Below are 121277 nucleotides of genomic sequence, written 5' to 3' on the forward strand. Positions count from 1 at the left end.
TATAAGTACTTTGATAATACATTTACTTCGAACTTAAAACATAAAAAACTCGGTCACGTATGTTTTATTAGATTTGAATAACTTCAGTGATGTGCATATTTATTACAAGTGTCATATTTTTTAATGATTGTATATACATATGTAGATTTTCTTCTCAATTCGGTTTACTATCGAGCAGACGAAAAGTTTTTTACAATCAAGCTCTCAACACTGTGCTTACCTGCCACCTACATGTTTCAGAAAGAAAACAGAACCTTATTGTCTCTGAATGGCGGCCTGAGGTGTGCGCTTACACCACAGACGTGTCAAAACCTGCTTCAGATCTATCCAGCATTCCTGAAACAAAGATTGTGGTTGAAGCATTGGATATTTTAGAGATATTTATTGTCTATTTGCCTCTCTCCCTACCGACTAATCCCGCCTTCAGTTCAACCATCTTGCTCTGTTCTTATTTAAACTAAATAAATTTGTTTGATTGATTTTAAAACTATCCAAGTGCACAGAGAAAGGATCTCCATTCCTGATTTTACATTTCTCCATAGCTCGTGTCTGTAACATGGATCTGCAGCTACTGTGGATAGCTTTGTGGGATCAGAACCATGTGCCTCTGTATCTATAATCCCGCTTTAATGTTCAGAACAACAGCAGGATGAGTAGGGAATGGATAATGATGGTAAAGGGGGGTGAGAAGCAAAATTTCAAGCTGTTCCCTTTTTCCACTACGGAACCCTTTACAAGGTCTGGTGTGTTTTCTCCCGACTTTCCCTTCCCTAACTCCACAATCAATCCTCTCACCTTGCTGTTGTTGTGGTGACACTACTCATCTAGCTGATCTATTTTGTGCCTGTATGCCTCCTCATCACCATCTGAGATTCTGCCAACAGTAGTGGCGTCATTGGTAAATTTATAGATGGCATTTGAGGTCTGCTTAGCCACACAGTCTTGAGTGTAGAGAGAGGAGATCAGGAGGTTGAGCATGCGCCCATGAGATGTTCCTGTGTTATCAGTGAAGAGGGGACGCTATTACTAGTCTGCACTGACTGTGATCTCCTGACAAGGAAGACAAGGATCCAGTCATGGAAGGAGGTACAGAGGCCCATTCTATTTAAACACTCCACAATAGCAACAGCAATCGGGTTGAAGTGATGTGTGCTCCAGACAACTAGATTTCCAGTAGGCATGCTGTACGAGACAATACATCGATGCAGATCAAATACTTGGCTGGATATCAGGAAGCAGATAGCAAGTATTAGCAGGTTAATTTCAGACTGATATTATCCACAGGGACTGGCACTGAGGTCTCAGACTTTGGCAGTTTGTATAAATGAATGGGATGAAAGGACCTGGTTGCTAATTTTGCTGATGTCACCAAGACAGGTTGGAAAGTAAATTATAATTAGGACTCAAAGAGGCTAAAAAGGGCTAAAAGATAGATTGTGAGTGGAAAAAGATTTGGCAAAAGGAAGTAGCATATGCTGCTTATAATTAGATTTCCTGAGAGCATTTGTGGACGTGGGAAAATGCGAAATTGTCTATTCTGGCAGGAAAATCATTCATATTGTCTATAATGTGAAATATTGTAGAGAAATCTGTGTGTTTGAGTGCATCATTCTCAAAAGGCTAGCAATTAGGAAACAAGCGACTGGTAAAGCTAACAGAATATTGTACTTTATTTCTAGGAAAATTGCACACCAATGTATTCTGCCGTTATATAGGGCACTGATGACCTCCCATGAAGCACTGTGTATTGTATTGATATTATTATTTAAGAAAGGATGTTAATGCATTGGAAGCAATTCCAGTGATAGTTTACAGGGCTCTTTTCTGGAATTAGTTTATTGTTTTATCATTAGCTTATTAAATTTAATGGAATTTGGAAGAGAGAAAGGGGACTTGATCAAAACATTAGATCCTGAGGTGTCTTGGGAGGATGTTGGATATGACATTGATGATGGCTAATTTGTGCATTATGTTCATTTCTGGTCACCAACCTATAGGAAAAATATCAATGATTGAAAGAGTGCAGAGAAAAATTAAAAGGATGTGGTGGCATCCGTCGGTCTCGAGAGACCATGAAGCCTGGGCAGGGTTGTATGGGAGACCGGCAGTTGCCCAAGCTGCAGGCCTTCCCCTCTCCATGCCACCGATGTTGTCCAAGGGAAGGGCACTAGGACCCACACAGCTTGGCTTCGCAGTGACGTCACAGAACAATGTGTTGTTAGGGGCCTTGCTCAAGGACACAAACACGCTGCCTCAGCTGAGGCTCGAACCAGTGACCTTCAGGTTACTAGTCTGATGCCTTGCCCACTAGGCCACGCGCCAACACAAAGGATGTTGTCAGTAATTGATGACCTGAGTTATCGGGAAAGGTTGAATAGTTTAGGACTTTACTCCCTACAGCATAGGAGAATGAGGGGAGATTTGATAGCAGTGTACAAAATTATAAGGGGTACAGATAGGGTAAACATTAGAAGACTTTTTCCACTGAAATTGAGTGAGACTAGAATTAGGGGTCATAGTAAAGTGTGAAAGGTGAAATGTTTAAGAAGAACATGAGCAGGAATTTCTTCACTTAGAGGGTGGTGAGAGTGTGGATTGAACTGTCAAAGGAAGTGGTGGATGTGGATTCTATTTCAACATTTAAAAGGAATTTGGATAGGTCCCTGGATGGAAGGGACATGGAGAGTTATGGTCCAGATGCAGGCAGATTAATAGTTTGGCACTGTCTAGATGGGCCTGTTTCTGTGCTGTAGTGTTCTATGACTGTTTCCTGATGTGGGAAAACCTAGAACTCGTTAATGTTTGAAAACGGAGGTCATTAATTTGTTACAATAATGTGGTGAAACATGTTTCTCTTAGAAAGTTTTGAGATTTTGGGATTCTTTTCAAGAACTGGCAGAGTGCTTTTCAGGCGGGGCTTGATAAACACTTGATCAGTAAGGGGGTGAAAGGTTACTGAGGGTAGAGGCGAGTTGAGGTTACAGACACATCAAATCTTACCAGGTGGCAGATCAGGCTTGAGAGAGCTGGGTGGCCAACTCCTCCCCTTACATTGTGCATTTTGTAGGCACACGAGGGATTTTGGTGGTGCTGGACTGGTACATTTTATGGACTACCAGATGTCATTCCTGACACTTTTGACTCACCTTAGAATTCATAATCAGATCAGGTTTATTATCACTGATACACATCGTGTAATTTTTTGTTTTGCGGCAGCAGTACAGTCAAGACATAAAAGAGATTGAGTGGAATCAAGTCATCTCGGTTCACAAGAGACAACCTTATGACGACAGATTAAGACTTGGTGAGTGTGGTTAGTTAAATAGGTCTTATTTTTAATGACTGGAATGAATATGAGTGGCCTTCTGTGCTGTAAATGTTTTTGATTTTTATGACTGATGACTCACCTCTATGGTGTTTGCAAGTAATGCCCCTAATATTAATTTCTTGGCAAGCCTTCTGCATATTATGACAGAAAGCTTTGTATGTGTTTTGCATTGGATGAGGAGCCTCCGAATCATATTATTTATTCTTATTACCTTTCAACATTTATATTTACCAGTACACCTAGAAATTTGAATTAATTGTTCATTATTAATGAAGACTGACAGCAACTCATGTTCTTCTGCTTAAAGTTGCCAGCCAAATGTCGGTAAATTAAAATTATTAGCATGGAAGACCTGTCTCTCAAGCACTGTGGTTAGATCACAATTAAGATATTCTCTAAGATGCAATTGGCTTCAATCCCAGGGGACAATGTGGAAATCCATTATGCCTTTTCCTCTCTATCACTGGGAAACTGACATTCTATATTACCTTCAAGGTAATCCAGTCCAACTTGTTTCTGAGTTCAAAATTGATTTGAAAAATAATGTATTCTAAACTATGTCTTACTAATGCAATAAAAATAAAGAAGATTATTCCTAGATGACATTTCTTATGTTTTCCTGAGAATATGTTCTGCATTCTACTTGAGGAAGGGCGCTTAACTGGTTCCCAGACCTTGAGTAAAGCCAGTCTGTACCCAGCAATGTTGAGGTTTATGGAGTGATTGTGGATGGCTCTCACTCCTGTTTTTATTCCATTCACCAATCCTTCTATTTCCCCATAGTTATACACACCAGCTCATGCACAGTACATCAAGAGGCTTTTCAGCATTTTCTGTTTTATGAATTCTTGCTCCAAATGCATAACAAAAAATGTATTTTTGCATTGAAAGATAAACAAATTTCAAGCTGGCTTCTTCCTCCAAGTGGATAATCTTCTAACAGAAATTGATGCTTCTATCAGTACGCATCCTTGCATACAACTTGTACAGCAGAGTCCTTCCTGAAGCAACTGCTCAGGATGGATGTCCACTGAATTTATTTCTAGTCCTCTTTGACAAGCACACAGTCTGCAAGGAGACGGTTACCATCTCATCTGCGCCAGAGACAATGTGAGGGCAGTGTGCATTGGGACTGAGACTCCATCTGCATGAGCGGTCTGATGGGGAAGGACCCCTGACCATCAGCTGAGAAAGATCTTGGTGAAGGTTCCAGTGATGAGACATCTGCCCGAAGATCTCGATAGTCCTCTTAGGGAACTAACTAATGCGATTCATTATTTTATTCTCCTACGTGGCCTCTAGGACATTCCATGTAGATCACCGGAGGCACAAGAGAATGCAGGTGTGGCAATCTGGAGCAATAAACACTTTACTGGAAGAAAGCTGATCTTTGCTCAACCTGTTGACTTCTTCCAGCAAACTGTTTAATGTTCCATGCAGATCTCTGCCTGCATGACTTGTGGTCAATGGCCTTTGTTGGCAGAATTTTTTCTGTGAGGGATGACTGATCTGACATGATCCAACCGAAAAGAAAGTGCTGCAGCAATGAGGCCAGGCCCCCAGCAACAGTCAGAACCTTAGCACATGATGACACTTGGAGGTTACATATCCAGGTTCTACTTTCTGCAGACATACAGGAAAGTGGCCAATAGGGATGAGGGTTATAGTAGGCATATTGTTCTCTTTTTGTAGAGAATTGTATATTATGTTCACAAGGACCCATTTGGATTACCAGATGAAACAGGTGAGTGCGTGTGCTGCATACCTAGCTCCTGATGACAGGTTCTTTTTCACTAGCAAAAAAGAACACTGCTTTCATGCCCCCAACTTCCGCTACATCTTGTGATCTTTTTTTAAAGCTGCAGATGCTGAAAATCTGAAATAAATATCAAGACACTGGAGTAATCTAGAAGTCAGGGTGCATATGTGGGAATGATACAGACCAATCCTGAACTTGAACTTGCTGCATGCCCAGCTCCTCTGAACCAGATTCTCTGTACCTTCAGGAAATGGAACCTGATGGTGAAGGATCGGTCAGACCAGTTGCAAAGCAAGTGGTATCACACTTTGACACCCGAGAATCATTTAAACTGACTGCAGATGCTGAGGACCATCTGTAGGTCTGACAAGAAGATGGTAATAGTGTCCACATACTTTGATGGTAGATATGATGATGGATTTTATCACTTTGAATTATATGATAATAGTAATACACACAAAATGCTGGGGGAGCTCAGCAGGCCAGGCAGCCGCTGTGGAAAAGAGTAAACAGTTGATGTCTCGGCCCGAAACATTGACCGTTTACTTTTTTCCATAGATGCTGCCTGGCCTGCAGAGTTCCACCAGCATTTTGAGTGTGTTATTTTGATTTCCAGCATCTGAAGACTTTCCCATTTGAATTATATGATAATAGGCATGAACAAATAACATTTGAAACACAAACTACACTCAGCACAAGGTCATCACCTGAAAAGGGAAAATGCAGGGCTGATGCTTTAACGAGATTGTGGATGCTGGGACCTGGAGGCACAAAATATTTGAATTTGAGAAGGTGAACAGGTTTCAATGAGAATTGAACAAATTGTGGGAAAACAAAAACTATCGGATCATTATAATTCTTTATCTTGCTGCAGAACTTTGCGGTAAGACTGTTTATACAGATTTTATTCTGAAATATGGTGGATCTTTCCTTATGATTTCATTGGGTCCTTTCTGGCAAGAGCATTTTTAATTGAAACAACATTATATCTATGTTTCAATAATACTCAACAAACAATACACCAAATACTATACAAACTGTTATGTATTGGATAAGATGCATCCACACCAAAAGCCATCTATCTGGTATGGTGGCATTTCTCACTGGATAAAGGATTAATCTCCTGCAAGGTGTGGCTGGGAAAATTTCAGCTGTCTTCATCATCTTCTGCTGAACTGTGCTACTAAGAGCTACATCAGAGCATAGAAAGTGAGACATTCTTACAGAAACATTTTAAAATTCTGAAAGGGCGAGACAGACTGGATGATGAAATGTTTCCACTACCTGTGAACACCTACAACAAGGGAGCACAGCCCTAGGACATAGGCTCATAGTCTCAGGTTGCTGAACTTAAGTTAAAAAATTCCTTCACTTGCTGACGATGTGGAATTCTTGACCACAGAGGGATTTGGAGGGCAAGTTACTGAATATGTATGAAGTATGTAGATTTCTAGACACAAAAAGCATTAGGGATATGTGGAAAGAAGAGGAATATGCTCTTGCAAAAGATGATCAGCCATTTACATTGAGTGTAAATCAGGTTTGAAGGGTTGAATAGCCTATTCCTGCTGATTTTTTGTTTGTTTCTAAGCTGCTACTTATTTTATAAATAAATTGCTAAAATATGGGCATTGCTGGGAAGGTCAAAACTTATTGACCATCTCTTGCTGCCCCTGAGATGCTATGGTAAGCAACCTTCTTTACCAAACCACATTCCTGGTGAAGGTACTCTCATTATGCTGTATGGTTAAGAATTCTAGGGTGAACGTGGATGTGCCAGACTTGCTGAGTTCCACTAGTAATAATCATGGCTGAGCTTTTGTGCTGGACTCCAGTACTGAGGAGACTTCCATGAGTAGTTGCAGTTGCAAGTATCACTGGATCTATCTCCAGTGAAGCTTCATTACTTGGTTGTAGAATTCTTAGACCATAGACTACTGGGAAAATCATTTTTATATATTAATTCATGGAAAGAGAAAGCCAAGAGCTCCCTGTTCTGTTTGACTTTCGGATTCTACCATGCTGATGAAAAAGTGGATGCAAACGCCAGTTTGATGGAAAGGGCTGATAGAGGAAGTGGTAGAGGTGGGTACAATTACAGTGTTAAAAGATATATAGATGGGCACATGAATAAGAGGGGTTAAGAGGGAGATGAGCCAAAAGCAGGCAAATGAGACCAGCTGAGCTGGGTAACTTGGTCAGCATGGGCACGTTGAGCTGACCTGCCCGTTTCCTTCCTGAACAATTCTACAACTGAGTGAGAAAGACAATTGAACCAAAGGGACATCACTATGATGTCACCAAATCAACCATCCAAAGAACAGCATTATGAAGGGGTTGTTGTGACTATATCTCTCTAGTTCAGAGGTATAAAGTAAGCATAAAGGGCAAAGGGAGGGTTTCTTACGCTTTTGTGCAGAATGGGCAGGTATCACTTTTCTTGACTTCTGAGGCCAAACTGATTTCTGGTGTGCAGAGTATATTTATCTGAGTCTAAGGTAGACTGCGAAATACCTTCCATATTGTTTGTCACTGAGAAGACGTCATTAGTGATAACGGGAAGGTGAGGTTGGGTTGTGTGATATAGTGTGTGCTTTTCTGATAAAGAGAGTACAGAGGACAGCTAGTTATAAATGCTAGAAAAGATTATTCTAAAAGGAGCTTAGGATCAGAAGCAATTCAATCCATGGTGGAGAAAATTCACTAAGAATTGCTTTTAGGATCTAATGAATTCCAATTTTTTACCTCAACCTAAACTCTTGTTTGCCACACCCACCATTGCTGATAGTGCCTTCATCTGCCAAGTTGCTTACCGACAACTTCTTAAGCCTCAAATTGTTTCCTTAAGACTTTATTCTTCTTTCTCTATTTTTCACTTTTTGCTTAATAATTTGCTCTGTATGAAGTCAGAAGTTGACTGAAAATATGTCTGTGATGCAGTTTGGGTATTTTTCCCGATAAGTGCTATCAAAATGCAAGCTGCCATTGCTTTTCAAAATGTCTGATCTTTGTTTAGAAAATGTGCTAACAATAGTCAACAAAGAATGATAACAAATCTGGTGTAATTGAAAAGTATTGACTGCACAAAATTGATAGATGCAGTTTGATAGGATAAAAAGGACATTTTATTTGGTGTTGTTTTAGAAAGTGTATTTAGAAAACTGCTTATGAAGCTTTCCAGAATAATCTTTGTAGCATCTACAACATTTACAATGCGATAAAGGTCAGATCCAATAGCCTGCTAATCTTGATATTTCTGACCTGTGCACGTATTGTGTAAATTTCGTAAGAACCAGGCACTTCGATAACAATCTGAATCTCACGTTCTCTTTAACAGAAGACAGCATCACAAAGATTTTAAACTCATCTGCATGAAAAAAAAAGGGTGAGAAACCTACAACCACAATTTACCTTTCATGTCAACCAAGATTTGAAGTCACTCATACCTTCCAGTACCTTTCAGAGTTTCAACAGGAAGCTAGGTTTTTCCTACAATGTCAACAAGTCCCGTAAGAGTTGAGTTTCAAAAAATGCATCGAAAACTTCAGTTTCTATTTCTCCCTTTGTGTGCACAATATTCTACAAATAGGAATCCAAATTTTGCCGCTGTATAACACTTAACATCTTTCTAATCACGGTCCACTATGAAAGACAGAACTAACTTTCTAATGCTCATGGGAGGGAAATAATTTTGCAGGGTGGAGGGGGGGGGGATGTCCACAGGAATTTCAATTTTCCAGCCTCATAAGAAGTACATACATGCTCATCCTTAATTCCACAGGGAAACATGCAGACACACAGGGCTCCATCTTGCCATACTTGCTACTCACAGGATCTCCCAGTTACATGCATGTTTTGCAGCCACAATACTCCCAAAGTTCTGGAAGCCTGCCACAAGCAGAATGGTCTGACAGCAGAAAGTAAACAAATATAATAAATTTATTTAATAATGCACTTACACCAGAATTCAAGATTTAGAAGTATGATTAAGGCATCTGCCCCTTCAAACATGCTCTGCCATACACCAAAATCAGGACTGATTTTCCTAACTCAATTTCATTTTTTCATACTAACCCCAACTTCCTTGATTGCATTAATATCCAGAAATGTATCAATCAAGTGAGCTCAGTGATTAAGCCTCCACAGCCTTCCAGTTCCATAGTTCCAAAGATTCACTGTGCTTCAAGTGAAAAAAATTCTCGTTACACCAGTCCTAAATGGTCTGCACATATATTTTGAGACTATGATCTCTGGTTCTAGACTCTTTAACCAGGGGAAACATTCTCCCTGAATATAGACTTGTCAAGCTCTGTCAGAAACCTGAGGGCTTTAGTGAGATGATCTGTTAATTTTCCTAGACCTATATATAGGCCTATATAAGGAATATAGGCCTTGTCGACTCAATCTCACTACACAACACAACTGCCATCCCAGGAACCATTCCAGTGAATCTGCACTGCATTTCCTCTTCTTTCAGCTATGCAGAAGAAAACTGGACACAATGTTCTAGGTGAAATCGCACTGACGCACTGTACAATTTCAGTAAGATAACTTTACTCTTCTATTCAAATCCTTTGGTAGCATAGGCCAGTGTGCCATTTACCTTCCTAACTGGTTGTGCCAGCACGTTAACTTTCAGAGACCTGTGCATAAGGACACGATTTATATGTCCACATTTTTCTGCCATCATTTAAAAAAAGTGGAACTCTACTGATCACATGCTGCCAACCTGAGAAAGGCATGTTTATTCCCATTCTTTGCTTAACCAACTCTCAATCCACATCATTTTATGTCCAGCAGTTTCATGTGCTCTAACTTTGCCAACCAATACATTCACTGTACTGAAAGTCTTCTCAAAAATCTAGATACACCATATCTACTAGTTCCCCATTATCTTTTCTACTAGCCACACTTTTAAAGGACTTCTGTACATGAGTCAAAGATGTTTTCCCCACTTAACTGATAACATTAATTAAAGTTAAAAAAAAATGCCTTTCGTTTATGTTTTTTTAAATCCAGGATGTCGACTTTATTCTCCATGAATCTGGTGATGCTGGATATGGTCACCATGGCTGATGGAAAGCTGATATGACAGTTATGAAATGTACTATTTCCTCAGACCAGTACATTTTGAAACCACGTGCTGTGTGGGCACATGCATCTGAGCTCTAGAGTATTCCACAATGCTGTAGCATGGTTAGAGCATTGGCTGATTGGTAGGGGGCAGTGAGTGGGAATGAAAGGATTCTTGTCTGGTTGGCTGCCCGTGACTAGTGGTGTCCCGCAGAGGTCACTGTTGGAATTGCTTCTTTTTATGCTGTATATCAATGAGTTAGATGATGGAATAGATGGCTTTGTTGCCGAGTTTGTAGATGATATGAAGATTGATGGAGGGACAGGTAGTGTTGAGGAAACAGGTAGGATGCAGAAGGACTTAGATTAGGAGAATGGGCAAGAAAGTGGGAAATTAAATACAACTTTGGAAAATGCATGGTCATTCACTTTGGTAGTAGAAACAAATGTGCAGACTATTTTCTATAGGTGAAGAAAATCCACAAATCTGAGATGCAAAGGGATTTGGGAGTCCTTGTACAGAACACCCTAAAGGTTAACTTGCAGGTTGAGATGGTGGTGAGGAAGGCAAATGAAAGGCTTGCATTTCAAGAGGTCAAGAATATTAGGGATGTGACAAAGAGGCTTTATAAGGCACTGGTGAGGCCTCACCTTGAGTATTGTGAACAGTTTTAGGCTCCTTATCTAAGAAAAGATGTGCTGGCATTGGAAAGGGTTCAGAGAAGGTACACAAAGATGATTCTGGGAATGAAGGAGTTATCAGATGAGGAACATTTGATGGCTGTGGGTCTGAACTCGCTGGAATTTAGACAGGTGAGGGGGGAAAATCTCATTGAAACCTTTCAAATGTTGAAAGGCCTGGACAGAGTAGATGTGGAAAGGATTTTTCTCATGGTAGGGGAGTTTAGAACAAGAGGACACAGCATCAGGATAGAGGAGTGTCCATTTAAAATAGAGATGCGGAGAAATTTCTTTAGCCAAAGGTGGTGAATTTGTGGAATTTGTTACCACAGGCAGCTGAAGAAGCCAGGTTGTTGGGTGTGTTTAAGGCAGAGATTGATAGGTTCTCGATTGGACACGGCATCAAAGGTTACAGGGAGAAGGTTGGGGAATGGGCTTGAGGAGGGGAAAAATGGATCAACCATGACTGAATGTCAGAGCAGATTTGATGGGCCAAATGGCCTAATTCTGCTCCTACATCTTATGGTCTTATTCTGGTACAGTCATGGAAGTCTGAAATGAGCTAATCCATGTGCTGCAGTCATTAGCAGCTCTCTACTAAACAGTATGATCTGGTTAATTAAACATGATTTCTGGGACTGCTTCCCTCTCCTCTCTCCCATGTTGTGCATACCTTTGCTTCACACAGAGAGTGAAGGGTGCATGGAATACATTGCCAGCAATGGTGGTGGAGGTGGATACAACAGAATCTTTTAGGAGACTCTTAGATAGGTACACAGAAGCTTAGAAAAATAGAGGACTATCCAGGAAATTCTAGGCAGTTTCTAGAGTAGGTTACGTGGTCAGAACAACATTGTGGGCCGAAGGGCCTGTAACGTGCTGTAGATTTCTATGTTCTACTGTCTAAGAATCTGCTGGTTAAAAAGAACTGAATTTGTCAATAATACATATGTCAAATTGAAAACAAATTTCTACAAATTGGTCTCAATTACAATTATTAAATACAAAATAATTGATTGCATAATTACTCACCCTCATTAAGTCAGTATTTATTCGATACACCTTTGGCAGCAATTACAGCCTTGAGTCTGTGTGGATCGATTATTTACAGCGTTGCACATCTGGTCACTGCATTTTTTCCCCATTCTTCTTTACTAAACTGCTCAAGGTCTGTCAGATTGCATAGGGATCATGAGTGAACAGACCTTTTCAAGACCAGCCACAAATTCTCAATTGGATTGAGGTCTGGACTCTGACTTGACCACTCCAAGACATTAACTTGGTTGTTTTTAAGCCATTCCAGTGTAGCTTTGGCTTTATGGTTGGGGTCATTGTCTTGATAGAAAACAAATCTTCTCCCAAGTCACAGTTCCCTTGCAGACTGCATCAGGTTTTCCTCCAGGATTTCCCTGTATTTTGCTGCATTCATTTCACCCTCTACCTTCAGAAGCTTTCCAGGGGCTGCTGCAGTGAAGCATCCCCACAGCGTGATGCAGCCACCACCATGCTTCATGGCAGGGATGGTGTGTTTTTGATAATGTGCAGTGTTTGACTTATGTCAAAGATAGCCTTTAGTTTGATGGTTAAAAAGCTCAATTTTGGTTTGATCAGACCATAGAACTTTCTTCCAGCTGACTTCAGAGTCCCCCACATACCTTCTGGCCAATTCTAGCCGAGATTTCACGTAAGTTTTCTTTTAAACTTTGGTTTCTCTTTGCCACGCTCCCATAAAGCTACAACTGGTGAAGCACCCGGGCAACAGTTGTATGTGCAGTCTCTCCCATCTCAGCCACTAAAGCTTGTAACTCCTCCAGAGTTGTCATAGGTTTCTTGGTGGCCTCTCTCACTAGTCCTCTTCTTGCAGAGTTGCTCAGTTTTTGAGGACAGCCTGCTCTGGGCAGATTTACATCTGTGCCATACTCTTTCCACTCTTGATGAGAACTGTACTCCAAGAGATTTTTGGTGACTTGGAAATTTTCTTATATCCAAGAACTTTTTCACAGAAGTTGCTTAGAATGTTCTTTTGCCTTCAGTGTATAGTTTTTGCCAGGATTCTGACTCACCAGTAGCAGAACCTTTCAGATACAGGTGGATCTTTACTACAATCAATTGAAGCACCGTGACTGCACAGAGGGAATCTCCATTTAACTAATTATGTGACTTCTAAAAGCAATTGGCTGTACCAGAAATGTTTTTGTGTGTCACATTAAAGAGGGCTGAATACTTATGCAATCAATTATTCTGTGTTCTATATTTGTAATTAAATTAGATCACTTTGTAGAGATCTGTTTTCACTTTGACACAAGAGTCTTTTTCTGTTGATCAGTATAGAAAAAGCCAAATTAAATCCACTGTGATTCAATGTTGTAACACAATAAAACATGAAAACTTCTGGGGGTGGGGGGGGGGGAAATACTTTTTATAAGCACTATATATTTCCTTCTCATTTCCCACCTTCCACTGCTTCTCCCTTTGTGTTCAGTCTTCAGTGATTAAATCTTTGTGTCTTCTGCAGCCCTTTCTTGCTGAGCATTCTTTTCAAAGACGAATTTTACTTACTTTTTTTCCAGTCTCTAAGATGAATTTTGGCAGGTTGAATTTCGGGCTCTCATGATAGCTCGATTAGAAGATATATAGCACAATGACACATTGAGACTGCTCTGAGGATCGTCAGGGTCTCTCCTCCGTCCATCCGAAATATTTATCAGGAGCGCTGCATAAACAGAATACTTAGCATTGTCAATGATCCCTCCCATTTGTCCCACAACCTCTTTGACCTCCCCCCCCTCCCACCATCAGACAGGAAGTACTGTAGCATTAGTACAAGGGCTGTTAGGTTGGGATACAGCTTCTACCCCCAGGCTGTGAGACAACTGAACGCGTTGCCACCACCCAGGTCTCATCAGTATGAAGTACCAGTAGCGTTATGTTGTTTATTTTTTAACCTGTGTTGTAAAAGTACCTATTGCTAAATACCAATCTTCTGGAATATATTTTATTACTTGTTAATTTATTTGTGATAATATTACTTTATGTACAGTATAGTGTGTGAGTTATATGTACGACGTTGTGCACTTTGGTTGGGAGCAATGTTTTACTTGGCGGTCTACATGAACATAGTTGAGTGACAATAAACTTAATGTATGCAGAATAGATTATTTCAATATCCAAATTTTCTAGTTGTAGAGGACAGTGCATATCCAATGAAATGTTTAAAAATAATCCTAGGGAACACTGGAGTTGGAGACAATTCTCACCAAGGTCACTTAGTGACTAAGTTCACAGTCGAAGAATGGGTGATTAAGTAAGGCAGGTCAGGCAGACGTTGCTACTGCTGTTGTTCCCTTGTGGGTATTCTGCCACAGCAATGCTAAAGGGATCTGGCTCCAATGCAGGACATTTGACATTAAAGAAGGGCAAGACAGAATATTAGCTTGCTTCACTAAAGTGACAGAACCACTCCACCATATTTATTGAAGGGTTAATATAAATGACCTCATTCAGGAGTGTACAAGGAGGAAAAAGTGACCAGAAAACTTGATGATCACTGTTCAATAGTCTTTGTGCGGGGTAGTTCTCAGGTTTATCAGACACTCAACTTGGGCTGAGGGTTTACGTATATTTGCAAATAAGTATTTGGTTATCACCAGGAAGGAAGAAAAGTCAAAAGGAAACACTGACATTTTTAAGTTGCACGTTAATTATTTTGAATCTGGTAGTTTGCTTTGATGTGAATGGTGTTATCATTTTAAATTCCTAGCTGAGAAAGAGGTTTGCCAAACACACTTGCTTACCATTGCCCTTTCTTGGTTAATGCTTGGGTATGATCCTGGAAGTTCAGTAGTGCAGCTCTGCCACATATAGTGAGCCAATTCACATTCTTCTGTGTCCCTCCTAAAAGCCAGACATCCTCGTTCAAACACTGGGAATGGCAGGTCACCAGGATTTCAAAGAAGCCACCAGCAGCCGCACTCTCAGCCTGAGAGTGGATTCTAATTCTCTGTCATTGAAATCATGCTAACCACAGAACATTGTTAATCACGCTGGTTGGTAAGGTGCACACGAGGGAAATTTCACCAGTCTAAATACAAGTCGTAATAAAGGGCACTGGAACTAGGGGCTGAGGCAAGGTGAATGTGGGACAGACGTTCCCATCCCTCCATTTCTAAAAGTCAGAGAACAAAGCTCCTCCACAAGAGAAACACATAAACTACTGAGAAATGATCACTAACTTTAACAATACAAAAATAATACAGTTTCATTCTGTTTTCTATTTTGATTATTTGGGTTATATTTAAAGTCATCAAGTCAAACAATGCAGAAACAACACAGTATTGGGCTCTCCAGCCCAATACATCCAAACTGACCAAGATTCCCAACTAGGCCAACATTTTTTCCAATCCTTGTATTAAGTGCCTTTTAAATGTTGCTAATTAAAAGTACAAATTTAATATATTTCTAAAAACCTTACATCTTCAGATGCATGTTACATCTGTTACAAACTTGCCCAACCACCCAGCTTCCCTGTCACTTACTGTAATGGTGTCTATATCCTTAGTTTAAGCATGAAACTATCCGAATGTGGGAGTAGTTTTTAATCTCACTCAAAGGCCACAGGAAGTGGCTGGTAGAAATATGCACAGTGTGCACTTCTTGTGGGTATGAGGCCAAGGTATGTTATTGAAAGAGACCAGAAGGAAATTATCTGTTTCTAGCTGTGTTGTATACAAGAGGTACTGATGCTGGGTTCTCAAAAGAAACCCTCTACTCCCATCACTTGAATCCCTCACCTTATCAAGCACCTAAAAAGTAAATTGCAATAAAGTGAAAGTGAAGACGTGTTAGCGAAAGATTTGGCTTTGTACTGGTTTGGAAGATCCTTTTGATTACTTCAGCCTGAACACTAAAAATTATATGCAAGCTCACAGAAGAAAAGGAGGTACACTCCTGAAGGACTACCTCTGACTCTCCATGTAGCTTGTGCCTTTAATTACCCTGTACTATACATCCAAAGGTTTTTATTTTAAACTTTCTTTCCCTTCTGGAGTTTCCATTTCTAACCAATTTCTGTCAGAAGTCTGTGTACTGCTGAGCATGCCTGCCTTGCTGTACCACGCTTGTGTGCAATTCTGGTCAGCATACTACAGAAAGGATGCAATTGAGCCAGAAAGGTTGCGGAAAAGATTCACAAAGATGTCGTTAGAACTGAAGAGCTTGAGTTATGAGGAGAGACTGGACGGGCATGCCTGCCCACTCCAACATGCCTATCCATGGCCACCTCTACCGCCACAAGGAGGCCACACTCAGGTTGGAGGAGTGATATCACACATTTCTGACTTCCAGTAATTACTACCCCCCCCCCCCCCTCCACCGCTTCTCTCCTTTCCTATTCCCATTCTGGTTCTCCTCTCACTCCTTCTTCTCTCCTCACCTGCTCATCAACTCCCTCTGGTGCTCCTCCTCTTCCCTTAATTCCATGGCCCACTGTCCTCTCCTGTTAGATTCCTTCCTCAGCCTATTACCTCTTCCACCTATCACCTCCAACTTCCTACTTCATCCCTCCTTCCCCTCACCTATCACCTGCCCTGTACTCCTTCCCCTCTCCCTACCTTATTCTGGTCTCTGCCCCCTTTCTTTCCTGATGAAATTTCTCAGGCTGTAACGGTAACTGTTTATTTCTCCTCCATTAACACTACCTGACTTGCTGAGTTCCTTCAGCATTTTGTGTGTGTTGCCCTGGATAGGCTGAGAGTATTTTCCCTGGAACAAAGCAGGCTGAAGGGTGACCTCATACAGGTTTATAAGCTCCTGAGGGGCATAGATAAGAAGGATGGCCACAGTCTTTCTCCCCCAAAGTAGGGGAGTCTAAAACTAGAGGACATTGGTTTAATGTGAGAGGTGTAAGAGTTAACAGGGCAAGTTTTTCCTCAAAAAGGGTTGTTTAGAGAAATGGAATGAGCTGCCAGCAGAACTGGGAGGAGGTGGTGTTTAACACAATTAAATGTGTAAGACATTTAGACGATACATGGACAAGGCAAGTTCAGAGGGCTGGTAAATGGTTTAACTCAGGGTAATATTTTGGACAGCATGTCTGAGCTGGGCCAAGGCGTTATTTCCATACTCTAGCAATGTGCTTAAATATAGCAGGATGAACTAATCAATGTTAGCATTCTTGTCCTCCAACTTGTCATCTTAGGTCCTCTGCCAATAATTGATGAATGTTAAAATAGACTGACACGCTCTGAATGGGAGAATAAAGCCACACCTGTGCAAATCCCGACAACATCTGGTGACCCTATTACCTCTGTCTTGGAGGTCGACGTGGGAACATCTTTCGAGAGGGTGGACCCTCGCAAGGTGTCGGGCCCTGATGGTATACCTGGAAGGCACTGAAAACATGTGCCAACTAATTGATGCAAGTGTTGAAGGACATCTTCAATCTCTCACCGTTGCAGCCGGAAGTTCTCACCTGCTTCAAACGGATGACAATCACACTCGTGGCCAAGTAGAGCAGGCTGAGCAGCTTGAGTGACTCTCGCCCAGTTGATCTACTGTGATGAAGTGCTTTGAGGGGGTGGTCATACCCACAATCAACTCCTACCTAAGCAAGGACCTGGACCTGTTTCAATTTGCATATCACCCCATTAGGTCTGCAGTGGATGCAACTCACTGGTTCTGCACTCAGCCTTGGCTCATCTGGACATTAGCAATACCTACTGCAGGCTGATGTTTGTTGACCACAGCTCAGTGTTCAACACCATCATACCTTCAGTACTAATCAACAAGCTCCAAAACCTGTGTCCCTGTACCTCCCCCTGCAACTGGATCCTTGACTTCCTCACCAGGAGACCACAGTCGGATATAACACCTCCTCTTTGCTGACAATCAACACTGGTGCATCTCAAGGATGCCTGCTTAGCCCAGTCTCTCTACACCCACGACTATGTGGTTAGGCACAGTTCAAAACGGCATCTATAAATTTGCCGATGACACAACCATTGCTGGCAGAATTTCAGATGGTAACGAGGAAGTGTACAAGAGTGAGAATGATCAGCTGGCTGATTAGTGTTGAAACAACAATCTTGCACTCAATGTCAGTAAGACCAAGGATTTGATTGTGGACTTCAGGAAGGAAATGTCAAGGGAACTCACACCAGTCTTCAACAAGGGATCGGCAGTAGAAAGAGTGAGCAGTTTCAAATCCCTTGCTTTCGGCATCTCTGAAGATCTACCCTGGGCCCAACATACTTATGCAGTTACAAAGAAGACATGACAATGGCTATACTTCATCAGGAGTTTGGGGACACTAGTATGGCCCAAAAGACTCACAAATTTGTACAGATATACCATGAAGAGCATTCGAGCTGGTTGCATCAACGTGTGGTGTGGAAGAATGACTGCACAGGAGTAGAAAAAACTACAGAGAGTTGCAAACTCAGTCAGCTCCATCATGATTACCCAGTATCGGGGACATCCTCAAAAAGCAGCATCGATTATTAAGGATCTGCATCGCCCAGGACATGGCCTCTTCTCATTGAACCCATCAGGGAGGAGGTACAGGAGCCTGAAGACCCCTCTTCTCATTGAACCCATCAGGGAGGAGGTACAGGAGCCTGAAGACCCCTCTTCTCATTGCTACCATCAGGGAGGAGGTACAGGAGCCTGAAGACCCCTCTTCCCATTGCTACCATCAGGGAGGAGGTACAGGAGCCTGAAGACCCCTCTTCTCATTGAACCCATCAGGGAGGAGGTACAGGAGCCTGAAGACCCCTCTTCTCATTGCTACCATCAGGGAGGAGGTACAGGAGCCTGAAGACCCCTCTTCTCATTGCTACCATCAGGGAGGAGGTACAGGAGCCTGAAGACCCCTCTTCCCATTGCTACCATCAGGGAGGAGGTACAGGAGCCTGAAGACACACACTTAAGGTTTTAGGAACAGCTTTTCTTCCCAAGTGCCATCAGATTTCTGAATCAACCTGGTGAGCCTCCTCTGCACCACCTCCAAGCACTTTGTGAGAAGGACTGAGATGAAGGACTCACTGACAGGGATTTGTATCTGATCCTGAATAAAAATTCACTATCATGGTTATTTCAAAGTTCCATAAAAATATTTAAGTTAACTTATGTCCACATATCTTACACTGTGAGTAAGCATGCCCAACATGTTGGAATACTTTCAGATCCATCGTCCAGCACCAATGAGACACTGAATGTCTGGAACAGGCACCTCTTATAATGGCTATTCTTTCCATTCCCTAGTTTCATCCCCTAGTCAATCTGAATGCATTTATTTGTACACTGTACTGAATAATGTTCATTTGCACAACACATGTCAATGGTCATTTATACTGGCTCTAGTTTATGTTCTCATGCCTGTGTTTAGATCAATCCCTCAGGCAATCCTCAGTTTGCGATAGCTTCAGGACTTGCAGTGGCCTTATTATTCTGGCCTTCCAAGCATCTCTCACATCCCACTGTCTCACCGCTGGTGAGACAGCCTTGACAGCTGTAATACCATCGTGCTGAACATCATCTCTGCATGTCATTGACCTTTTGCATTCCACCAGCTTTATAGTTATTTTATTTATTTAGATTCAGCGAGGATCAGGCCCAAAGAGCTGCACAGCCCAGCAACCCACCTATTAAACCCCTAGCCTCACCGCAGGACATTTTCGAACTCCTGGTCCTGAAGGAGTGTGCTGAGAGCCGTGAGGAGTTCTCCAGCACATTTTCAATCTGAGTCTCAGCCTTGAAAGGGTCCCGACTGTGTGGAAAACATCACGTGTGGTCCCAGTACTCAAGAAGGGCCAACCAAAAGTCCTGAATGACAACCACCCAGTGGCCCTGACCTCACACATCATGAAGACCCTGGAGAGACTGGTCGTGGCTCACCTCTGAGCCCTGGTCAGATCAGCCCTCAATCCCCTTAGTTTGCTACCAGGAGCACACTGGAGACAATGATGCTGAAATCCACCTGCTGAACAGAGCCTACTCCCATTTGGATATGCAGGGAGGCACTGTGAGGATCATGTTTTTTGATTTCTCAAGTGCCTCCAATACCATGCAGCCCTTATTTCTGGGGAAGACCCTCCATTCAATGCAGATTGGCACTTCAATTCTATCCTGGATAAAGGACTACCTGACTGGCTTCAGAGCTGTGTATCAGACATGGCTATAAGCACATGGGACTGTACTGGCTCCCTTCCTGTTTACCCTGTATACCTCGGACTTTACATAACACTGAGTAATGTCATCTGCAGAAATTCTCTGATGATTCAGCAATAGTTGGGTGTTATAAAGGAAGGATGGGAGGATGAATATAGGGTCCTGCTGGAGGACTTTGCCAAACGGTGCAAGCTGAATCATCTGCAGCTCAACATCAGTAAGACAAAGGAGATGGTGATGGACTTTAGGAAGACTAAGCCGGCACTGCTCCCTGTTACTATTGATGGTGAGGACGTGGATGTGGTGAGGATCTACAAGTTCCTGGAATGCACCTGGATGACAGACTTGAGTGGAGCACCAACACAGAGGCCGTGTACAAGGAGGGCCAGAGTCTCCTCTACTTCCTGAGGAGACTGAGGTCCTTTGGAATATGCAGGCCTCTCCTTCACATGTTCTACCAGTCTGTTGTTGCCAGTACAATCTTCTATGTGGTGGTGTACTGGGGCAATGGTATCTGCATGGGTGGTGCCAACAGGCTCAGTAAACGGTAAGCCAGCAAGGCTGGCTCTGTTATAGGAGTCAAACTGGACGCACTGGAAACTGTGGTAGAGCAAAAGACCCTGCAGGAAATCCTAGCTATTCTGGACAATGTTTCTCACCCATGGTTGAACAGAGGAGCACTTTTAGTAATAGACCAAGACAACTACACTGCTCCAAAGAGTGCTATATAAGGTCATTATTACCCTCGGTCATTAGTCAACCTACAGCCAGGGAAGTGATGACCCCCTCTTGTTAGGCTGTTTGTGGTAACTTATTTTTTATTCTTTCTACTTCTCTTCTAGTAATTATATCTGTGCACTTGTAATGCTACTGTGACACTGTAATTTCCTTTGGGATCAATAAAGTAGTTATCTCTCTCTCTCCTCCAATTCCCAGACATCTGCCATTAGCCCATCTTTCTGCCACCTTAATAGGAAAAGAGTTCCTCTTGTCCTCACCTACAACCTCATGAACCTCTGCATTTAGCACATCATTCTCTGTAACTTTCACCATCTTCAAAGGGTCCCCATAATTAAACCCAACTTTACTTCCCCCTACCCTGCACTTTCAGCAGGGATCACGCCCTCCGTCCACTCCCTTGCCCATTCGCTCCTGTCCACTAATCTCACTCTTGACACTTACCTCCTCAAGCTGAAGAAGTGCTATGCTTGCCCATTCACTACCTCCCTCACCTCCATTCATGACCCAAAAAAACTGTCCAGATGAGGCAACACTTCACCTGCGCATCTTCTGAGGTCATCTACTGTTTCCAGTGCTGCTGATGTGGTTTCCTCTACATTGGTGAGACCCGACATAGATGGGGAACTACTTTGTTGAGCAACTTTTCTCCATCTGCAAATAGCAAGATTTCACAGTGGCCAGCCATTTTAATTCCAATCCTCACTGCCATTCTGACATATCAGTCCACGGTCTCCTCTCCTGCCATGTTGAAGCCACTCTCTGTTTCAAGGAGCAACACCTCATATTCTGTCTGGGTGACTTCCAACCTGATCACACAAAGATCAACTTCTCCAACTTCCAGTAATTTTTCCCCTCCCCCTCACTTCTTCTTCAGTTCCCCACTCTGGCCCCTGCCTTATGTCTTCTCTTCTCTTCATCTGCCTATCACGTCCCAATTGGGTCTCTCCTCTTTCCTTTTCTCACCTGGTCCACTCTCTTCTTCTATCTGATTCCTTCTTCTCCAGCCCTTTACCTTTTCCACCATCTCCCCCAAGCCTCTTATTTCATTCCCACGTCCCAACCCACCTGGCTTAACTGATCACCTTTCAGCCTGCACTGCTTTCCCACCCCCAGCCTTCTTCCCCCTTCCTTTCTAGTCGTGAAGGTCTTGGCCTGAAATGTTGACTGTTTATTCATTTCCATAGATGCTGCCTGACCTGCTGAGCTCTTCCAGGGTTTTTTTGTTTGGTAATAATTACAAATAACCTTTGCATCATTTAATTTAAACAATTTGTTATCCACTACAAAAAGCTTCCGTTTTATTCTATGCCCTTATACTTTGTAAAATAATTTAATGTGCAGTTTAAAGACAGCTGAGAAACAGTGATATCATCAAATATCTTCCTCATTTTGCCAAGGTTTTTATATCATCCTGCATTTACTCTGGCTTCATTTTTCTCTCTTCTGCATATGGCTTTATGATTTTCCTCTTTCTGTTTCATTAACATCCATGATTTTATAACTACCAAGTTCACAGGCTGCAAGATCCCAAAGATTCCTCCCTCTGTATTTTTAAATTGCCATTTCATCACAAGACAAAATCCTTTGTTAAAGATTTGATTTTGTTTCAGGAGTAGTTGCTTCACTTTAGGGTCTTTTCCCTCAGGCTCATCTCCATGAAGGAGCAACTTGGTTCTCAGTTCCTTCTTTTCCTGCTGGTGAGCGGTTAATGGAAGATGATTTAAACATAACAGTTGCAGCATGTAAATCCAAATAAAGCCCAGCCATCATCAGCTCTGGCTTCTTACTGCGGTCTTTGGGCAGATAGTACGATTGTTTTCCTGCAAATAATAAGGTCTAGCCCCATGACCTTACCAGCTTCCATCCCTGGAAAGCTTCTTTGTACTGCATTGCAACAATTCAGTGCCTTCCTGTCAGCTTGAACCAGCCTCGCCATTCTCCTCTGACCTCTCTCATTAACAAGGCAATTTACAGACCTGCTGCTCACTGGATTTTTTTTTCCACACCATTCTCTATAACACTAAGGACATATGCATTAAAATCCCAGGAGATGAGCAGTTTCTGTGATACTCAGACCACACCGTCTGGCACCAACAATCATTCCATGGTCAAAGTCACTTAGATCACATTCCTTTCCCGTTCTAACATTTGGTCTGAACAACAAACAAACCTTTAGACCATGTCTGCATGTTTTTATGCATTGAATTGCTGCAACGTGATTGGCTGATTAGATCTTTGCATTAATGAGCAGGTGCACAGGTGTACCTAATAAAATGACCACTGAGTGTATATTTTTAATTAAACTTTATTAGCCTTTAAAAGACATTCAATAATAAAGTTATTTATGAAGAGAATAAATCAAAGTATTTTAGAAGAGATACTGTTTGCACAAGGAAGGTATTCTAATCTAGTTGTAACACTTCTAATTACTTCATTTATTTATTTACCCTGCCTTTTATTGCAAAATTTTATTAAAGCTAACATAAACATAATAAATTTGTTCTGTTAAGCAGACAGGGATCATCTAAACACTTAACCTTACACATTCACATCATCTATACTATACATTAACTCCTTTTGAGACAGAAGTCTGCACTCCTTGCTTTAAAATATTGTCGGGATAGATATCTGATAACTCTGAACATAAACACACTAGCATTCATTTTCCACATCTGGCAGCTATTTATATGTCAAGTTCAAATACCATAAAGAACCTTAATCTTTCAGTCCACTTGGTAAGCAATATTGGCCAAACTGGCTCTCCCACTTCTGCCTCTAATCCCAGGCAGCAGATGATGGAATGACCCAGCATATACCATATTTGCAGAGTGAAATGACAAATCAGCATCCATAGGAAAATCTTGCCCTTCAATAGTCCTGTTTGTATTTGATTTCAATAAGCCTACTTGGAAGGCCGCTGAAGTAGAACTGTATTATTTTTAAACCAAAGTTGAATGTAAACATTGTTAGCCGTTGGCTATTACATGCCAATATAGACATTAAAGTTCCATTTGGCAATCTACTGTTCAATCCCACACGCACAATGATTCAGTGATTATCCTAAAGCAAGTTGCATTTAATCATTGGGACTGTACTCCTTGCTGCAGTCCTCAGTGATGTCTTGAAACAGTAATTTATCAGGACATTTTAGCAGAGTTAATCATTGATACATTAATTGGTATTCTGTTCAACACATCCACAACTACAGAGAAAATTCTTGCTTTAGGCCTTCTAATTTTCTCTCTTCATTGAAGTTTTGATAAATGTCACATGATGAATATTTATCATGCTGATCATTTTTAATTGTGATAAACTTCAAGGGCTCATCAGAAAGTCATTTGCAATTACTTGGAATTATTGCACGACTGCAGATCCAAACTCCAAGGAACAGTGCTTGGAAAAAAGTAGAGGAAGACATACTGTTTCTGTTGAGAGGGGGGATACACACTGCGGTAGGAGATCCCCTCATAACTCAAGAGGAATAGAAATATACAGGAAACAAAGAGTTTGACCATCTGGTATTATGCATTCTTAGAAATCTGACGTTGACTAGTTGACGATTCAATAGAGACTGTACAGAAAACTTCTAAAGCACTGAAATTGTTGGCTGAGGTTAGTGTTGGATATTTATTGTGTAGGCCAGGAGAATGGCAGGTTCATGAGCATAGTGGAAAGAAATATACTGTAAATACTGAGAAAAGACATGCAGTGCAAAGGGAATTATAACATTATGAAATTCACTTTCCTGCAGATTGAAGAAGTCTCAATTCTTTGACTTCTGGACTACAGGGTACGGAACACAAAGGAGGACAAAGAAGATATTGGAAACTATGTTTCAGTATAAAATAAATCAGAAGTGTTGATTTATTTCAGTTAAAATACATCAGAGGTGAAAACTAAGTTTTCACTGGTGGGTCAACAGCAATACTTCTGATGATATTGAAACTTAAACTTCTTCAGACATAATCAGCTTTAGTTAAATTAAACCGGAGAGCAATTGTAGGTGTGAAGGAGAAAGGGCAGATTGGGCTAAAATTGAGCTAATCAGCAGATTGGGCTGAAACCTTACAGGATATTGTTCCCAGTGGGAATGTTGGGAATGAGACACAAGTCTGGGCAACTTCTAGTCTGTGAACCTGATAATACACAACTCCAAATTAATCAATGTAGAGAGGGAAATAGAGTTACTCTTTCAGGTCAATGATTTTTCAAGGGCATTGACCTGCAACAGTGACCACATTTCTCTCTTCAGATATGCTGCCACATCTACTGTGGTTTTGTTTTGTTCCTCTCCGCGCCTTGTGGCGTATCAGGTGGCAACTTCGCTGTTTCTTTAGCATTTGTTTGTTTTTCATGAGGCCGAGTTGCTAGCTCAATGCCCAACCCAGCACAGATGTAAAGTGTGCAAGGAGCCAGCCAGATATGAACCCAGGACCACTCACCTCAAAGTCCAGTGCAGATGCCACAATACCACCGGCTTAATCTACTGAGTACTTACACTTTCTGTTTTTACATGGTAATGTAAATTACTTTTGAAAGAAATGCAGCAGTCTAATGTTTTTAATCATTTATGTGTTTTACATAAATTTCTTTAAATTTTAATCTTATAATTTACTTAATTATTGATTTCAATTTTTATAGTTTCTAAATGTATCTCAATGTCAGTTCTTTGTTGCATGCTGTCTCTAAGTGTTTCTACATTCCTGGTGAACATAACCAATGGGGTGACTTGAGTATTTCTTTTAACTGAAGTACCATATAATTAGACACATCAAATCAGGCATATCAGTAATGAAGTGCAGACATCCTAAAAAAGGCATTTAAAAATAACCTGTTATTACCAAAGAATAATTTGAACAGAAAGAGCAAGTGGTAATTTCTAATATTCTATGTTCCAATGGTTTGTCAAAATGTTTGAAAATGCAATGTTTGAAAAAATACTAGAAAATTGGTCGTATAATGTCTATTTTAGTGTATCATATGAGATTAAATTTACAGAACGAATTATGTCAGTGAACATTTCCTTGTGATTTTGCAACCTTATAAAATTGGGAAGAGCATTTATTATTGGGATCTTCATCCAATATCAGAACTACATGCAGCATATAACCTTCCTGTCTGAAATTAGGCCTTCCATATTGAGAACCCGAGTCGTAAACAAGCAAAGAGCATAATCTGATTAGATTGCCAATTGGACAGGAATTAAAGGGTCTTCATTCTGATATTCTTCATCGTCTCATTTTGAAATTCTCAAAGTATCTGAAAACTTGTTATCCTTTGGTCCATTAATGATTACAGCTCTTGTCACAATATTATAGAAAGGATATTGGAAAAATGGAAATAGTCTAGAGATTTTAAAAATGAAAATAGAAATGCAAGAGTAATATGAACAGATCAATAAACTGGGTCACTCTTCTCTGGAATTATTTTAAACAAAGAAAGCTTTTGATATAGTGCATTAGGAGAGAATGTTTTTATTTGTGTGGAACAGCAATACTGCAGACAATCATAAAACAGCTAATTTGAAGTCTAATGCAGAATGAACTTCTTTATACAAAGTGCATTGACAATATGAACTTGCTAGCATAAATTGTAGTTGGAATGAGTAGAGATGATGCATTTAAGAAGAGAGTCCAGAAGCATCTGAGGGAGAAAGGATGAAAAGATTATGGTAGAGATTGTTAAGATCACCAAATTTCTTGGGATTCACCTGGCGGAGAATCTCACCTGGTCCCTCAGCATCAGCTCCATAGCAAAGAAAGTCCAGCAGCGTCTCTACTTTATGTGAAGGCTGAGGAAAGTCCATCTCCCACCTCCCATCCTCATCACATTCTACAAGGGTTGTATTGAGAGCATCCTGAGCAGCTGCATCACTGCCTGGTTCAGAAATTGCACCATCTTGGATCGCAAGACCCTGCAGCGGATAGTGAGGTCAGCTGAGAAGATCATCGGGGTCTCTCTTCCCGCCATTACAGACATTTACACTACACGCAACATCCGCAAAGCTAACAGCATTATGAAGGACCCCACGCACCCCTCATACAAACTCTTCTCCCTCCTGCTATCTGGGAAAAGGCACCAGAGCATTCAGGCTCTCACAACCAGACTATGTAACAGTTTCTTCCCCCAAGCTATCAGACTCCTCAATACCCAGAGCCTGGACTGACACCAACTTACTGCCCTCTACTGTGCCTATTGTCTTGTTTATTATTTATTGTAATGCCTGCACTGTTTTGTGCACTTTATGCAGTCCTGGGTAGGTCTGTAGTCTAGTGTAGTTTTGTTGTCTGTGTTGTTTTCACGTAGTTCAGTCTAGTTTTTGTACTGTTTCATGTAGCACCATGGACCTGAAAAACGTCTTGTTTTTACCGTGTACTGTACCAGCAGTTATGGTCGAAATGACAATAAAAAGTGACTTGACTTGACTGATAGGCCCTAGAAGACAGTAGTCCAGAGAAGGTTTGAGTTCATAAACTCCAGTAGAGACTGGTTGGGCCTAATGCACTTTCTATTCTACAGTTCCTGCATAAATTCAGTATCATCCTATGTAAGCAGTTTTTATTTTGTGCATCTCACTTCAACTTGATGCTACCTCTGAGAGTGCAGAGGTGAGATGGACAGCATGGAAAAGGGTGTTGGCAAGAAGGGATTCTGAGATAATTGGTAGTCTGAAGAGGGGTGTAGGATGACACACAGGTAGTACCAGTTAGGGGAGGTGGAGTTGGAAGTCTGTGACAGATGAATGATTGATGGATGCAGAAAAGTGAGAGGGAACAAAGGAAAACAACGGGTAGAACAAGGTGGGGGAGGGAAATGTGAAGACAGGAGACAGCTGCTGGAGGGAGATAAGCCTCTCCACTCACAGCCCTGTGCAGGGTCAGTCCAAAATGTTAACAATTTGTTTTCCAACTCTGTTATCCAACTGAGTGTTTTCTTAAAGAGAGTTCTGATTTTAGCACACCCTACTCTGATTTCTGAGCAATTGTATGCTATTATCACACTTTTGTAGCTCCATATTTTTGCAATTGGTTTGGGCATGCTTCCATCCCTAGGCTTGTTTCTTAGGAGTTTCATCTAAGCACATCAGCAGCAGTTGCCGTCAAGGCTGAAGTGGTCATCAGAAGGCTAGAAAAAGAAAAATCCCTCCAAGTGTGGAATTGGAGAAATCAATATGGGTGTGAGATGGGTTGAGACAAGCTGTAATTAATATAGAAAAGGAGATCCTGGCACCTAGTGGAGGAAGTGGACTCTGTCAGAAAAATAGCAACTTTCTTAAACAGTGTGCAGCAGTGTCCCACGATCATTAACAATATGACCAGATAATTGTTCTAATGATGTTGATTGAGGAAAAGATATTTGCCAATATCCTTCAGTCTTTTCAAGGAATAATGGAAGGAGAATGTATTGATCAGATCAATTGCAAGCTATACAGATTTCTTTTCAAGTGAAAGGAAATAATTTTCTGAGATACATATACCAGGATATGAGTAATTTGCAGGAGAATACATGATAACTAAAAGAATTTGTGATGTGACCTGGCTCCTAAAGGTTTCTACAAAAGATTTCCTTGGGGACTAATTGATAAGGATACTTCCCTGGAGGAACTCTGCAGGTAAGGCAGCATCTAGGGAGAGTAATAAGCAGTTGACGTTATGAGGCCAGGACTGGAAAACAAGGGAGAAGAAGTTAAAATAAGAAGGTGGGGAGAGGGGAATAAATACAAACTGGCAGGTGATAGGTGACACCAGGTGAGGGGGAAGGGATAAAATAAGAAGCTGAGAGCTAATAGGTGGAAGAGGTGAGGGGTTGAAGAAGAAAGAATCTGATAGGAGATGACAGTGGACCATGGGAAAAAGGAGTGGAGGAAGGACACCAGAGGGAGGTATGGTTGGATGAGGAGAAGAGAAGGGGTAAGAGGGAAACCAGAATGGGAATGTAAAAAGGAAGAAGGGAGAGAAAATACCAGAAGTTATAGAAATAGATGTTTATGCCATCAGGTTGGAGGCTTTCCAGATGGAATATGAGGTGTTGCTCCTACAGCCTGAGTAGTTCATTGTGGCAGTCAAGGAGGCCATGGACCAATATATCGGAATAGGAATGGGAAATCAAATTGAACTGGGTGGCCACTGGGAAATTCTGTCTTTTGTGGCGGACAGATGAAATGGTTTGGGTCTCAACGATAATAAAGGTACTGTTGTGCGATTTGATAACTAGTATACTAATAGGATAACTAAATTAACTCAGCCTTGTGTCATCTAGGAATCACTTTGTCCTTCATACATTACGGTGTGCTGCACAGGAACTTATTTAAAATTAATCATGGTGTCCTGATGTTCAAAATGTCAGTGATAGAGCACTGTAACAATGTTTTGACCCACAATGGTCTTGCATCCAACAATACTAACCTCACTTACTGGCACTTGATCCTAGCCTCATAGCCTTGGTGATTCAAATGCTCATCTGGATATTTCTTGAATGTTATGAGTGAGCCTGCCTCTACCATGCATTCAAGCTATGTGTTCCAGGTTCGAATGTCCCCCTAGTGAAAAAATCTAATGAAGGCAAACATCCCAGAAACTTTCTTAACTATCTTATCCACTTGTATTGCCACCTTCATGAGTCTTGGGACTTGTCCGTGTGTGCCTCACTACTCCCCACCACTGCTATCTATTGTGCATATTATCTTCCTGTTAGTCCTCCCATCAAATTTAATGAGATCGTTATAACCCAGCAATATCATCATGTCGTCAAAGGCAATCCTCACTATCAGCAAAGCACCTATTTTTGTGTCATCGATGTTGTCAATCATATCTCCTGTACTCACATCCAAATTTTAATGTCTATAAAATAGAAACATATCAGCACATAAGCAACTCCATCATCGTCTCCTGCCTCCTATTATTAAACCAATTTTGGATTCAATTTGAAACAAACTTGCATTGCATTCCATATGCTCTCATTTTTGTACCAATTTTCCACGTGACACCATCAAAGGCCTCCTGATGTCCATTTAGACTATCAACTGCATTGCATCATCAGTACATGCTGTTACTTTTTAGAAAATTCAATCCAATTGGGCAGAGAGCATCTTCTCCAAACAAAACAATGGGAACAATCAACACTTTCCCCAAATGTAGTTTAATTCTATCCCTCAGTCTTTTTCTGACAGTAGCTTCTCTAGCACTGACTTTTGTCTCACAGAGCTGTAATTAATTGGTTGTTCCTGCTGCCTTTCTTGAAGAGGAGTGTCCAATAAATATAGATGTCCCTGGAATGACCTCAGGTCATTGCAAATTTAAGTGGCATCAGGCAAGGTAAAAAGGGAAGGGAAGTCATCTAAAGCACAGGTAAGGGTTCGCGACTAGAGGCTTCAACAGCTTTCAGGTGTGGGTTCAGGTGCAACCTTTACTGTAGTGTAATAGCAAGCACCACACAAGAATAGTGGTCATTCACTTGCGAGAGGAATGGAATGCGCAGGGCTGCTTGTACTTATTGGCTACTCACAAGTGGAGTTCTGCCTTTACTTGACACAAGCAGAACTTAGAACAGCAGCTACCCACACATATCAGTTTTACAAAAAACAAACAGTGTGGAACAATTAAAACTAGGGCACCGAGTTGACACCAATGGAAGAAATGATAAGTGAATTGTAAAATATGGCCCCAGGATTTAGTGGAAGTTCAGCAGTGTTCTCCTTTTTAACATTACTTATTGTAAGGGATTTAAGTCATTATAACTCAGCTAATTGGTGCAACACACAGAAAATGCTGAAGGAACTCAGCAGGTCAGGCAGCATCTATGGAGGGAAATGAACAGTTGATGTTGCTGGCCAAGACCCTTCATCAAGACTGGAAGAACGAGGGCTGAAGCCAGGACAAGAGAGCAGGGGGAAGGAGCATAAGCTGGTTGGTGATGAGTGGGGGAAGCTGAGATGGGGGGTGAGAATGATATGAGAACACTTACCCCCTCTTCCACCTACCTTCTACCTCTCACCTGGATTCACTTATAATTCACCAGTTTATGCTCTTCAATCTAGGAGGAACTCAGAAGATCAAGCAGCATCTATGGAAATGAACAAACAGTCAACACATTGGGCCAAGACCCTTCTTCAGGCCTGGAAAGGAAAGGTGTGTATTGCTTAGGCATGATCTGTGTGGAGAGAAACTGCCAATATTTTAGTTCAAATTATTTTTTTATCTATTTATTTTCATGTGTCATAACACTCAATTCAGTTTTCTTTTTAAACCAACACTTTCAAAGCTAGAGAAAAGAACAAGTGTCATTGTCAAGCTTCAATCATGAAAAGAAAACTATTTTCTTGAATAGGTGGTGAAAAGCTTTATAGATAAAGACATAAATTGGAATTTTGTGTGTGTTGCTCTGGATTTCCAGCTTCTGTAGAATATCTTGTGTTGAGATGGTGCATGAATCGTTAAATATTTCCAGTAAATTAAGTTTTTTATTTGGAAGTGTCTGGATTGTACAATCATTTGTACATCCCTATGAGAAAGACTTAGAGTAAAAAATATGGCAACTCTTTGGCCAAAACTCTTTTGTTCCAGTTCCTGAATTAAATGGAGCCATTCTAAAACATGAAAAAAAGTGAATTTACTATTTGGCCTGAGAAGTTTCAATTTATTAAGGTTCAAGGTTAAACTTCTTTCCCTGCAAATACTTCTACCCCTTTCTATTCCTTTTACGCACCCTGGTCAACAAAGAGATGACCTATTCCAGGCCTCTCCAAAGTACATAATTTTTGCCTAATAACTGGTGATATAAAATGTAAGCTCTTTATACAGAGAGCGATGGGGGTGTGAACACCCTGCCAGGGGTGGTGGTAGAAGCAGATACACTTGAAGCATTTTGAAACTCTTAGATAGGCACGTGGGTGATAGAAAAATGGATGGCTGTATAGATTGATCTTGCAGTAGGTTCAAAGGTTGGCACAACATCATGGGCCGAAGGGCCTGTATTGTGCTGTAATCTTATGCTCCATGGTGTGACTTTCCTTCTGACTTACCTCCTAATTAAATAGCCCTCATGGGTGGTACAGCAGAAGACAATAACTTGAAAATCCCAAGGGAATCAGAGTGAAAAAAAAATCAAAGTGGGGTCAGTGAAGGAAAAGCGTACACGGTTGAAAAAAAACCATGTGCAATCTTAATAAATTGCAGAAAGGGAACAAAGGTCGAAATGGCCAAGTGCTTTCTCATTTCTTATCATCTTAAGCAGACAAATGATGTCAATAGAACACCCCAGATAATCACTAAGTGAGATTGGAACTTTATTGTACTTGCCTTTTACAGTAAAATTTATAAACCCTTCTAAGACTACGTATTAAACAATTAACATCACTATGAGTCATACAGCCAAATGTTTCAACTAATATTGAAACCAAGTTTAAAGAACTTTTATCTGAAGCTGTAAAAGCCTACATTCTTTGACTAACAGCATAGGGGATTTTCAATATGGATGTAAATAGAGGCAGAGTAAGGAAATTTCATGAGTAATGAAGAGTTAAAGTAACAGGTTATAAAACAGGTGAAGAAAAATTACCTGAGAAAACGTGTACAGGTTGAGTACCCCTTATCTGAAATGCTTGGGGCCAGAAATATTTTGGATTTTGGATATTTGAATACATGATGAGATACCTTGGGATTGCCATCATTTCTGACTCTGAATTTATGTGCTACCATTAAGCATTCTTTGTCTTACACTTGTTCATCACACATACGTGGTTAATAGTAAAAATTATGACATTCCATTAATATAATGAAATATAATGTGTGCAGAGTAACAAAAGCAGCATAGCATCATAGGGAGAATTCAAACAACACACACAAAATGCTGGTGGAACACAGCAGGCCAGGCAGCATCTATAAGGAGAAGCACTGTTGACGTTTCGGGCCGAGATCCTTCATCCTGATGACCTTTTAGTCTTGATGAAGGGTCTCGGCCCGAAACGTCGACAGTGCTTCTCGTTATAGATGCTGCCTGGCCTGCTGTGTTCCATCAGCATTTTGTGTGTGTTGTTTGAATTTCCAGCATCTGCAGATTTCCTCATGTTTGAGCATTGGGAGAATACCTGAATCAGCTGTTGAACAATGGCAAACAATGGCAGGCTTTCGGTCTCCAACTACAATGTCATGATTTGACTGAAAGATTATTGTACACTGTATTGTACTTTGCTTATTTGTAAGGTATAAAAACAATCAGCATTGTAGTCTCATTCTGGTGGTAGATTTTCATCAGCAATGATCTTCACAAACTCATCACTGAATTTCTCTGCTGCTTATTCATCCTCAGATGCTTTACCTTAAAAATCTTTAAAAATTTAAAGCTGTTCCTCTTCTTAAGTTTCTGTAATCAGCTTGAATATTCACAATTTTCAGTTTGTTGTGTTAGATCTTTGCTTGTTTCATGATCAGCATACCAGTAAGCAGCATATTTTCACAACACTAACAAATCCACTCTTTGAATACACGAGCTCAGTTTTCATTTTTTGCTTTATGTAGTGTTCTTCTATTTTTCATGAACTTCTATTCATTACGTGTGTGAGGTCAATTCTCAGAATTGTCTCTGATGTGCAGAGACCTGCGCATCGCCTGGAAACCTTCCCAGCACCTTGTGGAATTTTCCATTGGTGATGTCACTACTTGAGAAAATTTCAGAAGTTTTCAGATTTTGGAATTTCAGATGAGGTGTATCTAGATAGGAAATTGGCATGAAAGACTGATTACTGAGCATAACACCAATCTGACTTTTATTCAAGGACCTAAATACAAGTTCATACATTAAGGGACTGAAAAGGAAAAAAAACTGATAGTCCACATATGACTAACAATGTGGGTTGGAGACAGGAGGAACAAGAGACAATCTAGGAACATGACAACAAAAGATCAGACCAATACACGGTCTGCAGAAGAGATAGAATGACCAACAGCTAAAAGTTCAAGTATCAACTGGACAGAATGAAAATACATAGGAGACAGATTTAGATCAGAAATTCAAAAGGGGAAAAGTTATAGAATGTGAGATAATAATGAAACAGAACAAAAACAAAAACAAGAAAAAAGGGAGAATATCCTAAAAGGAAAGAGAAATAAAACATTGAAGGAACAGTTCAATATTTCTATTTCATTAGCATTTGTTCATTGTAGAAAGAAAAAAAATCAAAGGAGAAAACAGCTGAAATAATTCAATATGAATGAGTAAATCATTGTTTTACAATGCCCTGCATCCCATCTCCTAACTCATACTTGCTCTTTCATCCAGCTGATCATATTCTCAGCTGACCCAGGAGCTGATTATAAAACATCCTCATTTTGAAACTTTCACCTTAGTTTTGCTATTCTCTATCTTCATAATATACTCAGTTCTAAATAATTGATTCTCCCTGTTTGCTGGCATTCTAAGCTTGCTCATAACCTCTCCACTTCTCTTTCGTCTTTCAATTTACTATGTAAAATCTATACCTTTGTACAAGCCTTTATATCCTCTTATGTGCTCAGCCAAGTTTTGTTTGTAAATGCTTCTGTACCTTTGACCACATGAAGGATATTGGACAAATAGCCATTACAAATGGTATATTTACTGTATAAATTATAGAGATCAATTCATTATAACTCTGACCAGGAGCAGGTGTGATTCCTATTGTCAGCTCTATTTCCATTGGGTGAAGTATAATTAGGTACCCAGTACCTGCCAATCAGGAATATATTTGAATAATTTGTTCATTTCCATCAATGGAGAATGAAATTCAGCACAAGCCAATCTCTGACAAATAAAAAATGTGTCTACTGTGAGAGATGGAACCTGGCATGCTGTATTTCATAGCACAGACCTTAAAATAATAATCATACTATCAAGTCTACAGAATCCTCCAAATCAATTGGCATGGTAAGCAAACCAACATTACACAGACAGACAGACAGACTTTATTGATCCCGAGGGAAACTGGGTTTCGTTACAGCTGCATCAACCAAGAATAGTGAAGAAATATAGCAACATAAAACCACAAATAATTAAATAATAACAAGTTAATCATGCCAATTGGAAATAAGTCCAGGACCAGCCTATTGGCTCAGGGTGTCTGACACTTCGAGGGAGGAGTTGTAAGGTTTGATGGCCACAGGTAGGAATGACTTCCTATGATGCTCAGTGTTACATCTCGGTGGAATGAGTCTCTGGCTGAATGTACTCCTGTGCCTAACCAGTACATTAAGGAGTGGATGGGATTCATTGTCCAAGAAATTTCAGAAGTTTTCAGATTTTGGAATTTCAGATGAGGTGTACTCAACATGTATCTAGATAGGAAATTGGCATGAAAGACTGATTACTGAGCATAACACCAATCTGACTTTTATTCAAGGACCTAAATACAAGTTCATACATTAAGGGACGATTTTAAAAATAATTTTTAATGTAATGCTTGGTTTTGTTCTGTACCATTATAATTCTTCTCATGGTCAACCCTGAGACATTAGACATTTCCTCCTGCTTCTCTCTCTGCCCGACTTTCTTTATATTTCCAGCCTTTACTTCATTGCAATTGTTTGGTTTAAAATGGCTTATAATATAAACGATAAAGCCTTTGCTAATTTGACTACACCCCTCCCCCACCTGAAACCACCACGGTGGGCTTCACAGCTGAACAGGTGAGAAGACAGCTGAAACGTCTCCACCCAAACAAGGCTGCAGGCCCGGATGGTGTCAGTCCCAGGTTGCTCAAAGCCTGTGCCCCCCAACTATGTGGAGTACTTCACCATGTTTTCAACCTGAGCCTGAGTCTCCAGAGGGTTCCTATGCTGTGGAAGACATCCTGCCTCGTCCCTGTACCGAAGACGCCGCGCCCCAGTGGCTCCAATGACTACAGACCAGTGGCATTGACCTCCCACATCATGAAGACCCTGGAGAGACTTGTTCTAGAGCAGCTCCGGCCTATGGTTAGGCCACACTTAGACTACCTCCAGTTCGCCTATCAGCCCCGACTAGGAGTTGAGGATGCCATCGTCTACCTGCTGAACCGTGTCTACGCCCACCTGGACAAGCCGGCGAGCACTGTGAGGGTCACGTTTTTTGACCTCTCCAGTGTGTTCAACACCACCCGCCCTGCTCTGCTGGGTGAGAAGCTGACAGTGATGCAGGTGGATGCTTCCCTGGTGTCACGGATTATTGAATACCTGACTGGCAGACCACAGTACGTGCGCTTGCAACACTGTGTGTCAGACAGAGTGGTCAGCAGCACTGGGGCTCCACAGGGGACTGTCCTGTCTCCCTTTCTCTTCACCATCTACACCTCGGACTTCAACTACAACACAGAGTCTTGCCATCTTCAGAAGTTTTCTGATGACTCTGCCATAGTTGGATGCATCAGCAAGGGAGATGAGTCTGAGTACAGGGCGACAGTGGGAAACTTTGTCACATGGTGTGAGCAGAATCATCTGCAGCTTAATGTGAAAAAGACTAAGGGGCTGGTGGTGGACCTGAGGAGGGCTAAGGCCCCGGTAACCTCTGTTTCCATCCATGGGGTCAGTGTGGACATGGTGGAGGATTACAAGAGAGAACAGATACTAGATAGCATAGGTAACAGAAGACTAGGAGCAGCTGATTGAGGCTGGCTGGTTTCATGGGTGAACAAAGTACTATGGATGAGAATTTGGTTTAAATAGGCTGTAGGTGGGTGAGCTGGAAACGAGTGGCAGGTGACTCCTGTTAGCTGGGTGGAGTCTGGGAGGTGCTTGCCTGTGCAGGCCTGATATGAGACTGATTCAGAAGAATCTACAAAAGCATTAGTGAGGCTAAAGACTATTAATGATGGAATCTGGAGCAACAAATAATCTGCTGAAAGAACGGACGCAGGGTTTCAACCCAGAACGTCAACAATTCGTCCCCCCCACAGATGCTGTTTGACCCACTGAAGTCCTCCAGCAGTCTGTATGTTGGTCCTTGCTCCTATGATATTCCACCACTCCACTTCTGTTTTGAGATCTACAAGATGCTAAATGCTACTGATGATACTCTTATCCTTACAAGCACCTTAGTTCAGTATGTACTGCAGCTCCTTTATCCTCATCTGCAATTTTCATTACGCAATACACTTCAACAACCACCTTTGAATTTATATGTTGCTCAAGCCGTTCAAATATCTGAAACAAATTTGTCCCATGATTTCTATCTTCCTACATGCTCTACTTGTGGCCTTGTTTTTAACTCTTCCCATAGAAATTATCTCCCAACACTTCCAGCTATAGCATTCTTCTCTTTTATCAAAAATGCATTATGTACATCCTCTTCTTCAAATAGTCCTTCATGATGACCTTTAAAACCGTTCAACCTAGTTCATTCCTTATGTTAGTGTCACTAATTTGTCGAGAGCTCTGGAACATTTTTTCAGTCTCAGATCATCTTCGTTAATGTAAATTGTTGCTATCAAACACTAAAAATATACATTTAAGATTACATTTCTGGGTAATACCAGAAATTAGCAAAGGCTTTATCGTTTATATTATAAGCCATTTTAAACCAAACAATTGCAATGAAGTAAAGGCTGGAAATATAAAGAAAGTCGGGCAGAGAGAGAAGCAGGAGGAAATGTCTAATGTCTCAGGGTTGACCATGAGAAGAATTATAATGGTACAGAACAAAACCAAGCATTACATTAAAAATTATTTTTAAAATTTGCACATTCTTTGACAGAGGCAACTCCAAAAGGAAATTCCTGTAATTTTTCTATACATGATGGCTATATTGTAAATATTTTAAAACCACAATAATTTACATGCATTCACGTGGTGGAGGCTATTCCCTATTTTGAGTATTAATAGTTCCTGATGTTCAGGTAACAAAATAAATGACATTTGTTGAATCTTCTAATTCTGTTTTTCTGTTGTGGTATCTTCTAGCTCTACATAATTTAGAAATTCAGTGCAAGGAGGTGATGTGTATTTCTAAGATGTTGCAGGATAAGCGATTCATTGAGTAATGGAAACCTCTGATTTATTTCCTGTAAAGGACCAATTTAACTGACTTCAATCAAAGTATCAGGGAATGCACAACTTAGGCTAAAGTATTAACTGTTTACTTGCTTCTACTGAATCTGAGACCCTTCATCAAGACTGGAAATGAAGAAGGAAGAATTCAGAGTTCTGATTATCCAATGACAGTCAAATAGTTTACAACATGTACAGCCTAGGCCTGAAGATTATGTCTTCTGGAAGAGTTGGACTTCAAATGACTTAATCTGCAAGTCTAGATGACATCTTGCCTCCAGGGTCGAGAGGAAGAAATCAGAGGAAGTATTGAAAAAACCAAGAGATTCTGCAGATACTGGGAATCCAGAACAACATTTGACAGGGTACCCCATGCAAGGCTTATTGAGAAAGTAAGGAGGCATGAGATCCAAAGGGTCCTTGCTTTGTGGATCCAGAACTGACTTGTCCACAGAAGGCAAAAAGAGTGGCTGTATATGGGTCATGTTTTGCATGGAGGTCGATGATCAGTGGTGTGCCTCAGGGATCTGTTCTGGGACCCTTACTCTTTATGAATTTTATAAATGATCCGGATGAGGAAGTGGAGGGATGGGTTAGTAAATTTGCTGATGACACAAAGATTGGGGGTGTTGTGGATAGTGTGGAGGGCAGTCAGAGGTTACAGTGGGACCTCGATAGGATGCAAAACTGGGCTGAGAAGTGGCAGATGGAGTTCAACCCAGTTAAGTGTGAAGTGGTTCATTTTGGTAGCTCAAATACATTGGCAGAATATAGTATTAATGGTAAGATTCTTGGTAGTGTGGAGGATCAGAGGGATCTTGGGGTTCGAGTCCATAGGACACTCAAAGCTACTACGCAGGTTGACTCCGTGGTTAAGAAGGCATACAGTACTTTTGCCTTCATCAGTCGTGAGATTTAGTTTAGGAGCCAAGATCTAATGTTGCAGCTATATAAGACCCTGGTCAGACCCCAGTACTGTGCTCAGTTCTGGTCACCTCACTACAGTAAGGATGTGGGTGCAGAGGAAATTTACAAGGACATTGCCTGGATTGGGGAGCATGCCTTATGAGAATAGGTTGAGTGAACTCGGCCTTTTCCCCTTGGAGAGATGGAGGATGAGAGGTGACCTGATAGAGGTGTACAAGATGCTGAGAGGCATTGATTGTGTGGATAGTCAGAGGCTTTTTCCCAGGGCTGAAATGACTAGCATGAAAGGGCACAGTTTTAAGGTGCTGGGGAGTAGGTACAGAGGAGATGTCAGGGGTAAGCTTTCTTACTCAGAGAGGGGTGAGTGCGTGGAATGGGCTGCCAGCGACTGTGGTGGAGGCGGATACAATAGAGTCTTTTAAGAGACTCCTGGATAGGTACATGGAGCTCAGAAAAATAGAGGTTTTTGGTTTTCCGGTGATGTCATCGTCGAGAACGGCAGCTTAAGTCACTAGCTCCTCCAGAAAAACGCGTATTAAGCCCCATTAACCCATCAAATATAATATTTTTCGAAAAATATTTGAACTGAAAAGAGGGGCAAGAATGGGGAGAAGAAATGGAAATAAAAAAAGCGACACTGCGAAGCCTGCGTCCGAGAGGAGTGCAGCGAGCGGCTCGCCAACCCGACCGCGTGTTAGCGAGGTGGCCGCCGGGCCTCGTTCAGACGAAGCGGCGAATGTCTTCGAAATCCTGAAAGAAATAATGGAGGTCCAGAAAGATATAAAGCAGCAGGTCTGTAATATTAAGGCAGAGCTTGCCAGCGTTAATCAAAAAATAGCGGTGGCAGAGACTCGAATTGAGAAGGTGGAAGATCGCATTCAAAATGTGGAACTGATACTGAGCAAGACAATAAAAATCATACATCACCAAGAAGGTAAACTGCTTGATCTGGAGGGAAGATCAGGGCAGAAAAATATCAGAATCTACAACGTTCCCGAAGGAGCGGAGGGCTCGTCTATGACGGAGTTTGTCGGAAAGTTACTGCGGGACGCGCTGGATCTTCCCCCAGCTATGGAGCTGGAAGTCGAAAGAGCCCACCACGCGTTAGTCCCAAAACCTACCCAGGATAGAAAGCCACGCTCGATTATAATTAAATTCCTTCGGTACAGCACCAAGGCGGAGATTCTACGAAGGGCCTGGGGTAAGAAGAGGGTGTTTTTAGAGGATAAATTAATATATTGTGACCAAGATTACCCCCCCCCCATGGTCCTCCAGAAATGCAAAGAATACTCCGAAGTAAAGCGAGTATTAAAGCAAAATAAGATTAGATTTCAAACTCTGTACTCTGCTAAACTTCGAGTGTTTTATAGCAACGGGACGCAGTTGTACCAGACAGTGGAAGAGGCGACTACAGACATGAAGGCCAGAGGGTTGCCCGTCAGCATGACCAAAACGAAAGAAAGGCTGGCTGAGGAATTGTCTTGCTCAGCTTGGGAAATACTGTGAAAATGAGAAGGCAGGAGACGGGAGGAGGCCAAGAGAAACATATCAGGAAGAGACTGGGAGTTTCCCAAAGACAGTCCTCACCCCCTTCAGAAGAGCCATAAGGTTTGGCTAACTTTAAAAATGTTGAGAAGCTAAACAGAAGCAAAAGTACATGGTGATATACCTATCTCGAGAAATACTTATTATAATGTGGATTTTATATTACTTAGTTGTTATTCTTTATTCGCTCACTTACTCCTTTTCCCCCACCAAAATGAGAATATACATATATATATATATATATATGTGTGTGTGTGCATATATGTGTATGTGTGTAATGTGTGTGTGTATATGTGTATGCATATATATATATTTGTGTGTGTGTATATATATATATATATATATATATATATAAATGGAGTACACAGGGAAATCTTTTCTGTGTAATGGATTTGTTCACTGACTTTTATGAATACTGCAATGGGGGCCCTCAACTCACAAATAGGAGGGGTTATCCCCCACAGCTAGACATTTCCTCTAGCTCAACGCAGGGTCATTTACTAAAGACCTCAGCCTTGGAATCACACGTTTGTTGCCATTTTTGTTATTATTTGAGTTTCTTGGTCCTTATTTGTTCAGGGAGTAGATCGATAAAGTTTTATTCTAATTTCAATGATACATTGACAGATAAATACAGATGGCTAAGGACAAGGTAAAATTCATTTCTTTTAATGTAAACGGGCTATTAAATTCAATCAAACATAAGAGAATTTTATCCAAAATGAAAAAAGAACAAGCCCATGTAGTATATTTACAGGAAACTCACTTAAGTGATAATGAGCATAAAATATTAAAGAGAATATTAAAGAGAGAATATTAAAACACTAATCTGTTTTTCTCCTCATATAAATCAGGACATAGGAGAGGAGTTGCTATTCTTATCTCAAGTAAGCTAAAATATTCGAAATGGGAGATAAAGAGGGCAGATATATTCTGGTAAGGGGGAATATAGACGGCAATTCAGTTACTCTATTGAATATATATGCACCCCCGGGAAGTGATATTGGTTTCTTTCAGAAAATTACTGATATTATGGTAATGGAAACAGAAGGTCTCCTGATATGTGGGGGAGAATTAAATTTACAATTACAACCATACTTAGACTCTTCCAATAGAAAAACCTATGAAACAAAATCTTTACATAAGAAGGTTAATACACTTTATGAGGATGTTGGTTTAATTGATATATGGAGGGACCTTTTACCTGACAGAAGGGATTACACTCATTATTCTGCTCCACATTCTGTATATCCAAGAATAGACTATTTCATAACATTTGGAAAAGACAAAGACAAAATAAACACCTGTGGAATTGGGACAATAGATGTAAGTGACCATGCACCTATATATTTATCTGTGATTTTGACCTACAACCAAAGAATACTATTTGGAAACTAAATTCAATTCTACTCAATGATCCGTACTTTAAGGAACAAATTAAATGGAATGCGGGTCATTTAGACCAATATCCGTTCTTAATGTAGATTATAGGTTATTTACCTCCATCATGCCCAAACGATTAGAGGAGTTTCTACCCATACTGATACATAATGATCAGACAGATTTTATATGACAACGCCAGACTCAAGACAATATACGAAGGACACTTCACATTATGGATCATATACAAAAAAATAAAATCAAAGCAATAGTGATAAGCATGGATGCTGAAAAAGCATTTGATTCGGTTAATTGGAATTTTCTTTACAGAGTTTTACATAGATTTGGTTTCCAAGACACAATTATTAAAACTATACAGACACTATATGACAATCCTACTGCTAGGATTAAAATCAATGGATATTTATCAAATAGTCTTACCCTAGAAAAGGGCACGAGACAGGGTTGTGCATGATCACCACTACTCTTCGCGCTATATCTGGAACCATTAGCTCAATACATCAGACAAAATGAAGATATCAGGGGAATTACTATTAGAGGGACAGAGCATAAATTGGCTTGTTATGCGGATGACATTTTGATCTATCTAGGGCAACCAACATACTGTTTACCTAAATTGATGCAATCCTTTGAACAATATGGTCAATTATCAGGATACAAGATCAACATAGATAAAACCCAATTACTTTCATATTACTATAGCCCACCAAGAGAAATTGAAAGTCAATACCCCTGGGAGTGGCACACAGAGTCTTTCAAATATTTGGGCATCATTATGCCGAAAGATTTGGCAGAATTATCAGAATGTAATTATCAGCCTCTATATAAAAAATTAAGGAAGATGTGACAAGATGGAGCCTGATTCCTTTTTTCAGTCTCAGTTCAAGGATTGAGTCTATTAAAATGAATATACTGCCCAGACTGTTATATCTCTTTCAGACCCTACCAATAGAGATTAATCAAAATCAATTCAATGAATGGAACAAGATGCTATCAAGGTATATTTGGCAGGGTAGAAGGCCTAGAGTTCATCTCAAAACTTTGCAATTAACAAAAGAAAAGGGGGAGATGGGGCTTGCCTTCTCTTAGAGATTATTATTTTGCAGCACAGTTGAGAGCTGTGATATGTTGGTGCAACCCATCATATGACGCTCAATGGAAAAACATTGACTAGCGGGTACTTCCCATCCCCATACAAGCAATTTTGGCTGATAGCAACCTGCAAAGGTACATAAATACTATTGATAACCCATGGGTGAAACTGACTCTTAAAATATGGAAAACTACTGTAAAAGAATATAATCTAGAGGGAGATATTGCAATTCTTAAATGGTGTGCATATGACTCTGATTTTACACCAAATAAATTGGATGCTAGATTTAAGGACTGGACAGCTAAAGGAATAACAGTTCTTTGCAACATAATGAAAGAAGGAACACTGTTCAGTTTTGAAATGCTTAAAGAGAAACCCTTATTAGAAAAACAAGATTTTTATCGGTATTTACAGATGCGACAGTATGTTAATAAGACACTTAAAAATGTAACCAAGGCAAATACATGCTTGATAGAGCTCTTTAGAAAAGCATATAATTCAGATAATGGTAGTAGAATCATTTCAAGCTTGTATAAGGGGTTGTCAAATCTTAAAACACATTTGACTTCATACATTAAAACAAAATGGGAGAAGGAAGGAGGGATAATTATATCTGAGGAAGAATGGACAACAATATGGAGATATCAATGGAAGTGTACCAATTCACAGAAATGGAGGGAGTTTGGATGGAAAAACTTGATAAGATATTTTATTACACCCTCTCAGAAATCCCATTATGATAGTAACCTCCCTGTTTGCTGGAGAAATTGTGGAAATCAAAATGCAAATCATTATCATATTTTTTGGGACTGCCCTGTTATCAAAAACTATTGGAGGGGGATACACAATGCCCTACAAGACATCTTTAAATGTGAAATACCCTTAGAGAGTAAGACCATATATTTTGGATATATACCTCAAGAATGGCTGAAAAGAGATAAATATTTAATGAATATACTGTTGGTGGCTGGTAAAAAGACTCTTATTAGGAAATGGTTATCACAGGAGAGCCCAACTTTAAATACATGGATGGAAATTACAATGGACATTTACAAAATGGAGAAGATAACAGCAGCTGTTAATCATAAGCTGGGACAATTTGATTCAGACTGAGAAAAATGGTTTAACTACATAATGCCTCATAGGCCTGATTTTATTCTCACAAATCAATGAATCTGTTGTAAAAAAAAGATCACTCCCTACTTGTACATAGTTCTTTCCTTTTGCTTGTTTTTCTTTCCACTCTTTTCTATAAGTGTATACCCCAGATAAATATTTCATGGAGGTTTTGTGATATATATGATTATATGATATACAATGTCTGAAATACATCTTATGGAAATGTTTGTTTGATGAACTTCAATAAAAAAAATTACAAAAAAAAAAGAAAAATAGAGGTTTATGGGTAACCCTAGGTAATTTCTAAGATAAGGACATGTTCGGAATAGCTTTCTGGGCCGAAGGGCCTGTATTGTGCTGTAGGTTTCCTAGGTTTCTACGTTTCTAACATGCACAAAATGCTGGAGGAACTCAGCAGGTCAGGCATCTATGGAAATGAATAAACAGCTGATACGTTGAGCCAAGACCCTCCATGAGTATTGAAAAAGGTACGTACATGCTAACAGCTGATCTTAATCTTTTCATTCCTATTTCTGAAGCATGAGCCCTGCTGGTCAGAATTTTTGTTTGTGAGATGATTCCAAGTCTTCATATATTAAAAACTCATAACAGGAACTGTTAGGTATGTTTGCTCTTTAATCTACCATTTTCTTCTTCACAACAGAAATGTATTTTGGAAATAAAATAATTTCAGCAGTGATTACAATCTGTGAAATGATTATCTGCCTGCTGCAATAATTACCCATGAGACATGAGATAGAAAGCAGATGTATTCAGACTGGAAGATGGTCCATTCCACTACATTAACAACCAGATAAGTAAAGCTGAAACTTGCCCTTATAATCTCTTCAGTCATCAATACTTCCAGCAGGGTTTTATACCTCAGACTTGACCTTGTGGAATCATGTTGTCTTCTGTCTGATGCTTTGATTATTTTAATTAAATAATTCAACAGAGCTTTATGTTTTTCAGGACCAGAATTTTACAGCACATCTTATTTCTAGTTTGTTCAATTTGGCAAGATAAAGGTCTGTGGAATTGACATTCTACTACATTAGAGGGTAAAGGCAGAAACTAAGGAAAGGCGTACTGAATGAAGAAAACATATTTTTCAAACTGGTTGAGAGGAATAATTGAGGATCCAATAGAACTGTCAAGAGCACCCCCTCCTGGAAACATGTACCATAAAATCATGGCACACTCAAGCAATCTTCTTGTTCTATACTGCAAATTTACTTCATGCACATGAAAGGAAGTCGGATAATTTTGGCAAGATTTCAGCTGCTTTGCCATATCCCTTAAGTTACATGCAAACTCATTTAAATGCTATGCTTTATTTAATACCATTATCAAAAAACCTGTTGACAGTTTTAGACTGTCTTTTGAAGGGAATTAAGGTTTTAGAAGAAGTTGGTGCTTCATTAAGTAATTAAATGAAGTAAAGTAACTTTCATCTTTAGTATCTATTTGCTGCTCTACACTGATCATAGTGTCTTGTACATAATAGATGTTTTAACCTACAAAGCATATATAAACTTGAAATAGGGGCTATAATTACTATACATTAATTTAAATGGTTCTATCTGTTCTTTGAAAGGTCATGTGGAAAACATATTCTTAAGAGAAAGATTATATGTTAAAATTAGCTATCAAATAGAGCGCCTTTTATGCTTCCTGCATCTGATTCTGCAGATGCTGGAAATCCAGATAAACATATAAAAAATGCTGGTGGAACTCAGCAGGGCAGGCAGCATCTATGGAGAGGAATAAAGAGTTGACATTTTGGGCCGAGAACCTTCATCAGGACCAGAAAGGAAGGGGGAGAAAGCCAGAATAAGCAGAGTAAGAAGGTGGGGGGGGGGGCGGTAAGGGGAAGGAGTATAAGCTAGAAGATGATGGATGAAGCAATTTGGGTGGGGGAGGGTAAGTGAGAAGGTGGAAAAGGTGAAGAACTTAAGAAGATGGAATCTGATTGGAGAGGAGAGAGAACTGTTGGAAAAAGGGAAAGTGGAGGGGCAGCAGGGGGGAGGTGATAGGCAGGTGAGGAAAAGAGAAGAGGTAAGAGTGGAGACAGAGTGAGCAATGGAAGAAGGGGGAAAAGTTCTCAGAAGTTAGAAAAATTGATGTTCATACCATCACGTTGGAGGCTGCCCAGACAAAATATGAGATATTGCGCCTGCAACCTGAGAATAGCCTCATCATGACAATAGAAGAAGCCTGAACCAACACCTTGGAATGGAAGAGGGATTAGATTTAAAATAGTTAGCTGCTGGAAAATCCTATTTGTTGCGCATGGAGCAAAGGTACTTGACAAAGTGGTCTCCCAATCTACAAACGTTTGTATGTTGGGTCTCACCAATATAGAGGAGGCTGCACTGGGAGCACAGCATACAGTAGAAAACCCTAACAGATTTGTAGGTGAAGCGTTGTCTCAGCTGGAAAGACTGTTTAGGCCCCTGAAAAGAGGTGAAGGAAGAAGTGAATGGGCAGGTGGAGCACCTCTTTTACTTGCTGGGATAAGTGCCAGGAGGGAGAATTACAAAGATACAAAACCAATAAAACAGAAACTTACAAAGAGAAATGTCTTGTTTTTGCAATTATTTGCACAAAATTCATTAAGAAACTATGGAAAATCCAATCTGTAAAGAGTCCATGTCACCCATGGTAGATGTACAAACAGTTATAGCCCTTATCATTGGTATATCTCACAATTGCAAGCCACAGAGTCTTTACTGGGGAAATCACAGTGCATTACACAGAGCCCCTATTGGCTCACTTGTTCATAGAGGGGGAAAACATGTTTGACAACTAGTTATGAGAGGATCGAGAAGAACTGTGACCTATTCCATAATTGACTGGCACATAATTCAGAAACCATGCTTATACATGATTGATAGGTAGCGTTGCATGGTGTTTCAAGGCTGACTACGTTCTGTGAAATAGTATTACAAAAAACATTTTCTTCTATGCATATCAATTTATTTTGAAGAATTAGCTTTTATAATTATTTCAAATCTCAGTTGTACATGAATCAAAACTGAAACACAGATGGTTCACGAATATTATTTAAAATTGAATCCCAGTACAAAATGGAATAACAAAGTAAATTTTCTTTTATTGTAATGCACAAGTTTCAAGTTAATTTTAGTTTCAGCATCAGTTGATATTAAAACAATGATTTTATATAATGAATATAAACAGCGCACTTGCAGCTATTAAGTTTGTTTTTCATTCTTTTTTCTCTGAGTTCACTGATTTATATTATATACTTAATGGTGTTTACAATTAAATTACATTTTTATACAAAACCACATTGAAGAAAATTAATTCGGAATCTCAAGATATCGAAATTCATTGCCAGTTTTGGCAGCATGTACTGCAATCAGCAATAATACATGGAACTGAGCCCATCATTATTTGAATGATCTCACTGTACCGCTTAGTGTGCTGCAAACAACCTATCAGATTCCATGAAAGTCTTTAAAGGCAACATTTTGAAAATAAAAATCTTGGAGAGGCTAGTTAGTAGTAATACAGCAAATAATAAAATCATCAATAAAAATGTAAAGATCATTATTTGGTGTTGCCATAACTTGTAGCAGCTTTTTGAATTATAAATCCCCATGTTCAGATTTATCATGGAAAAGCCATCTGTGAACTGGGACCTTAGGCCCATTAAACATTCATCATGTTAAAGTCTTGGAGTCCAAAAATCACAAAATAGTCATAGCACTGAAAGAGGTTATTTACCCCTTGAGTGTATGCCAATTACTGATAGAACAATCATATTAGTTCCATTCCCAGACACATCCCCCTAACTCTGCAAATTATCTCACAAATGCCTGCATAATTTCATTTTAAAGGCACCAATTCTGAGGGGTGATTGATAAGTTTGTGCCCTAAGGTAGAAGGAGTCAATTTTAGAAAACCTAGCACGTTTATTTTTCCTACATTTACACACTTAGTCCAGCGGTCGTGGAGCATACGGATCCTTTCTTTGTAGAAGTCAGCGTCTTGGACCTCCAGAAGTGGTTCACAGCATGGGGTGATTGATAAGTTTGTGGCCTAAGGTAGAAGGAGATGAGAGCTGTATAACTCATTTCCTTCCACCTTAGGCCATGAACTTATCAATCACCCCTGCTGTGGACCACCTGGAGGTCCAAGATGCTCTCGTTACACGCACCTGCAGTTCAACTCTTTGAGTGATATGCAGAAAGTTTGAAGTTAATAACTCATCTTTTTCTACCTTAGGTCACAAACTTATCAATCACCCCTGCTGTGGATCACTTCTACAAAGAAAGGATCTGTATGCTCCACGACCGCTAGACCAAGTGTGTAAATGTAGGAGGGTACTATGTTGAAAAATAAATGTGCTAGGTTGTCTAAAATTGACTCCTTCTACTCTAGGCCACAAACTTATCAAACACCCCTCGTAGTTCTGTTTCCACAATCCTATGGGCAGTACATATCACCTACCAACCCCAATTTGAAAATTTAAAGTCTTTATCACATGCCTCTTGTATCTTCTTTCAAGAATTTTCCATTCATATCCTTTGGTGCTTGAACCACCTGTTAATGGGGAAAACTTCCCTCTAGTCTATTTAAATCATGCAAGATCTTGAACAAGTCGCCAAACTACATTATTCCAATAACATCACTTTCCCAGTTTAACTGCATGCCTTTGAACTGCCATCCTCTAAATTACACTACGGGGAGAAACTGCTATTGTTCATCAAAAAGAGTAGCATATAGACACTGTGAGTTAAAAACTTATAGGAGTTTAGATGATAGAGGTATGGGCATTATCAGTGGTTGCCATGAAAGTGGCAGAGTGAGCCTTTTGATTGAAATCACTGCAACAGGAGGCAAGGGGTTTGTTACTCATCTTCATCTGTCTCTGCCACCATTGGAGAGGACACTGACAGAGATTTCATCACCTCATCATTGATCCAGTTGCAAGAGCACCGCTGAAGAAAATGCAAGTACTTCTGCTTTGAAGCAGAGTGGTGTCCATCAGTTGAGAGTGGGGACTGTGTAAGTATGCAGCCTATAGTTACATAGAAAAGTGAATCAAGTTGAACAGAGTGAGGTATTAGGAGGAGAAAGAACCACAGGAGCAGTGGCAGAAATAAATGAAAACTACCTATGATCACTCCTCCACTGTTACAGACACCTTTCTACTGATGGGTTTGATTTCTCAGCTGACTCAGACAATTGGAGCATTAGGACCAGACCAGATGTGAAAGGGCACATTTAATACAAGGACTTTGTGAAAACAGAGTTGGAAATGGAAATCCTAATTTATTATTTGTGAGGTCTGTTGATAAAATGGCATAAAAGAAACTTGGTTACAAATTAGTAACACTAAATGAGCTGTGATATATTCTGCTGTGATACTCATTAGAGATAACATTTGATGAAGGGTCTTTTGGTTTAGAACCCATCCCATTTACTACAATAGGAAGAAGAAACAAACATACAATATTTGTGCCTGTTACACTTCCACTTGGCCCTACCGTTAGCTGCAATAAAATGGATCCCCAGTAACAAAAGGTCTAGGAGCAAACCATCTGGCTCTCAAGCTCGCTCTATCACAGAATTAAATCAAAACTGAACAACATATATAATTCATTTAAATTTCAATTTATTCGCAAAAATCAACTGGTCTCAGTTCCAATTCTTGCGGTCTTACAAAGTGGAGTCTTAAAATTCTGCCACTCTTGTGGAATATATACTTTCTAAGTTTACTTCAGAATGGGCTAATTCTAATTTTAATGTTATGTCCTTTATTTTTGACCTGTCCATGGGAAGAAATAGTTTCCATCAACCTTTATAACAGTCTGAATACCTTTGATTATTTCACTGCTCAGAAATCCTTCAATTGTTGACATGCACTTGGGGGTTACACTGCCTGAGGTGCCATTCCAACCAGAAGTCCTGTGTTAACTTGTTAAATTATTATTAGGGGGTTCTTACTTATGCTATAAGCTGTTAATGGATTTCACACTCTCCCTAATTAGAACCTCAGAAGGTTCTGATCAACTACATTAGATCATTTAAGAGAAATAAAGATAAAATGAGAGGTTATTTCAAATAAATGGAGGAACGTGGTGGAACCTCTCCTGGAATTTCAGGTTAAAGTACACTCTTTGCTGCTTAAAAGTTGCATTGTTCATGAAAAAAAAACAAACACAGGGCAAGACAGCAAAACACTACGGCTGTCATCTTTGGTGCTACTCTCAAGATGTCAATTGACATTGAAATCACTGAAAATCAAAGAAATAATATATTGCAGAGACAACTCTGAAATAAAAATAGAAAACACTACAAATGCTCAACAGGGAAGTGAGCATCTGTGGAACATGAAACAACATTAACATTTCAGGTTAATGAACTTTCATCAGAATTGATGAACTAGTGCTGATTAAAGGTAATTAACATGAAACACTAACTGTGTCTCTTTTCATATGCTGCTTACCAACTGAGTGTTTCCAGTATTTTTATTTTAATCATAGGAAGCAATATTTTTGAGAATATAGAAGAATCTGAATTTCTGAGCATCTTTTACAACCTCTTGGCACTTTACAAACTATGCAATCTTTTAGAACATAAATACAGCAGCAGCATATTTCAAATAACAAGTACCTAAAAATTCTAATTGACATGAATGTATATTATGTACACATGTATTTATCTACACTAAACAAAGATTATTGTTTCAATCCTAAACACAAGAGGTTTGGCAGATACTGGAAATCCAGAGCAATACACACAAAATGCTGGAAGAACTCAGCAGGTGAGGCAGCATCTATGGAAAGGAATAAAGAGCTGATGTTTTGGCAGAGACCCTTCATCAGGACTGGAAAGGAAGGGGGAAGAGGCCAAAATAAGAAGTGCTAGAGGGGAAGGAGTACAATCCAGAGGTGATAGGTGTAATCAGGTGAGGGGGAAGGTAGGTGGGTGGGGGAGGCCGGGATGAAGCGAGAAGCTGGGAGGTGATAGCTGGAAAAGGTAAAGGGCTAAAGAAGTAGGCTTCTCTCCTTCCTTCAGGAATGAGTGCCTAAACTTCATCCGAAGATCCGCTGCACTTTCAGCAGGCCAAAAGGAACTCCACTGCTTGTAAGTAATTAGCTGATGTGTATAAAGGGTTTTCTGCCCTGAGAAAGCTCACTATATCAACCGCTGGACCCTTTAAACTCTCTACCAGTCTCTGTTTTTTTAATATTATCTGAGCACTGTTATTCATCCATTAACTGAGAAGTCTGCTCTGCCCAGACCTCATATTCTTCTTCCCCATTGGGTGTGGGTTTGACTCCAGAGAATACTCTCTGACTACGATAACTTTGGCATTTATCAACCAGTGACGTAATAGCTGACACCAATTCAGAATTTCCTTCAACTGCTGAAACTCATTAGACCTTTCACATCAAACAACTCCTTTCCCTCACTTCGCAGAAACAAGACCAGCTTGTCTTAAAAGTCTTTGCCCTCAGCTACCTTTCCCCCTTTTCTAAAAATATGGACTGCCCATGGCCCCACCTCTACAGGAGCCTCTTATATATCGGGCAGCGCGACTTCAGTTACGTATTGCTAGTCTGGACTAACACAACATCTTTACCAGCTGACTGGTCAAAACACCATTCAAAATGCGTAGCTACCCCCAGCACTTTCACAGAACTCAGCTCTGAATAACAGTTTATTGGGATTCCTAACATCCACCCTGCTCAGAATACAAGAATTATTTGATAATCTCTTTGAATCGCACAGAACCTTAACCCCCGCAGCACCCATAATAAAGTACTTTAATCACTTTCCCCAAAACTAGTTTAAACACACAAACTGCTTAATCAATCCTAAAACAACATTCAAACAGTACCCAAAATCTCTGGATGAACCCCCACAAAATGTAATGCTTTCACTGGAAGTATGGAAACTTGGCTTGATAGCTAACTTGGCTAACAGCCATGGGGCTCTGTGGTAAGAAGGCCACCTTTATAAACAGTATACATCTAGAGTCGGTATGATTTGAGGGTTCAACCAAACAGTAAAGTTGGGATAGTCCGCTTAACAGAACCTTGATTTGAGCGAATGTTGTGTAAATACTGCACATACACAACTATCGGTCGGCAAGAAATAACCAGATTGTACACTGCATAAAATTAAAATATAGTTGCCAATTTCAGCTTTATCAAACAGTTAACAGGAAAAAAAATAAAAGAAAAGGGTCCATTACTGTTAAACCAGTCTAATGTGCACTTAACTGTTGGAGTTCATACTGGAATATTTGGGAGTGTATCTCTTACTCATGCGCTGGTGCACTGGACCCACAGTCTACAGTATGTGAAAACACCCGCCACATTTTTGAACTCCCTCAAAGACCACCTCAAGCAAAATGGCCGTCTCTCTCAGAAGTATTACCCTTCTGCTTTGGAGCCATTCATCTGCACAAAGCACTTCTTGCAATAGAGACTCTCCTTCCAACAGCATTCTGTGGCATCTTCCTTTCTGTCCCGTTCCTCAACTCCTGCCAAAAAGACTCCAAACCAGACTACTGTCTTTTAGAAAACTCTCTCTGCTTGGCTGACACTACATTCATGTTGAACAATAGGCTTCTTACCTTTAGCTGAAACCAAAAACATTCTACCAGCAGGACACACAATGCTTTTATACAAAACTGCTAAAATGAAATACCTATAGCATAGCAGTAGAAATATTAGCCAGGGCATTACAGAGGTATGCAAAATTATGAGGGGTAAAGTTAAGGTAAATGCAAACAGGCTTTTTTTTATTGAGGTTGGGTGAGACTAGAACTAGAAGTCATGGGTTAAACATGAAAGGTGAACTGTTTAAGGGAAACATGGGGGGAAACTTCTTCATTCAGAGGGTGGTGAGTGTGGAATGAACTACCAGTGGAAGTGTTAGATTCAACGTTCAAAGTAAATTTGTTATCACAGTACACAGACATCACTATATAGAACACTGAGATTCTTTTTCTTGTAAGCAATCAGAGTAAATACAAGTAACACCATAGATTCTATGAAGGACCACACCCAACAGGGCAGATATTTAAAAAAGATAATGATGATGATGATTAATAATGATAATAAATAAGTAAGCAATAATTATCGAGGACATGAGATGGAGAGTCCTTGAAGATGAGTCCTGTTCAGTGGGAACAGTTCAGAGTTCAAAGTAAATATATTAGCAAAGTACACATATGTCACTATATACAACCCTAAGATTCATTTTCTTGCAGGCACACTCAATAAATTCAATAACCACAACAGAATTAATGAAAGACCACACCAATGTGGATAAACAGTGTGTAAGAGAGAACAAGCTGTGCAAATACAAAAGAAAGAATAAGGTGGATTGGACAGAAGGTAAAAATTATCTTTTACATAAAGGGGAAATCACAAAAGATCCATTAAGATATCACCCTATTTACAAACTATATATAAAACTGTAACATCATGTATCTCACAACTAATCGCCACTCAGTTAGATAACCACAATATACTTACAGAAGAACAGAAAGGATGCCATATGGGTACGAAAGGATGTAAAGAACAACTGATAATAGATTCCGTAATTCTAAATCAAGCCCACCAGAAAAGCAGAAATCTTTCATGTTGTTGTATTGACTACCAAAAGATATTTGACTCTCACTCAAATATATATGTCCCTCACTCATAGTTAATAGAAGTTCTTAACTAGTTAATACAAGTTCTTATGTATATATAAACTACACCCAATACTTGTGAACTTCCTGCAACATCTGATGAAGCATTGGTGTACTGTAATCACCAATTATCTATTAGCAACCAAAAAAGAACAACCACTGTTACCAAAATAAACTGATGCTTTTTCCAGGGCAACTCTCTAAGTCCAATATGGTTCTGTCTAGCTTTAAACCTGCTCTCTAATTTACTGAATCAGATTAAAATTGGGTATCAAATCAGAAACAACAAAACGAGTTATACCTTAGTACACTATCAATACATACATGATTTGAAATTATATGATCCTTCATCAGTTAAGCAAAAGAATTAATTCAAATAGTAGAACTATTTTTGAAAGATACGAACATGAACTTTGGACTGGATAAATGCAGAATAATAAACGTAAAGAAAGGTGTAATAGATCTAATAAAATACAAAACAGAACAGCAGGATACAGTACAACCGATGGATGAATATGAAACATACAAGCATCTGGGAAATCAACAAGGAAAGAAAACAGATCGTAGTGTGATAAAGGAAAAGCATTTGACAGAATTTACTTGAGAAAATCTCCCAGAGCTCAGCAGTAACGATATAAGAAAGGCAATAAACACTTTTGCTATACCTATATTAAAGTATTCTTTTGACATAATATCTTGGTCTGAAACCAATCTGGAAAATTTACAAAGAAAAATAAGAACTGAAATGACAAATTTTAGAAAACATTATGTGCATTCAAATGCACTTAGACTAACACTACCTAGGACAGAAGAGGGAAGAGGAATAACAGACATTAAAAATCTACACAACATTCAAGTAAAACTTCTAAGGATATACTTTTGTCAATGAAAATAGGAATCAGCACTCCACGCAAGCAATTCTGATAAGAAGTATAGACCACTAAACATAAATGAGAGCACAACCCAGAAAAATGAAGACCTTATCACTATTGAAGAAAAAGTTAACCAATGGAAGGGCATGAGCCTCCATGGAAGACATCCCCACGATCTGAGCAAATTAGATGTCAACAAGGAAGCATAAAATGCCTGGCTCAGAGTTGGAGACCTCTTCCCAGAAACAGAAGGGTTCCTTGTGGCAATACAGGACCAGTTAGTTAACACAAAAAAATCAAAAATACATAATGAAAGACCAACACATTCAAGGCAATAAATGTAGAAAATGTCAAGAAAAACCAAAAACAATCCAACACATAACAGGATCTGGTAGCCGTTTAACTCAATCTGATTACTTACACAGGCACAATCAAGTGGCAAACATCATTCATCAAAATCTTGCTTTAAAATACAAACTCATAAAGGAAATCACACCTTACTATAAATAGAAGCTTGATCCAGCTTTAGAGTCAGAATACCAAAAAATTACATTATGACCGATCAGTTATTACAGATCCTTAATAACTGTCTGGTTATAACAATACGGGATGAACAAACAAGAACAACTAATTTAATAGATATGGCCATTCCAACCACACATAACCCACAGAAATCAATGTGAAAAACACCAGAAATATGTTAAATTAAAAGATGAAATTAAAAGACTATGGAACATGAACAGGGTATACATTGTCCCAGTATCTAGAGCTGGTATCGTCCGAAAAACACTACACAACAGCATTAAACAATTAGGGCCACACAGGTATTTCTTTGTAAATCTTCAGAAAGCCACATTATAAACACCACTAGAATAGTTCGAAGATTCTAGCAATTGAGAAATAAGTGTGCTTGGCTATGCCTGTACCTCAGGTTTTACTAGCTTGAGCTGAGGAAAAATAAATTTCTACAATAATAATAATAATAACAAATAAGCAATAAATATCAAGAACATGAGAAGAAGAGTTCAGTGATGGGTGAATGAAGTTGAATGAAGTTATCCCCTCTGGTTCAAGAGCCTGATGGTTGAGGGGTAATAACTGTTCCTAAATCTGGTGGTGTTATCCTGAGGCTCCTGTACCTTCTTCCTAATGTCAGCAACAAAATGAGAACATGCCCCGGGAGGTGGGGTCCCTGATGATGGATGCGACAGTGCTCAATGGTGGGGAGGGCTTTACCTGTGATAGGCTGGGCCGTATCAACTTCTTTCTGTAGGCTTTTCCATTCAAGGGCACTAGTGTTCCCATACCAGGCCATGATGCAGCCAGTCAATATATTCTCCACCACAGAACTATAATGTTCATCAAAGTTTTCTGAACATACACAAACTTTGAAGAAAGTAGAAGCGCTGGTGTGCTTCTTCGTAATGGTATGTGCTGGACCAAGGACAGATCCTCTGTAAAGATATTACCATGGAAGTTAATGTTGCTGACCCTCTCCCACCTCTGATCCCCTAGGAGGAGTTTCTCATGGACCTCTGGTTTCCTAATCCTGTATTCAATAATCTTGAGTGAGCCTTGTTGCTGTGGCATCACTCAGCCAGAGTTTCAATCTCTCTCATATGTATATGCTGATTCATCACCACCCTTGATCTAGTGGTGTCATTGTCAAACTTAAATCCAGGTTTGATTTCAACATTTAAGAGAAATTTGGATAGGTACATGTATAGGAGGGGTATGGCAAGCTGTGATCTGGATGCAGGTCAATGGGACTAGGCAGATTAATAGTTCGGGATGGACTAGATGGGCTGATGGGCCTGTTTCCATCCTGTAGTGTTCAATAACTCTATAACAGTAAAAGTTTCTATGGAGACATAAACAGGAAAATGATGGCTTAGATAAATGCACGGCCTCTAGAGAATGAGACTAGTGAACTAATAACAGCAAAGAAATGGCAGCAATGTTGAATCTATTTTTTGCATCAGATGGACAAATTTCAAATAACATCATATAACTTACAAACATCCCAAATGGACAAATTCATGGGAGCTAAGGCAGCAAGAGACCTGGACCAAATGAATTGTATGCTAGGGTTCTAAAGGAAGTGGCTGCAGAGTTAGTGGATTCGATGGTTAAAAATTTTCAAAGTTTGCTAAACACCCAATTCTACCAGAAGTTTAGAAAATAGCTAATGGGAGTTCCTTGTTTAAAAAATGTAAAAGGTGGAAGCAGAGAACTACAGAGCAGTTTACAGCTATTATAGGCAAGATGCTGGAAACTTTGCACTTGTCTTGAGTTTCATTCCTCCACTCACTTTCCCATTTGACTGATATCCTGCTGTAATCTTACACACTATTCCACGAATTGTGATGTTATCTCCTAACCATGTGTTGTGGAAAAGGTATTACTCAGACACGAAGGGAGATCACTTTTGAAAGTCTTTATTATAACATGATACGTATCATGGAGAGCTCAACATCTTAAAGCAGAGTTCTTGAGACTCTCCCCGAGTACACAGACTTTTCCCATTATATAGACAGTGTATGTTATCAAAAGCTTCCAAGCATGTTTGTGAGATACAGCATGCAAGCAGATAATTCCTCTGCTCAATAATCATGTCTTAGCACAGTACAAAAAAATATATAATCAGGTTACTATTTTCCTTATCTATTCGAAGCTACTTCTGCCTGCAGCCTTGAAGCGAGAACAATTACACAGTTCAACTAAAGGAGCAATGGAACATCATGTGATTATGCTTTGATTGCTCCTCCTCAAGCTAGTTGTCACCTACAGCAGTCCTGCAGGAGCAGTTTAAGGCTGCTGTTAAAAAAACTCTTTAACCCCTTAGTATCTAGCTAGTAACAAAATTTCTTCCAGACCATGTATCTATCCAAATATCTTTTAAATGTTGGTTCATTTCACACATTTTGACAGACATTTTCAGGGAAGATGGACTTAATGTTTTCATAAACAAGAGAAAATCTGTAGATGCTGGAAATCCAAGCAACACACACAAAATGCTGGAGGAACTCAGCAGACCAGGCAGCATCTATGTTAAACTGTACAGTCGATGTTTCAGGCTAAAACCCTTCAGCAGGACTGAAATAAAAGCTGAGTAGTAGATTTAAAAGGTAGGGGGTGGGGAGAGAGAACTGGCAGGTGATACGTGAAATCCAGAGGGGGAGGGATGTAGTAAAGAGCTGGGAAGTTGATTGGAGAGATGATGTGAGGGTAAAGGGGATGGGAAATGGAGAGGGGGTTGAGGGCATTACCGGAAGTTTGAGAAATCGATGTTTATGCCATCAGGTTGGAGGCTACCCAAATGGAATATAAAGTTTTGTTCCTCCATCCTAAGTGTGGCCTCATCACAACAGTGGAGGAGGCCATCGATGGATATATCGAAATGGGAATGGGAAGTGGAATTAAAACGGTTGGCCACTGGGAGATCCCACTTGTTCTGGCGTACTGAGCGTAGATGCTCTGCAAAGCAGTCTCCCAATCTAGATCAGATCTCATTGATGTACAGGAGGCCACACTGGGAGCACCCAAATACAGTAAATGACCCAAACAGACTCACAGGTGAAGTGTCACCTCACCTGGAAGGACTGCTTAGGGCCCTGGATGGTAGTGAGGGAGGAGGTGTAGGGGCAGGTGTAGCACTTGTTCCACTTGCAAGGATAAGTACCACAAAGGAGATCATTGGGGAGGGATGAATAGACAAGGGAGTCATTTGGGAGTGATCCCTGCAGAAAGCAGAGTGTGGTGGGGGGGGGGGGGGACTTGGTGGTGGGATCCTGTTGGAGGTGGCAGAAGTTTTGGAGAATTATCTGCTGGATGCAGAGGCTGGTGGGGTGGTAGGTGAGGACAAAAGGAACCCTATCCCTGGTAGGGTGGCGGGAGGATGGGTGAAGAATAGACATGCGTGAAATGGAAGAGATGTGGTTGACGGTAGCATTGATAGTGGCGGAAGGGAAGCCCCTTACTTTGAAAAAGGACATCTCCTTCATTCCAGAATGAAGAGCCTCATCCTGAGATTAAATGCAGCAAAGGCGAAGGAATTGAGAAAATGAGACAGTGTTTTTACAAGTAGTAGAGTGGGACGAGGTGTAGGAGTCCGTGGGTTTGTAATAGACATCGGTGGATAAGCTGTCTCCGGAAATAGAGACAGTGAGATCGAAAAAGGGAAGGGAGGTGTCGGAAATGGACCAAGTGAACTTGAGGGAAGAATGGAAGTTGGAGACAAAATGAATAAAATCGACAAGTTCAGCACAAGTGCAGGAAGTAGCACCAAAGCATTTGTTGATGTAGTGTAGAAAAAGTGTGGGACAGTTACCAATGTAGGCTTGGAACATAAAACTATTCCACACGACAAACAGGCAGGCATAGCTGGGACCCATGGGAGTGCCCATGGCTACCCCTTTTGTTTGAAGGAGGTGGGAGGAGCCAAAAGAGAAATTATTGAGAGTGAGAACAAATTCCGCTAGGCAGAGAAGAGTGGTGGAGGAGGGGAACTGGTTAGGTCTGTTGTCCAGAGAAATACGGCGAGATTTGAGGCCATCCTGGCAGGGAATGGAGGCATATAGGGACTGGACATCCACAGTAAAAATGAGATGATAGAGGCCAGGAAACATGAAATCCTTGAAAAGATCAAGAGTGCGTAAGGTGTCACGGTTTCCATACCACATTTAGTGTGGTTGAAATGGTTATAATGTGTAAATAATCAGAGCTGTTAAATATGACTTCTGAATGCAACCTTTACTTCCTAATTGTTTGGTGGTTGCATACATCAGTGTTGAGGCCAACCCACTGCTTTAAATTTTGACCTTTTGAAAAAGGAAAGGCATTGGGCTGAGGTTAAATAGCAAACTATTATTTTAAGATATTACACTGGATGGCTTGATATAGGTAGAATGGAGGAATGATTGACATTTTAATGGGGTTGGGGTACATGGAAACAGAAGACCCTCCCAATAAAGAATGGGAACTCATTGTGAAAAGATAGTCAAAGCATGATTTTAGTCCTGAAGATCAGGATAGAGCATCTGAAAAACTCTAATATTTTCTGTGTAGTGTAAATCAGTATGAGTTGGCATCCTCAGCTATTACTCAATTTACTGTATCTCTAACACCCACCTAATAACAACTTCCACCAGAGTTCACCCTAAACCCAGTTAACACTAATACAAGCCTAAATCTCACACCTCAAAACATGCACACATTGACAACCGATCCACAGTGGCAGCAAAACTTGAAAAGACTGATACTCTTTCTTGCAGAAAGTGCAGTGAAACCTGAGGAATTGGAGCTAACAAGAGAGAATGTCAGAGCTGTAGGTTCTCAAACCAAGCAAAAACAGGCACTCAGCAAAATGGCCATTGCTGAGACGACTGTCATCCCATTTATGATGCACGTGTGAAGAAGGTCTTGCTGGTATAGGAGTTTCTTTTTACATCAGCCCAAACCTATTCATGTCTCTTTTTCCTTTCAGATATCCAAGAACAGTGAACAATCCAAGGGAGAGAGCAAGGTACATACATTCTAGTTTATTCACCATTATGACAGCCAACATATATGATTAACCACAAATATTTACACATACAGTACCCCACAAAAGTCTCAGGCACATGCAGTATATATAGATAGGGTGCCTTCGAACTTTGCACAGCACTGTAGTAATTTTATATATTGCACTGTACTGCTGCTGCTGCTGCTGCTGCTGCAAAAAACAAATTTCTTGTCATATGTGAATCACGGCCTGATTCTAATATGGGTCTCTACTGTGGACTGACAGTGGGAGGGGAGCAGGGAGAGGGGAATCATGGTTGGGAAAAGGGGAAGGGAGAAGCGGCGAGTGTAAGCACCACAGAGATATTCTGTAATGATCAATAAAGCGATTGTTTGAAATCAAGTGACCTTGCCTGGTGTCGCAGGGCTGGATGTGTCTGCATGCATCAACCACACCACTGCCCTGGTACTCCTCTGACACCTGTCCCACACTGCTTCCGCGGCACTCCGTCCTCGCCACTCCAAATATCTTTTGCTCCCACCATATTTACAAACTTGCTCACCGCTCCATGTTGACAAATATAGTGCCATGTAAAAGTCTTAGGGATCCTAGCTATATACTGTATATGTGCCTAAAACTTCTGCACGGTACTATATCCCAGATACCAATTCAGAAACTTTACTGGGAACATGGAATCCAAAATCATAGCTACATCCATAATGTTTTCAAGATCCTACAGACCTACTAAATTAGGAGCGAAAGTGCAATTGTCCCAATTATAAAGTTAAGTTAGTCAAAGTCTGTCCCGAGCCTTACAGGCTCATCAGGCCGGCCGGTGCTTAAGCCGGTTTCCGTGGCGCGAAGCGACTGAGAGTACGAGACTCCCTCCCGGATAGGACGCCAGTCTATCACGAGGTTCCCAATTATAAAGATCTATAGTATTTGCTTGTTCGTTACTACAGTATTTCTTCCTTCCTTTCATTAAAATACCAAACAGCAAATACTGAAGGAAATATACATCACTTCAACTCTGTGATTTTCATGAATTACCAGAGGATGATAAAACACAAAGTGGTTCATGTGTTTTTTCTTTGCATTGTTCACTGTAAGTTGTAGGCAGTCTTCAAGAGTAAAATATTTAAAATAAAATGCTTAAGAATGCATTGTCCATTCTATGTAGAGATGTCAGATTCAAGATATCAGGAGAAATAGGAAGTTTTCTTGTCTTGTTTAACTATTTCTGCAGAAGAAAAATATATGTTCGTAGGATGAGGCTGAATGATATTTAAAGCTGATCCTGTTTCATAAATTGCCAACGGCGACACATCTAGAGTGCATATTGCTGCACCATTAAAGGAGACAAATTAGAGATTGCCTTTTCATGCAAGTTAATATGGATGTAATATATACAAAGTACTGAAGAGATATCAGCTTGGATGGCTGGTACTATAGCAGTTTGAGCAATTGCTTTACAGTGCCAGTAATCACCAATCGGGGTTTGACTCCTGCCAGTCTCTATAAGGAATTTGTACGTTCTCCTTGTGACAATGTGGGTTTCTTCTGGGTGCTCCAGCTTCCTCCCACATTCCAAAGATGTATGGTTTGGGTTAGTGAGTTGTGGGCATGCTACGTTGGTGCCAGAAGGATGGCAAAACTTGCGGGCTGCCCTAAGCACAATCCTTGCTGGTGTGATTTGATGCAAATGACACATTTCAATGTATGCTTTGATGTTTCAATGTACATGTGACAAATGAAGCTAATCTTTATTTTTTGTCTTTTCTTCATTGCAGCAAATGCTAAACCTCGGAAGACTGTAGCCTGTTCCAATATGTAGTTTATCTCTTAACTGGAATGATTTTAAAAGGATGTGGAGACAGAGTGAGACCAAATCGACCAGTCATGTTTGGTGCATCATTGGTTTCAGGAAGTTTGAAGAAAAATGACTGCAGGAGGCTGCTGAAGATAAGGAAGAGTTCCATCTTTGCCATTTGCTCTCCCATACAGATTCTTTTTCCTAGTCAAAAAAAAGGATTGATCAATGTATAACAAATCATTATGGTGTAATATGGCTCTATTCTCTTCATTACAGACAGGCATTAGATTTCCAACATTGCAAAGCCCTATTCATAGAAACATAGTAAAACAACAGCATAATACAGGCCCTTTGGCCCACAATGCTTAGCCGAACATGTACTTACTTTAAAAATTACCAAGGGTTACCCATAGTCCTCTATTTTTCTAAGCTCCATGTACCTATCCAGGAGTCTCTTAAAAGACCCTATCATATCCGCCTCCACCACCATCGCCGGCAGCCCATTCCACGCATTCACCACTCTCTGAGTAAAAAACTTAACCCTGACATCTCCTCTGTACCTACTTCTATGCACTTTAAGACTGTGCCCTCGCATGATAGCCATTTCAGCCCTGGGAAAAAGCATCTGGCTATCCACATGATCAATGCCTCTCATCATCTTATACACCTCTATTAGGTCACGTCTCATCCTCCGTCACTCCAAGGAGCAAAAGACTAGTTCACTCAACCTATTCTCGTAAGGCATGCTCCACAATCCAGGCAACATCCTTGTAAATCTCCTCTGCACCCGTTCTATGGTTTCCACGTCCTTCCTGTAGTGAGTTGACCAGAAATGAGCACTGTACTCCAAGTGGGGTCTGACCAGGGTCTTATATAGTTGTAACATTACCTCTCGGCTCTTAAACTCAATCCTATGGTTGATGAAGGCCAATGCACCTTATGCCTTCTTAACCACAGAGTCAACCTGTGCAGCAGCTTTGAGTGTCCTATGGACATGGACCCCAGGATTCCTCTGATCCTCCACAAAGCCAAGAGTCTTACTATTAATATTATATTCTGCCATCATATTTGACCTACCAAAGTGAACCAACTCACACTTATCTGGGTTGAACTCCATCTGCCACTTCTCAGCCCAGTTTTGCATCATATCAATGTCCCGTTGTAAGCTCTGAGAGCCCTCCACACTATCCACAACAAGCCCCAACCTTTGTGTCATCAGCAAACTTACTAACCCATCCCTCCACTTCCTCATTCAGGTCATTTATAAAAATCACAAAGAGAAGGGGTCCCAGTACAGAACCCTGAGGCACACCACTGGTCACCAACCTCCATGCAGAATATTACCCATCTACAACCACTCTTTGCCTTTTGTGGGCAAGCCAGTTCTGGATCCACAAAGCAAGGGCCCTTGGATCCCATGCCTCCTTACTTTCTCAATAAGCCTTGCATGGGTACCTTATCAAATGCCTTGCTGAAATCCATATACACTACATCTACGGCTCTACCTTCATCAACATGTTTAGTTATATCCTCAAAAAACTCAATCAGGCTCGAAAAAGCACGACCAGCCTTTGACAAAGCCATGCTGACTATTCCTAATCATATTATGCCTCTCCAAATGTTCATAAATCCTGCCTCTCAGGATCTTCTCCATCAACTTGATCCTGAGAGGCAGGATTTATGAACATTTGGAGAGGTATAATATGATTGGGAATAGTCAGCATGGCTTTGTCAAAGGCAGGTCGTGCTTTACGAGCCTGATTGAGTTTTTCGAGAATGTAAGCTTGACTAATGTATTGGAGTTTTTCGTGGATGTAACCAGGAAGTTAGACAAGGGAGATCCAGTGGATGTAGTGTACCTCGATTTTCAGAAGGCATTTGATAAGGTCCCACATAGGAGATTGGTGGGTAAAATCAGAGCTCATGGCATTGGGGGGAAGATATTGACATGGATAGAAAACTGGTTGGCGGATAGAAAGCAAAGGGTAACGGTGAATGGGTGTTTCTCGGAATGGCAGGTGGTGACTAGTGGGGTGCCACAGGGCTCGATATTGGGACCACAGCTGTTTATGATTTACATCAATGATTTAGATGAAGGCATTGAGAATAACATCAGCAAGTTTGCTGATGATACTAAACTGGGTGGCAGTGTGACATGTGATGAGGATGTTAGGAGAATTCAGGGTGACTTGGATAGGCTGGATGAGTGGGCAGATACTTGGCAGATGACGTTTAATATGAATAAGTGTGAGGTTATCCACTTTGGGAGTAAGAACAGGAAGGCAGATTATTATCTGAACGGTGCAGAGTTAGGTAAGGGAGAAATACAAAGAGATCTAGGAGTCCTTGTTCATGAGTCACTGAAGGTGAATGAGCAAGTGCAGCAGGCAGTGAAGAAGGCTAATGGAATGTTGGCCTTTATTACAAAGGGAATTGAGTACAAGAGCAAGGAAATCCTTTTGCATTTGTACAGGGCCCTGGTGAGACCACACCTGGAGTACTGTGTACAGTTTTGGTCTCCAGGGTTAAGGAAGGACATCCTGGCTGTAGAGGAAGTGCAGCGTAGATTCACAAGGTTAATTCCTGGGATGTCCGGACTGTCTTACGCAGAGAGGTTAGAGAGACTGGGCTTGTACACGCTGGAATTAAGGAGATTGAGAGGGGATCTGATTGCAACATATAAGATTATTAAGGGATTGGACAAGATAGAGTCAGGAAATATGTTCCAGATGCTGGGAGAGTCCAGTACCAGAGGGCATGGTTTGAGAATAAGGGGTAGGTCATTTAGGACAGAGTTAAGGAAAAACTTCTTCTCCCAGAGAGTTGTGGGGGTGTGGAATGCACTGCCTCGGAAGGTAGTGGAGGCCAATTCTCTGGATGCTTTCAAGAAGGAGCTAGATAGGTATCTTATGGATAGGGGAATCAAGGGATATGGGGACAAGGCAGGAACCGGGTATTGATAGTAGACGATCAGCCAGGATCTCAGAATGGTGGTGCAGGCTCGAAGGGCCGAACAGTCTACTTCTGCACCTATTGTCTATTGTCTAACTTACCAACCACTGAAGTAAGACTCACTGGTCTATAATTTCCTGGGCTATCTCTACTCCCTTTCTTGAATAAGGGGACAACATCTGTAATCCTCCAATCTTCCGGAACCTCTGGGGAGATGCTGATTCTAGGCCGATGCCCCTGACTGAAGCATCGCAGGAGAACACAGAACATCGGGAGCAGCGGGTTAGCTGTCGTGGGCTGTGTGCCTGGAGGGCTGCGCCATTTTGGTGTTGAGTCTCTGGGCGCAGAGCTCGGAAAAAGTGACGCAACAGTCTTTTAACATCGTAAATCAGCGAATTGTTTGATATGTCTCCCCTCTCACTGTGAAATGGGGACATCTCTTTTTCTCTTATTAGGGAGAGAGAGAGACAGTGGTATGTCAAATTACCGGGTGAACGAGTAGTTTTGGGGTACTGCAAATCTGTGTCTTTACTGATGCTTTGCTGCACGTTTGAGTGCTCAGTGGAGGGTGCTGATGTTGTTTTGCTGGTGGGGGGAGGGTCATTGCCTTGCTGCTGCTTGTGCCTGGGAGGGGGAGCCGGGGGGGGGGGGTTCTTTGGGGTTGTAACGTTTTAACTGTCGTTCATTCTTTGGGGCACTCCTCTGTTTTCGTGGATGTTTGCGAAGAAAAAGAAATTCAGGATGTATATTGTATTGTTGTACACATTTCTCTGATATTAGATGCATCTATTGAAACATTCCCATAAACTCTCCATCTCAGATTCTACCCCTCACCTATGACCTTGCTGATTAATCTGCCAACCTGCATATTTTTGCAACATGGGAGGGAACTGGTACAGCCAGAAGGAAGTCTGAACTCCACACAGACAGCATCCAAGGTCAGGATTGAACCCACGTCTCTGGTGCTGAGGTAGCAACTCAACTAGTTGTGCCAGAGTGCCATCCAACTGTCATTTCTACATCTACCCTGGCAAGATCTTAAGAATTTTATGTTTCAATAAGATCATCTTGAGAGACAAAATAGGTTCTGACTGCTTAGTCCAGAAATCAAATTGGTAAGTCTTTCTTCAACTGTCTCTATTGTATGTTCCTTTGTTCTTAGGTAGACCAATAATGTCATCAGTACCCCTATATCATTTCAGCAAAACACCTCTACACTTGTACTCATCCTCTTGCAATGAAGACCAGAACATTATTTGCCTTCTAGCTTTGCTTGCTATATCTGCACATTAATGTTCAGCGATTTTTGCACAAGGACAACCATGTTTCTCTGACTCTCCAACTTATTTCCTTAGTTGACAAATAATACCATTCACATGAAAGGATGTAGAGGAAATTGTTTTAATACAATTCTGCCTTTAACTGCAAGAAACTGCTGTGGGTTGTGGACACAGCTCAGCACATCATGGAAACCTGATGTAAGAGAATGCTGGCAAAATTGAATACTGGATTCAGTTTAATCTTCTTACTACCTCAGTACAGCAGCTAATGCAATCAAAGACCCACCCACCCTGAACATTCCCTCCTCTTCCCACTCCCATTTGGCCAGAAGATATAAAAGCCGGAAACCACATATTACCAGGCACAAGGACAGATTCTATCCCACTGTTATAAAATTACAGTGCCCATGCCCTAGTGCATATATGTCAAACTCAAGGCCCGCGGTGGAATTATCTTTGGCCCGCGAGATAATATCTAATTACTATTAAAGCTGGCCCCAGTAATCAAAGCGCCTATGGCATATGATATGGCTAATGCTGAGTTTATTCAGGTACCAGGTTTTCAGGGTTTTTAGTGTTTATTCGGCAGTCTTGCTCAGCAGTCTTCTTCATAAGAAACGGAATTTGTAAAGTGAAACACTTTGTAGTTATAGCAGAGACTGAGACACATGAGAGCAGGCTGAAAAAACGGAGGCATCGAAAGCTGCGTTCGCACGCGTCCGACTGATCCGGCCCGCATGAAGCTGCATTTTGCTCAATCCGGCCCGTGACCTAAAATGAGTTTGACACCCCTGCCCTAGTGCAATAAGATGGGCTCTTAACCTCACAAATCTACCTAGTTATAGCCCTGCACCTTATTGTCTGCCTGCACTGCACTTTTTCTTTAACTGTAACACTTAATACTACATTCTGTTACTATTTTCCCTTGGTATTACCTCAATGTATTATTGTAATAAAATGATCTGTATGGTTGACATGAAAACAAAGTACCTCAGTTCAAGCAACAATAATAAACAAATTTACCATTAAGAATGCTGTACTACACTCAAAAATAAACTCTTACCTATTCCAAAAGGCATAAAAGCTTCATTTTTTACTATGTTTCCATCTGTGTCCAAGAAACGAGAAGGATTGAATTCATCAGGTTGCTCCCATCTGCTTGGATCTCTGTGGACTGACCACAGATTTGCAATCACAATGCTCCCCTTAGGAATGGTATAACCTTTGAACTCTGGAAAAAAATCATTATTTGAGAGAGGGATGAATCCGAATACTTTATTCCAAAATTTCTTTGCTCAATCTGCTAAAACATTCATAAACATAGAAATCAAAATATTGTACTTTGATTCCTGTAAGTATTTTGTTTTTCTTACCTATTTAAAGGCTTTTAGACTATTTCCTCTGGTCCATTGACTATCAGATAGCCCTATGCAATTGGATTTGTTCCAAACAATTTATTTATTGCTGATGTTTTTGGGGAATAATGGTGTGAGGCAAATTGATTTTCCAGACATTTAAATTATGACTCATTATAAGGTTCATAATAGGATGAAAATAAACAATGAAGTCATAGCTGACTCAGATCTCATGTTAAATATAAACTAATAAATAACAGCACAAAAATGTTTTAATTATTGTTATAATAGTAAGGAAACCACAGAGACTAGAATCTTTTTGCCAGCATTCTTTTACATTTGAGAAAGACACAGCATTTGATAGAAGCTAGGATGCTAACATACATTTTAATATTTCTAACTGATCTCAATAGTCTTTGTACTTCAGAAGTTGGAGCAATCAATCATTTGGTGAAAGAGGAGTTGATTTCGGGAAATGAACATGATCCAAAATGAATCTGGCATGCTGATGATGAATTGAAATTTTGGAAGAAGAGGGTGGGAAAAAGATAGGAAGACACAATCAGAAGAGAAAACTGATCAATAGCACAAGAGATTCTGCAGATGCTGGAAAACTTGAGGAGCACACACTAAGCGCTGGGGGAGCTCATCAGTTCAAGCAGCATCTATGGAGAAGAATAAGTAGTCAATATTTCTGGCTAAGACTCCTCATCAGGAAAACTGGTCAGTAGTATTGTGACTGCTAGTGCAAAGTCTGAGATGCCGACGCTGGCTTATAAATATTTTCTAGGGCAGAGAACTGAAGTCAGTGTTTGCAAAAAGGGGAAAGGAAACTTACATTTATACAGCACATTCAACATCTCTTGAGGGACACACTTTCCAGATAATGAAATAGCACACAAAGTGTAAATATTGTTTACTGTAGGAATCATGACTGTTAATTTTGATGCATACAGCTAAGGTGCACTATGTAGTGATCCAGGTAATCCTTTATAATGTTGTTTGACAGATAAATTGTAAGCAGGACCCTTAAAATAACTTCCTTGTCATTTGATTATATGGCCTGTTGTATCTAAATGCACGCAGTATACGGAATAAGGTAGACTGCAGCACAGTTGCAGGTTAGCAGGTACGATGTTGTAGGTATTCCTCAATCATGGCTGAAAGATTACAGTTGGGAGATTAAGGTCCAAGGATATATATTGTATCAAAAGGATAGGCGGGAAAGTAGAGGGGCAGGATTGCTCTGTTAGTAAACAATGAAATCAAATCCATAGAATGAGGTGACATAGGGTCAGAAGTAGTTGAACCATTGTGGATAGAACTAAGGAACTGCAAGGGTAAAAAGACCCTGATGGGAGTTGTATCCAAACCCCAAACAGTGTGAGGATATGGCTTACAAATTCCAATGGGAGATAGAAGATGCATGCCAAAAGGGCAATGTTACAGGGGACTTCAATATGCAGGTAGATTAGTAAAATCAGGTTGGTGCTGAATTACAGAAGGAGGAATTTCTAGAGTGGCTATAAGATAGCTTTTAAGAGCAGCTCGTGGTTGAACCCTGAGAGGATCAGCTGTTCTGGATTGGGTGTTGTGCAATGAACCAGAATCGATTAGACAGCTTAAGGTAAAAGAACCCTTAGGGGAAAGTGATCATAACATGATCGAATTCACCCTGAAATTTGAGGAGAAGCCTGAGTTAGAGATATTAGTATTGCAGTGGAGGTAAAGGAATTACAAAGGCATGAGAGAGGAGTTGGCCAGAATTGATTGGAAAAGAACACTGGCAACGATGACTGGAATTTCTGGAAGCAATTCAGAAGGCACAGGATACATATATACCTAAGAGGAATAAGTATTCTAAACAAAAGATGACACAATCATGGCTAACAAGAGAAGTCAAAGTTAACATAAAAGCCAAAGAGAGGACACATAATAGAGCAAAAAATAGTGGGAAGTTAAGAGGATTGGGAAGCATTTAAAAACCAACAGAAGGCAACTAAAAAGTTATTAAAAAGGTAAAGATGGAATACAAAAATAAGCTAGTCAATACTATTAAAGAGGATACCAAAAGTTTCTTTAGATACAGTACATAAAGTGTAAAAGAGAGGTGAAAGTGGATATCAGACCACTGGAAAACAATGCTGGAGAGGTCGTAATGGGGGACAACGGAATGGAGGACGAACTGAATAAGTATTTTGCATCAGTCTTCACTGTGAAAGTCACCAGCAGTGTGCTGCAAGTTCCAGGTACTAAGGGCCATGAAGTGTGTGAAGTTACCATAACTAGAGAGAAGATTCTTGGGAAACTGAAAGGTCTGTAGGTAGATAAGACACCTGGACCAGATGGCATACACCATCTGAACGAGGTGGCTGAAGAGATTCTTGAGGCATTAGTGATGATCTTTCAAGAATCACTAGATTTTGGAATGGTTCTGGAAGATTGGAAAATTGCAAATTGACACTTTTCAGGAAGGGAGAAAAGAAGAAGGAAGGAAACTATAGGCCTGTTAATCTGATCTCAGTGGCTGGGAAGATGCTTAAGTCGATTATTAAGTATGAGGTCTCAGGATACTTGGAGGCACATGAAAAAATAGCCCATTGTCAGCATGGTTTCTGCAAGGGAAAATCTTGCCAGATAAATCTGTTGGAATTCACTGAAGAAATAACAAGAATGATTGGCAGAGGAGAATCGGTTGATGTTATGTATTTGGATTTTCAGAAGGCATTTGCAAGCTGCTTGACAAACTATGAGCCCATAGTATTACAGGAAAGATTCTTTATAGATAAAGTGGTGGCTGACTGGCAGGAGGCAAAGAGTGGGAATAAAGGGACCCTTTTCAGGCTGGCTGTTGGTGTCTAGTGGTGTTCCACAGGAGTCTGTATTGGGACCGATTCTTATTATGCTGCAGGTCAATGATTTGGATGATGGAATTACTGACTTTGTTGCAAAGTTTGCAGATGATATAAAAATATGTGGATGGGCAGGTAGTTTTGGGGAAGTAGAGAGGCTACAGAAGGACTCAGATAGATGCGGAGAATGGGCAAAGAAATGGCTGATGGAATATAGAATTGGGAAGTGTATGGTCATGCACTTTGGTGGAAGAAATGAAAGGGTTGACTATTTTCTAAATGGAGAGAAAATACAAAAAACTGAGACGCAAAGGGACTGGGGAGTCCTTGTGCAGAATTCCCTAAAGGTTAATTTGCAGGTTGAGTCTACGGCAAGGAAGGCAAATGTGATGTAAGATTCGTTTCAAGAAGACTAGAATATAAAAGCAAGGACGTAATGTTCAGAATTTATAAAGCACTGGTGAGGCCTCACTTGGAGTATTGTGAGCATGTTTGGGCCCCTTATCTTTGAAAGTATATGCTGAAAATGGAGAGGGTTCAAAGGAGGTTCACGAAAATGATTCCAGGATTGAATGGCTTGTCATATGAAGAGCGTTTGGTGGTTCTGGGCCTGTATTCACTAGAAGTCAGAAGAATGAGGGGTGAGCTCATTGAAATGTATCGTATAGTGAAAAGCCTTGATAGAGTGGATGTGGAGAAGATGTTTCCTATGGTGGGAGACCAGAGGAGGAATATCTTTAGCAAGAGAGTAGTGAATCCGTGGAATCCTTTGCCACAGGGTACTGTGGAGGCCAAGTCTTTATGTATATTTAATGCAGAGGTTGACAGATTTTTGATTTGTCAGGACATCAAAAGATACAGAGAGAAGGAAGGAGAGGAAAATCGGATCAGCCATGATGAAATGGCATAGCAGGAGTGATGGACCAAATTGCCTAATTCTGCTCCTATATCTTATGGTCTTATAGACACATACATAGAGGTTTTTCAAGGTTTTAGATGTCATGCTGAATCTTTTGCAAACTTTTAAAGAGGCAGAAGCATGCTGTGCTTTCTTCATAACTACATTTACATGCTGGGCTCAGAAGAGATCCTCTAAAATGATAACACTGAGGAATTTAAAGTTGCTGAGCCTCTCCACCTCTGAGCCCCTAATGAAGACTGGTTCATGGATCTTTGGTGAAGTCAATAATCAGCTCCTTGGTCTGGCTGAAAGGTTGTTGTTTTTGTTCAATCTCCCTCTTATCTCCTGATTCCGCACCACCTTTGATTCAGCCAACAACAGTGTTGTCATCAGCAAACTTAAATGTGGCATTGCAGCTGAGCTTAGCCTCACAGTCATAAGTACAGGTGTGCGCCGCTTAATGTCCATGCGGACAATGTCCGATCACATATACGTCTGTGGTCCTGATCGGAGAATGTGATGTAGTGACGTAACCAACGTGGCCGACGTAACCAACCCAAAAGTGTTTACATTAACATTTAAAAGGCAAAAAAAAACTAAAACATTTACTGAAAATAAAACTTTAAAAGTAAAAAAAATTATTGTGTATGTATGTATTATAGCATACAGTATGCAGTTTTAGTGTAAATTCTTGGCTATTTAGTCAATACGGGTACATTACAGTACAGTAAAGCGATACTCGATATAGGTTCGCAATGTATATAATATGGTGTTCACACAACGTCCAAATTGCATAATGTTGGGTTCCACGTAACGTATCAGGGACGTTAGGCGACGCATACCTGTATAAACCGAGCAGAACAGGGGCCTAAACACTCAGAATTGTGGTGCACCTGTACTGATGGAGATTGTGGAGGTGCTGTTGTCAATCCAAACAGACTGGAGTCGGCAATTGAGAACACTGAGGATCCGAATGCATAAGGAGGTATTGAGGACAAGATCTTGAAGCTTATTCAGTAGTTTAGAGGGGATGGTAGTATTGAATATCTGTAGTCAATAAAGAGCATCCTGATGTATGCATCTTTGCTGTCCAGATGTTCCAGGGTTGAGTGAAGAGTCAAAGAAATGGCATCTGCTGTGGACCTATTGTGCCAGTCGTGGAACTAAGTAACTGTAGGATGGATCTAAGTCATCTCTCAGGCAGGAGTTGATACATTTCATCACTAACCTCTCAAAGTACTTCATCACTGTGGATGTACAGTAAGTACTGTGTTGGCGTGTGGCCAAGTGGTTTAGGCATTCATCTAGTGATCTTTAGGTTGCTCGTTCGAGCCTTGGCTGAGGCTGCATGTGTGTCCTTGAGCAAGGCACTTAACCACACACTGCTCTGTAACAACACCGGTGCCAAGCTGTATGGGTCCTAGTGCCCTTCCCTTGGACAACATCGGTGGTGTGGAGAGGGGAGACTTGCAGCTTCAGCAACTACCAGTCTTCCATTAAAAAAACCTTGCCCAGGCTTGCGCCCTGGAAACTTTCCAAGGCACAAATCCATGGTCTATTGAGACTAAGGCTACATCTACAATACCCCAGATAAATCCATAACCAAAACTTTTTCTCTTCGTTTTTACCCTCCATCCACACTAAAACGCCGTTTTCATCCTCCGAAACTGGAGCTTTTCAGGGTGGGTATTTTTGAAAACGTTGCTTGGGTAGATCAGTGTGGACGGGTAACCGGAGACTTTTGAAAATGCTGTCAGACGGCAGCACGCTATTTCATTGTTTTCTTGAACGCAACCTAACAATTTCAGAACAGATGGCAAAGAGACTGAAGCCAGAAGAGTTAGAAATGTACTCACCAAATACTTTGATCCATAACTTACTGAATAAATAAGTACGGTATATTGTACTCATTTTGCCCTGTTTTCTGTCCTTGCTCGTATGAAGGTGGTTTACCTATTTATGCAAGTACTTCTCTGGCAATAGATGTGTAACAGCCTAATGTAACATTGTATGGAAATACAAGATAACACTGATGCAGACATGTTTCATACATTTAACAAGGTGCTTTATTAATGCAACAGACTTAGTCAGTTTTTCAATGTTCGTCGTCAGCCGGATCAATCTGCCTGTGAACTCCCTGTCGGTTGCTGCTGTATGCTCCAGTATTTGTTTTATTTTAGTTTTAAGTTCTCCTGCGCGAGAGCCAACAGCTGTCCGTCGTTTTAAGTTTTTCTAGTCTGTAACTACACAAACGTGCATTTTTATGGCGAGATTCAACACCAAACATGTTGCTTGTTTTCAGTAGATGTGTCCTACGCATGCGCAGGAGGAGGAGATTCGCAGAAATCTCCATTTCAATGTGGATAGAGATATTTTGAAAAAAGCATAGTGCGGACGCCTATCGTTTTTACGTGAAACCGGCGGTTTCAAAATTATCCGTTCTAGTGTGGATGTAGTCTAACAGAGGCCTACACACAGCAAGTACTACTGGACAATAGTCAATGAGGCAGGTTATTGTGTTCTTCTTAGGCACCGGTATAATTCAAAAGTGCTTGAAGCAGGTGTGTACTTCAGATTATTGAAGTGAGAAGTTATAGATATCCGTGAACATTCCAGCTAGTTGATCAGCACAGGTCTTTAGTACTCGGCCTGCTACCTCCACTGGCCGGATGCTTTCCATGGGTTCACCCTCCTGAAGAATGCTTTCATGTCGGGCCCTGTGGAATCCTTCATGTTTTGACAGTCAAAGCGAGCATAGAAGGAATTGAGCTCATCTGGGAGTGAAGCCTTGTTGTCACCTGTCATCTGGTCTCACTTTGTAAGAAGCAATAACATTCAAGCCCTGCCACAGCTGTCAAGCATCCTTCACTGATTCAAGCTTGGTCCGGAATTGCCACTTCACCTGTGATATGGCTTTCTGGAGATCGTACCTAGATCTCTTGTAACTTATTGGTTGCCAGATCTGAAAGCCACCAATATGATCCACAACAGATTGCCGATGTCATAGTTCATCCAGGACTTCTGGTTGGGGAAGATTGTGAATGCGCTCATTAACATCATATAAATTCAGCCCATTCTGGTTAATTGGGACACATTGGACCAATACATTTTGGGCCAATTAAGCAGCTCCCCCAATTAGATAGTTTCATGGAAATAGTCAAAAAGGTATAAAAAAGACAAATTGGTATTAAAAAAAGGTAACAACTTGTGTATTTAAACGAAATACAGAACAAATTCGAACACTACAGTACTATAAAACTGTGTATTAGTTCCTAATAGTTATCAACTGAGGAATTAATCCAGTGTACCCAATGAACAAAATCAGCACAAACACCTATTGCAGATAATGAACTGGCTTCATCCAATGCTTTCAATCATTTCATCCTCCAAATCTTTACTTTCATTGTAACATTCAAGATGATTGTCAATACCTTCAAATTCTTCTTAGTTCTTAACTTGAAGTAGTGAAATCATTTCATCTTCACTCCCGGCCATTTCTGGCATCACCAATCCTTAATGCTTGAAACCATAGTGAGCAAAATAGTTCAGAATTGTCTTACTGATTATTTTTCACCAACTATCAGTGACAAAAATCACTGATTTTGAACATAAACACACACAACTGATGCTATTTAAAAACTGTTCACTCTATGCATGTTGTACAGTCTACTGGCCACACAAGTGTATGTGACTGAAGCTAGTCAGAACCTGTTCGGCAACAGTCTCCTGCCCCAATTTAGCAGTATGGTGTCCCAGATAAATGAAGATAATCCCAGCTATTTTATCAATTAGTTTTTGTTCTTTAAGAGTTGTCCTAAATAAGCGGCTGCCCCGATTAACCAATGGCCCAATTAATTGGAATCCACTGTAACTTAATAATTTATCCCCATGGCAACCCTAACCTCAACCTATTTGAGATACTCCCTTTGAACTATCCATGCCTCCATCACCATCTCTACACCTTTTTCTTGGTTTCCCAATTCTAATAAAAAAAATTTCAACTTGAAACATTGACTCTATTTCGTTTTCCATAGATATTGCTTGATCTACTGAGTATTTTTATTTGCATATTATATAACTTTGTGTCAATTAATAATATAAATACATAATGTCCGATTTATTATATGATTATGTATATTCCAGCAGAAAACCTGCTGAATCTTTAGAAGCCATTTCTTGTGTAATAACTGCAAATTTGGTAGCACACTTACCAACAGTTTCTGATGCCATATGTGGGATGGCTAGTGGAACAACTGTTGTCATCCTCTGAATTTCCATTATTGTTGCTTCTGTGAATGGCATGTGATGTCTGTCTTTGTAAGAAGGAAGTCTAGACTCACCAATAACGGCCATGATTTCTCTATGAACCTGTTCTGCAAAAAAAAGAATTTTGTTTACAGACCAATCCATCATGCCTTATATGGGGGCAACATGAGTGAATCTGCAGATGCTGGAAATAAATACCAAAAAAAAACACAAAATGCTGGCAGAACTCAGCAGGCCAGACAGCAACTACGGGAGGAGGTAGTGACGACGTTTTGGGCCGAAACCCTTCATCAGGAGTCATGATGAAGGGTTTTGGCCCGAAACGACATCACTATCTCCTCCCATAGATGCTGTCTGGCCTGCTGAGTTCTGCCAGCATTTTGTGTTTTTTTTATGCCTTATATGGTCATAGTCATAGGTCTGTCTCAGTTCATTATGAATACAATAAAATTGAGTAAAGCCTGGAAATTCATAAATATTATGTTAAATTAAATGTCAAATTTCTACTCAAAATTGTTTTACACAAAATACATGACCTAACAATGAGATAAGCTCTGAGTAATGTCAGCAAGACCAAGGAGCTGATTATTAACTTCAGGTGGAAACCAGAGGTCTATGACCCAGTCCTCATCGGAGGATTAAAAGATAAAAAGGGTCAGCAACTTTAAATTCCTCGGTGTAATAATTTCAGAGAATCTGTCCTGGGCTCAGCACGTAAGTACAATTACAATGAGAGAATATCAGTGACTCCACTTCCTTAAGACTTGGCAAAGATTCGGCATGACATTTAGAAAATTGACAAAACTTGTAATGAGCTTATTGACTGGCTGCATCACAGCCTAGTAGGGAAACACCAATGCCCTTGAACAGAAAATCTTACAAAAAAAAGTAATGGAGATGGCCCAGTCCATCAGAGGTAAAAGTCTCCCCACCATTGAGCACATCTGCATGGAGCGTTGTTGTAGGACAGCAGTATCCATTAATCCATCATCAGGGACCCCCACAACCAGGTCATGCTTTCTTCTCACTGCTGCCATCAGGAAGAAGGTACAGGAGTGTCAGGATCCTCACCACCAGGTTCAGGAACAGTTACTACCCCTCAACCATCAGACTCCCGAACCAGAGGGGATAAGTTCACTCAACTTCACTAGCCCCAAAACTAAACTGTTCTCATAACCTATGGACTCGCTTTCAAGGACTCTTCACATCATGTTCTCAACATTTATTGCTTATTTATTCATTATAATTGTTACTATTATTATTTTCTTTCTTTTTGTGTTTGCACAGTTTATTATCTTGTGCACACTGGTTGCCTGCCTATTGGTGCAGTTTTTCATTAATTCTGTTATGGTTATTGGATTTACTACGTAAGAATGACCACAAGAAAATAAATCTGTGTTGTATATGGTGACATATATGTACTTTGAACTTTGAACATCAATGCACTCTCACCTTTGTAATATATAACATATATCTTAAATATTGTAAATCAATGCAAAGTGCCTTATAGAAGTATTAGCAAACAAAATGTGACCCTTATTTATACTAGGTCTATTGTTCAGAGATAAGGTGCATTTTAAGAGAAAATAGATAGAAAGCTGAGGCTGAGCACTTGAAAGTCAGAATTTCACTGCTCAAGATCTTGGCAATTTAATTCAGTTAGCAATGAATGGGAAAATGAAATTGGAGATGTTGCAGTGACCAGGTGAAAAGTATTACAGATATTGCTGAGATGTAGAGCTGGAAAATACAAGAATAATAATAGAACATTTTTAGCTGAAATTTTCAAAACCAGGATGAGAACTGTAAAAATGGTTTAACTGTTTAATATCAAATACAAGGTCTAGGATAAAGGTAGCAGACTATGGAGAACATCAAGTAGAGAAGATAGAAGAGGGGAGACTGGAAGTGAAATCAACAAATACAAGTTTGAGGGCTTCAACTGCATGAAATGGTGGGGAAGGGAGGAGTGAATCAACATTTTGATTGCAGAAATGGGTTGTTTTGGTAATTGCATGGATAAGTGGTATAATGACATTTTGCTGTCAGATGTAACACCAACCAAGGTCTGATAATTACCACAGCAAGGGATGGCACTAATGGCTAAGAAGCAGCATTGATTTAACGTGCTCAGGGAAGCTCGCTGTCCATATTTGCACCAAAGTTCTTCAAACTTTACATCTGTGGATCCATCAATATAAGTTTACTCCTAAGCAGGTCCAGGTCCAAAAATGTGAGACTCTTGCCTTGTATGATGAAGTGCAGTCATGCAACCACTCCAGAACAACAGCCACTTGAGAAACACGCCATAAAACTTCAGCAGCAGAGTAAAATGCACAGTTTTGCATTAGATGGCTATCATTTTCAGAGTGTTTCTAAATATTTCTGATATTCAAAAGCAATTAAAGATTAATTGAACAATTTAAAAAGTAATAGTAATTGCATCTCTTCAACCATTTTTAAAAATCAAAAAAACTGAAAATGTAATTAGTTGGAGAAAAAGTAACCTTTTCAACCTTTTCGTTTCTTTTCAACCTTTGACAAAAGTACATAGATGAGATTTTATGTATTGAAATGTAGATTGGCTCAGGGTAATGATGCTACCACCCTTCTTAATGAAACCTCCATGCTTAACTACAGCTTTCCATTATTCTTATCATGGTTGGCATACTGTTTATGACACATGCACATACTATCATCCTTCTACTAAGGATTACTTAATGAGTCCCATTATAAAATATGGTTAATCATTACCTTGGACTTCTGGATGTGAAGCCATTATAAGAATAGCCCACAGCAAAGTATTGGATGTTGTATCTGTCCCTGCCACAAAGAGATCACCAATGATGTAAAATAAATAATCTTCACTGAAGCTTGTATTTTGGTTCCGTTGTATTTCACAGTCTACCTCTTTTAGATAAAAATCAATAAAATCACGAGGGTTTTCAGGATCCATAGTTTGTCGGTGCTCAGCAATAATTTTTTTCAGAAATAAAGTTACATCCTTTACGGTTTGGGCAACCTCTTTGAAAGGCCCAAAAGGTAAATACCTAAGGACAGGAAATACATTGATGAGCATTGCAGGGCTGTTTGATGCTAATTTCATTCCTCGAGCAATCAGATGCAAAATGGATTTAAATTCTTCATCATCATAGTCAAACCGTTTTCCAAGGCACATTGAACAAATGATGTTAGATACAGCATTATTAATAACATGACAAGGAGAAAAGGCTGTTCCCACTGCTTTCGAAAGCTGTGACTTCACCATTTTCAGTTCCTCTAAGATTTTAGGCTCTAGATCAAGTTTCCCAAAACCGAAATGCCTCAAAATTGAGAGGGAAAATCTTCTTTGCTCCTTCCAGACCAAACCATATGGTGCAAAGACTATTCCTGAAAATAAACACAGATGTGCATTTATTTATTACTTTCATACATACCCGAATATTCCTAAATAGTTCACAATCCTTAATTATTCTATAATCATATATTTTCTAAAGCTAGAGAGAGTATGACCAAGCACAAAAAGGAAACAATCTGCTGGGGGAACTCAGTGCATTAGTCAGCATTTGTGGAGGAAAAGGAATTGTCAATGCACCTGGTTGAGACCCTTCATTGGAGAGCAGAGAGGAAAGATTGCTAGTATAAAGAGGAAAGTGTGAGGGGTCAGACAGGTCAGTAGGTATGGCGACACTTGTAGGCTGCCCCCAGTACATCCTTAGGTGTGTTAGTTGATAACGTAAATCACACATTGTATGTGTTGATATACATATGATAAATAAATCTGAATTTGAGTAGGTGATTGTTGGATCAAGGGTGATGAATGATGGACGTGCCATTAAATGATGAAGGGATGGGGTGGAGGGGTAATAGGTGGAAACAGAATATGAAGAATACCTTTGAGTAAGGTGGAGGGGAGGGAGTGTAAAGGTGGATACTACTGCTGTTAATCTAGGAATGTTAGAATCAGATGAGTGAGGAAGGTGATGATGAATACATCAGGGGAGAAATGAAGGCATGATGGAGCCAGATGGGGGAGTGGTGCCAGTGGGTGAAATGTATGGGATCTGGGTGTATAGAACTAGGAGGCAGACAAAAATAAGCACTGGTGGTTGGAGGAGTTTGGGAGGAAAAGGGGAAGCTTCTAGTCCTGATGCAGGGTCTCAATGCAAAGCGTTGACAATTCCTTTTCTCCAGCAGATGCTCCCTGACTCACTGACCTCCTCCAGTAGTTAGTCCTTTGCTCCAGTACCCAGTCTCTGAAGTATGACCCAATTGCATTTCATACCCTATTTTAAGACTATTACGTTAATAGGATTTGTGAAATAAAATAATTTTTAATTACATTACATCCAGTTCAGTTCAGTGGAATAGTTCACAGCAAACAAGTAAATTCCAAGTGTAGGACATCATGTTACTGCACTGAGCCCATATCACTCTACTCCTTCCATATCTACTTTTCCTTTTAACCTTTCTAACAATATCTGTCTCTACAGCCTTCGCTAGCAACTCATTCCAAATAATCACCACCCTTTGAAAGATTCATGCCTCAGATCTCCTTTTAGTTTTTTCCCCTTTTATTCTAGACTCCCTACCCTGGGAAAGAAGATTCTGCCCTCATAATTTCGTAAATCTCTGTAAGGTGAACAGTCAGCCTCCATCCAACATTCCAGTAAGAATAAACCAGCCAATCCAATCTCTCCTTGTAACTACAGTCCTCCAGTCCTGGCAATGCCCTGGTGAATCTCTCCCACACTGTCTCTGTTGCTACCACATCCTTCCTGTAGGGTGGCAATGAAAGCTGTACACAATACTTTGTGCAGTCAAACTTCTATTCAGTTTCTACAGTAGGTTACATGGTCGGCACAACATTGTGGGCTGAAGGGCCTGTAATGTGCTGTAGATTTCTATGTTCTATGTTAATGTTTGGTACAAATGCAAAAAGACATCTCAACTTTTATCATTTCCTCTTATATGAGAGTAAATATTATTAGTAACTTGCATCTTGCGAATAATTCAAAGAAATAGTAATAATGAAATTAGTCTTGTTGCACCATTTCAAGCAAGAGTTTCTCCTAGTCCAAACCAGCACCTTAAACTATATGGGCTTCCAAACCCTCCTAGTGTCTGCATGAGTCAGGTAGTTAGCCCCACTTGAATATGTAGGTTTATTATAATATTTTAGGTAACTGTTCAAAATAAATTATTATCTGAGGTCTCTAGCAGTCAATTAAGTCATTGCTACAGTACTCTTAAAGACATGTAATTTTTTTGTATTCTTGTTTCTGTGAAACAAAAAGCAATTTTCTGCATTCCATAACTGCAAGCTTTTAAGATGTATCTCATGATAGGCAACAGATCTGAAATGTCAATCCTCTCGATACTACCTGACTTGTTCAGCTGCACCACATTTTTTTTCTGTATTTCCACAGCAATTTAGATTGAGAAATATAGTCTTCAAACCAATGAAAGATCAGCCTAACATTTCGGATGAAAAATTTCACCTCTGACAATGTTGTATTCCTTTAGAAATGCACTAAGTATTAGAAAAGTATTAGCCGAAAGTATAAAATGCACTAAGTATTAGAAAAGTATTAGCCGAAAGTATAAATCAAGCACCTGCCACACTCTCCACACGTAGCAGCATGGACTTTGATTTATAGGAAACATCATACTTACAAAATGAATATTTTCATTTGAAATACAAAGTAGAAAAAACCTCAGGAAAGTTATAGAACTTTGATAACAGTGTTAGTGCACTAAATGCTGCCCCAGTAACACAAGACAATTCTAGAGCAACATCCATATTTCCAAAATCTTTGAAAGAATACTGTACTATCAATCTTCCTTTTTGATCTAAGTTACATGCATAATTTTCACAATATTTTTTTAATCTTGAAGGAGAGCTGGGCCCTATTGGAAAGCACACTATCTAAACAGTGATATTGCTCATGACTTGTATGTCTTTTGCATGGAGCAGTAGCTCTAGCTATGACTAGAATCTGCCCCCGCAGTACCGTGAAATGCCTTTAAACCATTATTACACCAAGTCATTACAGAAATAATTTCATGAGAAATTGATTCTAATCTGCTCTGTAAATTACCCTGAATTTTTATACCACTCTAGCCTTTATCAATTTTGATTTCTTTTATGGAATGAGTCTCTGAAGCAAGAAGTATTTGAGGGTAACATTTTTCCCCTTTAGGTATTTGTGGGAGGCCAGTGGAGTTTTTTCTTTTTTACACTTTGGATTTTTTGATTGGAGAATGTTTTTTATTCCTTTTTAAATATTTTGAAATCCTTCCTTGATTTGTCTCACTGCTTCTTTGCTTTTCAAGTTAACAGTGCTCACTGTTGTCATACTTAAGGGAACTTATTAAAGCATTTTATATCTTCTGCTATAACGATTGATAGTCTTAACTGAATTGTCATGTTCACTGTGTTGCTGGTATTTTTCCATTGATTTCAGAGCTCCTACGTAGGAGCAGAGGTGTTAAAATGTTCTTATTCGTGAGTCCCTTTCAAGTTCCAGTCTTTTAATCAACATAACTTTGGCCTTTCCCCTGGTTTCTCCCTACTGTGATGTCTAATTGTAATTAGAACCAAAGATTCCAATGAAGTCGTAAAGTGTTTATAACTTCTCAGATTCTTTTGCCTCTTCTGTTTCAATTATTTCCTTATTACCTCAAAAATACTCTTTGAAGACCAATAATCTGGAAAAAAGACAAGTGCACATCAACTGGGGAATTGTTTAAAAATCATTTAATTTTTTTTTAGAATTTCCAGCTGCCTAACCTATAATGCTTTCACAGTTTTAACTTTGCACATTATCGATTAGCACCCACTTTAGCCAGTTATTAGCTCTATCACAAATAGTTGCCTGCTTACATGGTATTTAAGATAATTGCCACCTGCTGACATACTCATAACTGAGTGATAACGTGTCACTTGTTTTTAGTGACAGTACTCAATTACTCACTGATAGTCTTCTTTAATAAGAGGCTATAATTTTATTCACACATACTTTTAAAAAAAAATCAGTTGGTATCTTCAACTGGTGCAATTTTTAAGCAGTAGGGATATTGTCATCTATGGCTGATTTTTTTTCAACAACTTACTGATGCACTCTTTAACTGGCTGATGATCAAACAATAGCATCTAATTTAATCATATGGTGCTCTGGCAGATATTGGCTTGTTTTAGAGCACGTTGACTTTTATGGACACGAATCAGGTAAACCATTAATCGGTTAGTAATCTGACAGTTACTAGAATCCTCTCCACCCCCTCGCTAACCTTTGCGCTGGGTTATGATCGTTATCAGGGGGATGGTTGGTCTGTCGGAGAACACGTCGGCACTGCGTTGCAGCGCGTCTCTGACCGCCTCGAAGCCGTTCAGCACCACCAGCAGCCGGCTGCCCAGGTACAAGCTGGAGACGCTGCCGTACGTCTCTGCCATGGCGCTGAGCAGCAGATGCGGAGGGAGCCGAGCTCCCGAACCCAGGCCCGGCAGCGAGCCGATCAGGGGCCAGCGCCGCGGGCCGGCGGGGAGCCGGGCGCGGTCCCGAGCCCGAGCCCAGCGCTTCACCGCGCAGTGAGTCAGCAGGAAGACAGCGGCCACCAAGAGGACGGTGAACCAGTTAAGGCCGTCCGCCGCCATCTCCCTCTGGCCGACACGGTCACGTCACGCAGGCCAGGGTCAAAGTGCGTGCGGGGCCTAACCTTCAGAAATAGGCTTTAAATGCTGGAAACTCGGGAAACAGTCAACTTTCAGCTCGAAGATCTTCCCTAAGACTGGAGAGAAAGAAAACAAATTAACTTAAGAGTTTCAGAGCTTCTGGGGAAGGAATGGTCAGGATGAAGGGAATAACTAATGAATTTGTTGAGGTCTTCTGCTTTATGGGTGAGAAAACCCAAAAAGTATGAATTGAGGGCATTTAGGGAGTAAGAATAGAACATAGTAATCTACAGCACATTACAGGCCCTTTAGACCACAATGTTTTGCTGACCATGTAATCTACTCTAGAAGCTGCCTAGACTTACCCTACTGTATAGCCCCTATAATTTTCTAAGCTCCATGTATCTAAGAGTCTCTTAAAACACCCTATTACTTCTGCTTCCACCACTGTCGCCAGCAGTGCATTCCATGCACCCACCACTGTCTGGAAAATCTCACCCCTGATATCCCCTCCAAGATACTTCCAAGCATCTTAAAACTATACCCCTTCATGTTAGCAATTTCAGCCCTGGGGGAAAAAGCCTCTGACTATCCATACAGTCAATGCTTCTCATCAAATTACACACCTGTATGAAGTCACCTCTCATCCTCCATCACTCCAAGGAGAAAAGGCCAAGTTCACTCTACCCATTATCATAAGGCACGCTCTCCAATCCAGGCAACATCCTTGTAAATTTCCTCTGCATTCTTTCTACAGTATCTACATCCTTCCTGTAGTGAGGTGACCAAAACTGCACACACTAATCCAAGTGGGGTCTGACCAATACAAACAAAGGAATATTAAACTTGAGAATTTAAGGCTATGGGACATAACAATGGACCAGTATGTGTTAATGGTGAGAGAAAAACTGAGCCAATTTCACAGATGGATGAGTTGGACTGTAGACAATAAAACACAAGAGTAGAATTAGGCCATTTGCCCCACTGAGTTTGCTTTGCCATTCAATCATGACTAATCCTTCCTTCCCTCCTCAGCCTCACTTTCCAGACTTCTTCCTATAACATTTGATGCTATGTCCAATCAAGAGCAACTTAAGCTCTGCCTTAAATACATCCAATGACCTAGCCTCCAAAGCTGCCTGTGTAACAAATTCACCAACCTCTGGCTAAAGAATTTTCTCCACATCTGTTTTAAATGGAAGCCTTCTATCCTGAGGCTGAACCCTCCTGTCATGATTGATTAATTATCCCTCTCAACCCCATTCTCCAGCCTTCTCCTTGCACCCTTTGATATCCTTACTAATCAAGCACCATGGTCCTGAAGAACATTGTCTCATTTTTACTATGTACTGTACCAGCAGTTATGGTCAAAATGACAATAGAAGTGACTTGACTTTAAACATACCAAAGACTTGGCTTCCACAGCCACCTGTGACAATGAGTTTCTCAGATTCACTACCCTCTGGCTAAAGATATTGCTTCTGATTTCTGTTCTAAAAGAATGTCCTTCTATACTGAGGCTGTGCCCTCTGGTCTAACACTTCCCACTAAAGGAAACATCCTCTCCACATCTACACTGTCTAGACCTTTCAACATTAGAAGGCCATCATCCTTCTAATTTCCAATGAGTTCAGACACAGAGCCATTAAACATTCCTTTATTATAACCCTTTCATTTCTGAAATCATCCTTGTGAACCTCTTCTGAAACCTCTCCAATACCAGCACATCTTTCCTTAAATGAGGAGCCCAAAACTGTTCACAATACTCAAAGATGAGGCCTCACCAGTGTCTTATAAAGCCTCAGCATCACATCCCTACTCTTGTATTCTCGACCTCTTAAAGTGCTAACATTGCATTTGCCTTCCTTACTCAACCTGCAAGTTAACCTTTAGGGTGTACTGTACAAGGACTTCCAAGTCCCTTTGCAGCTCAGATTTTTGGATTTTCTCCCAATTTAGAAAATAGTCTGCACATTTATTTCTATTACCAAATTGCATGACCGTGCATTTTCCAACATTTTGTTTCATTTGCCACTTTCTTGCCCATTCTCCTAATCTAAGTCCTTCTGCAGCCTACCTGTTTCCTCAACACTATCTGCCCCTCCACCAATTTTTGTATCATCTAACTTGGCAACAAAACCATCTATTCTATCATCTAAATCATTGATTACAGAATAAAAAGAAGTGGTCCCAACACTGACCCCTGCAGAATACCACTAGTCACTGGCAACCAACCAGAAAAGGATTATTTTATTCCCACTCGCTGCCTCCTAACAATCAGCTAATGGTCTAACTATGCCAGTAGTTTTCCTGTAATACCATGGCTCTCAACTTGGTAAGACCTTCTGAAAGTCCAAATATACAACATCCACTACATCCCCTTTAACCTGCTTGTAATCTCCTCAAAATATTCCAACAGGTTTGACAGGCGAGATTTTCCCTTAAGGAAACCATGCTGACTTTGTCCTATCTTGTCCTGTGTCACCAAGTACTCCATAACCTCATCCTTAACATTGACTCCAACATCTTCCCAACCACTGAGGTCAGGCTAACTGGTGTATAATTTTCCTTTCTACTGGTGTATAATTTTCCTTTCTGCTGCCTTCCTCCTTTATTAAAGAGTGAAGTGACATTTGCAATTTTCCAGTCCTCTGGTATCATGCCAGAGCCTAATGATTTTTGAAAAATCATTACTAATGTCTCCACAATCTCTACTGCTACCCCTTTCAGAATTGTAGTGTGGAGTTCATCTGGTCCGGGTGACTTACGCACCGTTAGGTTCTTCCGCTTTTTGAGCACCTTCTCCCTTGTAATAGTAACTGCACTCACTTCTCTTTCCTCACACCCTTCAACATCTGGCACACTACTAGTGTCTTCCACAGTGAAGACTGGTGTAAGATACTCATTTAGTTCATCTGCTAGCTCTCTGTCCCCTGTTATTATTACTTCAACCTTATTTTCTAGCTGTCCTATAGCCACTCTCATCTCTCTATTTTTTACATACCGGTACTTGAAAAAGCTTTTACCATCCTCTTTGATATTGTTTGCTAGCTTACTTTCATATTTCATCTGTCTTCTCGCTAATTTTTGCTTATATGCCCTCTCTTTTGCTTTTACATTAGCTTTGACTTCCCTTGTCAGCCATGGTTGTACTATTTTCCATTTGAGTATTTCTTTGTTTTTTTGAATACATCTATTCTGCACTTTCCTCATTTTTCTCAGAAACTCACACCATTGCTGCTCTTCTGTCATCCCTTCCAGCAGCTCTTTCCAATTTACTTTGGCCAACTCCTCTCTCATACCACTGTAATTTATTTTACTCCACTGAAATACTGCTACATTAAACTTTACTTTCTCCCTATCAAATTTTAAGTTGAACTCAATCATATTGTGATCATTGCCTCCTAAGGGTTCTTTTACCTTAAGCTCCCTAATCGCCTCTGGTTCATTACATAACACCCAATCCAGTATAGCTGATCCCCCAGTAGGCTCAATGACAAACTGCTCTAAAAAGCCAGCTCATAGGCATTCAACAAACTCACTCTCTTGAGATCAATTACCAAGCTGATATTCTCAATTTGCCTGCATATTGTAATCTTCCATGACTATCATAACACTGCCCTTTTGACACACCTTTTCTATTTCCAGTTGTAATCTGTGGTCCTCATCCCAGCTATTGTTGGGAAGCCTGTATATAACTGCCATCAAGGTCCTTTTACTCTTGCAGTTTCTGAACTCAACCCAAGAGGATTCAACATCTCATGGGTTGAGATCCTATGTTACATCTTTCAACTGATTTGATGCCATTCTTTGCCAGCAGAGCCACAACACTCCCTCTGCCTACTTTCCTGTCCCTCTGACACAATGTGTAACGTTGGACATTCAGCTCCCAACTACAACTATCCTTCAGCCATGATTCATTCACCCATGTGACCTTATAATCTATAATAATGCAACAAGATCTTGCACCTTATTTCTTGTATTCTGTGTATTGAGATGTAACACTTTGAGTATTTGCTACCCTTTTAGATTCTGCATCCCTACGCACTGATACTGACCCTGCTGGCTGCAGTGTTACAGTGCAAGTGGACAGATCTGATACACACAGAGGAAAAGGATTATCTGAGATTATGGAATTTGACACTGAATTTGGAAGATCTTCACATTTATATAGATCTGATGTAGGTGTCTGCAAATTAGTTACCCAATCCACATTTTGTTTTTTTTCATTGTATGGGAGACCATGTTGTTAACACAAAATACAAAACTAGCATAAACATAAGAGATTCATACAAAAGTGCTGGAGGAACTCAGCAAGTCTGACCCTTCATCTCCTGCTGTGATAGTGTCATACATGGAAACCTGTGTGGTCCAACAGGTCCATGCTAATAAAGATTGCTGTTCAGTCCATTTCCTGTGTTAATCTTTTTTATCCATGCGCCTGTCCTGATGATGCTTCTCAGCCTGAAACAATCTCCCTGTGGATGCTACCTGACTTGCTGAGCTCCTCCAGCGTTTGTGTGTTACCTGCATATTGTATATTGGAGGAAGTGCAAGTAGAAGCTGCTTTATTTGAAAGGCCAATTTGTGTTCTAGAATGGTGGAAAGAGAAAATGTGAAGGACATTTGTTGCATTGCCCATGATCATTAGAGTCATACAAAATGGAAATTGGTTATTTGGCCCAACTGATCCATGCAGATTAAGATTCCCATCTAATCTGGATCCATTTGGTCTCTTAAACCTTTCCTACCCATGTACCTGTCAAAGTACCTGGGCCTCTGTACCCTCTGCAACTAGATCCTTGACCTCCTCATCAGAAGACCACAGTCAGTGTGGATTAGTGACATTTCCTTATTGCCAATTCCACTGTACTGTACCCCCACCCACTCCTGTTTCCATCTTGATATACTCCGTGACTGAGCCACCACAGCTCTCTTTTGCTAGAGAAATTACTACCTGCTAAGTGAAGAAGAAGATTATACCAGCTTCTGTCCTGAATTGTCAACCCCTTATGTTAATTCCTGATTCTAGACAGTTCAGCCAGGAGAAACATTATTCCTTCTCTACTTCATCAGCCCTGTGAGTATATTGTATGTTTCTTTCTTCTGAACTCCAGAGAACAAAGGTGTAGTCTTCATAAGCACGCCTCATGGTAAATCTCCCTATCACTAAAATCAATCTGTGAGCCTTTGCTGCATTCCCTGTTACATACTGTACATCCTCATGAGGTGGGGCAACTAGATGTGCACACAGTATTCTAGATACAGTTTCACCAGGTCTAATATAGTTGCAATACCTTACTCATGTATTCAAATTCTCTTGCAGTAATAGTCAATGCACCATCATTGATCTTCCTAATAACTTGCTGTATCTGCCTGTTCTCCCATTACCTTAGTTTTGAACTTCTTTCCGTAGCATATCTCTCCCTCTTCTCCCCTTCAGTTAAGTTACTCTCCTCATGGGGCTTTCCAATTCATTTGGGTAAAGTACAAAAGCTGGTGACCTGATTAAGCAGATTTAATACTCTACCTACTACAAAACCCACCCACTCTCAGGAGTTAAAATTACTCCGTTGTAGAAATGGATTATTCAGCCCTGCTTGCTAAATCAAGTGTTTAAGCTTGACAATGCTATCATTTCACCTTCAATTATCCTTCTCCTTTTTCAATATTGTGCTTTACCAGCTTTTCTTCACAAACATTTCTGATCTTTGCCACACCTACTCCTTGAAACAGCAAGTTCTATATTCTTACGATTTCTTAGAAATCTCTTGAGGAAGTACATGCAATAGAAAAGAAAGAGCCTCATGGAAGACCAGCAGTCAGGATTTACAGAAGATAGATCGGATGACAAGATTAGCTTTATTTGTCACATGCGCATCGAAACATAAAATGTGTCATTTGCATCAACTGCCAACATATTCTGAAGATTATGCTGGAGACCCATTTCTGGCACCAGCATAGCTTGTCTTTAACTCATTCATCCTAGCCCTTACTGTATGACTTTGGAATGAAGGAGGGAAGTGGAACACCTGATGGAAACTCACATAGTCATGGGGAGAACATATAAACTCCTTCCTGGCAGTAGTGGAATTGATCCTGGATTGCGAGCGCTGTAAAGCGTTACACTACCTTACTGCCCTAATAACTAAGTTGTCGCCGCAAATTCTACAAAACCTCTCATTCCTGAATAATCTACCACCTAAAAGGAAAAGCAGAGAAGGGATATGGGAATACAACACCACAAGTTCCTTTACACATCACATCTGATTCTAACCTGGAAATAGATGATCACTCCTTTAAGTTTTCATGGTACAAATTTGAAATCTCCTATCTAAAAACACAACAGAAGTATCACCAAATAGATTTCAAAGATTTTAGAGGGCAACTGGCCTTTTCAATGCCATCTCTATCCTGTGTACAAATAAAGAAAAATTACTTTTAAAAAACAAGTGGAAGTCATGATGACACTGTGGTACATAACATTTAGAACTCTTTGCATCTTTAGTTACTGGCTTCGACTTTGCTGTGGGGGAAAGCAGCAAATGGAATACCAGATATATATTTCCACACAGACAAAAGGTAAGACGACGCTAAGAAAGTGACCTATTCTTGTCGATTAGTTTATTGTAACATAAACCAGTGAAATTGCGCTCTCACACAGAAGTCACAGAATAAACAGTATACATGCTAATAATAAATACAACAATAAATACAGTGATGAGCGCAAAAACAACAGAACGGTACAATGATGCAAACAAAGGTAGAGCATAGGAAATATTAAAGTGAGAATAAAGAGGTAGAAGTAAGAATGAATGAATGAATGAAATTAATTTATTTTGGTCAGTACAAGCTTAACAAAAAGCATCATTTACAACGGTGATTTCATAGGACAAAATTACAACAAAAACATAGATATTCTTTGTTGTGTAAGTAAGAGGGGAGGGTGTAATAAGCTGTAGCCTCAGCCTACACCCTTTTGGTCTGTTTTAAAGAATATCTATGTTTTGTGGCCGATGTGAGAAGAACCCTGTGCAAGGTCAACCCACAGAAGGCTGCTGGACCAGACAACATCCCTGGTAGAGTGCTCAGAGGATGTGCAGACCAGCTAGCAGATGTTCTCACTGACATCTTCAACATCTCCCTGAGCAGCAACGTACTTCAAGGCCACAACCATCGTCCCCATGCAGAAGAAGTCTTCAGTGTCCTGCCTAAATGACTACTGTCCCGTTGCACTCACATCCATCATCATGAAGTTGTTTCGAGAGGATCGTCATGAGGCACATCAAGAGCCTGCCGTCCCCCTCACTGGATCCCCTGCAGTTTGCGTACCGTCCCAACCGCTCAACAGATGACACCATTGCCATTACCCTCCACCTGGCCCTAACCAACCTAGACAAAAAAGTCATACTTTCGAATGCTGTTCATGGACTTCAGTTCAGTATTCAACACAATCATCCCTCAGAAACTGATTGGAAAGCTGAGCCTACTGGGCCTGAACACCTCCCTCTGCAACTGGATCCTAGACTTCCTGACTGGGAGACCTCAGTCAGTCCGGATCGGGAGCAGCATCTCCAACACCATCACACTGAGCACGGTGGCCCCCTAGGGCTGTGTTCTCAGTCCACTGCTGTTCACTCTGCTGACCCATGACTATGCTGCAACACACAGCTCGAACCACATCATCAAGTTCATCGATGGCACGACCGTGGTGGGTCTCATCAGCAAGAACAACGAGTCAGCTTACAGAGAGGAAGTGCAGTGGCTAACAGACTGGTGAAGAGCCAACAACCTGTCTCTGAATGTGAACAAAAGAGATGGTTGTTGACTTCAGGAGGGCACGGAGCGACCGCTCCCCACTGAACATTGACGGCTCCTCGGTAGAGATAGTTAAGAGCACCAAATTTCTTGGTGTTCACCTGGCGGAGAATCTCACCTGATCCCTCAGCACCAGCTCCATAGCAAAGAAAGCCCAGCAGCATCTCTCTGTGAAGGCTGAGGAAAGTACATCTCCCACCTCCCATCCTCATCACATGCTACAGGGGTTGTATTGAGAGTATCCTGAGCAGCTGCATGACTGCCTGGTTCAGAAATTGCACCATCTTGGATTGCAAGACCCTGCAGTGGATAGTGAGGTCAGCTGAGAAGATCATCGGGGTCTCTCTTCCCGTCATTACAGACATTTACTCTACACGCTGCATCTGCAAAGCAAACAGCATTATGAAGGATCCCACGCACCCCTCATACAAACTCTTCTCCCTCCTGCCGTCTGGGAAAAGGCACTGAAGCATTCGGGCTCTCACAACCAGACTATGTAACAGTTTCTTCCCCCAAGCTATCAGACTCCTCAATACCCAGCGCCTGGACTGACACCTTACTGCCCTATTGTCTTGTTTATTATTTACTTTAATGCCTGCACTGTTTTGTGCACTTTATGCAGTCCTGGGTAGGTCTGTGGTCTAGTGTAGTTTTATTCTGTGTTGTTTTTTACGTAGTTCAGTCTAGTTTTTTGTACTGTGTCACGTAACACTATGGTCCTGAAAAAACGTCGTCTCATTTTTACTATGCACTGTACCAGCAGTTACAGTCGAAATGACAATAAAAGTGACTTGACTTTTGTTGTAACTTTGTCCTATGAAATCATCATTGTAAATATTTTAATGTTTGTACTAACCGAAATAAATTAATTTCATTCATTCAAAAGTAAGGGTTTGAGAATGTGAAACACCACCGGGAAGGGAATTTCATTTCCTGGAATTTACAAACATTTAAAGACATATCAAATTTAATAATTAATTTAAAATTGATCAAGTACATTCTAATGAAATATCTGCGCCTTTTCTTTCCATTGAAATTACTGGAGTCACTGAATCTGTGGTAGGTCTAACCTTGGGCAGAAACATTAGAAAATCTGCAGATGCTGGAAATCCAAACAACACACACAAAATGCTGGAGGAACTCAGCAGGCCAGGCAGCATCTATGGAAAAAAGTACAGTCGACGTTTTGGGCCTGAAACATCAATGGTACTTTTTTCCATAGATGCTGCCTGGCCTGCTGAGTTCCTCCAGCATTTCGTGTGTGTGCTAACCTTGGGCAGGATCACCAACATAAACTGTTAAGATGGTGCACTCCATGAAGAATCCAATGTCAGAGTTCAGGTGGGAAATCTCCATCAAGTACATATGAAGAAGTTCATAATTTTGCTTTCCAATTTCCAGGGCGTGCAGCATTTACCGACAGCTACGGAGAGAAATACCAGCATTTCCATGCAAGTCCAAGTTGATTCCTCCATTGATATTCCAACATTTCAAAAATAATCCACAATCTCATAATGCTAGTTGAGCATTGACTCCACCAGCCAGCAGCTTTGCATATGAATAGTCACTAAGGCTTATAGTCAACTACATACACACATATGCACATGTACAAAAACATCAATGTTCAATATAGTGCTGATGCAACAATGAAAAAAATCCAAGATCGGTTTGGTTTTGAAAGGCTCTGTTGTATCAGAGCGCCCTCAAGTGGACCTGATAAGATAATACAGAATCTAATTTTAATCTATAATACTACAAACAAAGAGATAGTAGGTTGTCTGAAAATTCACTGTTTTCCCGTAATCCAAAGGTCACCAAGGTCTTTCATGAAATCCATATTGTTAGTTTGCCTAAAATCAGATTACAGAGAACAGATCAGTGTTATAATCTTGAGACAGCTTCTAGCTTCATTGATAAACTTACTCACCAGTTGGAGAGGTCAAATATTGCTCTGTTCATAACCCTGCAGTTTGAGAAGGAGAAGCTGAAATCAGATGGTTTTGTGGTCAAGTTTGCAGACACAGGTGGAGGAGCTGGAATTTTTATGGAAGGAGGTAGGACTTCCATAACAGATTAGGAGAATGGGCAAAGAAGTGCCAGACCGAATACAGAGTAGGGAAGTGTATAGTCATGCATTTTGGTAGAAGGAATAAAGGGGTAGACTATTTTCTAAATGGGGGAAAATTCAAAATCAGAGGTGCAAAGGGACATGGGAGTCCTGGTGCAGGATTCCCTAAAGGCTAATTTGCAGGTCCAGTCTGTGGTAAGGAAGGCAAACATTTTGAAAGAATATACTGTGAAAGCAAGGAGTAATGCTGAGCCCTTATTAAGTATTGGTCAGACCGCACTTGGAGTATTGTAAGCAGTTTTGCGCCCCTTATCTAAGAAAGAATGTGCTGGCATTGGAGAAGGTACAGTGGAGGTTCACAAGAATGACTTCGGGAATGAAGGTGTTAACTTATGAGGAGCATTTGATGGCTCTGGGCCTGTACTAGCTGGAACTTAGAAGAATGAGGAGCGGGATCTCATTGAAACCTATCGAATATTGAAAGGCCTAGATAGAGTAGATGTGGAGAGGATGTTTCCTTTAGTGGGGAGTGTTAGACCAGAGGGCACAGCCTCAGAATAGAAGGATGTTCTTTAGAAATCAGAAGCAATATCTTTAGCCAGAAGGTCGTGAATCCAAGAAATTCGTTGTCACAGGTGGCTGTGGAGGCCAAGTCATTGGGTATGCTCAAAGTGGAGCTTGATAGATCCTTGATTAGTAAGGATAACAAAGGTTACAGGGAGAAGGCAGGAGAATGGGGTTGAGAGGTATAATAAATCAGTCATGATGGAATGGCAGAGTGGGCTTGATGGGCTGAATGGCCTAGTTCTGCTCCAATGTTGTATAGTTTTGTAACCTCCCCAGGTTCGGTGGGCTGTGTTAGTCTAGGGAAAGACACTCTCTGGCCCGCCAAACTTGTGAAACCTCGTTTGTGTGGATGCTGCGTGATGTTCTCCCCGTTACAAATCAGTACCACAAAATAACAAACAGTACACCATATGGAATTAAATGATTTAGCTTTATAATTCTTAATTTGACTAGAGGGTTAGTAAAGAAAAACAAAAAGGAAAAGGCCCATTTTAATGAAACAGTCTAATGCACACATTGGAGCTCATGTCTTTCCTATCCGTTTGTTCTCCATTAACTTCCCCCAGGCATCATCAACTCCCAACCCCATTCCACGTCCACTCAGTCCTGCAGTCTATGACCTCTCCATTCTGGCAACTTCTCTCTCAATCTGCTGCCGAATAAAAGCCTGCAAATCCCTTCTCTCAGACACGCAAGAAAGAAACAGCACGCCTCTCATTGGATGGCGCACATTCCAAGGCCCACGTTATCTCTAGTCATAACCCAAACACTGCTGCTACAGAGAAACCATTGCATTAGGAGTGAAACCTTACAGCGTGTTACAGTCTTGTGGTATTATAATCTGTATAACTGATTCTAGCTGTCATTGGAGGTTTAATGCTGAGAATGCAATGAAATACAATGGATGATTGAGATAAAGGTAATCACCGGAAGAGATAGTAGGAGGGCAGGAGAATCAATTTAAGGATGTTTTAAAGCCTCCTTGCAAATTGCAATCTGGATATTTAGATTTGGGAATCCTTGTCCAAGAAGTGTCAAAACGGATGAAGAGCGACTGGGGTCCCACAGAGAACCTTAAATCTCTTCGTGGGGAACATGTAGAAGCCTTGTGAAAACAATGCTGAACATTCAAACTACATTGTATTCAACAATTTCATTTAAAGTAATTTCAGTCATTTATCGCATATTTTCAATATTCAGCTTTTCTCCTCTCCATCCATTTGGTAAATTATGATTTAATTCATCTCTTTTGACTTGCATCTTCCTAGTTGTTATTTGTCAGCTTTTATCAGCCTGTTTCAGCAGACATCACCATTATTTGTGCCATTCAGTCTTTAAAACATCCAGGGCATTGCCTATGGTAGGTTAAATTGTTCTACAACAATAATCTACTATTTTAAGCTTAATGTTCCATTTTAATACTAATGTAAAGTTGCAATTAAGATCTACTTTTATTTTCTTCCTCTCCTCTGATTTATAGTTCTGTGGCAACCAAAATACCCTAATAGCACAGGAGAGTGACACTTTATTCAGGAATATGAATAGTAAATCTGACCAGGCAATTACTTTAAAATAGGCATTAGGACACCGGACCGAACAGCAGAGGAACAGGCACTTTAGCCCATGATGACTGCGTCGACCGTGATGCAAATCAAAACTCTCACGTCTGCCAGCAGGTGGCCTATATCCCTCCTGTTCATGTGCATTTAATGCCCTTTAAATGCATCTGTTTCCACCACCTCCCCTGGCAGTAGGTTCCAGACATGACCACTCTATGTGTCAAAAACTTTCCGTGTAAGTTTTCTTTAAACCTTTCCACTCTCACCTTAAATCTATGCCACTGGAAATTTCTGTAAATACTGGACATTTCCACCCTGGGAAAACAACTCTAACCTTTTACCTTAGGTAAGTTTATCCTAATTTTATGTACTTCCAACAGATTATCCCTCAGCCTACAAATGCAACATAACTTCCCCAATATTACATACAACATCCCAATTGATGAAGGCAAGTATACCATACTCCTTCTTAGCCGCTCTGATCTAGTTGTATTGGCATTTTTGGAGAACTGTGTAGTTGCTCCCCATGATCCTAAACACGAGGGGGGTCTGCAGATGCTGGAAATCCTAAGCAACACACTCAAAGTGCTGGAGGAAATCAGCAGGTCAGGCAGTGTTTATGGAGAGGAATAAACAGTCGACATTTCATACAGAGAGCCTTCATCAGATCAAAACCAACATAACCTATATAACTCCCCAAAAATGTGACTATTTCTTGCAGACGTGACCTCCCTTGCTCCAACCAAAGTAATTTTCTTACATCCATTGCTTATTTTAGTGTCCCATTTAGTTCCCAGAGCTGTTAGGCAAATATCCATTCTTCATCTCCAAAGTAACAGAATGATACTTTCAGATATAGTTGAATACCTTGAATCTATACAGATTTAAGTAATTAGTAGCCGCATTTTCCTAAGCTAATTTTCAGTTCTTGTTGCATTAGTACCTTATGATCTTCAGTAAAAATGAAAACCGTCAACCAGTTAACAAATTGGCCAGTTCTACTTTGGCAGTTGCAGTTTCTTGTGCATCTCACTTTAATGGATCTAAATTTGTAACGCCTCCTCCTTAACAAGTAATCTGATCTACTAGATAATGCATTAAGTAGAAAGCAGAATGCATCTCGCGGTCGGTCCCAACTCAACAGTATTCTACAAGTAAGATAATCAATGTTGCCTGAATAGATTATTCTAGCTGTTGATATTTGTCTTAAAACCTATCAAGTAAATAACAAAACTTACAGAAGTAACTGCTGAGAATATTCAATTTGTCATTCTAAATGAAATTATATTTTATAAGCAATTCCATTTATTTATAGGTCTTCATGTGAGCCCATATTCCAATTATCATGGACCTTGAATTGTAATAACATAGTAATGATAATTTCACCTTATGAATTAGTTAAGGTTGTTAGTAAATGAGATTTTCAGTGACATTGCAGCATTGTGAAACATAACAATTGTGGAATCTCGAAAGGCAGAGGCTGTGACCAAAGGATCTGCTGGCATCACAACAAAGTTTCAGGAAGTATGAACTCTGTGAAAGATGACTTTATGCATGTGGAATACTTTGTAGTTAAATAACTGACCATGGATTTCATTCACAGGAAGAGTAGCTCTTCCTGGATCCTTACAGGCTATAAGGATAGCCTGTTGTTCCTTTCTGCGCCATGTGGTGCTTTGGGTGGCAAACTTGCCGTTTCTTTAACATTTTGGTCTGTTTTTTTAGGGGCCAAGTTGCTACCTCGATGCTCAACCCAGCACAGATAGAAAGTGTGCAAGGAGCCAGCTAGATTCAAACCCAGGACCACTCGCCTTGAAGTCTGGAGCAGATGCTGCTGTGCCACAGGCCGGTTATACAGAGTATAAAAGGCATCAGCAATTAGTTACTCTCTGCAATCCCAATGCTGACTCAGGATCCCAGTTGGATTTTCTTTGGTGATGCTCACAACTGAGTGGTCAAGGAGTGACTCAAGGAGTGGTCAAGAGAGGTCAAGTACAATCAGACTGTGACTTACATCTAGATATTGTTTATTTAGTTAGCGAATTTCAATGTTCACTGACCTCTAACATCCTTAACTGATCCTTTACAAATATCCTACAGGGGTTTGGCCATTTTAACAAATAGGAAAATAAAGTTCTGCTGGTATCCAACCACTCTCAGAAAAGAGAGCAGATGCCATATTGTCAAAACTTATTGCCATTAAGATTCAGGCCTGTCCTTGCAAATTGAAGTCAGAGGACTATATCCTTAATAGGCTTTATTAACCAAACCTTGTTCAAAAGTTCAAAGTAAATTTATTATCAAAGTACATACATGTCGCCATATACAACCCTGAGATTCATTTTCTGTGGGCATACTCAAAACATCCAAGAAACGTAACAGAATCAATAAAGACTGCATCCAACTGGATGGTCAAACAACCTATGTGCAAAAGACAACAAACTGCAAATACAAAAAAAAAGAAAGAAATAATAATAATAATAAGCAATAAATATCGAGAACGTGAGATGAGAGTCCTTGAAAGTTAATCCATAAGTTGGGAACAGTTCAGTGATGGGGCGAGTGATCCCCTCTGCTTCAAGAGCCTGATGGCTGAGGCGTAATAATTGTTCCTGAATCTGGTGGTGTGAGTCCTGAGGCTCCGGAATCTCCTTCCTGATGCCAACAGCGAGAAGAGATCCCGGCCTGGGAGGTGAGGATCCATGACGATCAATGCTGCTTTCCTGCGACAACACTCTGTGTGGATGTGCTCAAAGGTGAGAAGAGCCTTACTCGTGATAGACTGGGTCACATCCACCACTTTCTGTAGAACTTTCCATTCAAGTGCATTGGTGTTTCTATACAAAGCTGTGATGAAACCAGTCAATATATTCTCCACCACACATCTATAGAAGTTTGTCAACGTTTTGGATGTCATGATAAACATTTGCAAACTTCTAAGGAAGTAGAGACTCTGCCGTGCTTTCTTGATAATTGCACTTACATGCCGGACCCAGAAGAGATCCTTTGAAATGATAACACTGAGGAATTTAAAGTTGCTGACTCTCCCCACCTCTGATGCCCCAATGAAGACTGGCTCATAGACCTTCGGTTTCCTCCTCAAGAAGTTAATATTCGTCTTCTTGGTCTTGCTGACAATCTTGTGCCGACCATGTAACCTACTCTACAGACTGCCTAGAATTTCCCCAGCAAATAGTCCTCTGTTTTTCTAAGCTCCATGTACTATCTAAGAGGCTCTCAAAAGACCCTGTTGTACCCGCTTCCACCACCACCGCTGGGAGTGTATTCATCACTCTCTATGTGAAAAATTTACCCCTGACATCCCCTCAGTACCTATTTCCAAGCACCTTAAAACTATACCCCCTCATGTTAGCCATTTCAGCCCTGGGAAAAAAGCCTCTGGCTATCCACATGATCAATGCCCTTCATCATCTTATGCACCTCTATCAGGTCACCTCTCATCCTCTGTCCTTCCAAGGAGAAAAGGCCAAGTACACTCAACCTTTTCTCATAGGGTACACCCTCGAATCCAGGCAAGACCCTTGTAAATTTCCTTTGCATTCCCAATAGTACCCACATCCTTCCTGTAGCGAGGTGACCAGAACTGAGCACAGTACTCCAAGTGGAGTCTGACCAAGGTTTATATAGCTGTAACATTAACTCACGGCTCCTGAACTCAATCCCATGGTTGATGAAGGCCAACCCACCATATACCTTCTTAACAACACTGTCAACCTGCACAGCAGCTTTGAGTGTCCTATTAACACGGACCCCAAGATTCCTCAGATCCTCCACACTACCAAGAGTCTTACCATTTATATTATATTTTGTCTTTAAGTTGGGCCTACCAAAACAAACCACTTCAGACTTATCTGGCCTGAAGTCCATCTACCACTTCTCAGCCCAGTTCTGCATCCTATTGATGTCCTGCTGTAACCTCTGACAACTCTCCAGACTGTTCACAACACCCCCCACCCCACTTCCTCATCCAGGTCATTTATAAAAATCACAAACACGTGGGGTCCCAGAAGAGATTCCTGTGCAACACCACTGGTCACTGACCTCCATGCAGAGTACAAACAATCTACAACCGCCCTTTGCCTTCTGTGGGCAAGCCAATTCTGGATCCACAAAGCAAGGTCTCCTTGGATCCCAGAATCAGAATCAGGTTTATTATCACTGGCATGTGACATGAAATGTGTTAACTTAGCAGCAGCAGTTCAATGCAATACATAAAATAGAAGGAAAAAAAAGTGGTAACTCAATTACAGTATATGTCTATTGAATAGATTAAAAATCATGCAAAAAATAGAGATACTATATATTAAAAAAAGTGAGGTAGTGTCCAAGGGTTCAATGTCCATTTAGGAATTGGATGACAGAGGGGAAGAAGCTGTTCCTGAATCGCTGAATGTGTGCCTTCAGGCTTCTGTATCTCCTTCCTGATGGTAACAGTGAGAAAAGGGCATGGCCTGGCTGCTGAGGTCCTTAATAATGGACGCTGCATTTCTGAGACACCGCTCCCTGAAGATGTCCTGGGTACTTTGTAGGTTAGTATCCAAGATGGAGCTGTCTAGATTTACAACCTTCTGCAGCTTCTTTCGGTCCTGTGCAGTAGCCCCTCCATACCAGACAGTGATGCAGCCTGTCAGAATGCTCTCCACAGTACATCTGTAGAAGTTTTTCAGTGTATTTGTTAACTTGCCAAATCTCTTCAAACTCCTAATGAAGTATAGTCGTGGTCCTGCTTTCTTTATAACTACATCGATAAGTTGGGACCAGGTTAGATCCTTGGAGATGTTGACACCCAAGAACTTGAAACTGCTCACTCTCTCCACTTCTGATCCCTCTATGAGGTTTGGTATGTGTTTCTTCATCTTACTCTTCCTGAAGTCCACAATCAGCACTTTTGTCTTACTGACGTTGAGTGCCAGGTTGTTGCTGCGACATCACTCCACTAGTTGGCATATCTCACTCCTGTATGCCCTCTCTTCACCATCTGAGATTCTACCAACAATAGTTGTATCGCCAGCAAATTTATAGATGGTATTTGAGCTATGCCTAGTCACACAGTCATGTGTGTATAGAGAGAAGAGCAGTGGGCTCACAGCCCTTTCCGACTCTCTTAATTCCATTCTTAAACTCCTTCCTAGCAACCTTGTAATTTTCTAGAGCTCTAACAGTACATAGTTTCTTGAACCTTTCATAAACTTTTCTTCTTGATTTACTCTACCGTCCTTTCCCTGCCTCAATGGAACATACCTGTGCAGAACTCCATGCAAATGTTCCCTGAACATTTGCCACATTTCTGCCGTGCATTTCCCTGAGAACATCTGCTCCCAAGTTCCCGCCTAATAGCATCATATTTCCCCCTACCCCATCTAAATGTTTTCCCAAGCTGTCTGCTCCTATCCCTTTCCAGCGCTATGGTGAAGGAGATATTGTGGTCACTACCTCCAAAATGCTCTCCCACTGAGAGATCTGACACCTGACCAGGTTTATTTCCTAATACTAGATCAAGTACAGCATCTCCTTTAGTTGGCTTATCTACATATTGCACCAGGAAACCTTTCTGAATATACCTAACAAACTCCACCCCATCTAAACTCCTTGCGCTAAGGAGATGCTAATCAATATTAGGAAAGCTAAAATCTCCAATCACAACAACCCTATTATTATTGCACTGTTCCAGAATCTGCCTCCCTATCTGCTCCTGGATATCCCTGTTACTATGTGGGGGGGGGGGGGGGAGGTCTATAAAAAACACCCAGTAGAGTTATTGCCCCTTTCCTGTTTCTGACTTCCACCCACACTGACTCAGTAGACCGTCCCTCCATGTCCTCCTCTTTTTCTACAGCCGTGACCCTATCCCACATCTTTTGCCTCCCTCTCTGTTCTTTTTGAAACATCTAAAGCCTAGCACACTCAGCAGCTGTTCCTGCTCCTGAGACATCCAAGTCTCTGTAATGGCCTCAACATCGCAGTTCCACGTATTGATCCACTCTCTAAGTTCATCTGCCTTGTTTATGATACTCCTTGCATTAAAATAGACACATCTCAAACCATCAGGCTGAGTGCATCTTTGCTCTAACATCTGCCTAGCCTTCCTCACAAACTCCCTACAAGCTGTCACTACTTCTGCGCCAACATCCCCATCTTCTACTTCTTCACTTTGGTTCCCACCCCCTGCAAATTTAGTTTAAACCCTCCCCAGTAGCATTAGCAAACCACCCCACCAGGATATTGGTCCCCCTTGGATTCAAGAGTAACCCTTCCTTTTTGTAAAGGTCACACCCGCCCCAGAAGAGGTCCCAGTGATCCAAAAATCTGAATCCCTGACCTCTGCTCCAACCCTTCAGCCGCGCATTTATCCTACATTTCATTCTATTTCTATACTCACTGTTGCGTGACACAAGCAGCAATCCCGAGATTACTACCTTTGAGCTCCTGTTTCTCAACTTCTTTCCTAACTCCCTGTATTCTGCTTTCAGGACCTCCACCCTTTTGCTACCTATGTCATTGGTACCAATATGTACCACAACCTCTGGCTGCTCAATCTCCAATTTCAGGATTGTTCGTACGCACTCAGAAACATCACAAACACTGGCACCAGGGAGGCAAACTACCATCCGTGTTTCTTTTTTGTGTCCACAGAATTGCCTATCTGTCACCCTAACTATAGAGTCCCCTATCACTGCTGTCCTCCTCTTCCCTTCCCTACCCTTCCGAGCCACAGGGCCAGACTCAGTGCAAGAGGCGCGGCTGATGGTGCTTCCCCCAAGTAGGCTGTCGCCCCACCCTCCCAACAGCACTCAAAATGGAGTACTTGTTAATGAGGACAGCCACAGAGGTGTTCTCCACTACCTGACGCCCTCCCTTCCCTCTCCTGATGGTCACCCACTTATCTGTCTCCTGTGGCCCCGGGGTGACTACCTGCCTGTAGCTCCCATCTATCACCTTCTCACTCTCCCTAACAAGCCGGAGGTCATCGAGCTGCAGCTCCAGTTCCTAACTCGGTCTCTAAGAAGCTGCAGCTTGATCCACCTGGTGCAGATGTGGCCATCAGGGAGCCTGGAAGTCTCCCAGACATCCTACATTTAACACCCAGAACAAAACTGGCCTCAGAGTCATACCCACCATTCTAATGCGCCGAGCCCTGTAAAACGCTCTTTTTAAAAAAATTTTCTCCATGACTTGTGTTAAGCACTCTCTCTCTCTTTGAATTGAATGGTCTGCTGCTAATGCGTCTGTTGGAATAATTCTGCTGTTATTATTAATAATTATTCCAATAGGAATACCCCAAAATATTCTGCAAAGAGTGTTAATTGAATGTTCCAAAACATTGACAGCCCTTTTTCTTCCACAGATGCTGCCTGTACCATTGAGATTCTCCAGTTTGTTTCCTTTTGCTCTAGATTACAGTAATCAGCAGTTTACAGTCATCTGTAGTCTCATGGATTCCTATTATTTGATTGACACTTTTGTCCCATATCTGAGAAAACCTGATCAATGGTCTTAACTCAAATGGCCCATTTTCCCACAACTAAAGCAGGGCCCACCCTTGCAAGGTTGAATGGATATCTTTCCTTCCATGGCATGAATGCACGCTCCACTGATGGGCAGAATCTCACGCTTTCTGGAAGCTTGCATTAATGGAAGAATGCCAGAAACCAACTGAAGGTGGCTTAATAAGTTATTCAATAACCATTTCTTCAATTCACCTTTATCCACACTACCTGTTTTACTTGCTTCAGGCACCTTCTGAGTGGTGCAACTGTGCCTATGCAGTCAATGCTTGAACAAGGTGAGTATTTCCATTACTCCATTTCTATCCTTAGCAATTAATGCTCATGTGCTTCCTTTCTTGAGCCAACTGAATTAAGTATTTGCATTGGGCCACTGTAATTCCAGAAGTTGTGGGTAAGATGGGCCTAACTGAGGGCTTAAACATGGCGCTTATGCATTTGTTTCAGGTTAGGATGGGATTGCTCAGACTTAGCATGCACTATCAAGTTCAAAAGGGCAATCTTTAAATAGGACCAAACGAATGACTGCTGGACTGAAAGTTAACTTGATCTGCTGCTTGAGCGATTAGATATATATAGGGGGAATGTCACTCTAGGCATTATGCCTAGTAATGGTGGATTTTACGGCAATGAGTTGGGAAAGGAACCAAAGATTTTGTAACATCCTTCCTCTGTCATCACAGGGTTAGGACCTGTTTCCACACTACATCACTGTATGACTTGGTGAAATTATAGTCTGTGTGCCAAACTCAACTGATCTACATTCCTTGTGCCCTCCTCTAAATTTGTATTCCCATATGAAAAGCAAAAAAAAAAAATCTGCAGATGCTGGAAATCTGAGATAAGTGTATAAAATGCTGGATTTTCTCACTAGGTCAGATGCTATATGTTAAGAGAGACTGAGCTAATGTTTCAAATCAAGGTCTCTTCCTCAGGCAATAAAATTTTCAGCTACTTCCAGGCAATGCTGAAGCCTAGTTATGTACATGACAACAATTTGTAGCAGTGAAACAAGTTAGTAACTGCAGTAATATTTCACCTCAGTCCGTTGGTTTATCTCCTCAGCTCTTCCTAAATCCATTCCTCCAACTCTTGGAGTTATGTTCCGTCGTTCTTTTCTCATCCACCATTGGAAACAATTTAAAGAGCAAACACGAGGAAATCTGCAGATGCTGGAAATTCAAACAACACACACAAAATGCTGGTGGAACACAGCAGGCCAGGCAGCATCTATAAGGAGAAGCACTGTCGACGTTTCAGGCCGAGACCCTTCGTCAGGACTAACTGAAAAGAAAGACAGCATTTCCTCATGATCTTAATACCATGCATGATTTTTTTAGGGAAATTGAATTTTCCAAAATTATCACTTGAAGAACATTTAATATTAGAAACTCCTATTACAGATGCAGAAATTAAAGATGTTATTTCCGGAAAAGCACCAGGTCCAGATGGGTGTACAGTTTTTTTCTTCTACTCTTTCTCCTTGGCTATGTAGCGTTTTTGAAGAAGCAATTAGATTAGGTAAACTACCACAATCTTTTTATAGAGCTTCTATCTCTTTAATACTAAAAAAAGACAAAGATCCTACTGATTGTGCATCCTATACACCGATATCCCTGTTGAACGTAGATTCTAAGATCTTTTCCAAGATATTAGCAAGGTTGGAGAAGGCAATACCTCAAATTATCTCGGTGGATCAAACTGGATTTATTAAAAATCGTTATTCTTTTTTTAATATTAGGAGATTAATGAATATTGTTTATACTCCTTCACGTAGCACCCCAGAATGTGCCATTTCATTAGATGCTGAGAGAGCATTTGATAGAGTTGAATGGCCATATTTATTTACTGTGCTTGAGAAATTTAACTTTAGTCCAACATTTATATCTTGGATTAAACTGATATATCATACTCCAGTAGCCTCGGTTTTTACTAATAACCAAAGATCTCTCTTTTTTCACTTATTTCGGGGGTACCAGACAAGGTTGTCCTCTCAGTCCATTACTATTTGATATTGTCTTGGAACCTTTGACAATTGCTATTAGAGAATCACCTAACATTTTTGGCATTATTCGTGGGATGGATATACATAAGTTATCATTATATGCAGATGACTCGTTATTATATATTTCTGATCCTGAGAATTCCATTCCTGCAGTTATATCACTGTTGGCTCAGTTTAGTAATTTTTCCAGTTATAAATTGAATCTTGGACTCCGCCTCCAGGCTACGGACATGTAAGACTAGTCGCTTCTTGTCCGTCTTTAATTGCTCCCTTTTCCGATTTAAACTTTGAAATTTCAACTTCATTCAGTCAGTTCAGTTATAATTATGGCTACTCTCAGAAGGGCCAAAAGAAATCCAGACCCAGGCAATGGAAAGTCCAAGAAAACCAACGAATTCTCAGAGGAACCCCCCTGGGTAAAGAGACTAGAATCTCAAATCAGCAATATCAGCATTGAGATAACTCAACTAAAAGAGAAATTCGAAGGAAAAGTCGAGTCTTTGAGCCTTGATCTTAAAAAAGTTAGTCGAAATACTACAGACCTTTCTTCACATTTGGAAAAAGCCCAATAACGGATCATTGATCTTGAAGCTCGATCACGTCGGAACAATATTCAAATTGTTGGATTAAAAGAGAAATCAGAATCGGCCGACACACTGGATTATTTCGCAAAAATGTTTCAGTCTTTATTTCTGGAGGTTTGTTTACAGCCTTCAGTTATCGAAATAGCTCATAGAATCGGCACTTTAAAATTTTTGGATCAAGGTAAAAACAGACATATTGTGGTGCGCTTTCTCCGTTTCAGAGACAAAGACCATATTATTAAGCTTGCGAGAAAAAAAGGACTCTTTCAATATCAGAATTCAGACATTCGTTTCTATGAAGATTTTCCACGCGAAATTGTTAAAAAACGTGCTGGATTTGCAAATGCTATGAAATCAGTGTATGAAAGAAAGCTTTTTCCATTGCTCCAGCGAAACTGAGACTCTTCGTTAAAAAATCTGGTTTTCATTTCTTTGATGATCCACTTGATGCATTGAGTTTTATTAATTCTTTATCTGATGCATCCGATGACGAATCTGAAGCTTGAATGATTGATAATGGTTTGATTGTCTTGCGGTGTAAAGAGTGATGAGGTTGAAAGATTTGATGGTTACAGAAGTCTTTACTTTAAAATACATTTTTATCTCTGAAAAAGACTGGTTTGGATGGCTTCAATTTCAGAAGACATAGAGGGAGAACTGTTGATAGTCTGTAATAAGTTTGAACCATTTAGAATTTTTTTTCTGCAGCATTTAAATGAATTAAATGTTTTTTTGTTTTGTATGCTTTTGTAAAGATTATTTGGATTTCTTTATGTTTTAAAGATAGACTGGACAATTTAAAGATGGTGATTGTTTTTCTTCAGTGCAAATATTTCAAGAATTGTTTTGGATGTGTTTTTCTTCCTTTATCTAATGTTATGAAGGTTACTTTCAATTGAAGGTCGTTTTGTTATACAAGAAAAACACTTTCCTTCCAAGTTAACTATATTGAGATATATGTTGACGGTAATGAGTTTTATTGAGGTAGGCAGAGTTTGTATTTGCATTCGTGTCTATGCTTTTCTTGGGGCTTGCGTCGATTGATATCGACTTGTTTCTGGGCTTTGTAGTTTGGATAGGACTTTTTTCCTTTTTTTTCCCCTTTATGGAATCCTGGAGCATACGCCAATTATTTTTATTGTTGCTCATCTCCACCATTTTCGACTATCATATCCTGATATGCATCTAACTATTGTTTTTAGATACAAAGTTCCATGATGATATCTAAACAGTTAAATGTTTTAACTTGGAATGTTTGCGGCCGGAATCATCCTATTAAGTGTAAGAAAACATTTAAAGTTATTAACCGATTCCAGCCTGATATAATTTTTGCTCAAGAGACGCATATCAGGTTATGTGATAAAAATCAATTTTTTAAATTTTGGAAGGGTCCTCAGTTTCATGCAAATTCCCAGAGTAAAACTAGAGGTGTTTCTATTTTTATTGATTCCAATATTCCTTTTAACCAGGAGGATATTATAACTGATATCAATGGTAGATTTCTGATTGTTAAAGGAACAATTTGTAATAGAAAAATGGTTTTGGTTAATATTTATGGACCAAATGTTGACGATCCCTCATTTTTTAAAACTGTTTTTGCATTATTACCTGATTTAAATTAATATATGTTATTAATGGGTGGTGATCTTAATACTTGTCTAAATCCTTTAATAGATAAGCCATCATCCAAATATCAACTCCCTAATCGTTCTGCATCACTTATTAATTCCTTTTTTATTGATTATGATTTAATTGGGATCTGGAGGCATATGCACCCTAGTGATAGAGGATACTCTTTTTTCTCACATGTTCATAATAAATATTTGAGAATCGACTATTTTATAGTTGACCCTCGACTTTTATTCAATGTTCAGAAATGTGAGTATGATGCGATCGCTATTTCTGATCATGCTCCTTTAAACTTAATATTTGAACTGAAATGCCATTTTGGCATTTTCCAGAACATTTATTACAAAGTTCAGAATTTGTTGAGTTTATCTAAGCTCAGATAAAAGAGTTTTTTCTCTTTAATAATATAGGAAACGTCTCTAAGTTAGTAATTTGGGATACATTAAAAGCTTATTTACGCAGTCAAATTATTTCATATGTAGCAAAACTGAAGAAACAAACAAGAATGGAATTAGATAAAATCTCTAAACAAATTAAAGAATTAGATAACATTAATGCAATCTCTCCAAATGTTGTTTCATTTAAAAGAAGAGTAGAATTACAATCACAGTATAATTTATTACTAACATATCCTATTGAAGGATATTTGCTTAAATTGAAAAGTCAATTTTATATCTTTGGGGATAAAAATAATAAGCTCTTAGTTTCTCAATTAAGAGCAACTAAAGCTAAAAGACAAATCTTAAAGATTTGTAAAAACAATGGAGATATACCGTAGATTCCGGACTACAGAGCGCACCTGATTAAAAGCCGCTGGCTCTAATTTTAGAAATAAAATCAATTTTTTACTTGTAAAGGCCGCACCGGATTTTAGGCCGCACCGGATTTTCGGCCGCAGGTGTCCCACGTTGTAATATGAGATATTTACACAGAAAGATATTACACGTGAGGATTTTTTAACTTTTAATTAAATCCATATGGTAACAAAAACAAATACATATTGCAAATGCTTTTTTTCGAACCGTGCCCGTAACGCGGCTACTTTTAAATATACGTTGCGTATACTTCTTTACCGAACAACATTCCAATATCTCCTAACGACTGGTAAAAAATATATATACTGCAGCCTACCAGGAAAAGTTATTGATCGCCTTTAACTTAAAAGCAGCATTTTCGCTCCGCCGCTCGACCCCCGCCGTCCCGTTTATCGCAAACGGCATTTAAAAGCAGCGTTTCGCTCGGGTCTAATGCCCCCTCCTTCCCGTTTATCGCAAACCGGTATCCCACAAGACGCGGCGAAACCGGGTGTGACGTCATAGCATCCCGCGATGTAGTACAGAAAACAAATATAGTTAAAACTCTTCTAACTTTAACTAGAAAATGAATTACTAAGCAAAAATATTATAAACTAAATAACTGCCATAAAGGCAGCACAATGCTTCGAGTGTTTTCCATGTTGATGAGGGTGAGTACAAATGACTGATTTACAATAATTTAATTGTGAAAGTGCGCTTGATTTATCGTACAATTTCATTGGACCTCTGTGAACTACTCATCAATTTTATTGGTCTACTGTTACGAGGCAAAATGTTTACGAGGCGGCATGAAAAAAAAAACCATGTATTAGCCGCTCTGTATTAAAGGCCGCAGAGTTCAAAGCTGTTCAAAATGTGGGAAAAAAGTAGCGGCTTAAAATCCGGAATCTACGGTAGTAAGTAACCATGAACAGATTAATAATACTTTTCAAGATTTTTACTCTGATCTTTATAGATCTCAATTTCCTGCAGATTCCTCTAAAATGAAGGCTTTTTTACATAAGATTAAATTTCCACAGATTTCTTTTGAAGGTCAACAGATGCTTGATGCTCCAATTACCGGGCATGAAATTCAGAAAGCTATTTTATCAATGCAATTAGGTAAAGCTCCTGGACTTGATGGTTATTTAGTGGGATTTTAGAAAAAATTTGAAAGATTACTTTCTCCGTATCTTTTGGAAATATTTAATGAATCCTTTGACAAGGGTAATTTACCTTCTTTTTATGAAGTATCTATTTCTTAATTATTAAAAAAGATAAAGATTTTGTTGAATGTTCATCATATAGACCTATTTCGCTATTAAAAGTGGATGCAAATATTGGCCAATTGCTTGGAAAATATTTTAACTAAAATTATTTCTATGGATCAAACGGGCTTTATTAAAGGCCGTTATTCTTTCTCTAACATTCGGAGATTGATGAACGTTATATATTCATCATTATCTAAGCAACCTCAATGGGTTATCACTCTTGATGCAGAAAAGGCATTTGATAGAGTTGAGTGGCCATATTTGTTTAAAGTATTAGAAAAATTTGGTTTTGGTTATAATTTAAATAATTGGATTCAAATGATTTATAAGAATCCTATTGCCACGGTCATTACTAATAACTACCGGTCTTCTTTTTTCTCACTTTCTCGTGGCACTAGACAGGGATGTCCATTAAGTCCTTTATTATTTAGTCTTGTATTGGAGCCTTTAGCTATAACATTACGTGAAGCTAAAAATATCCATGGTATCTCTATGAATGGAACCATACATAAGATTTCTCTTTATGCAGATGACCTTTTGGTTTTTATTTCAAATCTTGAGGAATCAATTCCTAATCTTTTGGAAACACTTAAAGATTTTGGTAAATTTTCAGGATATAAGCTTAACTTGAATAAAAGTGAACTGTTTCCATTAAATGTTCATGTTAGTACATATAACGATATTCCTTTTAGAATTGTTAATACATTTAGATATTCAGGTATTATAATTACTAAAAAATATAAAGATCTCTATAAAGTGAATATAGTTCCTTTAATGGACTCCATGAAACAATTATTTTCTAGATGGAATCCACTTACTTTTTCTTTAATAGGTTGCATACACGCTGTGAAAATGATGATTTTACTTAGATTTTTATATGTTTTCCAAAATATACCTATCTTTTTAACTAAAAATTTTTTCAATCAAATTGACTCTTAATTCTTCTTTTATTTGGAACAATAAGAGACCTAGAATTAATAAGTATCATTTACAAAAATTTAGAAAAGATGGTGGACTTGCACTTCCTAATTTAAGACTGTATTATTGGGCTGTGAATATTAGACAATTATGTTTTTGGTTATATTGGCTTGATAAGTGCCAAAAACCATTATGGGTTGATTTGGAATTAAAAGCTGTTAAACAATTTCATTAACTTCAATTTTAGGAGCTCCATTACCTTTACAGTTCTCTAAAATTCCAAATTTAAATCTCTATCTGGTTATTAATCAATCCCTACGGATTTGGGTTCATTTCTGTAATTCTTTTAATCTTAAACAATTTAAGTTATCTAGTTTTTTATATCGAAATTTTTTATTTAAACCTTCAACAACTGACCCCATTTTTCTTCTATGGAAATATAAAGGAACTCATTCTTTTACAGATTTATTTTGTGATGGTCGATTGATGACTTTTGAGGAGTTAATTAATAAATTTTCTCTTGCTCATACACATTTTTTGCAATATTTGCAGGTTAGGCATTTTTTACAACAATATTTACCTAAGTTTCCATATTTACAAGAATCTGATTTGTTGGATACCATTTTGAAATTGAATCCCTTAGTGAAAGGTTCCATTAGTAGAATTTACAATTTACTTTTGTTACAAAACGAGAACCTATCACTAAAGTTTAAACAAGGATGGGAGAGAGAACTTAATATGACCTTTGTTAATGAATATTGGCTTTGAGTTTTGAAAAACGTAAGTTCTTCTTCTGTATGTGCCAACCATTGTTTAATTCAATTTAAAATTGTACACCGGTATTACTTAACAAAGGAGAGACTATCTAAAATATTTCCTAGTATAGTTAACTATTGTGATAGATATAAAACTGAAGTAGCTACTTTGTCACATATGTTCTGGTCATGTTCTTCTTTAAAATCGTTTTGGAAATCTTTATTTTCTACAATTTCTAAAGCTTTGAAAATTAATTTACAACCTAATAGATTGACTGTTCTATTTGGAATAGTTCCGCATCATATTCAGGGTATCTCATCTTCAGATCAACACATAATTGCATTTGTTACACTGCTGGCAAGAAGGGCTATTTTATTAAAATGGAAAGATATTTCTTCCCCTAAATTAATTGAATGGTTTTCTCAAGTGATGTTATGTCTTAGTTTGGAAAAAATCAGAAGTAGAACTTTTGATCTTCGATTTGATTTTGAGAGAAGATAGGGTTCTCTTACCAAATATTATCATTTAATTTGAATTAAGTTATGTGGTTTCCTTCCAATTTTATTTTTTATATATAAATATGAAATGATGGTTGATGACTCTTTTTTATATATTTAGATGATGGTCAAACGTATTGCTCCAGGGGGTTGATTCCTAATGGTTTTTTAAATATAGTTAGTGGGGGTTTTTTTCTTAGATGGAGTTCTTTTTTTCCCCTTCTTTTTTCTATAATTTTTTTTCCCATTATTATATTTCAAGATCAGTTTTTTTCTTTTCTTCAGCTTTATTAATTGTATGCATATTAATCTGTTAAAGTTTTGTATCATTTTATAGCTGTTGATGATTACGTATCAATAAAAAGATTATAAAAATGAAAAAATGAAACAAATTGAATCTTAATAATAGTGAACTGTTCCCCCTAAATAGGCAGGTTCCAATTTACAGAAATTTAACTTTTAGATTAGTTACTGATCATTTTACATACTTAGGGATTAAAATTACAAAAAAACATAAGGATTTATTTAAGGCTAATTTTTTTTTACCCTTAATTGATTAGATTAAATGTTTGTTTACTAAATGGTCGCCACTGTCTTTTTCACTGATAGGTCAGATTAACACTATTAAGATGATTATTTTACTTAAATTCTTATATATATTTCAAGCGGTACCAATTTTTATTTCAAAATCCTTTTTTGACAATGTCGATTCAAAAATTTCTTCATATATATATGGCAGAATAAAAATCCTAGGTTAGGTAAAAGATATTTACAGAAGTCAAAAAAGGAAAGTGGATTGGCATTGCCAAATTTTAGATTTTATTACTGGGCAATTAATATCCGATATTTGAAATGTTGGTCATGGGATTTGGATTCATCTCTTAGCCCTCATTGGGTAAATTTGGAAACTAAATCTGTACAAAGATTTTCATTGGGTTCTATTTTAGGGACTTCTCTTCCTTTTGCTTTTTCTAAATTGCATAAACTGATTGATAATCCGATAGTTAAACACACTCTACGTATATGGTTTCAATTTCAGGAATTTTTTGGGTTGAATCAATTTGTTTTAGCAATTCCTATTGTATCTAATTTCTTTTTCCTCCCCTCTATTATGAACCAAGCCTATTTAGCTTGGAATACTAAAGGTATACTACGATTTTCTGATTTATTTTTGGATAATTGTTTCATGTCTTTTGAACAATTATCTAATAAATATAATTTGCCCAGATCCCATTTTTTTTAGATATTTACAGATTAGGAACTTTTTAAACACTGTACTTCCTATTTTTCCAAATCTGGATTCTATGGGTATTTTGGAGAAAATGCTAGAATTAAATCCTTTTCAGAAAGGTGTAATATCAAATGTATGCAATATAATCATGAAAATACGTTCAGAGGCTTCTTATAAAATTAAGAATGATTGGGAAAGGGAACTGAAGTTTACTATACCTATTGAGAAATGGGATAAAATTCTTCAACTAATTAATTCATCCTCTATATGTTCCAAACATTTGTTGATACAGTTTAAAGTTGTGCACAGGGCTTATATGTCCAAGGATTAATTAACTCATTTTTATTCCCATATTAATCCTATATGTGACAGATGTCATTTTGAGACAGCCTCTCTAACTCATATGTTTTGGTCATGTCTGTCTTTGAAAAAATATTGGAAAGATATTTTTGATATTATTTCTACGGTATTGAGTATTGATTTACAATCGCATCCTATCACTGCAATTTTTGGTTTACCAATGATAGAGTCAATTCATTTATCTCCTTCTGCTTGTCAGATGATTGCATTTCTTACATTAATGGCTAAAAGATCTATTTTGTTGAATTGGAAAGAGATTAATCCCCCTACCACATTTCATTGGTTTTCTCACATTAAAATTAAATTTAAACATTAAATGTTTAAATTTGGAATAAATTAGAAGTGTCATATATGATCCTTCTATTAAATTTGAAAAGACTTGGAGGCCATTTATTCAATATTTTCATATGATGTAATTTGACCCTTTTCCAATCCTATTTTTTTCTGTTTCTGGTTATATACATGTAGAGAGGATCGGAGTTGATGACACTGATGATTTTTTGTCTTCTTATGATTCTTGATGATTCTTATATAGTATAAACAGCCCATGTTTCTTTTTTTTAGTTAGTGGTTAGTTTGTTAGATTAGTTCTTTTTTTTCTGGGGTAATTTTTTTTCTTCTTCTTTTTCTGTTTTTTTTTCATATTGTTATACCTAGTTTTTTTTTGTCTTGTTCATATTATATTCATATTATGTATGATTTTGAGAGACTTAATTTTATTGTACTTATTGCTTATGTATCCTTCTATGTTCATTTTAATTTTGTAATCCCAATAATTATGTATCAATTTTTGTTATCTCAAGATGTTGACATTAATAAAAAGATTGAAAAAAAATTCTTCACTTTCTTCTGAATTTCAGCTTTTGTCTCTATAACTTTTGAAACTTTTATCTTGACTTTGAGCCTTTTCTATGTGCACTCATAATGTACAATCTCCTTACAGACAACAGGGGATTTGAACCAGGGTTGCTGGTATTGTAAAGTGTTGTGCTAACCACTACTCTACCCTGCCGTCCCATGGCTCCCCAATGAGGAATTGAACCCTCGTCTCCTGTGTGACAGGTGAGGATACTAACCACTATACTAACGAGGAGTCTTCTTTCAAATGGGATTTCATCTAAAATATTGGTCAAAAATTAGAATACTATGTTTAATTCTGATCACTGAACTTTATGAAAGGTAAAGATCCTAGAGAGAGTGCGGGAAAGGATTATGAGAATGATTTCAGCAGTTCAGATACAAGATTATCAAAGAGTAATTGCCGTTAGAGTGAGGAAGGTGAGAGGAGATTTGATATTGTTAAACAACACCATAATTGGTATAGATAGGGTTCATCAAGGAAAGTTATTCCCTCTACAATTATTCAAACATCAGGGCACAGGTTTAAATATCTGAACAAAGAACGATGGAGGTGAATGGAGCAAAATAGTTGATATTCTCTTTAATTTGTTGCCTAAAAGAGTTGTGGACACAATCAATAAATGTTTTGAAGGAGGAATTGGATAGGTATTCAGAGGAAAATGACCTGCAGGGCTTAAATGTGAAAGGAATGAACAGTTTGCATTTCATAGAGTTGACACAGATCTCCTCCAAATCTGTTACAAAAAGGGAGACTTCAGTGCTCTGCAGGCAGGAAGAAAACAGAGTTGGTGTGCCAGCAAATCAGTAAATCTGCACAGGCAGTGAAAATAAACAAAGAAAAGACAGTTGGTACTAGTTTGTATCACATTAAGAAAAACAGACTATAAGAGAACTACAGAAACACAAGGCCACAAGAAGGATTTTGAAGTTCATTTGCAATGCCTCAGTCTGTGAAGTTGATGTTGTCATCAGTCATGTTAGGGATTATAGCCAAGAAAAGCTGACATCATTTCACCTTGCACTTTCAACAAATGTGAATGGAATTTTAAAAAAGACTTGAGATCTTTTCAACATAATTGTAGTTTACAAAAACTATTAGTCACATTGATACACAATCAGCAATTCTTACCAGATCAGTTCCATTGCTGGTCCAATACTTCACTAAATATTAGACTCACTGATGCTCTATCCAGACTGTCAGCTCAGGAAGTGCTGAAAGCATAACCTTTATATTACAACGAGAAGATGGAGGACTATTCAGTCATTGATACAGATATTCCTCAAACAAAACATCAAGATATTTATCTGAAATAACTCTATGATCATCCCCTCTAAGCTTGGACTAATTTTGAGAAGTACTCAAATGCAAACCTGCAAATATAATTTACTAGAGTTGATTTAATTTATCCATAGACTAAGGATAGCTAAAGCTCTGATGTAGAATTGCTATTGCCATTGTTCTGAGAAGATGGATTTTTGATTATTAAGATCTAGAATATATGGAAGGCTAGTTGCAGAAACATATATTAGCCAGATATTGCTACATGTTTAGAAGATTTAGGTACAACATGTGCAATCTGTTAAGAATTGCAGAAAGAAACCACCAAAGACACAAATGCAGAAGGTCAGAGGCTAGAATAACCATTTCGGGGAGGCTTTGTTGAATTTTGCCAGCAAAGCAATAGTAAGGTTCTAGTCTTTTTGGTGTAAACTTGAAATGGATTGAAGTTAAAACAACACACACAAAATGCTGGTGGAACACAGCAGGCCAGGCAACATCTATAAGGAGAAGCACTGTCGACGGCCCGAAATGTTGACAGTGCTTCTCCTTATAGATGCTGCCTGGCCTGCTGTGTTTTACCAGCATTTTGTGTGTGTTGTTTGATTTCCAGCATCTGCAGATTTCCTCATGGATTGAAGTTAGTTATGTGGAATTTTGTGTGAATGCAGAATGTACAACTAAGGGGTTTGGATTGGTCTTTGCAACCCTATGTGCACTTGAGGAGCTGATGTTAAACAATGGGCCACAATTCATATCGTGTTTATTGAACGTTTATGAGATGTAATGGTTCTGAGCTTTTATTAATCCCACAAAATATCTATTTCTAATGCTACAGCTGAAAGACCTATAAATATCTGAAAGAAGCCTTCAAGAGTCAGGTTTTTTGAAGTTGGTTCAGTTCCTTTGTTAACTTTTTCTTCAAATATATTACAAAGCTTTATTCTACCATAGGATTCTCATAATGGAACTATTGATAGACTTCAAAACTGCTCGTATTCAGTGTGACCAAGCTTTAGAAAAAGAGTGGAGAGTTGGAAACCAAATCATAATTTGTATTCTATCAATTCACTGGGAAAAGCCAAGGAGAATCAATTCAAACAACAAGAGAAAATGAGAATGTTCAGATTGAACAGTAAGTACAGCACATTAAAGAGTGATATTACCACACAAGTCTGCAGTATTTAATTTTATGAGATACAAGAGACTGCACATACTGTAACTGGAAGCAAAAAAGCAAACTGCTGGACTCTGTGGAAGGAGATGAATTGTTGACATTTCAATTTGGGAGCCTGTATTGGTATTTAAGATTATCTTGCGTGAACTGTAAGAAAATCAGAACTGTCAACCCAACAGATGTAGCAGAATATGTTGAGAGAATATTTGTTGACATAGATGATTAATTAGAGAAATGAATATAGAATCAACTAATGAAGAGAAGACAGTGAGTCGAATAAATACATCACTCATTATTCAGATCAAAAAATAATAAACGCCAAATAAGAAGCTCTAAGTATCTAGCTGTCATATGTGTGTGGAACATATTTTCAAAGAGAAATATCAATGTGGTATTTTCATATGTAAATGTCATGTGAGTAAGTAGAGCCAAGCTTAATATGTGACATAACCACAAATACTGGTTGTTTATCTGCTATAAAATAGTTGCCCTTGTTCTAACACTCTTGGTATCTACCAGACATTATTAGGCAGTGGCAATGCTATTATAGAGCCAGTGACCTACGTTTATTTACAGCTGCTGCCTGTAAGGAGTTTGTATGTTCTCATTGTGACCGTGTGTGTTTCCTCCAGGTACTCATGTTTCCTCCCACAGTTCAACGATGTATGGGTTGGTAGGTTAATTGGTCTCATGGGTGTAATTGGGCAGCATGGGCTCATTGGGCCAGCACGGCCTGTTACTGTGCTTTATCTCTAAGTAAAAAATAATCAAAACTTACCAGCACTACTGGTATTATTCAGGAATAACTTCCACACTTCATTATCACATTGAATATTACTTTCAGAACCACACTACTCTTATACATAATTGATAAGCTACTATAATTTAAAGAATGTGTAATTGACTGCACTGATTTGTAGCTTGCAAATTTTATTTGAGTTACACTCCTTCTTGCCCTTATGTGAGACCAAAAGCTGAAAATACAACTGTGGTCCAGCTGAAAGTCCTTTGACCATTTTTACTGTGATAGTTATCACCATGAATATCAGTTAAGCTGTCATTAATAGACCTTTTGCCTTTGCTATATGTTGATGTTTTTCCTGACACTATTGTGTTGTGCTTGAAGCAAATATTTCACTTGTACAATGTTGTTAAGGCCTCATAGAAGTGATGAAAATTATTACCTTGCAAAGTTCTGAAAATACAACCAAGAGCCAAAAAGATTCATGCCATTTGTTGTAAGATGAAAGACATTTGCATTTAATTTGGATTCCCTATCATAAAATGCTATATAATTTACAAAGAAGTAACTAACAATGACATAGATTGTCTGGAGAGATTCCAAATTATTCCAACATTCCAAATGATCCTTTTAGACTTTACTAAAATTTAAAGTAAACTACTTTCAGAATTGACATAATTTAAAAGATGATCCTGTCAGCTCAACATTACATCAGAACAGAACTGGGTGCAATCTAGGTACAGTGTCCATGTACTTCCTAATGGCAATAGGAACAGACTGAATGGTGCACCTTTTAATGAAATGAAATATTTTGGTGATTTTCCATCATTTATGATAAATCATTGCATTGAATCAAAATTCAGCATCTATCCTAGAATGAAAAAAACTGAATGTATGCTGTTAAAAACATTGCTTCATTGTATAAATGAATTTAAAATGATTTGTCATACTTCTAAAAGCTCCTAAGTGAAAACAAGAATGGTTGACATAAGCCTTTTGTCCTTGTGCAGTGTCTATGAAATTTGCATGTGAAAAATGCTGACTGCACATTGCCAACTGTCAAGGACATTCACTCAGATCAAAATGCCAATGTTCATACAACTGAAAAACATACATAGAATTAACTGGATCTGTCATGAGATTCACACACATCGTTACAACTTAAACAGGAAGGAAAGGAATCTACAACCATTCACTTTCCTCAGTCCACTCATTTTATTTCTTCCTCTCTCAGCACTGATCTTAATGAAATGTAGATATGTGTAAAAAAATAGATATGTGCAGCTGACAACAAATAAGTGGATTATTTTTGGATGTTTGGATTTACAAACAACCTGATTAAGTTTTATAGTCCAGGGTCAGACTTGAAGAATGACAATTTCTGCAACATACCATACAGCTCAATTGGACATAAAACCCTTTCTTACATTGGTTACCACATCCGGGGCATGAGAGCAGAAAGAGAGAGTTAGTGTTTCAGGTCCATGACTGTTCATCAGCTTCACGTGGAAGTTCATTGACCTGAAACGTAAGCTGAGTTTCTCATTCCACAGGAGCTGCTTGACCTGCTGAGCATTTCGAGCATTTTCTGCTTTTATTTCAGGTAACCAGCATCTGCAGTTCTTTTTTCTTTGTTTCTGGGGAAGTAGTCCACATGATAGAGGATTCACTATTATAAATAATGTCATTTGGAATCATTTGATAGAGAGAAAAAAAGTCAGTCACAATTTAATTTCCCTTTCCCTCTTATTAGATTTCCTGTTAAGTTGGAAGGCAACCATCTGGACATACAACTGGAATGTGGATCTGCAGTAGGGAGTCTTCTTAACCATTTCAGGTAAATTGTCAAATATCTAGTCATTAAAAACAAGTATTATTTGTCTGATTTCTTGTCTGCTGCCAAAATGTTCACCAAGAAGAGAAGAACCAGCAAGACATGTTTCAGAAATAATTGTATATTAGTTTTTTAAAGGAACTTGGAATTACTTAGAATAGATTAAAGGAAGAAAGTGTGTTGAAATGGATTCATATAGAATTATAGAATGTTTCGGCAGAGAATGAAATCATTTTGGTCGTAAAGTCTGTGCCAACTCTATATAAGAGCTAGTCCCATTTTCATGTCTTATTACCCATAGTTCTGTAAATACTTCCTTTCAGATACTTAGCTGATTTCTTCCTGCAATTAAATCTGCCTCCAGTATTATCTTATGTAGCACACTCCAGGACTAATCACTGATTTGGTAAAAAGGTTTTTTTTTCACATCAATTCTGATTATTTTGCCAATTTTGTGTTCTTTCCGTCAGAGGGGCCATTGGTTTGTAGCACTTCCCTTGGATGGATTATCAAAGTACGTATGCAGAATACAATTCTGAGATCTGTCTTCTCCAGACACCAGAAAATATCTTATCCATGTTAATAACAACCTTCATTTCAGGAATCATTTTGCTAAGTCTCTTCTGTATCCTCTCTGAAGCCTTTACATATTTGCCCAGACTGGACAAAATCTTCCAACTGAGGCTAAGCCAGTATTTTCTAATAATTGACAGTCACTTCTTTGCTTCTGTTTTCTCTGCCAGTTTTGACAAAGCCCAGAATATTTATTTACTTATTGAGATACAGATTGGGACAGGCATTTCTGGCCCTTCGAGCCGCACTGCCCAGCAGCCCCCAATTTAACCCTAGCTTAATTATAGGACAATTGACAAAGACCAATTGGCCTATCAATTGCTACATCTTTGGACTGTGGAAGGAAACCAGTGCACCCGGAGGAAACCCGTGTACAATCTCCTTACAGGTAGCAGCAGGAATTGAACCTGGGTCACTGGTACTGTAAAGGGTTGTGCTAACCATTATGCTACCGTGAATATTGCATGCTTTTTAACTATTTCCTTAATCAGTCTGACAATTTTAACAAATTATGCATATATATGTATATATAAAACATGTATCTATTCTTGTATCCCTTTTAGAATTGTACCCTTCAGTTTATAGTTTCTTCTCATTCCATCTTCCAAAGTGGAATAGTTCACATTTTTAATGTTAAATTTTGTTTGCCATCTATCTGGATCTCCTTGACATCAATCACACATTTATCACTCTATCATGCACATTCATTGCGGTTTTGAAAATTAAGTCCAATATATCCAAGTCTAGGTCTTACACATTATTTATTTATTTAATGATAGAGTGTGATATCTATGCAGCAGCTGTGCAGACTATGTATAATCTGATATACAGAAATCTGATTTTACTTAAATTGTTCTTATACCTTTTTAAAGAATTCTCTAATTTAGTAATAATAAAATATTTCAAGCTATTTCTTAATGACTGGATACAGAAGTACATTCCATTAGTATAATTATAGGTTTTGTTAGGATGATTTAAATTAAATGAAAAAAATATAGCGACTGTCCGTAGATCAACACAGTTTGGGTTATTAAAGAACATGGAATTTTATGACCTACAGAGAAATTGGCTTACGGACAGTTCTCAAGAATGGAACATTGACGTAACCCGGAAATTGCTTGTATGGTAAATGAAGCAGTGCTTGTATTGAAAGATAGGTAGTTCTTTTGTATTCTTTCCTCCAATCTGAAAAACAACATTTTATGTTACTTTGTTTCTTGTTACTTGGTTAGTGTTCTATCCATGCTGTTTTAGACCATTTATTCAATAGCCTTCAATCTTAATGATACACTGATTATGTGTTACATACCAAAAGCCTTTTGAAGGTCCATTTATTCCATAATAAACACACTTCTCTCTTTGATCCTTTCTGTCATCTACCAAAAAGCTATCAAGTCAGTTTGTCATGATTCAGCATCAGCAAACCATCCTAGCTTTCGCTAATCGATCTATACTTACCCAAATGACTGCAAATTCTGTATAACAGCACACACAAAACGCTGGAGGAACTCAGCAGGCCAGGCAGCATCTATGGAAAAGAGACATAAACAAGTGAAAATCTGCAGATACTCCATTCCACAAGTGGTCTTGAACACCACTCCCCTCCCTTTGCAATTTTTGCTCATTTCTTTCTCAATTCCTGCTAAAACATTGTTTACATTTATATTTACATTATTTATTATTATATTGTAATTTGCCCTTTACTGTGCCTATTGTCTTGTTTATTAATTATTGTACTGTCTTGCACTGTTTTGTGCACTTTATGTAGTCCCATGTAGGTCTGAAGACTAATGTAGTTTTGTGTTGTTTCATGTAGCACCAGGGTCCTGGAGGAACGTTGTTTCGTTTTTACTGTGTACAGTACCAGCAGTTGTGGTTGAAATAATAATAAGTGACTTGACTTAACTTGATTCGTTTGTGTCTCTTTTCCATAAATGCTGTCTGGCCTGCTGAGTTCCTCCAACATTTTGTGTGTGTTGCTTGGATTTCCAGCATCTGCAGATTTTCTCTTGTTTGTGGGCAAATTCTGAATATCATTGTTGTACACACAACTTTTTCCACCACACTATAACAGACTGGTATGTAGTTACTGCACTTGAACACACACTGAACAAAGGCATCATATTTAATGTACGTAATTCTTATCATGCCACTGAATATATGAACGCTTGAAGGTTTTGGCCAGTGATTCTGCAATTCCCTCCCTTATGTTGCTTAGCAACCTAGATGCATCCCCATCTACAGTAGTCCAGGT

At 39.5% G+C, this 121277-nt stretch overlaps 1 protein-coding gene across 1 annotated transcript; it reads right to left on the reverse strand.

Moving 5' to 3' along the window:
* Positions 1-56799: 56799 nt before the first annotated feature.
* cyp2u1 (cytochrome P450, family 2, subfamily U, polypeptide 1) lies at positions 56800-82973 on the reverse strand. Its single transcript, XM_073067152.1, has 5 exons — positions 82593-82973; positions 78054-78689; positions 75245-75406; positions 66989-67156; positions 56800-61894 (listed from the first exon to the last, which is right to left on the reverse strand). Exons 1-5 carry the CDS (start codon positions 82954-82956, stop codon positions 61716-61718), a joined length of 1509 nt encoding a protein of 502 aa, XP_072923253.1. The 5' UTR covers positions 82957-82973; the 3' UTR covers positions 56800-61715.
* Between the last annotated feature and the right edge of the window lie 38304 nt (positions 82974-121277).

The sequence above is a fragment of the Hemitrygon akajei genome, chromosome 15, assembly GCF_048418815.1.
Source record: "Hemitrygon akajei chromosome 15, sHemAka1.3, whole genome shotgun sequence".
NCBI lineage: Eukaryota > Metazoa > Chordata > Chondrichthyes > Myliobatiformes > Dasyatidae > Hemitrygon > Hemitrygon akajei.

What these genes read in the sequence shown, in the direction of transcription:
- cyp2u1 (XM_073067152.1), bottom strand. Translation starts at nt 82,956, where the DNA reads ATGGCGGCGGACGGCCTTAACTGGTTCACCGTCCTCTTGGTGGCCGCT. An exon ending in TTCACATCCAGAAGTCCAAG is followed by an intron (nt 75,407 to 78,053) that starts GTAATGATTAAC and finishes TTTTTTTTGCAG; the next exon opens with AACAGGTTCATAGAGAAATC. An exon ending in TTTTATGCCTTTTGGAATAG is followed by an intron (nt 61,895 to 66,988) that starts GTAAGAGTTTAT and finishes TTTTTTGACTAG; the next exon opens with GAAAAAGAATCTGTATGGGA.